Raw genomic sequence first — 121,896 nt, 5'->3', positions numbered from 1 at the left:
GCGCTTCACGGTGCTTCTGGCTGAATAATTGAGCTCTTGGAGGGATAGGCGCGGCGTCAACCCTAATAAATCGTGAATAACGAATAAACGAATCGACTGTCCTAATGAGCCTCACGGGCCGTCGCCGTAACGCAATATCGATTCGCTTCCCCAGCGCCGGCCTCAGCTGCTCCTCCCGGCTTTTCCAAGCTTCCCTCCTTGTTCTCCTCCCTCGGCCGGAGCCACTAGGGACCGGAGCCCGAGCGCTCGGTAAAGCCGGGGGCAACGGTCAGAGTCTGTTGGCACCCGGCGCCTTGGCGCTCGCCGGGCCGCTTCCGCCGCGGCCGCCAGGGAGGCGCACAAACCCGCGCAGAGCGCCCCGGGTGCGCAAGTGGCGCACGAGCGACAGACGCGCTAATCAGCGCCAGGCAGGAATAAAACGCGGGCGCCTCGTTTTCTAGCCCATCCTGGCCTCTCGCAGTTGGCCGGGTTATTGTGTCCCAGGCCCGGAGCCTGAATTTCCGTCCCTGGATGGCTTTCCATTCCTCTCCGTCCGAGTAAGCCGGGGGAGCCAATCTCCGCCACATCTAACGGAGCCCCCCGCCACGAGATCAACTCCCCCAGGCCGAGTGTGCGGGGGCGTCGTCCCCTGGTGCTCCGTGCAGGAAGAGGGGGGAACCCCGAGAGCGCCGGGCTCCTCCCCGGGGGCGCCCGGGTTGGGTCCCCGTGCGCTACGATCAAGAGCTAGCGATCCGGCGGCCGAGAGGGACACAGCGGGGTAGGAAGACAGATGCAGTTATTAATTTTAAGTGAGTGTCACTTGGAGTTAATGAAAATAACCCGGACGCGTGGCCGGGGGTGTCGCGTTCCCCTCCCGAGCGCAGTGCCCTGTGGTCGAGACCGAGGCGTGCAGGACTGCGGAACGAACCACATTTCAGCCCCGTCCTCAGTTCTCCATTTTTCAGGAGCCCCAGCTAGGGGCGGGTATCGCAGGGTCAGTTGAGGGGTGGGGTGGGGGGGTGGGCGATGCATATTTTGGGGGTTGTAATTGCAAAGGGCCACAGAGAAGAGTCATCCTCCAGTGGCAAAGGGTGGGTTGTTTGGGAAGGGAGGGGTGGTGTCCTGGTTTGGGGGGCCCCCCAGCACCGGCGGGGGGGGGCAGTCGCGCTAGTCTCTCCCTCTCCTCCTTCCCTCTCTGCAAACACCCTGAAGGAATGAGGTCACGTGGGTGAGTAGTGGGCGGGACCTACTCTTGTCTGGAGGAAAAAAAGCCATTTTGTCTCCCCCCTCAGCCCTAGTCCTTCCCCTCCCCCCTCCGTCCCCTCCCCTTTCCCTCCCACCCCAAGCCGCTTTCACAAACTCCTTTCTTACGCTAGGTTTCTCCCCTCCCGCCGCCGGAGCAAGCGACACGGCTGCGGCCCCCCTCCCCTCCCTTCCCTCCCTCCCTCCCATCCCCCCCTCCCCGAGACCCACCGGACCCCGAACCCAGGTAAGCGGACGCGGCCGCCCCCTTCCTCCCTTCTCCTACCCCCATAACCATCTGGGATGGGGGGGTGGTCTATCCTTTTTCACAAATCCCTGTGTGTGGGGGGGGAGATTGAGGCTGGCTGGCTTCTCGTCTCCTTTTGCCCCCCACCCCTATCCTAGTCCGCCTCGTCCGCCTTTCTTTCTCCCCTTTTTTCTCTCCCTTTTTCCCTTTCCTCCCTTCCAAGATGGCCGAAGTGGATTCCCCCCTTTTAACGATTTAGCGGCTCCCCTCGACCACCACCTCTTTGTGCAACAGCCCCCTGGGAGACTTTGCCCCTGAGGTAGCGAGGGATAGAGTCGGGACAGCCGGGAGGACTTTGGGGGTACGCCAGGCTTCCCCACGAGCCAAAGCAGCCCCTGATCTACCCAGTTACCCCTTTAGGTCTGGGGAGGGGTCGCTCTCTGCCTCTCCCGTGGGCACTGAGGCGTCGTGGACGCGCGAGGACTCGAGGCCAGGAGGAAGAGGACAGGCTGATGGCTGCGGGGCCGGGGGGTGGGCGCCCTCCCCTGCAGGGGTCTCGGCCCTCTCCTGCACCTCCCCCAGCCTGTCCCTTTCCCTCATCCCTATACTGGGCGCCCCGCCCCCTCCCCGGACCACCCCTGCGGAGTCTCTTTCTCCGGAACGCCCCTCCTTGGGCCCCGCCGAAAGTTTGGCTCTAGGGAAGGTGGAAGCAGCCACCGGGAAGCGGGGTCCCTGCCCCGGCCTCCTGGGGAAGTCAGGGCGGAGGGGGCAGAGTGGAGACGTGGGGAGTTTTATCGCGATATTTCCCCTCTCCAGCGGAGGTAGGAGGGGTCTGAGGGCCTGGCCCCTCTTCCACTGGGGAGCCCGGCCGCCCCCTCCCTCCCCAGGCTCTCCTGCTGCTAGCTCTGAGGGGGTGGGGCCCTGGGCAAGCAGACACCCACTATCCTAGCCACCCTATCTCCACGGGGGGCTCAGGCATACCTCTCCCCCTCCCCCACCGTCCCCATCTGCTCGGAACGACACTGGCTGGCTTGAGGGGGGGAAGGAGGACTGGGGGTGGTGAATTTGCCTATAAATATTGTGGTAGTGTTACCCCGTGCTTCCCCTTGTCTTTGTCTCTGAGAGTCGTGTGTGTCGTCCCCCCCCCCCCCACCTCAGCCTCTCGGGGCTTCCTGTCGCTGGGGGTGTCTCCTGGTTGTCTCTTGCTCTGTTTTGATGCTTCCTCTGGGCCTCTGGCAGTTTGTGTCTGTTCCTGAAGCGCATTCCTCTCCTTCCTCCCCTTCTCCACTCTGTTCCAAGGTGTCATTACTTGGAGAAGGAGCATAAAGCCAGCTTTGTTGCAGCTTTATGGTGGGGAGGTTTTCCCAGGGGTTCCTCTGGTTTGGAGTTGGGGGTTGAGGCTTTAGAGCTGCCTTTGGAATGAGGCGGGAAACAGACGCTAGGGGAGACCTGTGTGTAGCTAGGTGGGGTTCAAGGTGAAGTATTGAGGGTGGGCAGGAAGGGGGCTCTCTGCTTTCTGTGGTCTTGCCCCGGAGATCTTGGTTGATGGAGCCGTTGCCATGGGGATGTAGAGGGCCTCAACAGGAAGAGGTTCCGTCTTTGTACAGGTCAGATGGGGGGGTGGCTTTCCTGGTCAGAGGCCCATGCCAAGCCCCAGCCCCTGGGCTCCGGAGCAGAGGCTGGGGGCAGTGCTGGTCTTGTGCTGAAAGGCTTATGTTACAGTTCACCCTGGGTGGACCTGGGAGGCACAAAAGGTTAGTGTGTCCGCGCAGCTCTGGCTGCAGGCAGGATGTCAGGCTTCGTGCTTCTGCCTGGGGTGGGTGCGGACGGCTTGTGCATCTGGCAAGTATGGGCCTGGCTGAGGTGATAGGGTGTGTCTGCTGCCCCAGTGTGTCTGTGTGTCTGGTCCAGTGTCTCTCTGGCTGTGTGTGTATGTGTGCATGTATGTGTGTGTGTAGTGTCAATTTGGCCTGTGTCTTGTGCATTTGAGAGAGATGGATGGGGTGTGTCTGGCAGTGTATAGCTCTGTGTATATTTTGTTTTTCTTGTCTTTGTTTGATCTTAGGGAGCTAAGAAGTGGGAAGGGAGGGAGGGTGGAGTGAGCCCAGCTAGAGACAGAGAACTTTTTTGGTGCTGGGGTGGGGGTGGCAGTGTCCCAAGATCAAGGATCAGGGTTGAGAGAGTGACAGTATCCAAGAGGCAGACCCTCTTGTCCCACTCTACACAAGTTCACAGGACTCGTGCTGTTGGACCCACACAGCAGGTTAAGGAATGGAGTTCTGGAACCCGGAGTATGAATCTTGACGCTACCCTCTGGCTCAATGTGTTGCTGCCGAGAAGCTGCTGCCATTCTGGGAGCCTCGGTGTCCCCATCTAGTACCTTGGGATGGGGTGAGGTGATTAGCCTCCATCCCCTCTTCCAACTTTAAGGCAAGAAAATGTGCTTATGGTGACATTTTGGTCAGACTTTGATCCCCTTCTGGCAGGATCACGGAGCCATCTTCCTGCCCACCCCTCACTTCCAAGTAACTACCTTTCCACCTGCCTGGATGGAGTTTGATGAGGTTTATTGGTTCCTTAGATGACTGGGGAGCCTGGCCTGGGTGCTGGTATGGAAAGAGCATTGGAACTAGAGTCAGACAGTTTTTAGTTCCAAACCTACCACTGCTTTGCTATGTGAACTGAGGCAAGTCACTTGTCTCTGTATAATGACAAGATGGGACAAGATACTAGGTGTCGGAACATGGCCTTGAGTAACATTTTTCTAAGACCCAGAGAGTTTCTTATGAGGGAGTTGGAATAATTTCATTTGGAGGAGGGGCAGAGCAAAGAATTCTGTAACTGGGCATCATCCAAGTGAGTGAGCAAAGTGGCCTCTGGGTTATTAGAGACCAACTATTTCTGCAAGGGAAAATGGAGATGCTGAAGTGAGAGAGACCCAAATTGGGGGAGAGGGGGCTTCCAGAAAGGGACTGGTTAAAATAGAGAGTTGGGGAGTGGTCTCTGTTAGTGGTGGGCTTTGGGAATGAGAAAAACCAACTTCCAGGCTTGGGTTGGGTGCTGGCTGCTGGTCAAGCTCCTTTTCTGCCACTGGCTGGGACCCTGGGCCTCAGGCAGGAGCCACGTGGGCTGCCCAGAAACTGTCCTTGCAAAGACAGTGGATTGGAGGCAGAAGATGCTGAAGGGCTGGGCCCCAACTAGGGGAGGAATGGTTGTGTTGGGGGTGGGAGACAGTGCCCAAGTCTGATGTGGGGACACATTGGAGCTGATCTTCTGTAAAGCTCCCAAGTTCCACAGAGGCCACCTCCTGTTCACCTTCTTGGGCTCTGTATCTCCTCTTTTTCTCTCTTAAGCTTTTCTTATCTCCCAGCCTCTTCCTTAAAGTGATGACAGCTGGAGGTCCAGCCACCCATCACCGCTCTTCCCTCTCCAGCTCACAACACACCAGCCAGTTGCAGCTGGCTGGGGAACTGGGTGTCAGGAATATGGGGCCCTGAGGCCTCCTGGAGTGGGGGAGGGGGTGCTTGGGGGAGCAGTGCTCCTGTTTACAGTTGTTCTTGGCACCTGCTGGCAGGGCCCTGCAGGTAACCATGGCAATCAGGTGAGGAACCAATCAGTGCTTCTCCCCACCCCCAGCCCCAGAGGTAACAGTCTAGGCCCCTGGGGATGGGGGAGTGGGGGTGGGCGGCAGGGGGCTCATTTCTTAAAGAGGAGGAAGAGGAGCATTTCATCCAACAAGCACCGCAGTCTTCTTTCTCCTCACCCTGGCATCAGAAAGGGGCTTGAGGGATGGTCTTGGTCTGAAGTCTCATAGATATTCAGGGAAGCAAGGGGCACAGCTGTTTGCAATGGGGGGCTCCTCGGTGTCAAGGCTACAGTCTGGCTGGCTGGAACTGGCCCTGGGTGGGGGTGGGGAGGGTCTTACGAGCAAGTGTCTGTTTTGAAAACATAGCGAGTGTGTGAATGGGGCGGCTAAGGCAGTGTGAGGAGCCTACGTGTGTGTATGCGTGTGAGAGAGGGGAAGGTGTGCATTACTGAAACAACCTGGGCCAGCATTGTCAGAGCCTCACATGCTTTGTTGGAGGGTGTACATTTGGACAGAGACACACAACACACACACAGGACAAATGGCCTCACGAAGTGCCTTTGGAGGCCCCGGTGGCCCCTGCACACACGATAGATGTTACCTACTCTCAGAGAGACAGCTGCTTGGAGTTTGTTCTCCCCTTTCTCCTTTGGACAGTTGTAATAATATTTGGGCATCTTGCCAGGGACAAGGTTCCTATGGAAACGACCAAACAGTGGAGTAGCCGGCAAGCGTTCTGCGCAGTTGTGAAGGGGACCCATGCGGGGAGGCCCCCTGAGGCTGCCCTGGGTGGGGCGGAACACCTCTCCCTCCTCAGGCCACTGCGGATGCTCAGGGGCTCCGGGCACAGGGGCTCCGGACACGCTCCCGGGCTCGCTTGTCCCTCTTTGCCTTGCAACTTGGTGTCTCCCTCGCGTGCCCTTTGTGCGTCTCCGTCTCTTTCAGTCTCTGGCCAGGCTCCCTGTGCCTCTGTTTGCTGTTTGAGTCCTGGCCAAACTCATCCCAGGTCTCTATAGAAACTGCTGATCCTGGCTGTGAATTTCTTGTCCTAGAAAACCCAATGTGGATGCTTTAGAAAACTTTCTGGAAAGGAGGGCAGGGTGTGAGTATGTTGTAAAGGCACTTTGGGGGCTCAGCCGCCCTCCCAAGCCCGGCTCTAGGGCTTTTACTCTGGGGAAGAGGGAGGGAGGGGAGGAGGGGCCATCCCTTCTACGTGTAGATTTTATTTCTATACCAAAAAGTAAGCACATCAGCCAGTCCAGAGCTGGACTTTGACTTATGTCCTTAAACCCTCCCAGGGGCCTGGCTAGGAGCATGGGTGGGCTGGGGACAGACCTTTCTCACCAGCTTTGGCAGGCCTCCATGAGAGGCTGGGGCCTGTCACAGGCAGATCTGGGGCACACAGGTTGCAGAGGTGTCACCCGGGTGGGAGATGGTGGGAGGTTTCGGTGCCCGCATAGGGAGATTCCTATGTGTGCGTGAGAAGGGTGTGTGTGCTGGGAGGTCCAGCAGGAGGAGTTCCCGTGGAAGGGGCGGTGGCAGGCTTTTTCCCTGGGCTCCTTGACTGACTTTATCTGCAGAGTCCAGGGCTGGGCCTGGGGTGGGGCTTGAACTTCCTGCTGCCAACTTCAGGCGTGGAAGGAGTGGCCTCCTTATTCCCTGTCCGAGCTCCAGGCCTGGAATGTGAGTGGTCAGTGTTTGCTGGATTTCCAGGAGATGCCTCTGTTGGTCAAGCCTGTGTCCACTGGACCTGAGTGGGAGATGCTCGGGGGCTGGGCCAATGCAGGGCCAGCAGGACAAGTGATGGTCACCCCTTCACACTTAGGAACCCACAGTGTTTCCAGGGAAGCCTTCCTGGAGGAGGAATGGGTGGGGTGGAAGGAGGGTGGGATGGGGTGAAAGGACCAAGTCAAGGGTCTTTCACCCATGTAGAGGGGCTGAGGGGGAAGTGAAACTTTTTCCTTCTTTTATCTAAGTTTCCTCATAGCCCCCAGCACTTCTTCAGTGTTTGACCACTCGAGCGAATATGGATGGGTATCCATGAGATTTTTAAAAAGCCTTCTATTTTCCTGATTCTACACATCCTCCGGAGAGTTAGGTAGTACTTCTGTGGTCTAACCTCAATCATTCCTGCTGCTCCTAAGATGGAACCTGACCTTGTTCCTCAAGGTTGCATGAATCTCCAGAGCCCCCAACACCCAGTGACTACTTGGAAGGGGCCAGAAAGAACTAGCATGTCCATGCACTCTGTCCTATCTTGAAGGCAGAGAGGAAGAGATGTTGCTTGGGTGGGTACTGTTGGATCTCTGGGTTTCTGATTCCTGTTTCTTTTCCCAGGGCGACACTCCCCAGTCCCCTTGCTCCTCACCCGGGCATCATGCATCGGACGACACGGATCAAAATCACAGAGCTGAACCCTCACCTCATGTGTGCCCTCTGCGGGGGGTACTTCATCGATGCCACCACCATTGTGGAATGCCTGCATTCCTGTGAGTTGAGTGCAGGGCGTGTTTCTTGGGGCAGGTAGCCTCTGCCCTGGTTTTGGGGCACCGCCTGGAGAAGGCAGAAACACAAGCCCCTGTCCTGAAGAGCAGACTTGGGTCAGGTGTCTGGGGATTCCAGAGGGGCTGCCTGGAAGGGGAGCCTGGGAGGCTTCAGCCCAGGAGTTCATTTCAGAGATTTTCATCTGAAATCTTAGTTCTGTCCTTGAATCACTGTGGCTGAAACTCCATCTCCTGAAAAGGTAGGTACCCCTTGTCATTTGCACTGTGAACTTGGTGGCAAGGGGTCAAGGACCCAGGGAGGTGTCCCAAGAGGTGGCTCTTGCTTTTACTCCAGGAGGGGGACTTGGGACTCACCTTCTCTGTAGTACACGACACCAGCCTGAACACACACCCAAGAACTGTCCTTCTCCGGGGATGAGTGAGGGCTAGCTGTGACTGGTGCAAAAACAGTTATCACTGTGTTGGGCTTTTGAACAGGCTTGAACTGTGGGGACCAGGTGGAGAAGAAGGGATAACTGAATCCCACCAGAGGGCTGGTCCTGGGTTGGGAAGGGGGAACTGACTCTTTTCTCTCTCTCCACAACCCCCAAGTCTGCAAAACCTGCATTGTACGTTACCTGGAGACCAACAAATACTGCCCCATGTGTGATGTACAGGTCCACAAAACCAGACCGTTGCTGAGCATCAGGTGAGCCTGGCACTGCCCCTCTTGCCTGTGCTGATTTTCTGGGTCTGCTGGGTGCTTCCCGCTGTACCCCTCCTCCCCTCCTTGCTTCCTGGAGCTGAGGTGGCAGGTGTGGGAGAAGCGTGGGCATGGACCCAGCCAGGCCCCTGCCCTCCTCCTGGGTTGCGTCCAACTTGAAGGGTGAGAAATACTGGACTTAGTCCAGGCCAGACCCACAGGAGTCCCATTGCTTGGGCCCCTTGTCTAAAGAAGGGAGGTGGGGGTGGGGGATCTGGCTGGGAGATCAGAGTGAGGTGGCTGCTAACAGGCTCCTGCACATTTTTTTTTCCAGATCTGACAAAACCCTCCAAGACATTGTCTACAAATTGGTTCCTGGACTTTTTAAAGGTATCTGCCCAGCCTTCCTCCTCCTGCCCACCCCGCCCCATTTCCCAGCCTGCTTCCCTCTTCACCTGCTTCCCTCTTCCAGATGAGATGAAACGGCGACGGGATTTCTATGCAGCGTATCCCCTGACAGAGGGTGAGCGTGCTCATGGGCCTGGGCCTGTGTGGGTGTGTGCTGCTGCCCCCAGACACAGGGCTGGATGTTCCGTGCTGGGCCCCTCCCCTGGCCCTCTGACTCTTTGCCGTGCCTCCTCCCCGCTCCACCCTGCCAGCCCACAGGACTGCTGGGTTCCCACTCTAGGCCAACCCCTTGAGCTCTCTCCTTCCACAGTCCCCAATGGCTCCAACGAGGATCGCGGCGAGGTCCTGGAGCAGGAGAAGGGGGCCTTGAGTGACGATGAGATTGTCAGCCTCTCTATCGAGTTCTACGAGGGTGTCAGGCAAGTCTGGCCCAGGCCGGGCCCTTTTGGGCTCCTAGGCTGGGTTGTCCCCCTCTCCCACCCTGGGGAGAAAGGATGTCTCTGGGGGGGCCCTCTGGATGTGTGGTTATGAGGGGAGTCCTCCCTCCCCCAGGGTCTCCCTAGCTTCATTCTTTACCCTCCTCCCCCTGCCAGGGACCGGGAGGAGAAGAAGGGCCCCTTGGAAAATGGGGATGGGGACAAAGAGAAGGTGAGTGCCAGGGCCTGCCTACTAGTGGGATGTGGGCTGGGAAGAAGTGGTTGGGTGGATCCACCCCACGGGTGCCTCTCCCCTAGCAGACAGGGGTGCGTTTCCTGCGATGCCCTGCCGCCATGACAGTCATGCATCTCGCCAAGTTTCTCCGCAACAAGATGGATGTGCCCAGCAAGTACAAGGTGAGCCCCTGGCCTCTGTGCTCTTTCAGAAATGAGTGTGGGGAGTAGATGTAGCTCACATGGTTGAGCGCCTGCTTCCCATGTATAAGGTCCAGGGCTCAATCCCTAGTACCTCATAAAAACAAAACAAACCAAAAAAAAACGTCTCTCATTGGGGAGCAGATGTAACTCAGTGATTGAGCGCCTGCTTCACATATACGAGGTCCTGGGTCCAGTCCCCAGTACCTCCTGAAAAAAAAAGAAAAGAAAAGATGCAGATTTTGATTCTGGAGGACTGGGGCAGGGCCCACATTTCTGCATTCCACCTGGCTCCCAGGTATGCTATTGCTGTACCTGGAGTCATGAAGATCTAGAACAGTGGGTCCCAAACCTTGCTGCATGTTAGAATCAACTGACAGCTTTAAAACTCCAGGTGCCCAGTCCTCACGCTATACCAATTAAATCAGAAACTCGGGTTGAGATCCAAGCATCAGTATTTTTCTTGTAAGCTCCAGAAGTGAGAACCAGTTCTCCAGAGCTCCTTCTCTCCTTGGGCCTTTTCTTGGCACATTTGCTCCTGACCAGATGTACAAGGGTCCAAAACCAGTGTGTGGCTGGCTTGGGGGGTGGAGATTGCTAACAATGTGGATCGCTTCCCTGGATTCCTTCCCACCTGGCATCCAGGAGTCAGGACTTATAGAGGAGCAGCTCTGATAGGGAAGTCAATCCCCAGTGAAACCCCTGAGGAATGAGGGACCGCCTGTCTGTCCACCCCCCCACCTCCACTGCCCCACTCCTTACCCTAAGACTCCCAACCTCCAACCTCTTTGCCAAGCGGCCGGGGTCACGGTGCCCTCCCTCCCTCCCCCAGGTGGAGGTTCTCTATGAGGACGAGCCACTGAAGGAATACTACACACTCATGGATATCGCCTACATCTACCCTTGGCGGCGGGTGAGCCCAATGGGGCAGGGCGGCGGGGGGGGACCCCTGCAAGGGAGGCACAGGTCTATGGCCACAGGATCCCCCTGGTGCTAATCGCAGACAGCCCCTCTTGTCCCGAGAGGGTGTGATGTGCCACACGTCAGTCTCTGGGCCATCTCTCCCTGATGACCTCCACACATGCAGAAGGCAGAAAGATCCTTTGGCCGATTACGTACCCCGATTGGGGGTCATCAGATAGGGTCACGAGGCTGAGAGGAGTAAACGCTGCTTTCTGCTTTGCTGCCTTCCTCACCGTAGCTCTTTTGTCTTTAACTTTGAAAAGTTTGGATCTTTTTCCTCCTGCCTCCTTTTTTTTTCCCTCACCTACTTGTCTTTCCCTTTCCTCCTGCCTCTCGAGCCTTGGTGGCCTCGCGCCCTGTTCTATTTATGTCCCTCTGTCTCTGGCTTTGCTGGCATCCACCTGCGACGCTCTGTGGTCCCGTCTTCCCTTTTTTCTTGGGGTGCTCTGGGGTGAAGTGGGCGGCTGCCGCGTTACCCCCTTCTCCTGACACCCTCCCCTTCCCTTGCCTCTGTGCAGAACGGCCCCCTCCCCCTCAAGTACCGCGTCCAGCCGGCCTGCAAGCGGCTCACCTTGCCCAGCGCACCCACACCCTCAGAGGGCACCAACACCAGCGGGGCGTCCGAGTGTGAGTCAGTCAGCGACAAGGCTCCCAGTCCTGCCACCCTGCCGGCCACCTCCTCCTCCCTGCCCAGCCCAGCCACCCCCTCCCATGGCTCTCCCAGCTCCCACGGGCCCCCGGCCACCCACCCGACCTCCCCAGCCCCCCCTTCGACAGCCGGTGGGGCCACCACAGCTGCCAACGGGGGTACCTCGAACTGCCTGCAGACACCATCCTCCACCAGCAGGGGGCGCAAGATGACTGTCAACGGAAACCCCGTGCCCCCTTTAACTTGAGGAAAGGGACCCTCCCTCTCTTCCAGCCCTGCCTCTCCATCCCTCTACTTTTTCTGGGCTCTTTTTCCACCTCTTCTACTTTCTCTAGCTCCTCCCACCTTAGGGGTGGGGGGTGGGTTTTATAAATAAATCTATATATATATGTACATAGGAAAAACCAAATATACATACTTATTTTCTATGGACCAACCAGATTAATTTAAATGCCACAGGAAACAAACCGTATGTGTGTGTATGTGTGTGGGGTGGGGTGTTCATTTTTAGGGGTCTTGTGTAGTTACTTAAGCTCTCTTTTTGGGCATACCTGGAGGGGGACTGGAGGGGCTGAGTAAAAGTCTGCTCTCTCTTTCGCTGTTTCCCGAGGCAGATCGGGTCTGGGAGCACACCAGCCCCAGAGCTCTAGGCACAACTCTAACCGGATGTGCATCAGGGTGCATCCCACTTCTCTACCCATCCTGGCTGCTGTCCTGCCCCTGACCAGTGTGCCCCCCTTCCCCCTACATTGTTGAATGTCCAGAGATTTGCTAAGACAGTGCCTTTTACAAATGCATTTATCCCTGGTTCTGAGGAGCGAAGGGGCTGTGGAGAGAGCATCTCCCTCACCTCCTCCTGGCGGTGGAAACTTTGTGCAAAGATTAGATAGTTCTGCCTTTTTTTCCCCCTTCCCTGTGTGTGTGGCCTTTGGATCATTTATCGAAGAAAAGATTCAGGCCGCAGGAGGTCTCAGCCCTTGAAATTCCACTGTGGCTTTAGCATTATGAATGGCTGCACCCCTTCCTGCCCCCTGCCCTCACCAGCGAGGCTGGTGGGGAGGACTCCCTGGGGAGGACTCCCGTGGGGGCCTGGAGTGGTGGGGGGCAGGGCTAACCTCAGAAGCACAGACCCCGTATTTTTCCAAAGGCAAACAGCCCTCCAGCCCCTCCACCTCCCCACCCCCAGCTGAGGCAGAGTCAGGAGGGACAGAGGCATCTAAAAGCACAAGAAGACAGAAACCTGTAAGCTCTAACCCCAGCTCCATCCCGAGGAATTAACAGACCCCAGCAGATTCCTGCCCAGTGTATACAGCTTGGGAGGAGGTGAGGAGGGAGACGCTAGACTCTTCTCAGCACCTGGGTGTGTGGGGTGGGAGTCCCCACGGGTGTGTCTGTGTTTGCACCTTGTCCTGTGTCTGAGGTCCTGTGCTGTGTCCTCCTGCCCTGGGACCTGTATATCTCTTGGCTTTGTAATAAATGCTGCATATTCTCCCGAGCCTGAAGTTCTTTGGGGTAGAGGGGAGGGAGAAGCAGTGGGGGGACCCTATATGGGATGAATCTGAACTGCCCTCTCCCAGTGGCTGGCCAGGTCCCCTCAGCCTGCACTCAGGTGAAAGTTGAGCAGGGGGAGGACAGGCACCTCCCCAGTGACCACAAGATCATCGTCTGGATGGACATGCTCGTTTAATGCCATCTGCTTCCAGTGTGGCTTCCGGGGTCCCTGGATGGTCCCTTCTTGAACCAGCAATAAAGTTTCCTTCTCCACAAAGGGGGCAACTGCCAGAGGCCTGGAGCCAAGGCCTCAGAGCGGGGAGCCCACTTCTGCCTTCTGTATCCGCTCACTTCTGTGGGTGCCATCACAGTACGGGGGCTTCTGCGTGGCCTTGCAGGTACAGAGGGCCACCGTGCGGGTCTCCTGGGCCTTGAACTTGAGTGGGGATAGGCCAGTGCGTTGGAAGAAGTGGGAGCCATCACAGAAGGGCTGGTGGAGGAAGACTCATCAGAGACCTGGCCCCGCTGGCTGGGGCAGGCCAGGTTCCATGAAGGGCACAGTGATCTGGGCTCAGGTCCAGGGTTAGACTATCTAGGTTCCTGCTAACCAGCCAACTTACCTCTCTCATTTGTAGTGCGGCGGGGTAAGAGTAGAGTTGTCATGAGGAAGTAAGGCTACTAAGGGACATTATACACTCCACCTATAAGTGTTAGTCTTTACGGCATTAATCTCTAGGGGACCAAGATGGGCAGGACACGGACAATTTTCAAGGTGAAATGGGACCTGCAGTGTCAGCAATATGTACGCTGATTAGTGTACATATTTTATTATTTTTAAATGGCTGAGTCTCCACTGGCTCATGAAATTCATTTCCTTGCCCATGTTCTCCGTGGAGTATACACGTCTCTGGGTTGGAGAGCTGCCTGGGTGCATCACAGCGCTGGAAGACTGGTATCGATTCTTTTTGGCTCCAGGAAACAACAGGGCCTGGGGTGGATGTGGGAGGGAAGGAGGGAGGCGCAGCTGGTGCGCTGTTAACTCCCTGTCCATTCTGGAGGCGGCTCAAGCAGACTGGGTGATGGAGGCAGGCCCAGAGAGGTGCTGCGGCTGGCTAGCTGTGGCAGAGCTAGAGCCAGGCCCCGAGACCGCCAGCGGGGCGGGGTAGTTGGACAGGAACAAGTGTGCTCAAGGCCACTGGGGGCGTGGGCCTGGGAGTATTCTTCCCATTGGCCCCTTGGTTATGTGTGGGAAGAGGAAAATGTAGAGTGGGAGATGGCAGGAGATGACCATGCTGTTCCCAACCAGGGACATCATGTCAAAGGGAAGGGATATTGGGCCTCACCTGCTTCTTGCTGCGGCCACACACACACCACCTATAGGTTTTCCCAGCCACCAGCTCCACTTTGATGGGCGTTTTCAAGGCCACAACAGACTTGGCTGGGACTCTGGGGAACCATTGGGCCTGTGGAAAGAGAAGGTGTGGCGCTCAGGGCCAGCCTCTCAAAGCCCCTGGAAGGCCTTTCCTACCTATGGCCAAGTTCATCTCCCCCTGGTCCTTGCCCGTGGCAGGCTTCCTCCTTGGGTCTTGGACCTGATGCCACCATGCAGGGACAGTCCCCTTAGGACACCAGAAGGACCCTGAGCTCCAGAGGGAAGAGATTTCAAGGTCATGTAGGCACTGAGTCAGGCCTGGCTCCACCCTGGGTGCTAGGAAGGGAAGAGGGCTGGGATCCATCAGCCCTAAGGCAAGGCCTGCCTTACCTGGCACTGCTGTTCCCAGCGCAGGGTCACTTGGCACTTGGCTTCTGCCCTGGGACCCCTGGATTAGCCCACCTCCCTTGGGGTCATTGGGGTGACAGGAAGTGACCATGGGCAGAGCCGGAGGATGTGTGGATGCTGGCATCTGCAGAGCAGGGTGCTACCCTTTCTCCACTCCATTCCATTCCCAGGTCTCTATCACTTGAGGTCTCTGGGCCAGGAGGGAAAGCTGGGGTACTTACCAGCCAAGAGGAAATGTCTCGCCTCTGGTTCAGCTTCTGCAAGGCACACAAGCATAGTGAGAGACGGCAGTTTGGAAACAGAAAAATAAAATCAATGGAAATGGGAGGACGAGGGAAGCGGTCTGGGAGGGAAGAAATAACGGGTCTAAAGGGAGATAGGCGAGATGAGAGAAAAAGGGGTATAATCAGAGCAAGGACTTTGGGCAGGCCCTGGCACCCAGTAGGGGCTCAGGCAGACGCTGCTGCGGGCGCGCCGAGCAGAGGGCTGCGGGCCGCTCGCGGAGGGGGGCGGCGGGACTGGGATGGAAGGCCTGAAGGAAGGGGACGCTGGGCCAGGGGACCAGGGACGAGACGACCGGCCGCGCCCGGGGTGAAGCTCACCCAGGCGCCGCGCGCCGCGGGCCGCACGATCACCGCCGGGCCGCCCATGGCCGCCCGCCCCGCCGCAGCGCCGAGCCGGCTCCGCCCCCCGCCCCGCACCGCCCCGCTCGCGGGTCACCTTCCGGCGTCCCTCCGCCTCCCCGCCGGCCCGGCCTCGCCTCCGGAAGCCGCCGCCCGGACTTCTGCGGGGTCCGGCCCAGCCCCAGCCGCCGGAAGCCGAGCGGAGGTTCCCGCCCGGCAGGCTCCCCGGGATCCCGTGGGGGTGTAGAGGGGGCTCTCCTGGCGCCCCCTTCGGTGTCGGCCTGTCTGCGGATGACCGCGCTGACTGGCGGGTTCCCCGGCCTGCGCCTCCTGCGGGCCCTCCCCGCCCCAGTTAAGTTTGGGAGGGCTTGTGGGGGCGGGGCGGGGGCGAGGGCGCACCTTCCCGGGAGCCGCTGTCGCCTGCGGTGTGAGGCAGTGTTCGTGTCAGCGCAGTCGGGTACACCCCGTCACCTAGGGCCCGCCCCGACCTGAGATTGCGCCCGTGGGGGTGGGGTCAATGTGCGCCCCGGGCGTTTCTGCACGCTGGTTTGTGAACTCCGTTCTAATGGCTGAAAGAGACCTCACAGACCCACGACCTTCAACCCTCTCCTCCCCTCCGTAGGCGCCTAGAATTGCCCCCACCCCCACCCCCTTCCCGTCAATAAAACCGAACAAAGCACGGTCTCTTTTTTTTTTTTTGTAAAACATTCTTTTATTAAAAGAACAAGTGCTGTTTACGAACTGCCCTTCGTACAAATAACATCCGTTATACAAAGATACAAGATTGGGATATGCACAATTCCAGGCTGGGGGCCATTGCCTTTTGGGCTGAGGATATAAAGGTGGTTTTTAGAAAGAATGAAAAAGGAGCCCCTGGGTTTGCAAACTCTGGCTTCCCGTCCCTCTCTGCTCCCCTAGGAAGGGGATGCTACATGGGAGACAGGCTAGGATGAAAGAGAGGGGTGTGGAGGTGGGAGCCAGGGTTTGGACCTCCATTCCCACCACTCAAGTTCCAAGCTGAACTGGAGGAAAAGGAGAAAGTGAACAACGGAGAATGAGGGCACCAATTCAGTCCCCCACTTTTCAGTAGATCAAGTGGTTCAGTAGACAAAGTGGTTGGCGCTGGACACACCCCAACCTGGATGGACATGGCTCGGGCTTCAAAGCGACTGCACCCACCTGCCTCCAAATTCCCAACCGAAGTTACCTTGATCCTTCCAGGCACCTCTCCCCAGGAAAAGAGGCTGAGATGTAAGGAGAACTGGGAGCAAGTGCTCTCCCCCTTCCCACCACCATGGAAGATCAAAGCTGGTGGGTGCCTGGAGTTTTGAAAATGTGTCTGCATTTCCAGTTTGGGAAAGGCAAGGTTGGGGAAGATGGCACCCATTCTCAGGGCTGGCCTTGGCTCTGGCCCCTCACTGTTCTAGGCCCTTCCTGCCTCAGGCCGGCATCCCTGGTGCTGCCCTGGAACCAGTACAGGGATGGGTGGAGAAGGAAGCCTTTGGGATCCCCTCGTGGGCCTCCCTGTAAGGGCACCTGGAGGCAGCATAAGACCCAGGAGGAAAAGCCCCACAAAAACTAATGAGACAGTTAAAAAAAAAAAAAAAGGCAACCTTTAAAGTGTCATTGTCTAGGAAGAGGATCCGTCAGCTCTGAGCTAAGACAGTCAGTGCTACATAGATGCCCTCCAATCTGGGACACAGTCCTGCACTCACACATCACACACGTCACACACACAGGGACAGAGCTGGCCACATGGAGGTGCTGCAGTGGGGCAGAGAACCGAGGACCGGGAGGCCAGGGTCCTGAGGGCTGGCCAAGCCCCTGCCCCTCAAGGCTTGGAGCGGTCACCTGTGAAGCCAGGTGCTGGCTCACACAAGCCCTAAAAACAGGTTCCTTCCAGCTTTGACACAGCCCAGTTGAGACCCCAAGGCTGGACACACTGGCTCTGGGCACACATCCCCCTCACACCTCCTCCACCCTTAACACACCGCAGCAGCTCCACTCTCATGCATTTGCTTCCCGCCCCTCAAACCACATCCTTTCCCTCCCCTAGAGACATCTACAAATCGGAGTCCCCTACCATCCCCCCTCCAAATGCATCCTCCAGAAGGGACTGCAGCTGGGAGAGGGTGAAGCCATTACAGCTATCCTCCAGCCCTGGAATCCTGCTCCCTCCTGCGAACCTTTCCTATTACGCTCTCTCAAAAGAAAGAAATGCCACTGCCTCCCTCGTGCTTTGCCCCAATCAGGGGGGTGGGCACCAATCCATACCCATCTGGGCCCCTTCTTCAAATCTAACCTGACGAGTTGGCACAGCACCCCAGGCTGGGGAATGCCAAGAGCTTGCGAAGCTGGCGACTCCCTGGGTGGGGGAAGGCAGAAACATGGTGGGGGGGGGTTGGGGCAGGAAGGAGGGGAGGTCTTGGGTCCAGTGCACTAAATCTTTTGGACTTCTCAGCTGCAGCAGCCTAGGAGTGGATTTGCTCCCCGCCCCATCCAGGGCAGAAGTTAACTCTAGCCCTAAGTAGGCCGGTCTCAGGCAAGGGCGTGGGTGTCAGTGAGTAACACTTCTAAGAATCTCTGCAAGTTTTTTTTTTTTTCTTCAGTGGTTTGGGGCAGGGAGTTAAAATAGATAAAAATGAATAAAATGCTGAATGCTATCATTTCTTTCTAACTGATATTTAGCATTAATAAAAAGTGAGTATTTCTGAGGTCATCAAACTCCTCCCCCCACCCCCAAGCCCTTGCAAGTGCCTAAGAAATCGCCTCTGAAGGGTTCCCACCCCCCCCTTCCATTATCTGCTCCCTAACGTCTTACAAAGTCTTATCAACAGGAATATTAATATTATTTTCAGTATCAGAAAAAAACCAGTTGAGCAGCACAGGCAAAAATATATCTGCACTACGTTTCTGTCATTGCCAAAAATATACACATCTTCTTTTCTTTATTAAAAAAAAAAAAAAAAGCCAACAACAACAAAAAACCCAAACAGAAACACACACAAAAAATTCCACACATGCAAAGAGACTGACAAGACACGAGCTCCAGGGAAGGCTGGAAGTGCCCGGCCCTGGCTCCAACCCCAGTGCAACTGAAACACATACGCAGGCTTCACCCTCGCCGCTCTCCTGAAGCTCCCACGGGCCCCTCGGGGCTGGTGGCCCTGGGTAGGTGGGGACTCTTTTTAAGGTGAGAAGACCACTACACCCTGGGGAAATAGCTGGTGGGTGAGGGGACAGTTGCTAGGTCAGCTTAAACATCTCCCCTGGTTGGTGGGGGTGAGGATGGGGTTCGGGGAGGCGGGCTGGCTATATTCTAAGAGGGTGGCTTCCACGAAGGGAAGGGGCACTTGACCCTCCCCGGCCCCCTCCCCCAATCCCTGGGCCACCCTTGTGCCAGGGAAGCAAGACCGACTCTCAGTGGGGGAGGGGGCCCTGAGGGAGCACTGAGGGAGACCTTTGGGGCCTGGGGTATGGGGAAGGCAGGGGGGCCATTACCCTGATTCAAAGCCCCCAGCTACTCTCCAACCTTGCAGGGTGGTCTGGTTTTTGTTAACCTTTCATGCCCCCAAAGGGGACCAAAGTTGGTGAGGTGGGGAGGGTGCAAATAAGAGCTGGGAACTGCTGCCTCACTCAGCAGCCAGTGCTCCTTCCTCAGCTGCCCCAGGTCCAGGGGAGACACACACACACCCACGCACGCACATACACACACATGCACCCGCACTTTGTGAGTCACACGGCTCCATTTCCCCACCCTCAGCACTCCTAATTCCAATAGTGCAAACAAGGGGCAGGGGCACCAAGGGGGGGTGGGGCGCGCAAGAGGTGAGGAGCTCGGGCTGAGTTTGCTGCTATTCGCCCTTCCTCAGCCCCCCAATCTCTGGGATTTTACACGTTCAGCTTGGGCCCCTTGCTGGGGGCGGGGAGGGCAGTGAGGAACCATCCTTGGATCCCTCCTTCTGCCATCTGCCCAGGTTGGGAAGAAACTGCAGGAAAATCCCAGCCACCCCTTCTTCCTTTCTAGAGTCCCACATTGGGTAGGGCCTGCCCAGGGCCTCCCCCTCCACTTCCCCCACCCAAGTGCTGATCCGTCTAATGTGGCGGGTCCAACCTCAACCTCCCACTTAGGCCAAGCCCACCTTGCTCTCTAGGGGATCCCGAGATATCTGCTGAGGGTGGGGACTCCTAGGTGGGCTTAGAGTCTGTCTGCCCTTGGTGCCTCTCACAAGGGGGTCAGGGCCAGGTGTGGAAGGGGCCCCCCTCTCGGTCTCAGTCCTTGGCACCAGGAGTCCCCGCCACTCCCTGGGCCTCAGCATGCATGTGGGCCCCGGCTCTCCAGTGTCTGGGCGTGGGTGCTTGCTCCAGGCTAGGACCCCTCAGGCCAGGATCTGTCCCTTCTACTTGGGGGGTCAGGAGGGACCTGGGTAGATTTAACCTTTTTCCTGGTTGGCCGAGGCTCCTTTGTCAGTGGTCTGGAAAGAGAGGAAGGGAGGCTGGGGTTTGGGAAGTTGCCTGGTGCAGACAGCCCAGTTGAGGTCAGGGTTCTGGGCCAAGAAAGCGGCTGCAGGGTGCAAAAGAGGAGGCCAGCTGAATCCTCTGGCCTGGGCTCTGGCAGGGCACACCAGGGCCAGCATCTGGGTGTGGGAAGGGTGCCCTGCATGAGGGCACTGAGCAGACAGGAGCCAGGCCTGGGCTGTGCACCCTGACAGGAAGGCACCCAGAGGGCCATCTTTTTAACTGGCTCATTCAGGGATGAATGCCCTTTTCTAATTGGTCCTTTCACTTTTGGCCCATAGGAGTATCTTTCTCAGGTCTGCACAAGGGCACTCTCATGCTAGCAGAGGCCCTGGGGTCCACGGCAGGGTACCTGCCAGAGCTTTGCTGACCAAGTGGTTGCTTGCTTCCTCCTCCTGCTGATACACCTGAAACCTCCTCTGCCCTCCCTGCGAAGGGAGAGGAGCGGGCCGCAGACCCCATACTCACCCCTCCTTTGGGGCCACTGCCACTTCCGTCTGCCCCCGAAAGGCTGAGAAAGGGGTTGGTCTGGGCAGTGAGGACTGGAGGTCCACCTGCTGCTGCTACTGCTGCTGCCGCAGCTGCTGCGGCCATGAGGCTTGTGTTGTTGCCCAGTGAGGGGGCCACCAGGGCTCCCGCGGGCAGCAGGGGTGGGGCAGACGCCGTGGGCAGCAGGCCAGGGGTGCCCGCGGACAGCAGAGGGGTCGAGCTTCCTGCCAGCAGGCTGGCCATGGGCAGCTGGGAGCCCCCGGCCATCTGCAGCCGCTGCAGCTCCCGCTTCTGTTGGATCTGCTGGATCATCTGGTAGACAACAGTCTGGTGTTCCTGTAAGGGGACAGACTGCACAGTGGCTGGTGGGCTCCGGGTCTCTTCCCCACTGCTAGCCTGCTCTGCTTGGCCTGGGCCCCCTCCCATCACAGCAGAACCATGAGGCAGGAGACTTGGGAGACAGTCAAGGTTCTGTTTCCACCTCCTTGCTTTGGGTCTCAGTCTCCCCATCAGGACAAGAAAGGGCTTGTACCCATCAGCGTTTGTCAACTGAGGCTCTGTCGGCCAAGGGCAAGAGCCCTGGCCCTGCCTACTAAATAGCAGTCAGAATAAGAGCCTGACACTTATTCTCTGTGTGGCCTTAGGCACAATTAAAAATGGTCCCACGGGTGGTATCACCCCAAGATGAGAACCACTAAACTAGGTCAATGGTTTTCAACTCCCCCTCTTTTTATGGTTTTGTCTTCATTAAAGATTATTTTTGTTCTGAATAGGTAAAGCAGTCTCAGCATTCCAAAAATCAAAACAACTCATCAAGGTTGACATTAAGAAGCCTTGCTCCTACCCTGTCCCCATCTGCCCCTGAAGCTAACCAACTGAAATGGTTCCTTATGTATCTTTCTAATGTTTCTTTATATGAAAATGCTTAGTTTTCCAGTTTTCCCCACCTCTTTCATTTTCAAAAGGCAGAACTCCCTTAGCAGGACCCAACATACAAGACAGAGCCAAAGGCACCTGCTCTGGTTGGGGGTATGGATACCACCTGCTCAGCCTCTTCCCCACAAAGCCCTGGAAAATCCTTGTGGCTGGGAATGGGATGCTCAGGAACTGGGCCCTTGACACCCTCTAGACCTCCTTACTACAAACAGGACAGGGAAGTGGACTTGGCCCAGTGGTTAGGGCATCCATCTACCACATGGGAGGTCCACGGTTCAAACCCCAGGCCTCCTTGACCCGTGTGGAGCTGGCCCATGCGCAGTGCTGATGCCCGCAAGGAGTGCCCTGCCACACAGGGGTGTCCCCTGCGTAGGAGAGCCCCATGTGCAAGGAGTCCTCCCCATAAGGAGAGCCGCCCAGTGCGAAAGAAAGTGCAGCCAGCCTAGGAATGGCGCACAAAAAGAAACAGAGATTCCTATGCCACTGACAACAGAAGCGGGCAAAAGAAGAAGATGCAGCAAAACAGGACAGAACTTTTTAGGATTAATGCTTCCATAATTTGTTGAGCTGCCCTTTTCTATTATTTTATTTTTCTAAATTTGAAATAAAGTTATTTTTTAGAAAAGTGCTCTCAGCCGAGGGTTTCCCCTCCCCAAAGCCCAGGGGGGCCCTGATAACAATCCTTACCCTGCCCCCTCCACCCCTGCCCCATACAGGCCCAGCCCCAGTGGCCCAGGCTCCTTCTCGGCCAGGCCTGGTGCCTCCCTCCCTCCCTCCCACTCTTCCCAAGCTGGTCCAGATGCTCTTGAGAAGGGCCCTGCCAGGCAGAGCTGGAGGAAGGAGAGCAGGGAGGGTTTCTGAGCTGGCTGGGGACGGAGGGGAACTTACTGGGGTCAGCTGTGGGGAGGCCAGGAGCTGCTGGAGTTGCTGAAGCTGCTGCTCTTGCTGCTGAAGGAGGTGTCTCTGCTGCTCGGTCAGGCTGAGGCAGGGGACAAAACACAGATGGTGGGGAAGGGACAGGGCAGCACTCCTACCCACCCCCCACCAGGCTCCCAGATCCCCTCAATCCCCAGTGGAGAGATGCAGGGATATGTATTTGTACAGGTCTAAAGAGAAAAGAGACTAAGTTCAGAGAGGGAAGGATGCAAGTTAGAGGAAGAACTTTCCAGGATGAAAACCTAGATTAGGGAACAAGGTGTGCATAGGACATTTTATCCCTGGAGAGCTACCATACAGAAGGGACTTACAGCAATGATCTAGGGAACGGACGTATCTGTGCCTACTAGGGTTCGATACCCGGTAAGACTGGAGGACATTTTTCTTTTCTTAGAAATGTGACTGTTAGGGGAAAATCCCTCCCTGAGTCAGCCTCCCCCATTCCCGTCCCCAGGGCTGACTCCCCCCTCACCTGTTGAGACAACCTGGCAGCTGCAGCGTGGGGGCCCCGCCAGTCTGGCTCAAGCCTGGAGGGGTGGGGGCAGCAGCCCCATTCAACCCTCCCAGGAGCCCATTGAGGGGCAGGGCCCCACTGCCCGCCAGCCCCCCCAGCAGCCCCTCAGCCATGGGCATGGCCCCCAGCCCCGCTGCCCCAGGTGCCCGGCCCAACCCATTCTGTGGCTGGGGCGGGAGCGGGGCAGGGGCCCCAGGCAGGGCCAAGGGCAGAGTAGCGGGGCTCTGCTGGAGCAGGGGCAGCGGTGGGGGCGTGCTGTGGAAGGACAGCGACGAGCTGCTGCGGCTTGGGCAGCCTGAGTGCGGGTCCTGGGGAGGGAGGGGGAAGGGAGGGGTCAGAGGGGCAAGGGGCCAGCAGGACCCTTCTGGCCCCTGGCCCAGCACCCACCAGCACTCTCACAGATTACAGCCACCCCACCCCACCTCCAGCCCCAGGCAGAGCCACCTAGGAGGAAGAAGCAAGGCCCAGAGATGAAGGTTAAAAATCCAAATAGTTTTCATGAGTCACGTTTCCCAAGCACTTCCAGGGAAGCCAGCAACCCCTCATCATCCTTGTTTAATACACATGACAATGACAACGCGACTGTCTGGTAAACCACACCCAGAGTTTAGCGTGTGTCCTCTATTATCTTGTTATTCAGTCTATGCGTGAAGCCACTGATTTCTTAGACAGGTTAAATAAGTCTGCAGGCAAAGAGCACAGCAGCTGGAGTGAAAGGTTCAAGTTCAAATTCTACCTCCACAGTTGAATGGTTTCTGTGACGTTGGGCTCAACCACATTCTCTCATATTCCTCACTCATAAATGAGGCTAATAGGAGTACCTAGTCCATGGGGTTACTGTGAAGACTACATGATCAATGCATTAAAAAACTCAGCACAGGGCCTGACAAAGCAGAGGTGTGCAAGAGCGTAAGTTATTGTGATGGTTTTTACTGCCAGTCACACCCTTAATGAGCGGCAGACAACAAGAACCGAATCTGATTCGTAAGAACCACAGTGCGAGGAGGGGCAACTGCTACCCCAGCCACCACCACAGGGATTATTTTGTGTGAGGCGCTATAATAACCTTTCACAAATAATTCTCAAAGAGGCCTTCTCTAACCACCTTCTCTGCAGAAGTCCCTCCCTGCCAATTCTCCTTTACAGCCCTCGAGTTCTTCTCTGCTTAGAACTTCTTCCAGTTTGTAACTGATTATTGTTTCCTTGGTCTGTCTTCAGACACAGGACTGTGTCCACTTTGTTCACTCAATGCTTAACCTGTGCCTGGCACAAAGTAGGCACTTAATAAGTGCTACTTGTTTAATAAATGAATTGATCAACCAATCGGTCGCTCCACCATCATGTCACTGCCCAGCCTCTACTAGCTGCAGTGCAGAGATGGGACCAGGGGGCCCTGGAGCTTGCTTCCTCCTCTGCAGCACCCACCTCTGAGGACGTGGACAGGGAGTTGTCCAGGCCGAGGCTGTTCTTCCCTGGGGGGCTCTTGCTGGTGCTCAAGGAGTCGCTGCTGCCGGCTGAGGGAAGGGGATCAGGGAGGGAGGTCAGGGCAGTTCGGTCCACCCGGCAGAGGTGCCAAGTCCCGGGCTTGGAGGGATTCACTCACCCTGGGGAGGCAGGCCGTAGGGGCCAGGGCAAGGGCCGTTGGCAGCAGGCAGGGCAGGAAAGGGCACGGAGAGCTGCACGTTGAGAATCTGCAGCCGTTCCTTCTTGGCCGTCAGGCTCAGGATCTGCTCCTGCAGCCGTTGGTTTTCCTTCTGCAGCGCATGCAGCGCTTTCAGCATCTCCACAACTGCGGAGAACAGGCGACAGAGCCTGAGCCCCGCCGGGCCCGGAGAGGCGGGGCAAAGGCGGAGGCGGGGCCCGGAGGGCGGGGCTGGTGCGGAAAAGAGGAGTGGGGCTACAGGGGTCGCCAGCAGGGACTTAGAAGGCGCAGGCCCAGGGAGGGACACAGGAGAGCTCGGGAGCCCAGGCCTGGGAAGCCGAGGGTGTGAGGACCAAGGGCGGGGCCTGAGGCTCGGAAAAAGGGGCGGGCGTAAGTTGGGGCTTACGCAGGACCTGGGGGCGAGGAAGGCCACGGGTGGGAGGCCGAGCGGGCGTGGCCAGGGGTTAAAGGAGAGGCCCGGGCTGGGCGAGAGCTCAGGCTGGGGCCTAGGAGGGAATCTTGCTCAAGTCTGGGGACCTCAGAGAAAAGTGACAAGGCTGGTGTCCTAGGGGGGCCTCCCAGCCCGGAGCCACCCTCCTCACTGTTGATGCCGGCCTCGCCGTCGCCCTGTTTCTCCAGCAGCTGCTCCATGTTAGTGGTCCCGGGGGCCGCGGGGTCTAACTGGCCACCTCCGCAGGGTGCCGACGCCGACTGGTCGAAGAGTGCAGGGAGGCTGCTGATGGGGGACCTGGTTCAGAAGGCAGAACCGGGCTCAGGCTTACCTCGGGCTCAGGCTTACCTCGGGCCCCCACTCCGGTCTCCCTCCCGTCCTCTCCCCACCAGGGGTTCCAGTAGGTCTCCCGCGGTCCTCGCCTTCCCCCATGCCCGCCTCCCCGCCCCACGCCTCCCTCGAGTGTCCCTCCACCCCCTCCCTCGAGCCCCCCCTCACATGGAAGACAAACTCTCCTGGGGGGAGGTCCCCCGACACCGGAAGCTGCAGTCCTCCAGGTCTGGCTCTTGGAAGGAGAAGGAGGGCAGGGATCAGCGGGGGAGTGGTGCTCTGCCTTACCGGTCCCTGCCCGGGAGGTGAGGGGATCTGGGACCGCAGATCCCCTTCCCCACGATCTCCCAACCCCAGACTCGCAATTCTAGGACGGAAAGCGTGGAGAGCCCTGGCTTGGAAACTGGCCCCTTGGGAGGTGAGGCAGTGGGATCTGGTCTCGTCCTCTTTCTCTAGGCAAAGAGCCTGGCGCTGCCTTCAGGTCCCCATAATTTCTTTCCTAGGAGTTTAAGAGCTCTAGGAATTTGGGGTTGAGACAGACCTGGGTTGAACCTGAGCCGGACACTTATTCTCTGTGTGGCCTTGGGCATGTGACTAACTTCCCTGGAGTGACTGTTGTGAGGAGTCAAAGTTATAAATGTGAAGGCTTGGCTGGAGGGTTGAGCTCACGTGCAGCAAGCTCTCAGTCGTACCTATTACGATGACCTTTGTATGACTTTTATAATTTTTCATATTCATAAACTCACAAGTCAGAAGGCAACACCCCTCGCTGGGCCACAGAATCCCGATTTGGGTTTTGGAAAATGTGGTCTCACCCTACTCTGTCAGGTCTTCAACCTGGAATCGACTCCGCTGCTTTAAGGCCAACTGCACAGGGGGGGGCGGCGCAGCAAGCCCCGCCCCCCGCCTGACAGGCGTTGTCTCTGCGCTAATCAGCTCCCTGGGGCGGGGCTGACTCTCCAGGGAGAGGGAAGGAGCTTGTGGCCCGCCCCTTTAACCCCGAAATATCCGGAAGCAGGTCGCCCAGCTGGTGGGACCTCTGTCAACTCGAAAAGCTGAGCCCAACGAGAAGGCAAGGGCACACTCGGAGGCCACGGAGGGGGTTTGGGTGCAGCGGGAAGGGTACTGGGCTTCGGAATTTGAGCCCAGGCTCTGCCGTTCCCTTTTTCAATTGCCTTGAGCAAGTGATCTGTTTCTTTTGAGATGGAGCATAATTCTGCTTTGCCCTCCCCCCTCAGCTAATGATGTACCCTGGTTTGTAGGGTATGAAACTACTTTTTTTTTTTTGCAGGGTGGCAATGGCCAGAGGGAGGGGCCTCATGCATGTGATGGTCCCCTCCCCCCCCCCCCCCCCCCCCCCCCCCGGCGGCCTTTGAGAAGAAAGGGGGGAATGGGGCTGGAGACTCGCATACCTGTGTGGCTGCTCTCAGCTTGGGTGAGGAGGGGGTTAACGGTGCCCACGGGGGTTCCAAAGATGTGGGTAGAAGGGAGGCTAAAGGTAGAGCCAGCCAGAGAAAACACCTGAGGGAAAGGAGGTGGAGTCCAGCCAGGTGGTTATTCTTGGATCTTAGGGCACAACTGTGTGTACTGGGGTAGGGGGTAGGGAGGAGTGTGCTGAGGAGGAGAGAGGACCAGAGAGAGTTCTGGGGGTGCTCAAGCCCAATCCGACAAACCACGATTCCCATGGAGGGCCGGAGTCCCCGGCAGCCCACCCACACCTGCCCAGTGAAGGAGCCCAGAAGTGAGGCCTCACCTGAGTGGTGGAGATAGAAGCAGAGGAGGAGGGGAGGGTGCTGGTGAACGGGGAGCGGCTGAGGCGGGGCAGGGCAGCGGTCCCTGGGGGCCCCAGCAGGCTGGAAGAGAGGGGAGTGCTGCAGACCGCCCGCAGCATCCCCCCACCATGGGAGATAGGGTCCTTGTTACTGGTGTAGATGCCTGCAGTACAAGGACACAGAGGAGACCCCTCAGGCAGGAGTAGATCTGGCCTCACACACCAGTCTAGCCCTCTTGCTGCAAAGATGTCACTTGTCACCTGGGGGACATTGCCTTGACATGCCTTGCTCAGTCCTGAGGAATTCCTAGCTTTTCTAAGTGCCTTCCCAAAACTTGGTAAGCCTACTAGGTGATCTCCCATGACAACCATGCAGAAGACTGGTGTGGGGGAGTATCTTGGTGGTGACAGTCACCTCCGTCCTTTACCCCTGTCCTCTGGACCAGTTTCTATGATGTTTTCCTTTAACTGCCTGTGTATGCCTCTGTCAACCTCACTAAGCTGGCTGGGCCCTGAGGTGTCCTCTGTCCCCAGGAGTCACTAACCTGCTCCCAGCAGCGGGGACTCCAGGCTCAGGCTAGGTAGGTTCCCAGGAGGCCCGAAGGTGCGGGAAGCCAAACCACCAAGGCCAGAGCTGACCAGGGACCCTCCGGAGAAGGGCGAGGCAGCTGTGGCGGTGAAGCCAGCCAGCTGGGCACTGGGCAGGGAGGCAGCAGCCAGACCCCCAGCGCCCTCCTTGTTCCGGCTGCCCTTGGGGCGGCCTGGCCCATGGCGGCTCCTCTTGCTGGCTTTATGTTTCTTCTCCTTCAGGCTTGTCTCAGGGGTCTCCTCAGCAGGCGCAGGGGCAGCACTCAGCGTGGGCATCCGCTTGTGGGTGCCTGCTGAGGCCCCAGACCCCGAGACATGGGGGGATTTATAGTCTCCAGGGGAGGGGGCCCGGACTCGGCTTGAACCAGAGGTGGTGGTGGAGAAGCGCACGATGGGCCCAAAGCCAGAGAAGACCACTTTCTGCTCAAAGAGGTCGGCCTTGGGGGGCTCGGGGGCTGAGGGAGAGGGGGGTGCTGACGGGGTGGGGGCCACGGGCTTGGAATACTTGTCCTCCTCTGGCTGCTCCAGCTTGGGGAATGCAGAGAAGTCAGGAGAGCTCTGCAGGGACGAGACTGCAGAGGGAGGACGGCGTCACGGGTGGACTGGAGAACCTCCCGCTCCCTCCCACTCCCAAAACGCAATGGCTGGAGGGAGTTCTGGTCAGGCCTGGAGAAGCCAGGTCTCCAGCTCCAGCTCAGCCACCTCCTGGGGCAAGTCCTTCCCCTCTCCCAACTTCCCCACCTGTAATAAGAGAGGAGTTACCCCCACCCTACTGACCAAACCGAACCGGACCACTGTAAAGATGAGCTGAGGTAACATTAGCATTGAGGCTTTAAAAAGGAACCTCCCAGCACAAGTGTAGGGGCTAAAGGATATTGTTAGGGATTGGAGGGGTGCATCCAGAGAAGGAGGGGGGAGCATTCCAGCTCCAGAGGCCAGGACTGAGGGGAGGATCTGGAGAGGAGTCACTTGGTGGGGGAACCCCCATCCTTTTCCTGAGTCAATTTAAGAAGCAAATGAAATGCAAACCAACACGCAAAACTAGCATGCAAAGTAAGGTGCAGGACAAAAGGCTGACCCCTCCCAGCCTCCTCCAGGATCCCCACACTCACCTGCAGGCTGGAAGGGCCCCCCAGAGGAGGAGGAAGAGGAGGAGGAAGAGGAGGCGGAGGAGGCGGAGGTAAAGCTGCTCACACCTTTCCCGCTGCTCAGTTTCTTCCCCTTGTGACTCAGGCTATGGCTGGAAGACTTTTTCCCCTTTGAGTCCCTGCTGCTCTCAGAGGTCTCCTGACTGCCGGCCTCGTGGTGGGAAGAGGAAGCACAGGAGGAGACCTGAGAGAGGGAATGAGAGAGGGAGGCTCAACACTGGCTGCCTGGGGCAGGGGCTCATTCCACCTGGAGTGGAGCAGGTCATGGGACCTGTGGCTCAACTGGGAGAGCCGGGAGTTGGCTCCATGGAGGACTTCCGGGCAGGGAGGTGGAGGCCGCTGTGGAACTTCCTGGGTGTGAGGCAGAGGGGAGAGCTCTGCCCTTCACTGAAGTAGGGAAGACAGATGGCAGGGCAGAGATAAAAACAGTTCTGAGGTCTGTACTGCCTTCTTCAGATGTTGTTCGTTCAGGCCAGGTGGGGGTGGAGGGGAGGGTAAGGAGGGCTGGACCTGTGCTGGGAAGAGGAACCACTGGGAGAATGGGGCCCTCCAGCTCCCACCCCCTCTCCTTGCTCACTCCCCATTTCCTGACCTTTCCTCCTGTTCCTAGACAACCTGAGCTTACAAGGGCTGAGCGTCTGCCAGGAGCGCCTAGCCTCACTCTTCCAGGGAAACACTCAACATCGTCCAAAATCCAGCTCAGAAGGCCCCTCTTCTGTGAAGCCTTGCTGGATAGCTGGGGTGGAAAAAGCCACCCTGTCCTTATTTCCAGGGTGCTGGGTGCCCACATCTGCCATGTCTACAGTTGCCACACTATACTGAAAGAACTGTCCCCATGTCTAAAGCCCCCAGTGATCCGAGGACAGCAGAGCAGTGGTTGAAGAAGCATGGACTGTGGGGTCCATAGAGTGGGGTGTGAGCCTGGCTGACTGCCCTGGATGGGCTGTGTTAGAATGGGCAGGTCTCTCCACCTCACTGGCCTTCAGTGTCCTTATGGGGCTAATTATTTGGAGAGTTCTGAGTAGCACGATACAGTATAGCATAGCAAAGCACAGGATAGCATAGTATAGTATAAGTATAGTATTACTATAGTATAGTAATTAGTACAGATGAGACCAGACCAGACTAGAATAATAGAGCATCAATAAATGATGATGATTCCAATGGTGGCTGCTGCTATTAATGTGCCACAAGAGACAGTGTCCTGTGGAGGTGAAGAGCCAGGCCCTGGAGCTAGACTGCCTGGGTTCAAAAATACATTATCTTTTTTTCTCTTAGTAGCGATTTTTTTCTTTTTTCTTTCTTTCTTCTTATTTTTGGGTTCAAATCTTAACTCCACCACTCACTAGCTGTGTGATTTTAGGCAAATCACTTAACCTCCCAGTGCCTCCATTTTTTATCTCCTTTAATTATCTATTAAAGGGGGTTAATAAATACCTACTTCTTCATTGGATTATTCTGAGGATTAAATGAGCTAATCCCCACACTCCTTCTATCCCTCTTTTAGCCTAGAAGAGAGCCTAACATGTGGGGAGTCATTTAGTGCTCCTTATTTCTACCAGGGATGGCACTTACCATCCTTTTGTCCCTGGGACCTGGGGCAGTAAACATGTGCTGAAAGAACAAATGCTAAAGGGGGAGATGGACTGACCCGGAGAATGGCAGCCACCCTGCGAGGCCCCTCCCTGGGCGGAGCCCGGGGCTCCGTCTTCCTCTTTGTTGTTTTCAACAGCTGGAGTTCTGAAGGCAGCCAGATGTGGCTCTGAGAAGAAGGGCTGAGAGGGGCTGGGGGAGGGTAGTTGAAATGCTGGGGTAGGTCGAGGGGGATGGGGATGGGTAGAGTGCCCCCCACCCACCCACCCCGGCGGCGTGTCCAAGGGGACACCCAGTCCCTAGGGCCCTCTGGCCCTGGCGCTTTGGCTCCACCTGCCTGCAGAGCTAAGGAGGGGTGCGGCCTCCCGGAAAGGTCAGAGGGCACAGATGACAAGCTTCTCCAGGTGAGCTGTAGGAAGCAGCTAGGGGAGAGGGTTACTGGGGCAATTGCTACAGGAACGTCACCCTGGAAATCAGATCCCTCAGCCCCCAGCTAGGATGCCCAGGGCTCTGCGAACCATCAAGGGGGGTGAAGGGAAATGGGTGGTAATGGGCGACAGGAGGAAGCAGTTTCCCCAGCCCCCAGGTCCTCTTTCCAAGGAGAGGCTGGGTTAGAGGGAGGCGGAGAGAAGGTGGCTCTGGCTTGGATTAGAGTCCCTGGTGTGGGCAAGGGCCTGCCACTGCTCATCCATTTCTGCAGACAGACCTGACACACCATGCCCCTGCTGGGAAGGGTGGGATGGGTGGGGTCTGGGAGTGTTGAGGGGCCTGCTCTCCATGCCACCATGGCCAGGACTCTCAGGCCCCAAACTTCACAGAGTAGGATTGCCATCAAATGATGCGCTTTAGGCCAACCCCTGACAGTGGGGAAGGGGAAGAGAGAAGGGGTGCTCTCAGCCTAGTGGGAGGGGGGTTATGCCCAGGTACTTGGAAAACCTGCCTAAATACTGTACCCAACAGCCCAGTGCCCAAACCCCCTGCCTGGATGGGGGCAGACGAGAACATCTGGCAGCCTGTGTCTGTCACCCCCCATCTCGTGATGACAGGCAGGGCTGAGGAGGGCAGGCCCCTTCTCGCCAGAACAGGGAGATGAAAGGGGTGCACAGGTGGGGAGAGAGTCACATTAATCTGAAGCCCAGGTCCCTGGACCACCCCTGGCCCCCTTCCCCACCTTACTATCCCCAGACCAGGGCCCCACCCTTCCCGAGTGTGGGCAGTGGCACCTTGTCAGCAGTGGGGACCACTGGTGGGGCGAGGATGCTGGGGGGTGACTCAGGCCGCTTCTTGTGCTTCTGTTTAAGGCGTTCTTTGTCCTTCCGGCTCTGGGAAGAGAAAAGCGAGCAGAAATTGGTGCAGGGGTGCCATGTGTGGGAGGACAGCACGACGTGTGTGGGGGGAGCTGACCCTCTCAGGGATGAGGTTTTGAGGATGTTGTCTCCCCCTCTGGAGGAACCGGGGGACCCCGGCTGGACAGGAGTGGCTCAGGCAGGTTCCTCTGAGGGTGAGCAGCCCCTCCCCTCCCCTACTGCCTGCTAAAAATAGCCTGTCCCATTATCACGCCAGCAACACAGAGCACCACACGTGCACACACACGTGCCTGCGAGGGTGCCCACCCAGGGACACGGAGGGGTGCACAGGCCAGGAGCTGGGCACAGAGGAGGTGTGTGCACACGTGCAGGGCCATGTGACTGGGGCGTTGGGGACACTGTCCTGGCATGGAGCAGGCACAGGGGAACTAGAGAGGGAGACAAAGAGCCACAGGGAAGCCAGGCCTCACCTTGCCCTCAAAGACCGTCACAGTTCACTTCCTTAGCCTTAGCCCGTTCCAGCCCTGCAGAGGCCTCAGCGGGAGGGAGAGCATGCCCCAGCCTCTGGGGGCACCTTGTGGTCACTTTTTCCAAGAGCTTTGTGAGTATGTGTGTGGGAGGGTGGGCAGGAAAGGGAGGAGCCTTTTACCTTCTTCTGGCCCCTCTCATGGTGGGCAGGGTGCTTCTCCTGCTGGGTGGATGGAGAGGTTGACCGGCTTCTCCGGCCAGTGATAAAGCCACTGCTGCCGCCAGAGCCGCCGCCGCCGCCTCCCCCGCTGCCATGCCGGGACGTCTTCTGGGGGAGAGAATTGAGAGGTCAGATGGTCCTTGAGGCCTCAATGATGCTCTGCTCAGAAGGGCGTGCTCCCAGTTGGAAAATCCTACAGCCTCCTGCGCTGACTTATCCAATGGCAACTGAAGCCTGGAAGACGCAGGGACTTGCCTTAGACTCCCCAGCAAGGCACAGGGGGAGCTAGGACAGGGCCCAGGGCCCTTGCTCCCCACCCAAGACTCTGCCATAGGGGCCCTCGTGGGGAGTGCCCGCTCCCTGCACTCTACAGCCCATCCTCCCCTCCACTCGCTCCAGCCATCGCCCCCTACTCCCCTGCTTCTGGCTTTTCCCTCCATCCAAGCACAGGGGTCCCTCCTGTCCTGAAGGACATGCTGCCTCTCCTCCTGCCCGTCATTGTAAGGTCCTCAGTCCTGCCCAGTCTGATGGCTTCCATGCGTACCGGGCCCGCAGCTGCTACCTCCAAGGTGACCAACCACCTTCCAATTGCCAAATACGAAAGCTAATTTCAGGCCTCCCCCAACCCTATCCCATTCCAGCACTGGGTACCCACCCACCCTGCTGAGCTCCGAATCCCCTCTCCTGGTTCTCCTCACACCTGGGCCCACCCTGCCCCTGTGGATGCCCTGGGGACTCTAACCCTAGCCTTGGACGTCTGGGGCTGCCACTCCCACCTTGCCCAGAGGACTGACATCTGCTGAACCTGATCTCTACTTGGTGCCTCCTCCAAACCAAACCAAGCTCCTACCACATCCTAAGTCATCATCAAACCTGAAACCAAGGCGACCATATAATTTATGACCCAAACCAGGAGACCTTTGGAAATGAAAGGGGAGCTACTCATAATTACACCAGGGCAACAGGCATAAAGCAGAACTGTCCAGGGCAACCAGGACATAGGGTCACCCCACCGAAGCCAGCTGCACCCTCTGTTCATGGCACCCCAGGGGTTCAAGCCCCATCCACCCAGTGTCTAGAGCCTGGATCCTATGTGTCACCCTAACTCATTCTCAGCCACCCCCGCAGTTAGGCGAGTTTACTTGGAACCGGTTCTGGAGTCCAGCCTCAGCCCTCCATCCCCCGCTCTCGCAGCTGTCTCCCAGCCGCCAGCATGGCCCTTCCAATCCAGCCTCACAGCGGCTGCCAGGGTAATCTTCCTAAAAAACAAATCTGATCATGTTACTCTCCAGCTTACAAACCTCCACTAGCTGCCTGTAGCCTGCGATGAGGTCCAAGCAGCTTTGCCAGCCAGGCTGCAGCCCACCTCTCCAGAACCCCCCGTGGCTTCTGGACAATGTAGCTCTTCACAAGCAGGGCACAGCACCCCTTCTCTAGCTTTTCCTTGGGCCCCTGAAGCCTGGGAGAAGCCAGCCCAGGTCTGGCCCTGCCTGAGCTTTTGCACCTCCTGCCTTGTCCCCATCGAACACCCTGTTCTCACACCGTTCACACATGCTCTTTCTCATCTCCAGGCTTTCGAGCTGGTTCCTTGCCTGCGATGTGATTCTCTGTTTTTGCTTGGCAGACTCCTTAGGAGCTATCAAACCAGACTGACTGTTCTGAATCTCTTCTCCAGTTGTGAGCTAAATTATAAGACCTTGGTGAGCCTTAGTTTGCCCACCTGGTAAAATGTTTACACCCATCTGTAAAATTAAGGTTGTTGAGAGAATCATACGTAACATGGAAAGCACTCAATACTGAGACTGGGACACAGTAACCCCCAACAAATAAATGTTGGCTCTTATTTCCACCCTGGAGACTCAGCTCAAATGCCACCTCTTCCGTGAAGCCTTCCAGACTCTGGCAGGCAGAGTCTGAACTGTCTTCTCGGGTAGATTGCTTGGTTCAGCTTCGATTCACACCCCTGTGGCTGAACTTTAATTTATTCCTCATCACATGGAGAGGTGTCCAAGGGCAGGGCCTGGGTTCTTCCCATCGCTGTCCTCCCGGCACCAGACACTGGGCGCAGCCCAGAGTGCACGCCCTCTGAAGGGTGGCCCACCAGCTCACTCGCTGGCTGATGAGACTCACCATCTTGCTGAAGTGGTATTTGCAGTAGCCGCAGTACTTGACGTTGTCGACCTCCAGCACTTCTTCCTCACACAGCAGGCCTGCCATTTGGGCACTAACCCAGAGAGGTCAGCCTGAGGGGGGGGGTGGCCACAAACCAGACCAGCTGCCTCCCTCCCACCCTTCTAGACCCTTGCTGGGGGGTGTGGGGGGGACAAGACCAGCCAAGGAAAGCACTACCACCATCACCAGAAAGACTGCAGTTGGGATGAGCCTACTCGGGCAGCCACGGGCAACCTCAAGGGAGCTGGTACAACTGGCCTGGGCTTCCAGAGCACCCCAGGGTGCCCGCCCCAGGCAGGGTCTCACCAGGTGACATGGAAAGCTTGTCGACATCCGTGGCGGTTACAGGTCATGCAGGCTCCCGAGGCCGCCTTGCTCTCCCGGCCCTGCTCCTCGCAGATGTAACATGTCTGCAGGACATAGTGCAATCACCTCCTCTTCCCTGGGTGTCCCTGTCCTCCTCCTGAGGGATCCTTTGGCTTCCCCCTCCATTCTTTCCTCTCCCCACGACCCTAGCTCAGTGCTGACAGAACCTTCTGCAACAATGGGAACGTTCTAGAACCTGCACTGCTTAATACAGAAGCTACTAGCCATGCAGCCAATTGAGTGCTTGAAATGTGGCTAGTGTGACTGAGGAACTGAAGTTTTAAAATTTTATTTCATTTTAATAGCCCCTCTAGGAAGAATATTCCCACACTGAGCCTTTTGTACATGCTGTTCCTTCTGTCTGCAGCCCATAACCCCACCCTCCTCAAGCCTGGCTCCTTCTCATCCCCCAAGTCTCAGCCTAAATGTCTCTCCCTTCTTGACCACTTTACCTAAAGTAAGGCCCCCACCAGATATTCTTAATCTCAGTTCCTTGTTTGTTTTCTTCACAGCACTCACTGTAATTTGCATTTACTTTATTTGCCTGTTTGTTGATATTTACAGTCTTCCCCCCACAAGAATGAATGTTCCATGGGGGCAGGAAGCACATCTGTCTTTTTTTTTTTTTTTTTAATTTTTATTGTGGTAACATATATACAACATAACATTTCCCATTTTGATCGCTTTCAAGTATACAATTCAGCGTAACGACACTCACGATGTTGCGCTACCGCCACCACCACCACCCATTTAGCACATCTGTCTTGATCAACACTGAACACTGACTGCCTGGTGGCGGTCACGGACCTGGCAGAGAGCAGGCACTCAGTAATAAAGCGTGTTCAGTGGCGGAATGAAGTACGTGCTGAGGTCTGCCCTTAGGCAGCATGGCTGCCAGGGAGCCCTCTCCTTCCCTTGAGTTCTAGAGCATGCGTGTTTGGCTGTCTGTCAATGGAAGGGTGGTTCAGTGGTAGGCGCCCACCAACCTCCTGAATTCCCTGAAGGTGTGGGTTGGACCCAGTCAAATCACACTGGCGAAAAGAGAGCTGGAGGGACCCAAGGATGGTTGGCGAGGGAGGGGCAGGCACGGGGGCCGCTGACCTTGTTGAAGCGATCATGAGGCACGTACTGCAGCACGATGGGCTCCATGGTGAGCACGTTGGCAAACTGCACCTCGGGGATGTAGAGGGCACACACCACGTGGGCCCAGCCTGGGATGGGGTGGGGTGGCCTCAGCAGATAGCTAGCCCGAGACCCCGACCCCTCACACCTCCACACCGAGGACAGTTCCCTCCTTCACAGCCTTCCCATCAGGTGCCAGTGCCATCCAGAGAGGGGCTACCCAGCCTCCACCCCCACCCCAGTCCAGTCTCGCCTTCCCAGACCCCTGCTCATGTGGGCTTTGCTGATCTGGATGGATGAGCCCTGGGGCTAAGGGTCCCCTCACCTCCATTGTCCGTCCTCTTCAATGCCCCGTCTTTGTGTGGGCACAGCTCACACCTCTGCCAATGGAAGGAGGTACGGGAGTTTGGGGGGTAAGAGGGCTTTCCAGAAGGGGGTAGGGGGTCTGCTGAGCTAGGCTCTCCCTGAACACGTTCAGAGAGCCCCAGGATGAAATGATAAGATGTGTGAGGGGGATGGGTGGGGGAAGAGGGGAGATAGGACTGGCCATGAGTTAGTAATTATTGAAGATGGATAAGAGAAACATGAGGTTTGTTAAACTCTCTCTACTTTTAGAGAAAAACAAAAAAACCTTTCCCTTATAAAAACACTCAAACACAAAAGGCCCCGTCCCTGAGGTGGGGCAGAGTGCAGGATGAGCCGAGATGAAGTTAGTGATAGGTGAGCCAGAAACAAATGGGAAGTCCTGTGTGACAGAACTAAGTTTCACCCTAGCCTCAGCCGACAGGAGATGCTCAGGTGCCTGTGTGTTGGGGGGGGGGGAGCGCGGTTGAGGGAGTCTCCAACTCACCACCCTGGCCGCTCGCTCCTGAGATTCGCACTTCCGGCAGAACCAGGGTCCTGTTGGCACCTGGACGATGCCATAGCAAGCTGGGGGTGAGGGAGGAGAGTCACTGAGCAAATCAGTCAGCCAGTGGTTTTCCCCACGGGTGGGAGGGGGGTGGCGCTAAAGGACTAGGGCGACTTTCCAAGAGTGGGCAGCTCCCGGGTCTGGGAGCCACTCGCTAGCCAGCAGGATCACAGAATGCCAGCCGCACCCAGCCGGCCTTCAACCACACAACCAAAGCAGTCAGCACTCCAAGCAGGGGCAGAAGCCGAGTCCTTGACCTTAAACTTCAAGATGATCCTCACCCCGCGCCCTTTGTGGAGTTGCTCCCCAGTTCCTGCCCCAGACAGACCAGTCCTCATCATCAGACACAGAAGAAACCGGAGCGAACAACACTCAACGATAGTGAAACATGCTCCGTTGTTATTTTTGGTTGGGGGGGGGGAGCGGGCATTTCTTAAAGGGCCAGTAAGGGAAGAGGTGGGAGAGTCGGGGGCCTAGAGATTTCATCTTCTGCCTCTAACTACTGTCTGAATAAGTCAAAAGTCAAAGCCTAAGGCAGGTGCAGTGCCTCCAGAGGGGAGAGAAGGGCAGACAGTGACAGGGCTAAGGGCTGTCCCAGGAAGGAGGGGAGGGGGATGGCTGGCTGTGCCAGGCAGGCTGGAGATGCCAGCCTGCGCCCTCGGCAAGATTCCTCAAGGAGTTAACTCCCGAACCATGTGCTGCTGGGGGAAACTCCAAACCTCCCTCCTCTTCATTCCGGCCCCCTGTACAACCTCTTTTCTGTCCTCAGCTTTTCCCCGGAGAATTTTAGGAGCCCTCTCTCCCCTGGGGACCCTTCTCCGCCCTTCCTAATTCCGCTCCTCCCAGTATCCGGAAGCGGTGTGTGTGGGGGAGAGGTGAACCCCCCTTGACCTCTCCCTTCGGGAGCCTGGACCAAAATAGCCGGGCTGGAGGGAAACACCTCGCAGGTAAACATTCCCCCAGGAGCCCGGACACCGGCGGTGTGGGGCGCAGGGAGAGCACTCCTTGCCCCCTAGACTCTGCCCAAACTCCCTCAACTTGGGGTGGGGGGCGCGGGACTGGAACAATAGGCAAGAAAACAATGCCTGACCCGGCCCTCCAGGACCGGGCGGGAGGAGCCCCCCGTGCCACCCATAGCCTTCAGGTTGGGTGGGGGGAGGGGCGCCCGAGCCCCGGGAGGTCTCGGGAGGGCGCGGCTGGGGGCGTCCCGCGCGCGCCGCCCCCGGGGTCCCTCCGCCCCCCCGCGGGCCACCCCCGTACCTTGGTGGACGGCCACGCTGCACGCGTGCCCATCGCAGTAGACCAGCGGGTTCTCGGCCCAGCCCCTCTCGTCCGAACATACGCAGCAGCCTCCTACCATCTCCTTCATACTCCCATGAGCTCCCTCCGGGGCTGGGGCGGGGGGCCGGCCGGCGGGGGTCGGGGGTCAGGGGGGGAGGGAGGGAGCGGGGAGCTGCGCGCCTCCTCGCCCCCTCCTCCGCCGCCGCCGCTTCTTTTCTTTGCCTCCTCCTTCCTCCTCCTCGGCGTCCTCCTCCTCCTCCTCCTCGCTCGCTCTGTCTGGCCGCCCCCCCCGCCGTGCTCTCGCCCTCATGCCCCGACGGGCTCCCCCCGCCCCCCCCAACAATGAGAGCCGCGCGCGCCGCTCGCCCGCTGGTTACCAGGGCCGCCCGGCCGCTGCGCTGCCCGGGCCCGGCGGGGGAGGCGCCGAGTGGCACATCGCGGGCGCCCGCCGCCCGCCCCGCGCCAGCCCCGCGCCCGCCCCGCGCCGCCCGCTCACGCGCCGCCCCCTCGGCCCCCCTGCCCGGCCGCGGCAGCCATGGTCGCGCGCCTCCGCTCGCTCGCTCCCGGCCCGCCTGCCGCCGGGTAAAGTCTTAGGTTCAGGGAACAAAGCCTGGCTGGGTAGGGAGCTTTTTCGCTCCTTCGCTGCGTGCTGCTTTCCCTCTTTCTTTTTCTTTTTCTGGCTCTCGTTTGTCGCTCCCGAACCCTCCCCTGCCTGCCCTTGGGCCTGGGACCCGGGGTCTTCCACTCTCCAGGCCCCTCTACCCAGGTCTTCGTCTCTGCGTCTGTTTCTTCAACCCGGAGGGAACTTGGAGGTGTAGACCCGGGGAAGGGGCGCTAGAAGGGACAGGAGCGACGTGGGCCGCCCCGCGTGTCTGGGGGCCTCTTTGGATGGCCGCTCGCGGGCGCTTTCCCCGGCGTCTCCTCCGGAGGGTAGAAACACTCACAATACAGACATTTATTCATTCAAAAAGTACTGAATGCTTACTCTGTGCCAACCGCTGGGGTGGAGACTGCATAAAAGATTCCTGCCCTCGGGGAGCTTCGCGTCTAGTTCACAGCCACGCCCGCCCGCACTCGGAAGTCCTAGGGGCCAGATAAATCACTCCAGATAAACTCACTCCCAGCGGCGCCGCCTGACGTTCCCAGACCGCAGGCGCGCTTAGAGACACACGCAGATTAGAGACCTACAACTTCAGAGGTGCTCACGGACAACACAATCACACGTACGCACACAAATGCACAACAGAAACTCACACACGATACCCTCAAAGGATTAAACACGGCGAACAGAGAGCAAACAGCAAGCACAAACAACGAGGGCGGGTGGAGAGAAAGAAAGAAAGAAATCTTTAAAAAAAGTCCCTGGAATTGGGCTTGGGGAAGAAGTACGGCGGCGTCTACCCGAAGGCTTCATCCCAAAACCCTGTGGGCAAACGGGACGCGATGTGACCCTCCCTTTCTAAAGCGGGATTGACGCCCGAAGGGACCAAAGGTCATCTCCCCCCCACAGCGGGAGGTGGGGTGGGGGAGGGGAGGAGGCAGCGCTGGGGGCTTCGGCGACACTTCAAAGACCGCGAGGCCGGGAACGCTTCCTGCGGGGGAGGAGCAGCCGGAGAGGAGAGGGGAAGAAGGGCCGGGGGACTGGGGGTGGCGGAGACTCCCCCACCTCCCAGCACGCTGCCCCCTTGGCAGACGCTTCCGCCGGGTCCGCCTCCTTTTCACTAGCACCTGTTCAACCGGAACATCAAGGGGCCGGGGCCCGCCGCTCCCATTCCCCTCCCCAGCTCGCTCGCTCTCTCTCTCTCTTTTTTTAAGTACCTTTCATCCGGGAAGGGGGGTGAATCCCCGCCCAGGAGGGGCGGAGGGCGGGGGAGACCTTGTCCTTGACCTGGTCTGTGGTGTCGAGGGATTTACTCCCTTAATCCCCGGGAGAAGCGAGGGTTAGGGGAGGTCGGGGAAGCCGAGCGCTGAGCTGCAGTCCCCATCTCCCCTAGCCCTGGCGAGGACGCAGGGGGTCCCGGAGGGCTGCCGGGACGAAGACGCTCGGTCTACACGGGCGGGACCGGCGAAGCGTCGTTCGCCACCGCTCCTGTTCCTGCGGGAGGAGGACCGAGAGCTGGGGTTTGTCGGAGGCCGGTCGGAGGGCCGGGACCCCGCGAGGACCGCCTCGCTGCCGGATCTGTGAACTTTGCTCACACGAAAAGTTTAGGAAGGCACAGAGGAGTCTCGCTTAGGAGTTTCTAACGAATTAGCTTTACCGCAAGAAAACTAAAAGCCAAAAATCAGCCCTAGCCTCGCGCCAGCGCGCAAGGTTTGAAAATTAGCCTTCGGGAAAGACCGGGGCCGTGGTGGCCGCAGTTTCGGGTTTCGGCGAACGAGGCGGCTGTCCCTCTACCCAGGGGTGGGCGATCCGGGGGCGGGGGCGCCTTTGTCTCGGCTCCTCACCGGGTGCCGTGTGACGCCCCCTCCCCCCGAAGTTTGTGGAATGAACGGTGACGAAACTTGTGCGTTTAGGAAATGTTTTACGAATTTTGTTTCGTTTAATCTTGCCCGCAACCCTATTTTACAGAAGGCGCAACTGAGATTCCAACGGAAAAAGTGATTTGCCCAATGCCAGAGACTGCCTGAAAGCTGTAGAGCCGGGATTTGAACCCGGTGTGTCCTGGGCTGCGGCTGGGGCTCGGCCACCACGCGACGGTCGAATGCCGGTGCTGAGCGGGGCTGTCGGCTTCTCTACGCTGTCGTCCGCAAATATTCCCTTCCAAGGTCCAGAGAAACGGCGCGGCGGGCGGGCTGGGCTGGATTTGCGGGCGTAGGGCATGCCTGCGGCTGAGCTGGCAAGCTCCTTCTTCAGCGGCCATCATTTTACTGAGCACCTACTAGGTGCCGATCCACAAAAAAACGAGCGAGCGGGACTCGGTCAAGTTGGTTCAAGTTCAGAGTGCTCTGCTTGGCGTAACTGACCACCATTATGTGAGTCACGCAGATCCTGGCAGGGCGACTCATACAGAGAGTGACTTCACCTCCCCGGACCTCAGCTTGCCCCTCTGTAAACGCGCGCGTTGGTACCCTTGTGCAAGGCGGGAGTCAAGACTGACCGAAAAGCCTTTTGGAAGGCGCTAAGGCACACAGTAGGCGCTCAGTGCCTGCTCGGCCCCCCGCCGCCCTCACACGCGTGCCAAGGCAGCGTGTTCCCGCTCCCGCTTCCCGCCTCCCGCATCTTTGCCCATCTCGCGCGTCCCGCCGCGAAGGGACTGGGGCAGAGTCGACCAAACAGAAAATTATTTCCGCCCGCTCGGCCCGCCCCTCCCCGCCCCGCCCCGCCCGTCCCCGGAGCCAGAAGGGGATTGTGGGGCCTCGGCGGCCGCCGCCGGAGCCGAACGAGGCGGAAGCGCGGGTCGTGCTGCTGCTCGGGCCCGACCGCGCCGGCCCCCGCACCTCTGCGGGCTGGAGTTGGGGCGGTCCCGGGGCCCCGATGCGGTTGCAGCCGGGCGCGCTTCCGCGAAGTCTAGCTCGCCAGTTCCTGGAACCGAGCGGGGGAGACTAGAGAGAGTGTTGAGGTTTCGCTTCTCCTAGCCGGCCGGGCGCCTGGTTTTGCCGGTTCTGGGGGCCGGGGGCGCGCCCTTCGTACCCGGTGGGTAGAAAGCCCCGGAGCTCCGGGAAAGGACTGCGCCGGCGCCTGCGGGTTGGCGTTTCGTTTGCTTCTGGTTTGCTTAGCACTTTCTCGCCCGAAAGCTAACTAAGCCTCTGACCTTGGGGGCGTTGGGAGAGGTTAGGTTACTTTCCTGAGGTCTCCTAGCTAGTAATTGACTTCATGTGGTGCGACTGCCCGATGGGGGGCCCTGGTGTGGCCGCGTAGAAAGAGTGGGCGCTGGAGTCAGACAAGCTTGGGTTCGAGTCCTAGTCCTCCCACTTAATGGCTTTGAACATGGATGCCTTATCCGGAATCCTCAGTTTCCCCATCCTAGAATGGGGACGGTAGTACCAACCAGTTGCTGTGAGCATGACACTGTCAAATGCCTGGCAAAGAGGGAAGGGTGATTTCCCCGTCAAAGGTTAGGACACCGCGATGGTCTCTCCAGTGGGCGTGGTTCGGGTGCGAGGGATGGAGGCTCAATCTAGGAGGAACTGGTAGGAGGGAGGGGATTCCCCAGGCAGCTGGAAGGCCGGGGTCATGATTATTGTGAAGAGTGACAGTGCATGTGCGCGGTTCTCCTCTTCCGAGCATTCTACTGGAGCAGCACATCGCTTAGTGCCTGCCCAGCTAGCAGTGAGACGCCGGGGAGGTCTGCCTTTCAGTCTGGCTTTGCCAATCTGTAAAATGGGAATAAAGGGATCCTCTTCTCCAGCAGTCCATCCAAGGTCCAAGCAGGTGCTTTAAGAGCTGCGAGTGAGTCCCCTTGACTGTGCCAGCACATCATCACCCAGGGACTTTAGGCAGTTAGGGTAGGTGGAAAAGGAAGTTCATGGAGTGAGGCAGCCATCTGCCCAGACTTTCCAGAGCTACGTGGAGTCCACTCCCTGCTCTGCCCCTAACCAGCTGTGTCACCTTGGACACAGCAGTTGCCCTCTCTGGCCTCTGACCCTCTGGGTGGGTCAGAGATTTTTTTTTAAATTATGTATTTATTTTTAGAGCAGTTGTAGGTTTACAGGGCAAAAAAAAAACACAACAAACTTGCAGAAAGTGCCAAGTTCCCATATACCCCTCCACATAGTTTTCCCTGTTGTTAACATTTTGCCTTAATGTGGTACATTTGTTAGAATTGATAAGCCAGTGTTTTAATGATACTATTAGCTGAGGTCCATAGTCTATATTTGGGTGCCCTTTTTGGGTTGTACAGTTATTTATATGGGTTTTTTTTAAGTTATTGTGATAACACATGTACAACATAAAATTTCCCTTTATAACCACTTTCCAGTATTCAGTTCAGTGTGTTAATTACATTCATAGAGTTGTGCTTCCCTCACACCATCCATTACCAAAAGGGTGACTGATCTTGAAAAATCCCCTTGGAGTTAACCTTCTGTGGGTGGGTGACTCTGTTCTTGGGGAAGTTTCCAGGCTCAGAAATTATAGATGAATAGCATATTTACCCTGCTTGGTCCCTCTTTTCAACCACTTCCTCCTGAAGTCTAATCATCCCTCCTGACATAGTTACAATCAGGACAAAAGTTGAAAAAGCTATATTCTCCAGTCTTTCAGCTGATAACTTCCTTGAATCATCATGGGCCAACCATGGGAGATACACAGATAGTACCCATGTCAGTGGGGGTGACAGACATAGACAGAAATAAACTTCAAGATGATAATGGCTACTACAGTACTAGGAACATTGCTGACACTGGCAGGGAGAAAGGTACTGTTTATGGGGTCATGGGAGGCCTGAGCTGGGACCAAGTGGTGACGAAGGGTTGCAGGAAGAGAAGGGGCAGAAGAGCATTCCGTTCAAGGCACAGCATGTGTGAAGGCACGAAGCAGGACTGGTAAAGCGTGTGTGCTGAGATCGTTCACCGTGGCAAGCATGCAGCGATATGTCTGGTAGGAGAGTAGGCGAGGGAGTTGAGTGATGGCGGAGAAGCAAACACCAAATCACAGAGACGTGGAATGACTTCTAAAGAGTTTGGACCTCAACCTTGGAGCAATGGGGAGCCACTGAATGCTTTGAAGTAATGGGTGCATAACCAAATTTGCACATTGGTTGTCAAGTCAGATATTGTTTAAGAGTGGGTAGGAGGCTAGAAGTTGACAGATTACTTAGGACAGTACTTCTTAACCTTTAATGCACGTAAATCCCCCATGGGTCTTGTTAAAATGCAGATTCTGACTGAGCAGCACCTGAGAATCAGCATTTTTAACAAGCTCCCAGGTGCTGCCGTGTTGTGGGTCCCAGAAGCACACTGGAATAGCAAGGAGTTAGGAAACTTGTAAGTGTCCGGGTGAGAGATGAAGGCATGACTGGCCGAAGCAGAGGGGCTAAGAGGGGAACTAGGTCTCGAGGAAGTTGGATTGTTGACTGAGATCCACTCAGCAGGACTGAGGCAGCCATGGGGATCCCTCCAGGGGTGCACCCGGGGGCCTCTGTCCACTCACCAGTAGAGCCCAGGGAATGAGGGGAGGTGGGGTGATGATGCTCAGTAGGCAGCCAGTTGTTGGGGTCCGGATGGAGAGACCCTGGAGGGAGAGGGCAGAAGGCCAGCTTGAGAAGCCAGGGAGTTTGCGCCATGGAATCAAGAGTACATGTAAGGAGGAAGCGATGCCAGGGTCACATGCCATTGAGAGGTCCCGGGAGGGAAGGGTTCTGCAAGGAGGGGATCCCTGGTGACCTCAGCCTGCAAGTGCCAGGCACTGGTGGGGGTGGGGGCCCACTGCAGCAGGCCAAGTAGGGATTGGGAGGCAGGAAGGGGGAACAGCTCAAGGGGAAGGGAGGGTCAGGTGGCAGGGCACGGGGAAGCTGGGGCGGGCAATGCTGCTGCTAAAGATAACCAGAGCAGTGAGAGCAGCAGCTGGTCACTTTTGAGGAGAGTTTAGCATGGTGCCAAGCACTTAACATATGCTCCTTCCAACAGCACCAAGACAGGTCCACTCTGGTTCCCCTTCTACTGGGGGGTGAAACAAGCTCAGAGAGTCCCAAAGAACACATAAACAGTAGGTGCAGAAGCAGGATTTGAGCCCTGCTTTTAACCTTGTGTCCATGGGGTTTTCCAAATTATCAATAAGGCTTCTGGAGCTAATTCAGAACTCACTACCTCTCCTCTGTGATACTCCTGTTCATTCACGGTTACTTCTTCAATCAACCACCATTTATTAACCCCTAATATGTGTCAGAAAACACTCCAGGTGATGGAAATGCAGAAAGGATAAAGGCAGGCCTCAACCTTGCAGGTACCAGAGTGAAGGAGGAGGGCTGGGAGCAGGCAAACGGCTCAGACAATATGCTGTGCTGTGTATTATGATGGGGGTGGGTGGGCCACGTACAGAGAGCCCCAGAGAAGGAGCTCCCGAGGCTGCTTGGGAGAGCCAGGCAGCACTCTTTAGAGGAGGCAGGGTCTGAGCTGTGACTCGGAGGTGACCAGGAGTTTGCTGGGTAGACAGGTGGGGCAGAGCACAGAAAACTGAGGACCAGCACGTGTAGACATTAGCATGAGAGCCCTGCTGTGTTCAGGGACTACAAGCATTTGAAGGGAGAATGGGAAGTGGGGGTAGGAAGGAATGGGAGATGAGAGCAGGCAAGAGGGAGGGAATCGGGGCATTCTTACCTGGGGCCCAGACCTGTCCCCGTGAAGATGAGGCCCCATGGAAGACACTGAGCAGATGCACATGTTACAGAATATTCTGTGGCCACAGCAGAGTTGGTGGTCAGAGGGTCAAGGAGAAAGGCTGAGATTTGAGAAATCTGAGATTGTTCCAAGTGCTAGGAAGTAAGTTCCATAGAACAGTGATCTTTATGTGTTTTGTTCACTGATGTATTTCTAGCACCTGGACCAGTATCTGGTATATAGTAGGTGCTCAGTCAATACTTTTAAATGAATGAATGAAGAATGAATGTTTGGACATCTCTGGTAGTGAGAAAGAGGACCTGGGCTCTGGAAATGTCAGTGGAGATGGAGAGAGAGAGAATACATAGAGGGTACAATCAAAAGAAGGTGGACAATTGGTAGTCATGAAGAGGGAAGATGACCCCCAGGTTTCTGTCTTAAACAACTGGGATCCTGAAGAAGGGAGGAGGAGTGGGGTCGTGAGAGAGCTGAAAAGTTCAGGTTGGGGCTTGCTGAAGTCGACGTCCAAGTGGACTGTCCCAGAACCTCCTCTGAATATGTATAGCATGGTCAAAATTGCCAAGGATTTGTGAACTATATGTAATATTCTGTCCACCTCTTCTGCCAGATGCTTGATACTCCGGAAAATATCCAGAGATATCTTTGACGTTGTCAGCAGTAGATGGTAACCAAAACCTGGGAGTGGCTGAGATCACGCTGGCAGCATGTGCCAGTGCCGAGAACAGAAGGCCAAGACAGGCATTCAAGGGGCGGGGGGAGGGGGGGGGTCAAGGGAGAGGAGCCAAGCCAGGAGCATGAGAAGCTGTAGGCAGAGATGGAGGTGGAAGCCCTGAGAAAGGAGTGTCATGAAGCCACAGAGGAGTGAGGGAGAAGGAAGGATCTGGCCTGCAGGGCAGATGTCTCCGAGAGGGGTGACTGGTCCAGGAGGGGGTGACAGGTGAATTGCAGTGAGGAGGGGGAGACATTCCTTCCTGGGCTGGACAGCAGCTAGAGAGGTGCCAGGTCACAGGTGGCATGGCGTGGGATTGGTGTTTTATTTTTTAATTAAAAATTTTTTTTACTTTATTTTTTATTTTTTAAAAGATTTATTTTATTTATTTATTTCCCCTCCCCCCCCCCCGTTGTCTGTTTTCTGTGTCTATTTGCTGCGTCTTCTTTGTCCACTTTTGTTGTCGTCAGTGGCACGGAATCTGTGTTTCATTTCGTTGTGTCATCTTGTGTCAACTCTCCGTGTGGGCAGCACCATTCTTAGGCAGGCTGCACTTTTCTTCCACGCTGGGCGGCTCTCCTTATGGGGTGCACTCCTTGCGTGTGGGGCTCCCCTACGCAGGGGACACCCTGCATGGCAGGGCACTCCTTGCGTGCATCAGCACTGCACATGGGCCAGCTCCACACGGGTCAAGGAGGCCCGGGGTTTGAACCGCAGACCTCCCATGTGGTAGATGGACGCCCTATCCACTGGGCCAAGTCTGCCACCTACTTTATTTTTTAAAGGGTTATTTATTTTTTATTTATTTCTCTCCCCTTCCCTCCTCCCCAGTTGTCTGCTCTCTGTGTCCATTCGCTGTGTGTCCTTTTGTGTCTGCTTGCATTCTTGTTAGTGGCACCAGGAATCTGTGTCTCATTTTGTTGCATTGTCTTGCTGCGTCAGTTCTCCGTGTGTGCGGCGCCACTCCTGGGCAGGCTGCACTTTTTTGTGTGTGGGGCAGCTCTCTATATGGGGCACACTCCTTGTGCGTGGGGCTCCCCTACATGGGGGACACCCCTGCATGGCACAGCACTTCTTGTGCACAACAGTACTGAGCATGGGCCAGCTCATCACACGGGTCAGGAGGCCCTGGGTTTGAACCCTGAATCTCTCATGTGGTAGACAGATGCTCTATCAGTTGAGCCAAATCCACTTCCCTGCAGTGGGGGTTTTAGTAGGAACAGCCTTGGGCATGGGGACTTGGGTGGACCAGAGAAGGTGCCCTCCTTCCCCAGAGAGAAGGGAAGAGGTGAAGAATGGGGACAGAGGAATTAATGTGTGTGTGTGTCTGTGTAGGATTCTTTTTCTTGATAGCATGTATTTCTCTTTAAAAACATTTTTTCAGTTCTCTTTTTTTAAAATAAATTTCATTAAGGTATAACTAACATGCAACAAAATGCACACATTTTAATTTTTTTAAATTTCTCTCCCCTTCCCCCTCCTGTGTTTCTTTTTGTTGTGTCATCTTGTTGTGTCAGCTCTCCGTGTGTGCGGCGCCATTCCTGGGGCAGGCTGCACTTTCTTTTGTGCTGGGTGGCTCTCCTTACGGGGCGCACTCCTTGCGCGTGGGGCTCCCCTACGTGGGGGACACCCCTGCGTGGCAGGGCACTCCTTGTATGCATCAGCACCGCACATGGGCCAGCTGCACATGGGTCAAGGAGGCCCGGGGTTTGAACCATGGACCTCCCATGTGGTAGGTGGATGCCCTATCCATTGGGCCAAGTCCACTTCCCTGTCCCATGGCTTTACATACCATTTCAGGTCCTTTTTTTTTTTTTTTTTTTTTTTTTTTTTGAGGTCCTGGGGCAAGTGGGAAGCCAGTGCTTCACCCCTGAGCCGCATTGGCTCCCCTGAGTTGGTTTTTTCATTCGTTTGCTTTTTGTTGTTTTTTGCTGTTGTTGTTGTTGTTTTAGGAGGCACCGCAAACTGAACCTGGAACTTCCCATGTGGGAAGCAGGCGGTAAACAGCTCGAGCCACATATGCTCCCCTTAGGTCCAAATTTTAATCTCTAGTCCTGGCCTTTTTCTTGAACTGCCTACTCAACATTTCCACCTGGATGGTGTAATTAATGTTTCAAACTAAACACGTCCAAAATGGGACTCCATCCACAGCCTTCTCCATCTCCATCTCAATGGATGGCAATGCAGTCTTCCCAGTTGTTCAGGCCCCAAATCCTGGAGTCTTTCCTGTCTCCACTCTGTTGGCAAATCATGTCAACTCCAACTTCAAAGCAGACGCAGACCCTGATGACATCCCACCATCTCCTCATCATGGCCTCCCCTGGATTCTTGTGAGCTCCAAAGGGGTCTCGCTTCCTCCATCCTTGCCCTTGCAATCCAGTCTCTACATGGTAGGCAAAAGGATCCTATTAAAGTCTAAGACGATCTGATCACCCTGGACTCAAAGTCCTCCAGGGGCTCCCCTGGCACACAGAGGGAAGCCCAGGTTTGCTATAATGTCCTATACAACTTGCTGCCCCCATCCCTCTGGCCTCCCCTGTGCTCTGCCTACCTCGCTAGCTGTGCTGTAGCCACACTGGCTTCCTGGCTGTGCCCCCCACCCCTGCACATGGCACATGCCCCTGCCTCGGGGCCTGCCCAGCAGCCCTCCTCTTTGCCTGGAATGCCCCTCCTCCCTCCACACCTGCCACCCCACTCACCTCCTCTACTCCAGTTGTCTGCTAAAAGTGATTTTCCCGATGAGGCTTTCCTGGACCACCCTACTTAAAACTGCCACCTGTTCCCTGCCCCAGTACTCCTGATCTGCCTTCTTTTGCTTTGTTCTTCACCTTATACATTATTCACATATTTACGGCTGTTGTTTATTGTCTCTCTTTTCCTTCTCATGGAACCACCATAAAGACAGGGAGCTTTGTGGGGTTTGTTGCTGTCTCCAAGAGCACATACTAGGTGCTCAATAAATACTGAAAGAACTGAAGGAAGGAGTTCTCAGCCTCTGTCTTCAGGCTCCAGGCAGCTGAGATGTGGGCATGTGACCCTGGCACTGCCAGTAGATGCTGTCACACATTGCTGTGAGGAGCAAGTGACCAGGACTAAAGGCTGGTGGAGGTCACTTGTGACGGCTTTGCTGGTGGTGCCCGGTGGGTGCTGGGTCCCATGCCAGACTCTTCCTGCTGAGGGAAAGTTATGTTTTCTGCCTCTTGGCTCCCAAGGCTTCTGCCTCCAGTGAGCCCCTGACTTGTCTCCCAAGACGTTTCTCTCTTTTGGCTTAAGATGCCGGAGTCAGTTTCCCAGACCCCTGACCTCAGAATCACCAAGACATTCGACCACAAGGGCCATCTCCTTCCTCTGGAAACACCCTTCCCCTTGCCCTCCCTGCCTCACTCTCATGCCTTTCTCAGCCACCTTTCAGGGCTTCCTTTCCCCCTGCCCATTCCGTGAGGATGCTCTCTGGGTCCACGTGGCTTTCTCTGGAAAAGTTTATCCATGCCTGTAATTTCAGCTTTGACTTGGGTGGCATCTCCCCAGCCGAGGAGGGCCCCCCAAGCCCCACCCACTTGGCTGGCTCCCATGAAACTTGTCTAAAACGGAACTCATTATCTAGCCCCCTCCCCAGAGCCATTGTAGATCCCACCTCACTTAAGCTCCTGAGTCAAGACCCTGGTGAGGTCTTAACTCTCTCTCACTCCTGAACCAGCCACCAGCTCCCATGAATCTACCTTGTCAGTGCCTCCTAAATCCAGAAATTTCCCCATTTTCCCTAAACAGCCCTCTTCTGCGCTAGGCGTCTTTGTCCCAGACGCATCTTTGCCTGGCAGCTGCCTCCCACTGACCTCTCGGTGTCCATCTTACTTGTTACTACCTCCTCCATCCAGATGCTGGAAACCAGTCCCTGGACCACCCTCCTGCAGGGCGTCAGCGCAAGTCTCAGGCTTCCCCAGCCCTGGGCAGCTTCCTCTCTGAGGGGGATGCATACCCCCAAACCCAGGAGACAGACTCCAGCTGGGAGGGCAGACTATCCACTTGCTCTCAGGGCAGTCTCTGGCCCACTTCGGCAAAGAGACAGACCACACAGCTCCAGGTTCACACTCAGCCTGTCATATGCACAGAAAACAGGCCTCAGCAGCATGAATGGAAGATTGTCCTTGCTTTGAATGAAATGCCAGTGAGGAATAACTTAAGCTAATTATCCAGTCATGCCGGAAGCCAAATTATAGGCATTGTCATGTTGTAAGCACCATTCCTCAAGAAAGTGGCAGGGCGACATCTGGGTGGCTGGGAGCCTGAGCTCATGATCTTTCCCTCCAACCTGCTCCCTCTCCTCCCAAGTCCCACCTCCTGAGCCCCCCTGGATATGTGGGAAACCAACTTTAGCCAGGGTTCCCAGCTTCCCCTCCTCCCCACAGCCAACTGGTTACAATGCTCTTGGTTCTCCTTCAAATATCCATCCACCCCTGTGGCTACTGCCTTCCTTCACCATCTCTTGCTCATGACCTTGGGTGAGTAGCTGAACAATTCAGAGCCCCTGTTTTCCTCACCTGTAAAAGAGGAATTAAAAAAAAAATGGTGAAAACGTAACTTAGATCAGGTATGCCGAATGCCCAGCAGAGTCTGGTTCAAACTGAGCGTTCAGGAAATGATAGTTCACTGTGCCCTCCTTGCTTCCTTCCCCCTTCCCAGTTCTGATCACATGACTTCCAATGCTTAAAAGTGTCCCTAATACCCATCCTGCAGGATAAAGTCCTAATTTCGTATCAACGCAATCAGCCCTTCGAGTTCTGGTTTCCTGCCCATCGTCCTCCCTACTATTTAGCCACACTACCTATCTCATTCATTTATGAAAAACACCAGTCGTTCTAAAGTATCCCCCTACTGATTACTTGCCGATGCCAAAGGAAGAAACTGCAACTTCACAACAGAAGGCACGGGCTGGCCCCAGCTGGCCCCACCAGTCAACATTAGCATCTCTAAAGGTGGGGCACTGAGGACACCCTGTCATAGTCCAGTAGGCAGTAGGAAGCATCACCTGCGATACGTTCTTGCCAGAATAGTCAACATGAATCCAATCAAACCTGTAAATCTAATTTCCAGTTTACAGGAAAATACAAGGTAAACAACTCTATGAGGAAGCAATCAAAGAAATCTAAAAGGTGGGACATGGATGTCTATAATTTACTTAAAATACTTTAGCAATTCAAGTCATGACATAGAGGGAAAATTATTCTAGATTTAAAAGAGAGTTAAGAGACATAGGCAAGGGCAATATGTAACCCTTATTTAGATCCTGGCTGGAACAAGCCAAATGTAAAAATGCATTTAGGGAGCCAACTAGGGAAAATTAAAGATGGACTGGGTATTAGATGATATTAGGGAATTACTGTTAGTTTTGTGAGGTGGAATAATGATATTGTAGTAAGAGAACGTCCTGAAGTATTTAGGGGGGAATTATCTCGCAACTCTGTTATTTTAAGATGTTTCAGCAAAAATATTCTAAAATATTATTAAATCTAGGCAATGGGTAAATGGGGGTTTGCTTTACTATTCTAAACTTTTCTCTAGGTTTTCAAAGGTACATAATAAAAAGGTTTTTAAAAAGCCATATTTGGGTGCCAGCCATATGCCAGTCCCTGAGCTAGACAAAACCTGAGGTGGTCCCTGTCCCACAAATAAGTTAGTGTGAATAATCAGATAATCACACTCTTGAATGAATAATGACAGGCTGATGACAGAGCCTCAAAGGAAAGGTACACGTGGTGACAGACTGACCAGCCAGAGTCTGGTTGGCAGGAGAGGGTCCCTCCGAGGACGGAGGGACGTCTGCACAGAGCTGAAGAGGAGCAGCATTAGCCAGGCCAGGTCGGCAGGGGTGAGGGAAAAGGAGTAGCCTGTGCTGCGGGAGGGCAAGAGATCTTGTTGCGTTAGGCACTAAAGAAAGCCTGAGGGACTGAAGAGAAGCGGGCCGCACAGGGGTGGAAGGCCAGGGGCGCACCCCTCCTTAGGAGGACCTGTGAGCAGGGTTGCCAATTTAGGTAACCTTACCTGAGAGCTAAGGATTTCCGCCTTTATCCTGAAAGCAAAGGGAAGCCATCGAAAGGTTCTGAGCAGGCGGGTAACAGGACCCAATGCTGCGGGCAGAGGGCATGGTGGCAGGTGGGGGCTCATTTGGGGGCAGTCGCAGTGGCCTGGCTGGGGAGGTGTGGGGAAAAGACGCAGAATGGCATAATGATGTGCCTTGCTGGAGGCACTGGCCGGCAGATGCCAAGAAGACTCCTGGGCTTCTGGACGTGGATGGAAGGGAGGGGTTTCGCTGGAAGGTTAGTGGCAGAGGAGGGCCCAGGTGGGCTTGGACGGCTGAGTTTGTGGGGCTTTTGAAATACGGGAGGTGGACGCCAGGCGGCAGAGGTATATCTGGTCAGAGCTGAGAGGGGAGGTGCGGCCTGAGCCCCTGGTGGACGGATGATAATCGCAGAGTGAGCGTAGAAGAGTCCAGGGAAAGAAAGAAGTTCTGGATCGAGCCTTGAGGAGCCCTGGACATTTGGGGTTGAAGAGGGGAGGATGGGCCTTAGATGAAGACCAAGAGGGAGCAGCCAGTGAAGCGGGAGGACAACTGGAGCGTGAGGTGCCCAGGAACTGAGCAACTAGAGAGTTTCTAGAAAGCAGTGGCAACCGTGCGGGCTGCTGCTGAGAGGTCAAGGTGGAACGCTGACAAGGGTCTGCTAGTTTTGATGATATCGAGGCCCTTGGGACCCCAGTGAGGGCGATTTCAGTGGCAGGGGATGGAAGCAGCTGGAAGTGGGTTGAGGAGTAAGTGGGAAGCAGGAAAGGCAAGATAACGTATATAGACAGCCCTTTGGGGGAAGTTTGGCTGTGAAGCGGAGGTGAGAGGGATGAAGACTAGAGCATTTGGGGTCAAGGGAAGGTTTTGCTTTTTAATGGGAGAGATGCGCTGATGGCTATGCAAGGGAGCTAAGGGATAATTCTTAAGAAGGCAGATGGGACAGGGCCAAAGCCAGGCCATCTCCTCTGCTTAACAGAAGGAAAAGAACGTTGACAGTTGGTAGCTGATAGTGCATAAGACAAGTACTTGCTCACCTGTGTTCCTTGCTCATACGGTTTCCTCAGTTGGAATTCCCTGTGCCACCTCTTGTGAACTCCTGTTCAACCTTCGGAACCCAGGTGGGAGATCACTTTCTCTGAAAAGACTCTCCTCTAAGGTCACACCTCCTCTAAGGCTCAAAGAACCACAGTCATGCCTCTATTGCTGCTTCTCAAACAAGCCTGTCATGTCCCTCTTCCCCAGCAGACTACGTCTCCTACTGAGTCCTCAGGGCCTCACGCACAGCTTGCTTCAAGGTGGGTGTGCTGTAGCAATGAATAAATGACGAATAAATGAATGAACTAACTATTGACAATGGAGGAAGTATCACAGGAGGAGGGCAAGCCTGGAATGATTCCTGGGGAACATGGAGCAAGAATGGGAAAAGGGAGAGAAACAGGAAAGGGGAGAAGGCAGCCTAAGCTACCACCAAGAGCATTTGCGTCTACCCAGGCCTTCTGCGGACCAGGAGCTGAACATAGGGTTTTTCTCATTTAATCCTCACAGTATCCCCAGGAGGAATATTGTCTGCTTGTACGCTATCTGCTTGATTCCCACCCTAAAATTTAAGTTCCCTGAGAGCAGGGGCTTGTCTGTCTTGCTTACCACTGTACCTCCAATGTTCCAGCGGCTCCTGGCACATAGTTAGTTAGGGTCACCAGATAAAAATAGATGCCCAGCTATATTTGAACTTCAAATAACAAATAATTTTAGTACGAATATGTCCTGTACTTTTTTTGCTGTTAAAGTTGGCAGTCCTATTCATAGTAGGTGCTTAGTAAATATTACTGAATAAACATTGCGTGAGCAAATGACAGAGGATGCAATTAGCAAAGTCCAATCTTTAGGAATTTTCAAACAATCTGGTTTCTTCAATAAGTTGCAAAGAGAAAAAAAAGATATAAAGGGGGGAAATACAGAATAAAAGAGATTTAGGAAACATAGCAACCACTAGCAATTCTTATTTGAATCCTAATTCAAATAAGCTAAATAAATTATAAAGAAAAGATATTATGAGATAATTAGAAATTTCAACACTGTCCACTATTTGATGGTGCTAAAGGATGATTGTCAATTCTTTTTAGATTTGATAATAGGGTTGGGGTTATGTTTACTTTTTTTTAAAAAAAAGATTTATTTATTTATTTATTTATTTCCCTCCCCTTCCCCCTCCCACCCGGTTGTCTGTTCTCTGTGTCTATTTGCTGCATCTTCTTTGTCCTCTTCTGTTGTTGTCAGCGACACGGGAATCAGTGTTTCTTTTTGCTGCCTCATCTTGTTGTGTCATTTCTCTGTGTGGGCGGTGTTATTCTTAGGCAGGCTGCACTTTCCTAGGCGGTGGGCGGCTCTCCTTACGGGGCGCACTCCTTGCGCATGGGGCTTTCCTGCGTGGCGCGGCACTCCTTGCGCGCATCAGCACTGCGCATGGGCCAGCTCCACACGGGTCAAGGAGGCCCGGGGTTTGAACCGCCGGCCTCCCATGTAGTAGACGGACGCCCTAACTGCTGGGCCAAGTCCCTTCCCTATTTTTACTTTTAAAGACTCTATCTGGGCGGCGGACTTGGCCCAGCGGTTAGGGCGTCCGTCTACCACATGGGAGGTCTGCGGGTGTTGGCTTGGTAGTGATGCAAGTCTGCTGGATGTGTATGGGGTCTGATTTAGGGAGTTCTGGAGGCACAAGAAGAAAATATATGGTGGTGGTTGGGATCAGGTGGGGGTGAGAAATGGCTTCTCTCTCAGATGCTGCATAGTAGGCTACAAGCTTGAACTTGAGCTTGGACTTGGGACCTGGCTGCCTGAGTATGAGTCCTTGCTCTGCCACTTGCTAGCTGTGTGACCTTGGGCAAGTCACTTAACTTCTCTGACTCTTGTTGTCTTCATTTTTAAAAGGAATATTAGTGGTATCTACCATGTGAAGTAATTGGAATCCTCATACATTGTTGGTGGGAATGTCAAATGGTACAGCTAGTTGAGAAAACAATTTCTTAGTTTCTCAAAAAGTTAAACATAAACTTAACATACGACCTGACAATTCCATGCTTAGGTATCTACTCAAGAGAAATGAAGACATTTCTGCACAAAGACTTGTATGCCCATGTTCATAGCAGCATATTTCACACTGGCCAAAGAGTGGAAACAACCCACATGTGGTTGGATAAACAAAATGGGGTGTAACCATAAAATGGAATACTATTCAGCAATAAAAAGGGACAGACTACTAATACTGATACAACCTGGATACACCTCAAAAAAATTATGCTTAGTGAAAAAAGATAGATGCAAAAGACCACATATTGTATGACTCCATTTATTTTATTTTATTTTATTTTATTTTTTAAAGATTTATTTATTTATTTAATTTCCCCCCCTCCCCTGGTTGTGTGTTCTTGGTGTCTATTTGCTGCGTCTTGTTTCTTTGTCCCCTTCTGTTGTCGTCAGCGGCACGGGAAGTGTGGGCGGCGCCATTCCTGGGCAGGCTGCTCTTTCTTTTCACGCTGGGCGGCTTTCCTCACGGGCGCACTCCTTGCGCGTGGGGCTCCCCCACGCGGGGGACACCCTTGCGTGGCACGCAACTCCTTGCACGCATCAGCGCTGCGCATGGCCAGCTCCACACGGTGTATGACTCCATTTATATGAAATATCCGAACAAGGTAAATCTATAGAGACAACTTGGGGTTCAGAGTAGGAATGGGAAGTTGCACTGAGTGAGGATGAGGGATCTTCTAGGAGACGTTCTAAAATTGGATTGTGGTGCTGGCTGTACTAAAAATCGTGGAATTGGACACTGAAAATGGGTTATGTATGGAATATTAAAAAAATTTAAAAATCCTATCTCATAGAATTGTTACGGGCATTAACAATTCATAAATGAATATAATACAAAGTGCTTAGAACAGAGCCTGGAGCACAGGAAGTGGTATCGGAGTTATTATGGGACTGGAGTTATTATGGATGTCTGTTGGCACAGGTCCCTACTGTGCCTGCCGTGGGGGAAGGACAACTGTCAGGTCCTCTGGCCCAGAGTCCTCAAACGTGGACCTTACTGCCTTTGGTCAGACCGAGATGGACTGAGGAAGGGGAAGGGCTGGCTTCCAGGTCCAGGAGGGCAGCTGTACTCAGCCTGTGTTCCAGTTTTGGGGGGCTCTCGCCTTGCATGGGGTAGGAGCCCACCTTCCATTGTCATTCATTCATTTATTTAAAAATATTTATTGAATGCTTACTTTGTGCCAGACCCTGCTGGGCACCAGGCATCAGTGGTCCTTGCTCTCGTGGAGATAGCACCTTAGTTATGAGTTATGAAGAGGCCTGTGACAGAATAGCAGGGGGTTCCTAGTTTACATTAGTGTCGGGAAGGGCTCTCTGAGGAGGAGACATTTGTGCTGGTCATGTGAAGAGTGGGTGGCTGAGCGTGTGCAAAGGCCTGAGGGCAAGCAAGAGCTTGGTGCATTATCTAGATGGAAAGAAGTCCAGTTTGACTGGAGCAATGAAAGGAGGGGAGAATGCAGCACACGTTGAGGTAGGAGAGGAGGCAGGGGCGAGATCTTGTAAGCTGAGGCAGGTTTTTTTTTGTTGTTGTTGTTGTTTTTGAGAGGAAATCAAGTGTTTATCTGGGGGGAACCAGATTTGGCTCAACTGATAGAGCATCCACCTACCACATGGGAGGTCCAGGGTTCAAACCCGGGGCCTCCTGACCTGTGTGGTGAGCTGGCCCATGCGCAGTGCTGATGCGCTCAAGGAGTGCCCTGCCATGCAGGGGTGTCCCCCATGTAGAGGAGCCCCATGTGCAAGAAGTGTGCCCCGTATGGAGAGCCGCCCCGCACAAAAAAAGTGCAGCCTGCCCAGGAGTGGCGCCACAAACACGGAGAGCTGACGTAGTAAGAAGACGCAACAAAACAAGACACAGATTCCCCGGGGGGCCCCTGACAAGAATACAAGTGGACACAGAAGAACACACAGCAAATGGACACAGAGAACAGACAACTGGGGAGGAGGAAAGGAAGGGGAGAGAAATAAAAAATAAATCTTAAAAAAAAAAAAAAGGAGTTTATCTGGGGATGAATGGGGTCATCTCCCCTGGGATCTCATGGGAGTTTCAGGCTCTCTCCACCTCTTCAGCCCTGCCCCCGGGGAGGGGGGGCAGGTTCTGCCTCAAGGCTTCAGGCTGTCTTTGGAAATCATGCTGCCTGTCACTGAAGGGGGTTAGAGGCCCAGACAGAAGGTGAGGGTTTCCTAAGGTCACTCAGAGAGGTGATGACCGATTCAGGAAAAGATCCCAGGAGTCCGCCGCCCCCAGACCAGTGTTTGTGCAGTCGTCACCTGCTGCCCAGTTGGCTCATCGCACAGTCCCCTCCCCTTCCCTTCCCAGTCCGTCTCCCAACCGAGAGGGGCCTTTCTATCCCTTGTTCCAGGAGATGTCGGGTGCGACCCAGCTCCCAAGCCCTGTCGGTGTAGTTCCCCTGCGGAGGAGGGCGGTTCCTGACCAGGGAGTTGCCAGGTCATCCTTTCTGCCGAGGACGGGGTTGGCTGTCCTCTACTGGGGGCAACAGGAATTGCAACAGTTCGGCCAACCGAACCGAGTGATGGTGACCCTCACATTATACGTTAACCCTTGTGACAACGTTATGAGGAAACCACTGTTTCCCATTTTCACTGATAGGGAAATGGCAGCTCAGACTGTCTAGGTAACCTGCCCAGGATTGCCCCCCTGCGGCCCCCAGTCCAAGCTGTCTGAAACAGGAAGCTTGTGGTCCTTTCAGCGCGGGGAATTATTCCTACCACCCCCTCTGTAAAGAGCTTCCATGCTACAAAGTGCTTGCCCACCCTCTATTCTGGGGTGCCTAATTAGAGGCAGGAGAAGAAAGGGGAGGCAGAGGGAATTCTTCCCCCAGGAAAGGACTCTCAATAGTAAGGGCTCCGCAATAAAGCCGGTAACCCCAGGCTTGGAGGGGGGTTGCTTTTGGATCTGCATTGTTATGTAATATTCACTCATTTATTCATACCAAACATTTCTTAGGCGACAATATGAATGAGGCTCTGTGGAAAAAGAGGAGTTTTGCAGTCTGGGTCTCTGCAGATGGGGCCTATTCCCTCCTCCCTAGGCTGGTAGAGGTGGATTGAAGCGGATGCCCATCTGCTCAACAAGCAGAAGAATGCTGGTGCTGCTGTCTCGAGGAAGAGTCCTCAGCACTGCCTCCCAGAAGAGACAGTATGAAGATGATCATCCTTCCAGAATTGTCTTCCAGTAGAGGGCGAGCGTGTGTGGAGGATGGAGCCGGGGCTCTTGGGACAGTTGGAAACCCTGGACTCTAAACCCAGCTTAGCTGGGGGAACTGGTGGGACCCCAGGACCCCTCCCCCCATGACAACTGCCCTGGAGACCTCTTTTGCAGAAGATACCAGGGGGCTAGTATTTTGAGCAATAGACCACCACACCCCGCCCTCCTCAAACCCCAGTCCCACCTCTGGGGTTTTACCTTTTGGCCTCTGCAAAAGGGAGGTGGGGGCGGCAGACCCTCCTCATCTCTTTCCTCCCAGATGGTACTTGGTGACATGTGGGGAAACAATGCCTCCGTTGTCACTGCTGGAGAGCCAGGATGCAAGCTACATCATCATTCTCCTTAGGGAAACTCTCTCTTGCCCCAGTCCCAAATGAGATATTCCTCTCTGTGGCCCCCAGCATCCCTCCAGCCAGTATACTAACTTCTCTTTATATTTCTGGGCATGGGGGGCAGCCATATTCCAATAACCTGATTTCAATCAAGAGAGAAGTATTCCTGGGGATTTAATAATATTCATTTAAAGTATTTATTGAACACCTATTTTGCCTGAGTACTGTTCTAGAACGTGGGGATGCTGCAGGGATTAAGAAGACGACCCCATCAGCTCATTTCCAGGCTAGTGAGAGAGACACATAATAAAGAAATAAACTCATAGCCTTTCATGTAACAGGAAAGCGTGCAGAAACTAAAATAGGGTAAGGGGGAGATAGATCGTGCTAGGGGGTGGGTGGTCCTGCATTTTGAGGATTTTTATTGGGAATTCACCTTTTCTTTGTGTCACTCTCCTTGGGGGAGATAAGAGTGAGGGTCTGTGTCCTGTGTCCTCCCGTCTCTAGCCCCCTCAACCCATTTTGGCAGCTCAGGCTTCAGCGGGCAGAATTTTGGGATTGGAAGGGAGCTGCAGAGCGAGTCCCTTGGAATTTTAAGAGGTTGGGCATTTCAAAACTGCATGAAAGAAATGGAAACAGTACTGAGAAAACCTACTTCTCTTCCGTCTGTGGGTGTAACAATACTACCCCTTCCTCTGAATTGATTTTTCCCTTTGTTCCTCTTGCACAGACGTACTGAGTTTCTAACTACTCATTCAATGACATTTTGGAGCCCACAGTGTGCCAGGCACTGCTCTCCGGGCCCCGGAACAGGAAAGTAAGCAACAGTCTCTGCCCGCAGGAGTCTCTGCTGTGCACATTTCGTAAACAGCTCGTCTTGTTTAATCTTATCCCTCAGCACTGTTTTTGAAATTCATCTATGTTCATGCACATAGCTCTATTAGCCCCAAGAACATTCCCGTTTTACAGATGCGGAAATTGTGACCGCGAAGAGTCAAACGAGTTGCTTTCGAGCAAACGACGCCATCACGTAATCCCGGGACCTCACCGGACCACGTGCAGCGGCGCCTTTCGCCGCCAGCGATCGCACCCACGCACCCTCTCCTGCTCGGGCTCCCAGCCGCCGCAGCGCCGGGTCCACGTGTGTGTGTCTGTGTGCCGAATGGGGACGGGGGCGGTGCCGCCGGCGGGGTGGGGTCCTGGCTGACGTCACGGGCAGAGCCGCCCAATCGGCGGCGGGCTCGCGGCCCCGGCGCTGGTATTGGGGCAGCGAGGGGGCAGTTCTCTATAACGCGGTCTCCGGGAGCCAGCCGGGAAGAAAGAAGCCGAGCGGGCGGAAGGCGCCCTCCCCGCCGCCTGGGCCCGGGCACCGGGTGCCGGGCCCGGGGTCCTTCCCGCCTCCCGCGGCCGCCCGCCGCTTTGTTTCCCCAGCCTCCGTGCTCCGGGCCACTCGAGAGGGGCGCCCGCCGGGGCTGCGCAGGGAACGCGGCGGCAGGAAGGGCGGCCGACCGCGCCGGGACTCGCAGGGACCCAGGAGTCCGGCCGCCAGGAGGGCCGCGTGACGAGATCGAGGAGGGAGCAGGAGTCCCGCGGCCCCGGGGTGCGGGCCGGGGGCGCCCGTGAGCAGAGACCTCCCCGTCGAGGGGGGGGCGATGTTCCCCTCGCCCGCGGGGACTTCGGGCAGCCAGGGCATCCCGCCGCTGGGACCAGGGCCCCCGCAGTGGGCACCCCCCCGGGCGGCTCCATGGAGACACTGTGCCCCGCACCCCGCCTCTCAGTGCCGGCGTCCCCGCGAGGGTCGCCCTGCTCCCCCACGCCCCGGAAGCCGCGTCGGGGGACCCAGGAATTCTCTCCTCTGTGCCTGCGTGCCCTTGCCTTCTGCGCCCTTGCCAAACCCCGGGCGCCTCCTCTGGGCCTGGGGCCTGGGGAGCTGGCGCCGCGGCCCCCCGTGTTGTTGGGCCCTCACGACCCCCGGTGCACCGGCGGCTGGACCCCGGATGGCCTGAAGCACCTCGGGGGACAGGCCGGGCCGTCCAGCGATCCGAGCTCCCCGGCCGGCAACGATGCCGACGTCGCGGTGTCCCAGGGCCGCGGCGCGGAGGAAGAGGGCGGAGGCGGTTTCCCGCACTTGGGCTCTCGCTGCTGCGCACCGCCGGCCCGCTGCCCGGCGCCCCGGCGCCCCGGGGAATCTCCGACCAGCTCCGCCCGGGCTTCGGCTAGAGCAGCCCCCGCTCTCGAGTCGCAGCCTGGCCCCGCCGCCAGCCCGCCTCGGGAGCCCAGCCCCGTGCCTCCGCCGCCACCTGCGGGTCTCTCCACCGAGCCCGCCGGTCCAGGGGGGGCGCCGGAGCCGTCCCCGCCGAGCCAGCCGGCGGCAGTCGATGGAAACGCCCCGGCGGCCGCCCCCGAGACACCAGCCGCAGGCCCCTCGACGGCCCGCGGGGCGCCGGCGACGCAGGGCGACCTCCGCCAGGAACATTTCGATCGTTTGATCCGCCGGTCGAAGCTTTGGTGTTACGCGAAGGGCTTCGCGCTGGACACTCCGAGTTTGCGTCGCGGGCCGGAGCGGCCGCCAGCGAAAGGCCCCGCCCGGGGAGCCGCCAAGAAACGTCGGCGGCCCGCGCCGCCGCATCGCCGCGCGCAGCCCCGCCGCCCCGCACCGACGCTCCCCACCGCAAGCACCTTCAGCCTCCTGGACTGCTTCCCCTGCCCCCCGGCCCTGGTGGTGGGGGAGGACGGGGACTTAGGGCCGGCATCCTCGCTTCGCCTCCAGGAAGGCGATAAGCCCCCGCCCGCCCATCCGCTGTGGAGGTGGCAGGTGGGGGGTCCCGCTGTCCCTGAGCCCCCCGGCCTCAAATTCTGGGGAATCAACATGGAGGAGCTGTGACCGTGGGACTTTTGCCAAGGGGGAAAGTTTGGGCCGCTCCCAAACTGGGGGCCCGAGGACAGAGCTCGTGTCTCACCTTTTGCTTGTCCCCTTCCCTGACGATTTATGGGCTTTGGGCAAAGGGAACTCAAGTGACAGTGATCTTTAAGCACCTAAGTGGTCGGGGTGACACCCGTTTCCCTCACCCTTTGGAGAGGAGCCAAGGGCCGGGGCCTGGCGCAGGCTTAACCGAGAAAGGCTTAAGGCCGTGGATTCCAGTCCCTGCTCCCTTCCAGCTTGGCCCTCTGGGGGCCGGGCCTTCACTCCAGGGCGAGCAAAGGAGGGGTACAGCTCTAAGACCAAAAAAAAAAAAAAAAAATCCAGAGGGAGAGAGACCTTGGGGATGGACAAACCGGTTGTTTCTGTGGGCGAGCCAGGAGATGAGGGGGTGGGGTGGGGGCGGGGAGGTGATTGGCAGCTCCCCGGGGGTATCCCCCACCCCCACCATCCAGGCCTTTAACCCCTCACTCCCCTCAGGCCTTCCCAGCTCCTAGTGGTGTTGGAGCCTAATGGGGGAGGGGACAGTTCCGGCTAGAGGAGGACCGTTCCCTTCCTGTTCCCTTCCTAGGGTCCCCTAAGCTAGGTGACCCCTGGTTGGTGAGATTCTGCTTCAGCCACCACCCTATCCCTTCTGTCCAGTTTTGAAGTTCTCCCCTCAGCTCTTTCATTTGCTTTCAGTTTTTAAGGTCTGAAGGGTGAGATTCCCCTTTGAGGATTCAGACTCCCTCCCCAGTTTCCTCCTCCAAGGAAAATGATTAAATGGGGCAGGGCTCAGGGGCAGCGAAGGTGTAGCCTTCGCCTGGGAAGGGGCAGGAGGCTATCCCAGGGTAAGTAATGGAAGGTGGAAGAAGTCAATAAAATCAGACCAACTTCTTCCACTGATTTATGACTGAGGATGAAGAGAGAGGGGGGAAGGTAGAGGCAGGCCTGGGTCTGCTCGGGACACCCAAACTCAGCCCCCTTCAAGGGAAGAGGGTGAAGGGAAGGGCTTTCTGTTCTAGGCCTAACCTCAAGGGTCCCAGCGAGATTCGATGAATTTCAAAGGGGTAAAGTCTGGGCTTGAGTGGGAATTGGGTTGAGGTACCCTCGGCTTCACCCCCCTGGGCCTCAGGCATTTTGGTTGTCAGGGATCTGATGGATCCGAAGTGGGCAGGGCTAGGGGATTAGGTTTGGGGTCAGAGGTTCTGTTTTCGAGGGGGAGGGGTGGAGCCCCTTTCTCTCCACCTAGGTGAGGGCAGGGAGATTCCAAGTTGAGGTGTGAGGGGAAGCTGGGGTTCGCTGCTCTGCCCGGCAGTGAGGGGACCCAGGGACCCTTTTCCCCCAAAACCGGGCCTGGGGGGAACGATTCCCGCATGACACTGGGGAAGGGCTTGTCTCCTTTTCTGTGAAAATGCTGTGTAAAAAAGTTGCTACTGTTTGCATAGAGCAGATTTTTGAGAAAAACTGTTTTGGAGCACAAAAAGTTTCATTTGTTTTATAAGCTGTCTCCTTTCATTTTTCTTCTGCTGGGGGTGAGGGTGGGGGCGGGTGGGTGGGCGGGGGTTGAGTCCGCTCTCTTTCTCCTCAACATCTGGCCTTTATGAACCCTGCTGCCCTCCCCCTCCCCCTTCCAGCTGTGTTGTGGGAGGAGGGAGGGCGGGGCGGGGAGCGAGCCTTCCACCGCTGCTCTTCAGGGGTATCTCTATCTTTACCTTGCTCCAGAAAGGAGAAGGGGAGGAAGAAGAGGGGAGGAAGGCAGATGTGAGAAGATAGCTGTTAGGGGGTGCGTGCTGCTTGTGAGGAGAAATTTGGCAAGGCAGTCTCCCTGTTTTTAAAAAGCTCCTTGCCTTTTGTCATGTCTGCATCAGCTTTGGCCCTGTAGACCTGCCCGGAGCTGGGAGAGGCTGGCGTGAGCTCCGGGGAAGGAGGAAAGGGTGGTGGGTCATGATATACTCTTTTCAGGCTCACCTTCTTCTCTGAGGATAGGAGGTGGTGCCCGTTAATTTGCCCGACCCCTCCCCTATCCCCCAGTGAAAGTATTCAACCTCAGTCTGGAAGGCTCTGGAAGCGTGCAGGGGCCATGAGCTAAATACACTGTTTGGCGGGACCTGGAACTTCCCTTGCTGAATGGTTTAATTTGGATGATCTCAGAGCTGGAAGTATCCCTAGAAACTTTATAGGTATAAGAGATGCTATTATTTTCTTAGAGCTGCCATAACAAACCATCACAAATGTGGTGACTCCAAATAACAGAAGCTTATTCTTGGTTCTGAATGCTAGAAGTGGGAAAGCAAGGTGTCAGAGGGCTGCCCTCCCCCCCCCAAGGCTCCAGGGAGCATCGTTCTTGCCTCTTCCAGCTTCTGGTGGCCGCAGGCATTCCTTGGCTTGTGGTCTGACTCTAATTTTTGCCTCATCTTCACACGGCCTTCCCTTCTGTCTCTTGTAAGGACAATTGCCCGTCCAGATGATCTAGGACGCTCTCGTCTTAGATCCTTAACTGAATTACACCAGCAAAGGTCCTTTCCCAAATAAAGGCACACTCACAGGTTCTGGGGGTTAGGACTTGGACATACCTTTTGGGGACCACCTTTCAACCCCCTACAGAAACTGTCTCAGAAAGAAGAAACCTGCCCTGACTTCCTGGGGAAAGGAAACTTGCAGTGAAGTGTGCTGGGCAGGTGTGGGGGCAGTGCCTGCAGACGCTCCTGAATTGCAGCGGCCTGGAGAAAGGGTAGAGTTTGACTCTGAGGATGCTTAGATCCCCCTGCCCCCAACCCTACCCTGAGCCGGGGAGGAGCGTCAGCCAAACCCAGTCTCCACTGGCTTCCTTGGCACCCCCCAGGTCTCTCACTCCTGGTTGTCTGTCTGCGTCCATCCCGCCCCTCCCCAGCTTTGGGGACCCTGCCTCTGGCCATCACACACGTTTGTCTGTCAGGGATGTGGAGGTGGCAGGGTCTTAGTTTCTGCAGGGTCTCAGTTCTCTTACTGGGCTGTCTCTTTCCCCCAAATCCCAGAGGGTTTCCTCCATGTGGACCCCTATCTCCCACAGCTCTGGCGCTGGGTCCTGCCCCACCCCTCCCGAGAGCGAAGGCCGCCTTAAGTTTTGCTTTTAGGCACTTTGCCTGCCTCACCCTAGTCCCAGCCCTGCTCACCATCGCCTCCCTCGGCCTCGCACCTCAGTCGCCCCCACACCTTCTGCCTCTGGCCCCTTAAATCTTCGTGGCCTTACTTCACCCCCCTAACTCCCCTGAAACGGCTTTTTCCAAGGTTATCCAACAATCTTGACTACAAAGCCAGTGGCCGACCCTCCACCCTGACCCACTCCCCCACGTCCCTGGACCGTGATACTGCTGGACCAGTGCCAGCATCTCTCAATTCCCTCTCTCCAAGAGTCCCTCCTCTGTCTCCCATGTTGCCTCTTCTTCCTTCTTTTTTTAAAAATTTAATTTAATTAATTTTTTTAAAGATTTATTTTTTATTTATTTCTCTCCCCCCCCCGAGTTGTCTGCTCTCTGTGTCCATTCGCTGTGTGTTCTTCTGTGACCGCTGCTATCCTTATCAGCGGCACTGGGAATCTGTGTCTCTTTTTGTTGCATCATCTTGCTGTGTCAGCTCTTCGTGTGGGCGGCGCCATTCCTGGGCAGGCTGCACTTTCTTTCGCGCTGGGCGGCTCTCCTTACGGGGTGCACTCCATGCGCGTGGGGCTCCCCTACGCGGGGGACACCCCTGCGTGGCAGGGCACTCCTTGCGCACATCAGCACTGTGCATGCGTCAGCTTCACATGGGTCAAGGAGGCCCGGGGTTTGAACCACGGACCCTCCCATATGGTAGGCAGACGCCCTATTCATTGGGCCAAGTCCGCTTCCCTCTTCTACCTTCTGTCTTCAGGAAGCTCTACAAGGGAGCCCCGTGATGACAAGTCTCCCCACACCTCCCTATGTGATCCCTTGCCTTCCTCTCCCAAGTTTTCAGCTTGTACCTGCAAAGGTGACTCACAGATGACTGCCCCTGCCTCCTCCCCCTCCAGCCCCTCTCCCTCTCCCCCTCCAACCCCTCTCTCCCTCTCCCTTTCCCCCCTCTAGCCCCTCTCCCCCTCCCTCCCTCTCCCTCTCCCTCTCCCTCCCTTTCCCTCTACCCCTCCAGCCCCTCTCCCTCTCCCTCTCCCTCTCCCTTTTCCCCCTCCCCCTCCAGCCCCTCTCCCCCCTCCCCCTCCAGCCCCTCTCCCTCTCCCTCTCCCTCCTGTCTTCACGCTGATGATCTGCTGGCAACTCGTAGGCTCCCTATTGAAGAGCAGGTTCATTGTCTCCACCCCCTGCTCACACCAGCCTCCCCCACCCCCTACATCTATTCACCATTCTGGTTAGAGCACTATCTTTCTCCCCATTACCTCCCCAAGACTCAGCACCTTGAATCCTCTTTTGACCCAGAGCTAACTATTTTCGAACTTCGCTCTTTTCTCTTGCCTCCCCAGTATCTCTTGCATCCATAATCCCTTCTCTGTTCTGGTTTAGGTGTCCACTACCCCTTGTCTGAACTTGCAGTAGCCACCTAACTAGCTTCCGGGTCTCTGGTCCTTCTCTGATTCCCTATGATTGGGTTACATTCTTACTCAGTGGATTTCTTGATTTTATTAAATGCAACCTCCTTGGTCTGTTGTTTGGGGGTCTTGGTGATTTAGCCCTTCCACACTGGAAAGCCCTTCCTTCCCCAGCCGCTTACCCTTTTCTCTACCTTCATTCTTTAAAGAGCATTTGAAATTCCCTCTCTTCCATGAAGTCTTCTTTGATTCCCCCAGTTGGATGTGATCCTCTAGAACTTTCTTTACCCTTTTATGACTGGGGGAAAGTCAGTGGAGTGTGGTGGAAGGATTATGGGTTTTGGGGCCAAACACTTGCAGCTGCCCTCTCTGTAGATAGCCTGGAAAGCTGAAAGGATGCCCCTGGAAGAATCCCCTTTCTGACCCAAGCTTTCATTTCATTGCTTTGGCCTTAACTGAGGGTCATTGACATGAAACAGTCACTTCAAAATCACTCCTGCAATTGTAAAATCTTCCTGAGAAGACACTGTCCAGTACATTCAAGTGCCCCTACATGCTGTCGTACAGGATATTTTCCTTTTGGGAAGTAGTGCAGGGGGTGGGGTGGCATTTGTTTCTCTGGAAGAATTGAGTTGTCCCCTCTTCTCTGGCAGTGAGTTATGTAACCCATTCTAATTCCTCTTTTGCCCCAGCTGCCAGGAAGCTCAGATTCTCAGCCAGTAGCAATATGCTAATGACATTCAGCAACAAGGATGTTTATTGGGAGGTACTTAGCTAAGCACCTAATGGAATGATCTCATATTCTCCTGTCTGCGACCCTATGAGGTAGGTATTATTATTATTTCCTATTTTCAGATGAAGAAATTGAGACTGGGAAGGTTACACAGTTGCACAGGGTCACATTCACATCTTAAAAGTCATGAACACTGTTTTGTGCCCAAGTCAGTTTCGTGCTGGTCGTGTTTAACACGTGGCTCTCTAAAAGTAAGTAAATCAGCGTTTGCTGATTTCTGTGCTGCAACACTCCACCACAGACTGTTTCAAGCAACCAACATAACATCAATCAATCCACAGACTTCCTGACAATTTAAGAATCCAAAATTGGTAGTAGCTGCTTGCAGCACAGCTCTGGTCCAAACAGCCTGAACGTACTGGCTTAACCACTTGGTATCTCTCTCCAAATGAAGAGCGTGTGTCCTTCCTTCTTCCCATACTCTTGGTTTTCATGTTAATTTAAATTATTTTAGTGTCTATATTTTAATTTAAGATAAAAAGCTCGGGTATTGATGACAAAGTTATAATTACTTGTGTGTTTTTTTCTTGCACTCTACAGCCATATTAGGTTTCTTGTCTCATTTTTTCAGGTCCTGGCTCAGTGTCCTGAACCCAGCAGGTGCCTAATGAATATTTGTCGCTTGCAGAGTGCATATTCTTTAAAGGATTGCACAGCGGCTTGGCTTGTGGGACTTGGCAGGATGCAGTTCCAGGGATGTCCACTAGGTGCTGCTGTCTGCCAGCGCCAGAAGGAGGAGGAGGAACTGGAGAGGGTTGGGTGGGAAAGCGGTGAGTTCTCCCGAGACTGAGCGCCTCCCAGCGCCCGCCCTGTGCCAGGGCCTGGGGGACAGCGTTGCTGGACATAGGGAACTCAAGGCAAGTGCCAAGTGCTTTGAATGCATTGTTTTGCTTTTATAAGAATAGGTAATTATTATTATATTTGTTTAATAGATGAAGAAACAGAGCCTCTGAGAAGCTAATCAACTTGCCCCCCCGGGGCCAAGTTTAACCTTAATCTGTCTGACTTTTTGCTGACGGTAGGCAACATAGCAAACACATGGCATCACTCAGAGCCAGGCAAGGGTCTAAGTACTTTACACGCCCTCACTCACTTATTCCTCAAATACTATAGAATTATTGTGACTCTAGCAATGGAAGAAATTGTATCATGGATATGGAGACAGTGGCCAAGGTAGCTGCTGAGGGCAGGGAGAGGGAAGAAGAGGTGTGATATGGGTGCATTTTTAGGACTTGGAGTTGTCCTGAATGATATTGCAGGGACAGATGTAGGACATTATATATCCTGCCATAACCCACTGAATGGACTGGGGGAGAGTGTGAACTACAATGTACACTATAATGCATGCCGTGCAGCAGTGCTCCAAAATGTATTCATCAAATGCAATGAATGTGCCACAATGATGAAAAGAGTTTGTTGATGTGGGAGGAGTGGGGGTGGGTGGGGAGTGGGGTATATGGGAACCTTTTATAATTTTTAATGTAGCATTTTGTGTCATCTCTGTATCTTAAAAAAGCAAAGGACAATTAAAAAAACCCACAATATTATGAAGGAAGCGGATGTGGCTCAAGCGATTGGGCTCTTGTCTACCATATGGGAGGTACAGGGTTGGATTTCTGGGGCCTCCTGGTGAAGGTGAGCTGGCTCACGAAGACTGCTGGCCCCATGGAGTGCTGGCCTGAGCGGAGAGCTGGCGCAGCAAGATGATACAACAAAGAGACACAGAGGAGAGACAATAAGACGTGCAGCAGACCAGGGAGCTGAGGTGGTACAAGAGATCGAGCACCTCTCTCCCGCACTGGAAGGTCCCAGGATTGGTTCCTGGTGCCACCTAAAGAGAAGACGAGCAGACACAGAAGAACACACAGCGAATGGACACAGAGAGCCGACAAAGGGGAGGGGGGGAGGATAAATAAATAAATCTTCAACAACAGCAAAAAAACAATACTATGAGGTAAGTACTATTATCATCCCAATTTTGCAGATGAGGGAACCGAAGCACAGAGGGGTTGACGGTACACAGCTCCAGAACTGTGTCCCTGGGAATGTGTGCTTTTAATGACCACATGGCAGCCATGCTTCACCAGTGACGGGGGCGCCCACACCCACACGTGGCGGTCACAGAGCTCAATGCCATGGAGCCTGCCCCCGCGAGCCTGCCCCCCACAGAGCCTCCAGCTGCCATGGGAACAGCAGGACAGGCAGTCCCCCCTTAGGGTGTGGTCTCTCCACAGATGTGCTGGGTGACTCTGGCTGAGTGGTTGACCTCTCTGGGGCCTCAGAATCTTCACCTAAAACGAGGGACTTTGTAGGGTAACTGGCACTTAGATACAGGAGGATAGTCATCCATGATGATTTTTTGCAAAATTGTAGGACTTTTAGAGAAAAATTGAGGTAAAGTTACAGGAAAGTGTGCACCCCGAAGTACAACCTGGTGAACTTTTCCATGTGTACAAATCCGTGTAAGTACCTAGATTGAGATAAACAACAATTCCAGCCCCCAGGAAGGCCTCCCTTCCCAACACCCGCCCATCCCAAGAAACCCAGCGCGCCGCCCTGCATCAGCACAGACGCCTTAGCCTGCCTTAGAGCTTCCTAGAGATGAAGGCGCTCTGTGGGCCTGACTTCTTGTAGTCAACCCTAAGCATTGGATCTCCGTGCTCTTGTGTGTATCAGTAGTTCATTCTTTTCATTATGAGAGTATTTCATTGTAGGAACATTTCCAATTTATATATTGTCCTGTTGATGGACCTTTGGGTTGTTTCTCTTTATTTTTTATTGTCTTTTTAAAAAAAGATAAATAGATCACACAAAACGTTACATTAAAAAACATAAGAGGTTCCCATATTACCCCCCCCGCCACATCAACATCCCTTTCGTCAGTGAGGCACATTCATTGCATTTGGTGACGACACCCGGGAGCACTGCCACGCCGCATGGACCATAGTTTACATTGTAGTTCACATTCTCCCCCAGTCCATCCAATGTGTTATGGCAGGTATAAACAATGTCCTGCATCTGTCCCTGCAGTATCATTCAGGACAACTCCAAGTCCTGAAAATGCCCCCATATCATACCTCTTCTTCCCCCTCTCCCTGCTCTCAGCAACTACCGTGGCCGCTGTCTCCACATCAATAACACAATTTCTTCCATTGCTAGAGTCACAATAGTTCTATACTAGAATACCAGCAAGTCCACTCCAATCCATATTACATTCCTCCATCCTGTGGACCCTGGGATGGCGATGTCCACTCCACCTCTAAATCAAGAGGGGGCTTAGATTCCACATGGCTTATGGATGTGATTCTCCTGCTTTCAGCTGTAGACACTCTCAGTTCCCTGTGTTTCTCTTTTTTAACATCATGTATAAAAGCAGTTGTAAAGGAATTCGGAAGGGGGGGATGTGAAGGGAGGCCAACATTTACTTAAGCATTAACTGTCCCAGACAAGGCTAAGTGCTGGACATAGGAATGACTAAAACCCCATATTTCAGGGAGTGGATGTAGCTCAGTGGTTTAGCACCTGCTACCCATGTATGAGGTCCTGGGTTCAATTCCTGGTACTTCCTGTAAGTCAGCCAAAGGGGGAGCTGATGCAGACACCAAGTATTTGGTCGGTTTTTTATGAAGGGTATTTATTTTGGGGTAGGGAACTTACAGTTACCAGGCCATTAAAACTTAATTTACTTCCCTCACCAAAGTCTATTTCCACGTGTTGGAGCAAGATGGCTACTGATGTCTGTGAGGGTTCAGGCTTCCTGGGTTCCTCTGGGCTCAGCACCTCTGTTTTTTCCACAAGGTCAGCTGTAGACTATGAGGGCTCTCTCTAACTTAGCCTCTCTCCACAAGGTCAGCTGTAGACTATTCGGTGAATGGCTCTGTCTCTCCTCCCTGGGGTTTCTGCTATGTCTAAGGAGCTGTCTCTATTCCTCTGTGTTCTTCTCCTGGCTCAGTTCCTCCCTTCCTGGGGCTGGCTTCTCTTTCCTCTGTGAGCTTACTTCCTCGGGGCTCCAGCTTAAGACTTCAGCATCAAACTCCAACATCAAAACTCTAGCATCAGAAAACTCCCAACTCTGTCCTTTGCCATGCCTTTTATCTTGAGTCCTCAAGGGGTGGGGACTCAACGCTGTAATGACATGACCCAATCAAAACCTAACTTAATCACACCCCAGGTACAGACCAGATTACAAACATAATCCAAAATCTATTTTGGAATTCATAACTATATCAAACTGCTACACCTCTTAAAAAAACAAACAAAAAAACAAAAAAAAACCAACCCATATTTTCCTCCCATGAGCTCACAGCCTAGCAGGGAGAGAGAGGCAAGTGAGCAAACAATCCTGGTGTGACATGACAGACATGGAGACTGATGAGGCTGAGAAACAATGAGAAGTGTGGGGGGAGGACTGGAGGTCAGGGAGGGCTTCCCAGAGGAGGAGATGCCTGAGGTGAGTCTTGAAGGATAAATAGGAATTTGGGCAGTGAAGAAGACCCGGTGCGATCCTGAGGGCAGAATACAAAGTGGGCAGAGCATGTGCAAAGGCTCTGAGGCTTGAGTGACTGGGGTGTTTTTCAGAGACTCCTCAGCAGATTGTATTGGCTGGAGCACAGGGTGCACATGCGAAGAGGTGAGGCAGACAGAGGTTCAAATCACAAAAGGTCTTGTAGGAAGCAGATGTGGCTCATGCAACTGGATTCCCGCCCTACCACATGGGAGGTCGCTGGTTCAGTTCCTGGTGCCTCCTAAAGAAGACAGTGAGCTGGTGCGACGGGCAGTCATGGCAGGCTGACCCAACAAAATGACACAACAAGAGACACAAGAAGGAAAAACATAATGAGAAACACAACAAAGCAGGGAGCAGAGGTGGCTCAAGCGATTAGATCCCTCCCTCCCACATCAGAGGTCCCAGTTCCTGTTGCCTCCTAAAGAAACAGAAGATGATCAGACACAGCAAGCGTAGAACACTGAGGGGGTGGGGGAGGAAATGAATAAATAAATAAATCTTAAAAAAAAACCTGATTCCTTTTTTAAAAACAAAAAGCCCTCCCAAAACCACAAAAGGTCTTGTAAATGAGGCTAAGGAGTTTATTCTGAAGGCAGTGGGGTTGACCCAGTCAGACTTTCAGAGATTACTGTGGTGGCTCTAAAGTTTTCTTCACTTATTCTTTTTTCTCAACAAATGTTGATTGAGCCCCTACTATGTGCAGGCATTTCGCCAGGCACTAGGTGGACACAGTGTGGAGCGAAACAGGCAGGGGCCTGGCCCTTTCGAGCTTGCAGTCGGGGAGACAGGCAGTCACCAGTAATGTAGCCAGGGCTGCACCAGGAGGTTTTGCCGAGTCACGGGAACAGAAGCGCCTTCCCAGGCTGTATTGCTGGCAGTGAGCTTGGAATGATGACTAGGAGTTAAGGACAAGAAGGGAGGAGGGAACAGTGTTCAGGCAGAGGGAATGGCATGGATAATTGCCCTGAGGCTTTAGGGAGCAAGGGATAGGGATGCAGATGTGGAATGAAATCAACACAGGTCCCTCAGACCAAAAGTGGTGATGGTTAGATCCGGGGCATGAGGGGAGGTGACAAGAGCAAGTCTCCAGGCTCTGGCTTTAGAAAAACTGGGTTGAGGATGACAGACACCAGAAATGCCGTGCCAGGGTGGGAGCTTGGTGGGAGCACCCTGAGCTCAGAATTGGACAAGTTGAGTCAGAGCCTTTGAGTGGGGTCCGAGTGATGGGGCCAAGTGGGCAGTTGGGTCTGGTGCTCAGAGAGGCCCTGAAGTCCAGAGAGAGACTCATGTGGCTCATCTGGGTGTCCATTGGAAAAGCAGGGAGGCTGCACCCCGGTGACCCAGGGAAAGCCTAGACGGCGGGGAAGAGAGCCCTTGGCAAATCTCCTATTTAACGGGAGAGGACGGTGGGAAGTATGTGTGCGGAGCAGGGGGGAGCAGGAGGGGCGGTTGGTTTGGAGGTTGCGAAGAAACCAGGAGGGGTTTGCAGGGGAGGGGAAAGGAGAGACCTCAGCGATGGGGTGAGGTGTGGGGTGGGGAGAGGAGGGGTCTGACTGGAGCCCCAGGCGAGGTCCTGGTGCCGGGGTGGGTCTGCTGCTCAAGATAAAGGTCCGACAGGAGGGGGGAGGCATTAGGAACCCCCAGCCGGCCCAGGGCATGTGTGTGGAGAGAGAAGGCCAAGGATGGAAGCGCCAGGGGAGGGGGTGTCAGTGTTCGAAATGGGCAGCCGGAGGAAGAGGAGGGTGAGAAGGAGGTGCCCCGGGAGGAAGGGGGGATGTCATAGGAGCTTTGGCAACCACTGCTGGCTGTCCATCAAAACGGTGCGCCCCTGGCCGCCCAGGTAGGCTCATTTCCCAGCGTCCCTTGCAGCTGTGGGAGCAGAGCTCCCACTGACCTGGAATGGTCACCTGGAATATGAGAAAGAAATCAACTTTATATTCTTTAAGCTCTGTCTTTTTTGGGCCTCTGTGAGAGGAATTTTGCTGAATACAGCTTAGTCTAACTAAACTAATATATCTTAGTTTAACTAAACAATAGAACTTAACATAACTAATACAAGAGCTAAAAGAGGAGAGTGTAACAAGAAGGAAAAAGTTTTGAATGTTGGGAAAATATCAGATAAAATAAGGGTGAAGAAAGTGCACTGGCCTTGGCAACTAGGATGTCCCTGGTGACACTGGTGAGCTATTTCAGCGGGAGTGGTGGGTGAAACGAGAGGTAAAGAAGTAGGAACAGCAAGTGTAGGCCCTTATCTTTTATCCTTTCTTTTAAAATTTTCTTTCAAATAAAAAAAATTTACAAACAGGGGCGCAGATATTGCTCAAGCAGTTGGGTACCGACCTCCCACATGGGAGGTCCTGGGTTCAGTTCCCAGTGCCTCCTGAAGAAGACAAGCAAGATGCAATGAGCTGATGCAACAAGCTGACACAATGAGCAGGGAGTGGATGTAACTCAAGAGGTTGGATACCTGCCTCCCACATGGGAGGTCCTGGGTTTGTTTTCTGGTGCCTTCTAAAGAAGATGAGCAGACAACGAGCAGACACAATAGCAGAGACAAGAGCAGAGACAACAAGCAGACAGTGAGCAGACAGATGAGGGAGCCATCTTAGGGGGGATTAAATACCCTAAAAAAATTTACAAACACTCTGTACCTCAGAGCATTTACTCTCCCTCCCCCCTCTCCCTGGCTGCTGGTGTTATCTAATCTACTCTCTGTCTCTACAGATTTTTTTTTGTTTTTCTTCCTTTTTAAAGTTTTATTTATTTAATTATTCCCCCCCCCCCCCCCCGCCCCTTGCCTCCTGGGCTCACTGTCTGCTCTCTGTGTCCATTCACTGCATGCTCTTTTGTGTCTGCTTGTCTTCTCTTTAGAATGCACTGGGAACTGATCCTGGGGCCTCCGAAGTGAGACGTGGGAGGGAGGCGCTCAATCGCTTAAGCCAGCTCAGCTCCCTGATCTGCTGCGTCTCCCTTTGTTGTGTCTTCTTGCTTTGCCAGCTCTCTGTGGGGCTGTCAGCTCTCTGTGGTGTGGGCCAGCTTGTCTTCACCAGGAGGTTCCCGGGTTCGTTTCCCAGGGCCTGTATGGTAGACAGGAGTCCAATTGCTTGAGTCACATCCACTTCCCAGATTTTCTATTTCCAGATATTTCATAAATGTAGGCCCCTCTTTTGAGGAACTTCGATGTGAAGGAAAGAAGTGGAAAGAAGGGGCTTGGGGTCACACATGATTACTGTGGCGTTAGGGACGAGGGAGGTGTTGAAGACACCAGGAAAAGAGGATGTGGACGGGGCCTCTGCGGAGGGGCGGGGGGGCTGGGGCCTAGAGCTGGGGGGAGGGGGAGGAAAACTTATTACCCGGAGACAGAAGAACCGGTGAGTGTAGACAGGCATGTTGGCGGCTGGGGAAACAGGGAGGTTCTCTGAGAAGTGGGAGACTGGGTTGAGGGCTGCCCTGGGGAGGGGAGTGGGGCGGGGTGGAGGATTGAGTTGTTTGGAGAAAGTGTGGAATAGTTGAGTAAGTGGAGAGGGGGACTCTGTTAACAATACAGAGACATTGGAAATGGCTGGTGGGGCCCCTGACTGCCTGGGTAGGGGCTTTTCCCGGCCGAGCTCAGGCACTGGCAGCAGGCGGGGGCTTGACCAGGGTTGCGGGGATCCCCCTGTAGGCAGAGGAGGTCAAGGGCTGTGAAGCCGTGGATGGGGGGTCTAGGCTAAACAGGGAAGGAAGCTGAGTCAGGGGAGGAGTTTGGTGGGCAGGGCCAAGAACTCAGGAGAAAGGGAGCAGGGGAGGCTGGAGCTGGGAGGGCAGGGGGCAGCCGCGGCAGGAGGGGCTGCAGAGGCCGGCCGGAGGGGAGGGTGGTCAGCGAGGGGTTGTCTACCTGTCTGATTTTGCAGGAACCCAGAGGCTGCCCAGGATGACAGCCAGACCCGGGCTGGAGAGGAATTCTGGGAGTCAAAGTCAGAGTCTTTGAGAAACGCTGCGAAGTGAGCGGGGAGATGGCCTGGGAGCAGCAGGGTCCACACTGCCTTGCCTCCTGGGGTGCGATCCACCCTTCCCTCTGCCCCTAGCCTGCCTTCCCTGGGCCTCTGCTCTCCGTTTGCCCCTGGACCAAGCAACTTCCCTTAGAACAGGATGGGCTGCTGGGGGGAAGAGGTGGGAGAGCTCTGCCCACCACGCAGGCATCAGCGGCAGACTAAACAACGACCGCACGCTTGCCTAGCACAGCGCACGGTACCAAGGGCTTCTATGATCCCTGCTGGTGAGATTAAGTAGCTTTTTTTTTAAACAGAGGAATGGCTTCGAGAGATGAAATAAGATACTCAAGGTCCCCCAGAGTTGCCCTGCTCCACCTCTCCAAGGGGTCACATGACCTTAAGTTGCCCGGAAAACAGAAGGCACTCCCTCCACCCCCCCCACCCCCCCCACCCCCACCCCCCCGCCTGGGGAAATAGGGCAGCTGCAGTTCCGTAAGGCAGGTAGGGTGGAGAATGAGTGGCGACCGAGGCCCCATTCCTGGGCAGGGACCTGGAAGCAGGAGCTGGGGAGGGAGTTGGGAGTCCCCGCCGGGTGATCTGTCCATAGCTTATGAGGGCTGTCTGTCTGTCCACATGTGTGTGCGTGGCTCTGTGACCCAGGGCGCCCTCTTATGTGTCCATGAGGGTCCCTGGGCATGATTACAAAGCAGGAAGGTTTCTCTAGGCGTGCACGTGTGCACACACACGTCTGCGTGTTTGGGAACGCACGTCCTGAGTCTCTGTCCTGTGTGCGTATGCGTGGCGTCTGTGGGGCTCTTGGCACGTGCACAGCTCTTTGTCTAGGTACCGCAAGGACGCGTCTCCTCTGCATCGAGGCCGAAACTAGGTCAGCCTGGAGATGTGCGGGTGGGAGTGAGCTAGGGATCGATTCTCCAGCAGTAACAGGCTGAGTGGGGAAAGGGGCAGGGGTGGGGGAGGGCAGGGGGCAAGGATAAGGTACCCTTGGACTTGGGAACCCCCTAGCCTCTTCCTGACACCTGCCTTGGGGAGAGCAGGAGAAGGAGCCAAGGACAACCTTATCACACAAGGACCAGGAATGCAGGGGGAGGGTGGCAGGCAAAGGCGGGGAGATGTTCAGGGCTCCTGGCCTGGGGCTGCTGGGATGGGGCCGGCTGCTGCGTGGAACCACTGTCCTGTGGTTCGGTCACGAGAGATGGTTCTTCTTGCTGTGGGGAGGATGCTGGTGCCTCTCCTGGCTGCTACCTCCAGCCCTGCTGTAGGCTCCAGGCCTTCTCCTCTGCCTTCAGCTGGGCCACAGGAGAAGAGGAACAGCCAGTCAGACGGCAGGCGGGAGGCTAAGAAAGAGGTGGCTACACTCTCACGGTCTCCATGTGGGGGTCCCTGCCTTGGCTGCATGGGAGTGAGAACGCACACCCCTCGGAGGCCCTGAGTCCTCCAACCGGGAGATGCTCCTCTGTCCACACCCCTGATGCAGGACCCCTCTCAACCTGGGGTCCGTAGCCCTGACCGTGTCCCCCCCCATTCCCCCAGGTACAATAGGAGCGAGGAGTCTGAATGCCAGGGCCCCAGGCAGGGGGCAGTTGTCCCCTCAGTGCCATGGCCTCACCGAGGGGGACGCGCTTCCCCACGCCTGGGCCCCGTGCCCACCTCCTCCAGCTTCCCACTTCCTCCTCCTCGGAGCCGCAGCAGCAGCAGCACCTTCTTTCTCAGCCAAGCCTGGCACGCTCCATGGCTCCTGTCCCTCCCCTCCGCCAGCTGCCTCCAACCCCCCTCCCTGCCTGGTCTCCTGGAGGTGCCACTGAGAGCCCCACGCTGCAGGCCCGTCCTAGGTCAGGGACTCTACTTTCCGTGCCACATCAGTTCAGGCCCTTGTGAGCTCCGTGTCCCCCTGGGCCAATGCGGGTGTCACCTTAGTTTGGTCTTTGTAGGCTCCAAGTCAGTCCCCGTCCCTGCGGCCACTGTGGGCTCCGTCTCACTTTGGTCTCATTCCTTGTGGGCGCCACGACCCTCTGACCGACGTGGGCACCACATTACGCAGTCCAGGCCCTTCTGGCTCCTACTGCTCCGTGAGTCGAGCCCTGAGGGCTCCTGGTTGGCTTGGGCTGCCGTGGGCTCCCTGACCCTCTGGGCTTCTGGGCATTCCATGCCAATTTGGGCCAAGCCAGCACCAGATGGCTCTAATTCCCTGACGACTGGCCCTGTGGCTAGATGCCATTGTCCTCAGTGCCCTGTGCTCTCACACTGGTCCAGGCAGGCCCCTTTGGGTTTTTGGTGGTTTTTTTTAGATTTATTTTTTTATTTATTTCTCTCCCTTCCCCTTCTTGTGACCGCTTCTATCCTTATCAGCGGCACGGGAATCTGTGTTCTTTTTGTTGCCTCATCTTGCTGGGTCAGCTCTCCGTGTGCGGCGCCATTCCTGGGCAGGCTGCACTTTCTTTCGCGCTGGGCGGCTCTCCTTACGGGGGCGTACCCCCGGTGCGTGGGGCTCCCGTATGCAGGGGACACCCCTATGTGGCACAGCACCCCCTGCACGCATCAGCACTGCCCATGGACCAGCTCTGCACAGGTCAAGGAGGCCCGGGGGTTTGAACCGCGGAGCCTCCCATGTGGTACGCAGACACCCCATCCCATTGGGCCAAGTCCACTTCCCCTTTTTGGGTTTTGAGACAACTCTGGACTCCTGTGGGTTCCAGGTCTGTCTGAGTCAAATAGAGTTCCACGAAGTTCTAGTTCCTTGTAGACACTTGCCACTCAGCGGCGATTGGTGGGCCCGCAGCATGGGCATCGCCCGAGACTTGCTGGAAATGCAGACTCTCAGGCCCCACCCCAGACCTGGAGAATCAGTAACTGCATCATTGACAATGTCCCGGTGCTTTGCAGGCACATTCAGTTCGAGAAGCATTATTGTCGGCCCCATGGCCACGGGGTCATGGCAGAAGCCACGTTGGCCTGAGGCCAGGTGAGCTGCAGGACACCCTGGGCTGATGCGGGGTGCATGGCAGAGCCCCCCGTGTTGCCGTGTGCCGTGTGAGTTGAAGTGCTCTCCCCGTGATTCTCAGGTGCCAGCCTCCTCTGCCTTCCCTCTTCTGTCCTTCCCTGAGTCCTTGCCCTCTGATCCACTTCCTTCTCCAAAACCGAATGCCCATCCCTGGCCTGAGTCTCTGGCCCCTGTGTTCTAGGGCATTTGGCACCCCCTCAGAGCTCGGCTTTGGGGTCCTCCTGACCCCCTCCTCCCCACCAGACTCCTGCAGACCTCGGGCTACCCTGGCTGCAGGCTGCTGCGGTAGTTTTCCATCCCTGCTGTTCTCTGCCTCACACACACGTTGCACAGATAGATCCAAAGTCTATATCTATATATACCTCTCGCCCCCCACCCCCGGATAGCGTGCGTCTCGTTTGCCAGGCTGTGGTCGTGCAGTCTGTCGCTCGTTAAGGCACTGTCTCGGATTTGCATGTTTATATTTTATCCAGGAAGCGCTCCTGGCTGGGCTCTGGGCAGATGAGGTGGTGTGACGCTGACAGAACGGCAGGCCCCGGAAGGCTTGCTCAAGGGGGGCAGTAGTGGGACCAGCATCTGGGGGCCTGGAGACGGGGGATGCCACTTCCTGGTGGCTGGCCTGGGGGGGCGGGGAGGTGGGGCGAACACACTGGAGATCAGCACCCCAGCCTGCACAGAGAGAGGCCTTTCTCAGGTCCCACAGCAATTGGAAGGAGAAGCCCCCATCTGAACTGGCGTTTTGGAGGTTCCGCGGCTCCATCAGGTCTTGGGCACTTGAGTTAGGGGCTTTTCCAGTGGGAAGAAGCCTTTTGACTCCCTGGGGAAGCGGCGAGTGACCCGTCCCCTCACCTTGCCCAAGGCCGTGCTCAGGGCCATCCTGGAGGGGAGCAGCATGGGCAGGGGAGCAGCAGGCCTGCGGGGGCTGGGGGGAGGGCTGTGCGACCTGGGGGCTCCCTGAGTGCCTGGGGGCCGCAGGGTCCTGTGGGAGACGGGAGTGGACCTTCAGTAGCTCCCGCCTGGCCTGGCAGCTCGGAGCTCGAGTTGGGGGCAAGCAGCGCAGAGCGCCCAGGCATTCCCTTCTGTTGCCAGTTATCGTCCAGAACTTAGTGGGCAGGGGGGCCAAGGCGGGGGAAAGACGAGGCTCTGGCCCAGGGGCAGATGGAAAAACCCGAGGATGGAAGGGGGGATGGGATGGGGGCAGACAGACACAGGCCTTTCATTCTGACCCCTGAAGGCATGAAGTGCCTGATTGTGCCTGTGTCCGGAGAGCTCAGCGGGGCCTGGCAGGGGCACCGGGCGGGAGAGCCCGCACCATCCCCCGGCCCCGCGGGAACAAGACCCCCACACATTCGGCCGCAGTCTGGCACGGCTCCGTCAGAAAAGGCTTCTCAGAGACAGTGAGATGAGGGCAAGGTCCCCAAGTCCTGTGCCCCCTGCCCTCGCCAAGCTTCAGGGCCTGGAGGTTTGGTTTTTTTTAAGGAGGTCCTGGGGATTGAACCCAGAACCTCGTATGTGGGAAGCAGGCACTCAACCACTGAGCTACATCTGCTTCCCGATGTGAAGGATTTTTGAACTCAGCCCCGGGCAGGCACAGGGGCCAAGGAAGGAGTGCATGTCTTGTGTGTGTGGGCGGAGTATGTGATTATCCCTCACTCTGGCCATGGGACACCTTCCTACCCCAGACAGTTCCACATTTGCTCCCAATTGCTCTTCCCCCGCTTGCCAAGTTGGGAAGTTCTTCCTGGTGTCTAGCCTCAGTTCTTTCTCCTGCCCCTTCAGTGCGATTGCGCTCTATTCTGCTCCGGGGGAGTTAAGGGGTTTGCTGCCCCCTTTGCCTCGGGAAGAGGCACCACAGTACATGGAAGCCTGGTCGGCCTCTGCCCTCCATTCTCTTGGCAGAGAGGGCTTGGCCCTTATGTAAAGCACACCCCACCATCCACCCAGAAACAAAGAACAGGGAAGGATGCTTAAGGGGCCCCCAGGCAGCTCCAGTGGACGCCCCCCAACCTACAGCAAGGTGCGGGTGCTGCATATGTGGGGAGCCACTGCTCCTCTGGGTCCCTCTGTTTAGGTCCGTGGTTTTTGCAAACGCCTTTCACACTTGGGCCTTTTTGTCCAAAGGATATCATGCAGAAGCAGAGAGAAACAAAACTGAGAAAAGCCGAGCTTCTCTGGTAGACAAGCTGGCGGGGTGGGCGCGGGGCCCGAGAGACCTCCTGCTTCTCCACCATCCAAAAGACCCTCAGGACTGCCAGTGCTTGGCCGAGCACAGTTAGAGAAACATTGATCTGCAAAATCTGGTTTCTTAACTCCTGGAAGCTGCCAATCAAAGGGAGTAGGGGTTGGTAGAGATGAGACAATCCCCAAAGTGACAACTCAGTGACAAGGGAGGAAAAGACAGAATGACAGTAGAGCAGACAAGAACAGACACATGAACCAGAAGGGCAGCTGGGGCCATTCAGTTTGGGGGCGACCTTGATCCCTCCTAAGAATTTCTGGGGCTGAATATGAAATTTCTGGGGCTGGACATGGAGCACCTGCTCTGCCGAGCCAGGGCCTGGGGTGTCCAGGGCAGGTCATGCTGGGTGGAGAGGAACTGGCTGAGAAGTATGGGAACGACTTCCCTCCTTGGGTTGAATTACCAAAAGATGGGACAACACGGGCTTCCGGAGGTGAGCCCTTAGCTCGCTGCTTGTGTTGTCTCACCTGAAGGCCTCATGGCGTTGGGCTCTCGAGCAGTAGTTCTCACCTGGGGTGATTTTTCCTCCCTAGGGGACAATTGGCAATGTCTGGGGACATTTTTGGTTTCCACAATTGGGACGGGGGCTGCTCCTGGCATCTAATGGGTGGAGGGCAGGGATGCTGCTAAATGTCCTGCATGCACCACTCCCCACAATTCAGAATCACCCTGCACAAAATGTCAACGTGCTGAGCTCCGGAGACCCTGGTCCAGACCCTCGATAATATGGGAATCTAGACTGCATCCGTTTATTTCTCCCACTAGAGCAGGGCTTCTTAACCAGGGGTTCAGATTTCAGGGGGTCTGTGAGCTTGAATTGAAAAAAAAAATCAACTTATTATCTTTATTTTCTCTGACCTCTAACTGTAACCTAGCATTTCCTTCACATATGAAGGTATGCAATGAATTACAGTAGTATTCATTTCATATCACATTATAGTTGTTGCATATTTCAAAAAATCACTTACGCTCATCCAGACTTCGAAATTATGGTAGTTGTTAGAATCGATGCTAGTTTAGTGTCATAAAACTGTCTATTGCTACATTCTGAGAAGGGGTCCATGGTTTTCACAAGACTAGCAAAGGTGTCTATGGAACAAAAAAGGTTAAGAATCCCCATACTAGAGGGTACATTCCCGAAAGAAGCTGGTTTACTGCATCTGCTTCACATCTTACACAGAGTAGGAGATTTGTAAGTATTTGCCAGATGAATGCAGGAATAAACGAGTCATTTGGTCCCCATTCTGGCCAGAGCCCAGTCTGCTTTGTGGAAGCTTGTGCTACTTCTGCTGTTTGATTAATAGCCCTACCAGGGATCCTGACCCTGGGCAATTTTGGGAGAGAGCTGGGGAGGGTTCACCCAAAAGTGCCCGAGCTGTTGACTCAAAAATAACAGATGATCATTCGCAATGCAATCTGCATCTCATTTGCATACACTTTGAATATAATTTGCATGCTGCTCCTTTAAAGTCAAAAGGCACAAGTCTCCAGTCCCTGTTCTGCCTTTCCTACTTCTGCAAGTGCCTCTCTGTCCCTTCCCTTCTTCCTTTGCTCACCCTCTGGAGAACACCCACTTGCTGGACCCGCGTTTGCTTACGTTCCCCAGGGCCTGGCTCAAAAAACCAGGAGACCCATTCGCGGGGAGCTGTAAAGGGCAGCGGGCCCCTGGTATTCCGCCCGCCCCTTGTGGCGGAGAGCCTGGCTTCCGGTGGTCCATGCTTCAGCCTGGCCTCTGTGACTCCACAAACTGTGATCTCGAGTAAATCCTTTGCTCTCTGCCCCTCAGTTCCCTTATCTATGAAATGGAGGTAGTGATTACTTACGTCATGCCATTTCTGTGATGATTCTACAAGAAAACCTATTAAAGTGCCAGGCATTTGGTAGGCACCCAAGAAATGGGAACGGTTTGGCTTCTTATCGAGCCTGCTTTCTTTGACGTCCCTGCCTCCAGGGAGAAACTGCTCCTCTGAACTTGCTTTGCTGCTGATCCCTTAGCTGATGGCTCTTTCCTTCTTGAAACACCTCCTTCTCTTGATTTTAAGTTGTCACTGTGGTCTGGATTTCTCCCCGCCTTCTTGGCCACTCCTTCTTGGTCTCCTTTGCTGCTTCTTTCTCCTCTGCCCTACTTCTAAATTTTGGAGGGTGTCAGGGTTTGATCCCAGGACCCTTCATCTTTTCTCCCTAAGTTTCCATGGCTTTAAACACTAGTCATATTTCAGGGACTCCCAATTATTCCTCCAGTTTAGAGACTCCTAATGAATAGCTACTTAACACCTTCACTTGGGCACCCACAAGCACCTCAAAAGCAGCATGACCAAAATAGTATTGCGATTTTTTTTCTAACCCTTTCCCTCTCCCAAGCTTCCCTATTTCAGGAAATGGCACTGTCATCTACCCAGTTGCTCAAGCCCAAAAATCCAGGATAAGGCTAAAATTCTCCTCCCCTATACTAGTTTCCTATCACTACGTAACATTATACCCTCAAAACTTAGTGGCTTAAAAAATAATAAGCATTTAATATATCACATTATCCCATGAGGTTGTAGTCAAGTCTTCAGCTGCTGTAAGGCCCGACTGCAGCTGGAGGATCTGCTTCCAAAAGGCCTCACGCACTTGCCTGTTAAGTTAGTGCTGACTGCTGGCAGGAGGCCTTGGTTCCTTGCCATGTGGACTTCTCGATAGGGCCGCTTGATTATTCTCATACATGGTAGCTGGCTTTCCCCAGAGTAAGCGAACAGAGAGAAGTAGAGAGAGAGAGAGAGAGAGAACAAGGAGGAAGCCACAGTGCCTTTAAGGACCTAGTTTTGGAAGTCACACAATGTCATTTCCACCATAGTCTATTCATTAGAATTGAGTTACTAAGTTCAGCTCATATTCAACGGAAGGGGAACTGAGCTCCATTTCTTAAAGGAAGGCATATCCAAGAGTTTATAGACATGTTTTAAATACTATCCCCCACCCTTACCATTCAATCTACCAGCAAGTTCTGCAGGTTCCACTGTTTTACTGGATTATCCACGTAAGATTATTATTATAATCTTACCGGATTATCTACTTTACTCCATCTCCACTGCTACTGTCCCAGTCTTAATCATCTTCACCCCTCACCTCTGGCCTTCTAGCTGGCCCTCTTGCTTCTATGCTAGCTCTTCTACAATTCACTCTTTACAGAGTAGCCAGAATGGCTTTTGAATAATGTCATTCAGATGTGGGGTCTTCTAGTTAATGATGATGAATTGAACAGGTTTTTATCCTTTTCCTTTTTTTTTTGGTCAAGAACATTTGAAAAGAGGGTAGGTGTCTTTTAAATTTCCTTTTCTCTTTTAAGAGCCCACTAAAATGATAAAGAAGAAAGAAGACATAAATTCCAAGGACAAAAAGCAAAACACTATAGTATTTCAATAGGTAAAGGATTTCAACCATATTTTGGAAGATCAAAGTGGAGTGAGGAAGAATCATAGACTTAGTTACACCAGGACCGAGGAAAGCAGCCAATGAAGAGGGGAAAGGGGATTTGGAGGCACTAGATGGGGCCGAGGGCAGAGGGGTGGCACTGGGTGAAAGAGTAGTTAACCCTCTTCCACTACCATCCTGCACAAAAAGGCAGAAATGTGGTTCCTACCTCCAGGCAGAAGACGAGAGGTTTCTTACCTGGAAAAATGAAAGGCTATGAAAGGAAAAAAAAAAAAAAGTCATACCCTAACAATTGGAGGGTTCCCAGTAAAACAGCTGGCTCTTTGTCCTGTTGCTAAAAAACAAAATCCACCAGTAAAAAAGCCTCCTTCAGACCTACAGTTTCCAGTCTCCTTTTTAATGTTTTAATGGTGGACAAAGACCACCTGACAAATGAGGAAACTTCTGTGTCAGTTCAGGTCCTCTGGAAAACAGGTAACGAATGGAATTAGAAGGGCTAATGCTTCTGAAGAATGAAGAGAAGAGGGAGCAGGAGTGGGCAGGAAAAGTCTTCCGACTACAAAGTAGGTCTGACGCTGGTGACAGAAGAGGGGAAGGGAGGACTGCGTAGGAAGAGACTCACACTGGCGTGAGCTCTGAGACAGTCTCAGCCAGAGCTTCAGGGCAAAGATTGCCAGTGCAGGCGACCCCACAGAGCAAGAACGTCCGGGCTCCGGTTCCCCCCACCGTGTTCTGGAACTGGAGAGAGCAGCTTGGGAAAGTGTGTTCTCAGTTCAAACACTACTTGATCCAGAAAGTATTGCAGACGGCATTCCTCATCGGAAGGTGTCTCTTGAAATGAGATCTGGGTGGCACATTTCCATGGCTACCTCAACTCCCAGTAGAAAAGGGAAAGACAAAATAAAAAACAAGAAAGAAAAGCTATGGAAAGAAAAAAAAAAACCACCCCAAAATGTAAGCACATCCCTTCCAATAATAATAGCTTCCTTTAATAGTTATGAAAAACAAAAATAGAGTGCAGTGAAAAAGGAGCCATCAAAAATGAGAAAGAGTTGTTGCAAATTAAATATACAGTAGGAGAGTTGGCAGTAAGGGGGGAAAGATAAAAGAGACAAAGTTCCTTTAGTCATCTAAATATTTGTGCCAGGCAGTATTCTAGTGCCAGGAATCATCCTAGGCTCTGGGGATAAGCAACAGATGAAACTGACAAAGCTTTTGATCTTAAGAGTCTCCCAAGAAGGGAAATATGTGGGGGGAAAAGGGTAGAGGACTTAGACTGATTAGTTCGGTAGGTCCATTATCTGATGAACAGGAGTTAAGAAAGAGAAGACAGAGATGAAGAGGACAGGAAACTGACAATTAATACAAGAAAATTTCACTGATGTGAAGGACATGAATCTCCAAAACGAATGGCTGAACTTCTGCTTCTGTCCAAGTTGGAATAACACCTGAAACAACTGAAAAAGCAGACAAAAGATATGAAGCAACGGAGCTCAGACACTGGCTATCAGACAACACGTGCTAGTGATCCCTGAGAGGAGAAACAAGTGAGGTGAGTCCCAGAGTTGTCCTAGATTACCACCTGGGATGAGTAACTCAGGCAGAACCTGGTGGTCCTCCTGGCTTGAGGAGGTAGAGCTGGCGGACCAGGAGGTCCAAAAATTCAGAAAGTAGAATATTGAAGAGGAGAGAGCTGTACACACACACACACACACACACACACACACACACACACAGAGCCCTATAGATCTGCAGTGGAGTCCCCTGGAATCTTCCGCTAAGTACTGATCAGTGCATGCAGGAGAAGAAAAACTACTACCTGAGGCTGGGTAAGGAACCACCTTAAAGAGACCAGAGGGAACAATTCCCGGAGCTCACACAAGGCCAGGAATAGGGTATGTTCCCATCAGGAGGAGAGGAAAAAACCTCATAATTCACCTGGCATCAGGTAACACTCAGTAGGGTATTACCCTATAGTGGGGCAAAATGAGCCCTATTCTAAAAGGTGCTCTGGTCCTGCCTAACAGAGCTTAAAAACAAATCTTGAGGGAAGCGGTTGTGGCTCAACTGATAGAGCATCTGCCTACCATATGGAGGGTCCAGGGTTTGATACCCAGGGCCTCCTGACCCGTGTGATGAGCTGGCCCACAAGCAGTGCTGCCACGCACAAGGAGTGCCATGCCATGCAGGGATGTCTCCCACGTAGGGGTGCCCCATGTGCAAGGAGTGCATCCTGCAAGGAGAGCCGCCTCATGCAAAAAGAGCACAGCCCACCCAGGAGTGGTGCTGCACACACGGAGAACTGACGCAGCAAGATTACACAACGAAAAAGTGACACAGTTTCCTGGTGCTGCATGACAAGAATGCAAGCAGACACAGAAGAACACACAGTGAATGGACACAGAAAGCAGACAATGGGGGGAAGGGAGAGAAATAAATAAAATAAATCTTTAAAAACAAAACAAAACAAAAACAAACCTTGAAGGTGTTAAACTATTGCCGAGTAATTTGACTTGTCCCAGAATGAATCTCAAGAACTATCCAGCACCTAACAAGGTAAAATTCACAACTTAGCATCCAATAAACAAATAACCAGGTAGGCAAATAAGCAAATATGTGATCCTAATGAGAAGAAATGATACAGATGACATTTAATGTTAACATGCTATAACTAGATTGAATATATTAAATAATGAATGAGGATCTTAAGTAAAGACATGGAAGATATATAAAAGACCTAAGTTGAAAAAGACAATGTTTTAGATGAAAAAATACACTGGATTGGGAAGCGGACTTGGCTCAGTGGTTAGGGTGTCCGTCTACCACATGGGAGGTCCGCAATTCAAACCCCAGGCCTCCTTGACCCGTGTGGAGGTGGCCCACATGCAGTGCTGATGTGCGCAAGGAGTGCTGTGCCACGCAGGGGTGTCCCCCGCGTAGGGGAGCCCCACGTGCAAGGAGTGTACCCCATAAGGAGAGCCGCCCAGCGCAAAAGAAAGTTCAGCCTGCCCAGAATGGCACTGCACACACGGAGAGCTGACATCACAAGATGACGCAACAAAAAGAAACACAGATTCCCATGCCGCTGACAACAACAGAAGCGGACAAAGAAGATGCAGCAAATAGACACAGAGAACAGACAACCGGGGGGGGGGGGGGGCGGGGGCGGAGAGAAATAAATAAATAAATCTTTACAAAAAAATACACTGGATTGATTTCTGTATTACTTTTTACCAGTGCATGTGAGTCTACAATTATCTCAAAATAAAATGTTCAACTGAAAACTCTACTGGATGGAATTGACAGTATGTTAGACCTGCAGGAGAAAAGATTAACGATCTTCAAGAAATGGCAATAGAAACTATCCAAAATGTCAGCATGAAAAAAGATGGAAAAATAATGAAAAGAGCATCTGTGAGCTGTGGGATACCTTCAAATACCTGATATATAAAATTGGACTCACCAAAAGAGAGGGGAGAGAGTGGGAGGAAAGAACAAATATTTGAAAAAATGATGACGGAAAAATTTCCAAATTTGATGAAAACTATAAAACTATAGAACTAAGAATTTCAAGGAAGCCCAAACACAAGAAACAGTAAGAACTCTACACCAAGATATAAGAAAATTTCTCAAAATCACTGAAAAAGAGGAAAATCTTCAAAGTAATCATAGAAAAAAGACATATTACATACCAAGAAACAAAGGTAAGAATGACACCAGACTTCTGGCTGGAAACAATGCAAAAATAAAGGCAAAATAGAGACATTTTCAGATAAAAAAAAGCTGAAAGAATTCATCATCAGCTGACCTGCACTACAGGAAAAGCTAAAGGAAATCTTAAGGCATAAGGAAAATGACACCAGATGGGAAACTGGATCTATACAAAAGAATGATAAGCATCAGAAATGGCAAATATATGGGTAACTATAAAAGCCTTTTTTAAAATATATTTTTTATTGAAGTATATCATTCATACATGAACATACATAAACAGTAAATGTATAGTAAAGTTTGTGAACTTACAAAATAAACATGCATAACATCATATAGGGGTCCCATACATCACCCCTTGCAGCAGTCTGATATGGTTATGAATTCCAAAAATAGATATCGGATTATGCTTGTAATCTGATCTGTACCTGGGCATGATTGAGTTATGATTAGGGCATTGAGTCCCCACCCACCAAGTGCTCCTGTGCTTCTCTACAGATAAAAGGCATGGCAAAGAACAGATGTTGCAGTTTCTGATGTTGGAGTTTTGATGTAGGAATTTGATGCTGAAGACTTAAACTGGAGCCCCAGGAAGTCAACACACAGAGGAAAGAGAAGCCAGCCCCAGGAATGAAGGAACCTTGAATCCAGAGAAAAGCAAGCCCCAGGAACATAGGAACTCAGGAAGCCTGAACCCTCCCAGACGTCGGCAGCCATCTTGCTCCAAATAGACTTTGGTGAGGGAAGTAACTTATGCTTTATGGCCTGGTATCTGTAAGCTCCTACCCCAAATAAATATCCTTTATAAAAACCAACTAATTTCTGGTATTTTGCATCAGCACCGCTTTGGCTGACTAATACACCCCTCCACCAACACCTTCAATTATTGTAATACATTTGTTACAAACTATGCAAGAACATCATCAAAATATTACTACTAACTTTAGTCCATATTTTACATATAGTGTGTTTTTTCCCCAACCCACCCTATTTTTTAAAATATATTTTTATTACATATGTTGTGAACTTACAAAACAATCATGCACATGTGTAGAACTCCCATATAACACCCCTTCACCAACACACAACACTGTGGTGGAATATTTGTTACAGATTATGAGATAATATCATCAGACTATTACCACCAACCATGGTCCATAGTGTACATTTGGCACACTTTTTCCATACTCAATCCCCCCCGCCCCCCCATTATCAACACAGCAAGTCTTTGGCATTGATGCGAGAATATTATGGTATTGCTGTTAACCACATTTTATAAGTCACGCCAGTTGTATTTTTCCTGTGCTTTTCCACATTCCCACCACACTGACGTAGTGATATACATCTGCTCTAGCTCACAGGAGGACACTCTTGCATTTGTACCATCAACTACAATTCTCATCCACCTCTGGGTTCCCTGTGTTATGCAATCTCTTAGATTATTCTCTAGCTTTCTTTCAATTGACATTTACTTCTTCAGACTACCCTTTTTAGTCACAATCCCATTTATAAACCAGCTGCTACTCATTATAATATGTTATCATTAACTCTGTCCATTTCCACACTTTTACAGGCAAGTTAATTAAAACTTCTACATACATTAAGCATCAGTAGTTCTCAACCCTCCTCTTATCTCCTAACAACCTATACTCTAGGGTTTTAACTCCATGTCTTTATGCTTAATATTTAGTTCATATTACTGAGACCATGCAGTAAAAATCCTTTTGTATCTGGTTTACTTCACTTAGCATAACGTCTTCAAGATTCATCCATGTTATTATATGTGTCCCAATTTCATTTCTTCTTACTGCAGGATAATATTCCATTGTATGTATATACCACATTTTGTTTATCCATTCATTGGTTGATGGCAACTTAGGTTGTTTTCATCTTTTGGCAATTGTGAACAATGCTGCTGTGAACATCAGTGTGCAGATGTGTTTGTGTCATAGTTTTTAGTTCTTCTGGATATATCGCTAGTAGAGGAATTGCTGGATTATAAGGCAGTTCTATATCTAGCTTTCTGAGGGGCCGCCAAACTGTCTTCCAGAGAGACTGCACTATTTTACAATCCCACCTACAGTTAAGGAGTGTTCCTATTTCTCCACATCCTCTCTAGCACTTGTCCAGCATTGTTTTCCTTTTTTAAAAAAATATTTATTTATATTTTTCTCCCCTCTCCCCCTCATTGTTTGGTGCTCACTGTCTGCTCTCTGTGTCCATTCACTGCATTCTTCTGTGTTTGCTTGTCTTCTCTTTAGGTGTCACTGAGAACTGATCCTGGGACCTTCTGGAGTGGGAGAGAGGCACTCAATCTCTTGTGCCACCTCAGCTCCCTGTTCTGCTTCATCTCTTATTGTCTCTCCTCTGTGTCTCTTTTCATTGCGTCCTCTTGCTGTGCCAGCTCTCCATGCAGGCCAGCACTCTCTGTGGGCCAGCACGCCACGTGAGCCAGCTTGCCTTCACCAGGAGGCCCTAGGAATCGACCCTGAATTTTCCATATGGTAGTTGGGAGCCCAATTGCTTGAGCCACATCCGCTTCCCCTGTCGTTTTTTTTTCATAATGGCCATTCTATGTGGTGTTAGATGATATCTCATTGTCATTTTGATTTGCATTTCTGTAACGGCTAGTGATATGGAGTATTTTTTCATGTGCTTTTTGGCCATTTGTATTTCCTCTTTGAAGAAATGTCTATTTAAATCTTTTGCCCATTTTAAAATTGGATTGCTTGCGCTTTATTGTTGAGTTATATGGTCTCTTTATATAGGATGGAAATCAAACCCTTGTCAGACGTATGGTTTCCAAATATTTTCTCGCATTGAATGGTCTGCCTTCTCAACTTCTTGATGAAGTCCTTTGAATCATGGAAGTGTTTAAGTTTGAGGAGGTCCCGTTTGTCCATGTTTTCTTTTGTTGCTCATGCTTTCGTAAGGTTTAAGAATCCATTACCTACAACCAGGTCTTGAAGATGTTTCACTATATTTTCTACTACAAGCTTTACGGTTCTTGCTTTTATATTTAAGTCTTTGATACGTATTGAGTTATTATTTATATAAGGTGTGAGATAGGGGTCCTCTTTCTTTCTTTTGGCTATGGATAGCCAGTTGTCCCAGCACCATTGTTGAATAGACTGTTCTGCCCCAGCTGGGTGGGTTTGACAGGCTTGTCAAAAATCACTTGACCATAGACGTGAGGGTCTTCTTATAATTTTTAAAATATTTTAAAAACATAAGTGACTGTTTAACACAAAAGTAATAACATACATAATTTATGTGGAATTTAAAAATATGTAGAGGTAAAATGCATGACAACAATAGAATAAAAGCCAGGAGAGGTGAAATGGATGTATGTGGCTGTTAGATTCTTCAGAGCTTCCAATGGAACAACTTGAGCAACAAAATAAATAATAATAGTATTGGATTATAGGCCACAGAATAAAAATAAGTATCCACGCATTCATGCAGATATAAATAAATAATTGCATACATAAATAAATGGGGGAGAAGAGACAGCTTTTCCTTACAGATAATTTGAATTTATAAATATAAGAGGTGTTAGAGAAATTAAAGAAAATTACCATCAGGCAAACACCACATAATAATTATTATAGGCAAAATCTAGCAGTGGATGCTAGAATCAGTGAAAGTTTGAGTAGAAACTGAACATTAGCTTAGTCTTAAAGTATCTCCCCCAAGATACTGATCTATGACAAAGGGAAAATAGTAACTTTATAGTGGAGAAACTAGTCAGACACCACATTAACCAATGGATCAAAGTTAACATGACCTGTAATAAGACATATCAACATTATTTGATGATATGATGCTTTGAGAAGGACACATATCAGTTCTATTCAAATGAATAACCTCAATTTTATCATGAGAAAACATCAGAGAAACTAAAATTGACAGACATTTTATAAAATACCTAGCAAGTACTGAGCAAAAGTGTCAAGGTCACGAAAGAGAAGAAAGATTGAGAAATTGACGTAGATTGAAGGAGACAAAGGAGTCACAATAACCAAGGGCAATGTGAAGTCCTGGATTGCATCAGGGAAGAGAAAAAAGGACATTAGGGGAAAAACTAGTGAAAATTCATATAAGGTCTCTAATTCTGTTAATAGTCCTGTGCCTGATTTGATAATGTACCATTATAATATAAGTTGTTAACAACAGGGGAGGCTGAATGTAGGATACATATGAACTCTCTGTACTATTTCTGCAACAGTTTTGTAAACCTAAAATTACTTCAGAATAAAAATTTGGGAGTACTCCATCTAAAAGAAGACAGAAAAGGAGAAGAAAGAGAAACAAAGAACAGAAGGGACAAATGAAAAACAAATAGCAAGGTGATAGATTTTTTAAAACAATTCAGTGATATGCAATAAATCTATATAGCTATATGGCTATGCAACCAAGATGGCAGATTTAAATTCAATGATATCAATAATCACAATAAATATATGTGTCTAGACTACTCAATTAAAAGGCAGATAAAAGAGCAAGACTCAACTATATACTATTACAAGAAGCCCACTTTGAAATGTACAAGTAGTTAAAAAGTAAATGGATGTATCATGCTAACACTAATATTAATATCAGACAAAGCAGATTTCAGAGCAGAGATTATTATAAAGGATAAAGAGTGTCATTTTATAATGATTAAAAGGCCACTTCAACAGGAGGACAAAATTCTAAATGCTTATTCATTTAATAACAGATTCAGGTCATACAAAGTATGTTTTCTGACTACAGTGGAATTAAATCAGAAATCAGTAACAGCTATATGGAAAGCCTCTAAATAACCAAATAACACACTTTAAATAATCCAAGTGCCAAAGAAGAAATCTAAATAGAAATTAGGAAGAACATTGAATAAAAATATTCAATAAAAATAAAAATACAGCATATCAAAATTTGTGGGATGCAGCTAAAGCAATACTTAGAGGGAAATTTCAAGAACTAAAATGCCAATATTGGGAAGAAAGGTCTTAAATCTGTTACCTCAGCTTTCATCTTAAGAAACTAGAACATGAAGAGCAAATTAAATCCAAAGCAAGCAGAGGGAAGGAAATAAGGAAAATCAGAGCAAATATCAATAGAAAACAAATTTAAAAAAACAAAAATAAAAAAACAATAAAGACAGTAACACCAAAAGCTGGCTTTTTGAGAAGATCAATAAAATTAACAAAACTCTAGCCAGACTGATTAGGAAAAAGAGAGAAAGCACAAATTACCAGTCATGGGAATAAGAATAGACATCACCGTAGGTCCTATATATATTAAAAATATAATAAAGGGCTATAAGGAGCCATTTTTAGACAATAAATTTGACAATTTATATGAAATTGACAAATCTCTTTGAAGTCACAAACCACCAAAGCTCACTCAAGAAGTAGATAAACAGAATAGGCTTATAGCTATTAAATATGAAAATGTAATAAAAGTTTCCCACATAGAAAACTCCAAGTCCAGGGAAACGGACTTGGCGCAGTGGTTAGGGCGTCCGTCTACCACATGGGAGGTCCACAGTTCAAGCCCCGGGCCTCCTTGACCGTGTGCAGCTGGCCCATGCGCAGTGCTGATGCGCGCAAGGAGTGCCGTGCCACACAGGGGTGTCCCCCGCGTGGGGGAGCCCCATGCGCAAGTAGTGCGCCCCGTAAGGAGAGCCGCCCAGCGCAATGGAGGGAGCAGCCTGCCGAGGAATGGCGCCGCCCACACTTCCTGTGCCGCTGATGACAACAGAAGCGAACAAAGAAACAAGACGCAGCAAAAAAAAAGACACAGAAAACAGACAACCGGGGGAGGGGAGGGGAATTAAATAAATAAAAATAAATCTTTAAAAAAAAAAGAAAAAGAAAACTCCAAGTCCAGATGGCTTTAATGGGGAACACTACCAAATAATTAAGGAAGAAATAATACCAATTCTATACAATCTCTTCCAGACAATTGAAGAGGAGGGAACTTATTTGGAGAGACCAGCATTACCCTGGTACCAAAATAATAATAATAATAATAATAATAATAATAATAATAATAATAATAAAAGACATTGCAGGAAAACAAAACTACAGATCAATATCCCTCTATAATATGGATGCAAAATACTTAACATTTTAACAAAGCAAATCTGACTATATAAAAAAGGATGAATGTCATGACCCAGAAATACAAAGTTGGTTTAATTTAAAAAATCAATCAGAGCAATTCACCATATAAACAGACTAAAAAAGGAAAAATATATATGATTTTGTCATAAGTGGCTTTTGACAAACTTTAATATCCACTCCTGATAAAAACTCATGGCAAATTAGGAATGGAAGGGAAGTTCCTCAACCTGATAGAGGGCATCCTTGAAAGCTCTATGTCTAGCATCATTATTAATGATTAGGAACAAGACAAGAATGTGTCGTTTCACTACTTCTGCTCAACATTGCACTGCAAGTCCTAACTAGGGCAGTAAGGAAGTAACTGGAAGATCTGTTCCATCAAAATGTGAACGACACAGATTTCAGAAAAGGGTGAATCATGAGGAGGTCCATCTCAAGAGGACACCCATGATGACAGATGTATGCTTACCTTAAATTCCAATCTTTATACATAGACTACCCAGTTTTTCAGCTCTTCTTTAATTTATCTCAGAAATGTTTTGTAAGGTTCCCTTTTCTTTATTGACATCTTACACATATTTCCTTGAATTATTCCTGGGTATCTGATGTTCTTTGATGCTACTACTGTAAATGTTATTGTTAAAACCTTTTATTTTCTAATTGTAGCTAGTATATAGAAATACAATTGATTTTTTGGAAAGATATATTTATGTATTCATCCCCCTCCGTCTGCTCTCTGTGTCCATTTGCTGGGTACTTTCTGTGTCTGCTCTTCTTCTCTTTAGGAGGAAGCAGGAACTGAACCTGGGCCCTCCCATGTGGAAGAGGAATCACAGGAGCCACCTCAGCTCCCTGGCTTGTTGTGTCTCTCATTGTCTTTCCTCTTTGTGTCCGTTTTGTTGCATCAGTTTGTTATGTCTGCCTGCTGCACCAGCGTGCCTTCTTCAGGAGGCACCAGGAACCAAACTGGGACCTCCCATGTGGTAGGTGGAAGCCCAACAGCTTGAGCCACATCTGTTTCCCACAACTGATTTTTTAATCTACTGATTTTTTTATTAATTCAAATGAATAAATTCCTATGTACACAATTGTATCGAACTTATGTACACTAATAAATAATATAAAATAAATACATATTATATAAATATAGTATAAACATATGTAATATGTTTTTCTATTTGCACAATCACATTGTTTTTGAATAATGTGGTTATCTCTTCCTTTCCAGTCTGTAATAGCTAGGTTAACGTGTCAACTTGGCCAGGTAATTGTGCCCAGTTGTTTGGTCAAGCAAGCCCTGGGCTAATTGTAATACAAGGACCTTTACGGACTTTAGTCACCAGTGATTTTACTGCATAGGTAGCTGATTACATTTACACCAATCAGGGAGATTGGCATCAGCAATGAGTGACGCTTTATCCAATCAACTGAATGCCTTAAAGGAGAAGTGATTCCAGCATTCAAAAAGAATTTCCCAGTTGGAATATTTGGACAGAAACTTATCAAGCACTGAACTTTCATCGGAGCCCCTGGTTTGCAGCCAGCCTGCGCGACCTGGACTTGTGCATCCCCACGGTCATGTGAGAGACTCTTATAAAATCTCATACTGTTGACAGATGTCTCCTCTTGATTTTTTCCCCCTAGAGAAGCCTAACATACAGTCCTTACACCTGTTATATAATTTTCTTGCTTCATTACACCAACCAGAACTTTTAGTACAATGTTGAATAGTGGTGATAGAGACATCTTTGTCTTTTCTCATTCAGAGAAAAGCGTTTGCTATTTTGGCATTTATAAGATTAGGAAAATTTTCTTCTCTTCCTATTTTGCTAAGAACTTTTCTTTTTTACAAAGTCACAAATGGGTGTTGAATTTTATAAAATTCTTCATCCGCATCTATTGAGATAATCACATGGGTTTTGTACTTTATTCTTTTAAAGACATGAATCACACTGGTTGACTTTCTTTTTTTTTTAAAGATTTATTTTTTATTTATTTCTCTCCCCTTCTCCGCCCCCGCCGTTGTCTGCTCTCTGTGTCCATTCACTGTGTGTTCTTCTTTGTCCGCTTGGATTCTTGTCAGGGGCACCAGGAATCTGTGTCTCTTTTTGTTGCATCATCTTTTTTTTTTTTTTTTTTTAAAGATTTATTTATTTATTTAATTCCCCCCCCTGCTCTTGGTGTCTATTTGTTGCGTCTTGTTTCTTTGTCTGCTTTTGTTTCTTTTGTCCGCTTCTGTTGTCCTCAGCGGCACAGGAAGTGTGGGCGGCGCCATTCCTGGGCAGGCTGCTCTTTCTTTTCACGCTGGGCGGCTCTCCTCACGGGCGCACCCCTTGCGCGTGGGGGCTCCCCCACGCGGGGGACACCCTTGCGTGGCACAGCACTCCTTGCGCGCATCAGCACCGCGCCCGGCCAGCTCCACACGGGTCGAGGAGGCCCGGGTCCGAACCGCGGACCTCCCATATGGCAGACGGACGCCCCAACGACCGGGCCAAAGTCCGTCTCCCTGTTGCATCATCTTGTTGTGTCAACTCTCCTTGTGTGCAGCGCCATTCCTGGGCAAGTTGAACTTTCTTTCGAGTGCTGATGCACTCAAGGAGTGCCCTGCCACGCAGAGGTGTCCCCCGCGTAGGCCCCCCCCCCCCCCCCCCCCCCGCGCAAGGTGTGCACCCCGTAAGGAGAGCCGCCCAGCGCGAAACAAAGTGCAGCCTGCCTAGGAATGGCACCGCACACACGGAGAGCTGACACAACAAGATGATGCAACAAAAAGAGACACAGATTCTGGTGCCGCTGACAACAACAGAAGCGGACAAAAAAGATGCAGCAAATAGACACAGAGAACAGACAACTGGGGCGGGGGGAAGGGGAGAGAAATTGAAAAAAAAATCTTTAAAAAAAAAGAATAACTTATTAAAAAAAAGAAAAGAATTAACTTCCCCTTCCTTACCCCTACCCTGCTCCTGGTAACCTGTATTCTAGTTTCTGACTCTATGAATTTGCTTATTCTTATTATTTCGTATCAGTGAAATCATACACTATTTGTCCTTTTGTGTCTGGTTTATTTCACTCAACATGATGTCTTCAAGGTTCATCCATGGTGGTGTCTGTATCAGGACTCCATTCATTTGCACAGCTGAATAGTATTGTATTTGTATGTATATAACACATTTTGTTTATTTATCTGTTGATGGACAGTTGAGTTGCTCCCATCTTTTGGCAACTATGAATAATGCTGCTATGGCCATCGGTATGCAAATATCTGAATCCCTGCTTTAAATTCTTTTGGGTATATATCTAGATGTTGGATTTCTGGGTCATACGGTAATTCTACACTTTTTGAGGAACTGCCAAACTGTCATTCACAGCAGCTGCATCATTTTGTGTTCCTACCTGAAGTGAATGAGTGTTCCTATTTCTCCACATCCTCTCCAACACTTGGTTTTTTTTGTTGTTGTTGTTTTTTAAGATTTATTTTTTATTGATTTCTCTCCCCTCCCCTGCCTCCTCCCAGTTGTCTGCTCTCTGTGTCCACTTGCTGTGTGTTCTTCTGTGTCTGCTTTGTATTCTTGTCAGTGGCACCCAGAATCCATGTCTCTTTTTGTTGCATCATCTTGTTGTGTCACCTCTCCATGTGTGTGGCACCATTCCTGGGCAGGCTGCGCTTTTTTCACGCTGGGCGGCTCTCCTTATGGGGCGCACTCCTTGTGCATGGGGCTATCCTACGCGGGGGACACCCCTGCGTGGCAGGGCACTCCTTGTGCGCATCAGCACTGCGCGTGGGCCAGCTCATCACATGGTTCAGGATGTGGTAGGCTGGTGCCCTAATCATTGCGCCAAATCTGTTTCCCTCCAAAACTTGTTATTTCTTGTCTTTTTAAAAATTACGTATTTGTTTGTTTGTTTGTTTGTCTGTTTTTGGCATGCCTTTCCGCACTCCTTGAGGGCCTGCGCCTCACTGCACAGGTCTGGGATGCCTCTTCTTTTTCTTCTTTTTTTATCTGGAGGTCCCAGAGAGCGGACCGGGTCTTCCGTTTGGTTCCCGGGAGCTCAATTGCTTGAGGCACAGCCGCTTCCCTCTTGTCTTTTTAATGATAATCATTTTAGTGTGTGTGAAATGGTATCTCATTGTGGTTTTGATTTGCATTTCCCTAAAGGCTAATGATGTTGAATATTTTTTTTCACATGCTTTTTGGCCATTTGTATATCTTTTTTGGAGAAATGTCTACTCAAATATTTTGATAAATTTCTGAATATTAAACCCTTATCAGATATGTTGTTTCTAAATATTTTCTCCCATTCTGTAGATTGTCCTTTTACTTTTATGATGAAGTCCTTCAACACACAGAAGTTTTAAATTCTGATGAAATTCCACTGGTCTATGTTTTCTTTTGTTTTCATGCTTTTGGTGTGAAGTCTAAGCAATCATTGCTTAACACAAGGTTCTGAAGATTGCTTCCCTACATTTTCTTCTAGTAGTTTTATAGTCCTGGTTTTTATATTTAGGTCTTTCATTCACTTCATGTTAATTTTTGTGTATGGTGTGAAGTAGGGGTCCATCTTCATTCTTTCCCATATAGATATCCAGTTTTTCCAGCACTATTTGTTGAAGAAAATATTCTTTCCCAATTGGGTGGGCTTGGTACTCTTGTCAAAAATCAATTGGCCATAGATGTGAGGATCTATTTCTGAACTTTCAATTTGATTGCATTGGACTATAAGTCTTTGTGCTAGTATCATGCTGATTTTTTTGTTTCTTTTTTCAATTGATTTTTTTCCCTCTATTTATTATTATTTTTTAATACCATGCTATTTTGACCACTGTAGCTTTGTAGTAAGTTTTAAATTGGTAAATGTGAGTCCTCCAACTTCATTCTTAATTTTTAAAATGTTTTTGTTTATTGAGGGCCCCTTACCCTTCCATATAAATTTGATAATTGGCTTTTCCATTTCTGCAAAGAAGGCTGTTGGAATTTCTATTGGGTTGTGTTGAGTCTGCCTTCCCAGTAATTATGTCTTTAAGTTCTTTTTCTCTCCTTATTGAGCTTGCTAGGACAATGTTGGGTAAAAGAAATAAAAGTGGACATTCTTGTTTGTTCTCAGTGTTAGGAGGAGATTCCTTAATATTTCAATATTAAATATGTCATCTGTAGGTTTTTTAAAAGATACTTCTTTTTCTTTTTATCAAATTTAGGGAATTCAATTCCAATTTTCTGACAGTTTTTAAAAAGTCATGTATGGTTATTAAGTTTTATCAAATGCTTTTCCTGCACCTACTGAAATAGTTGTATGGTTCTCCTTTATTTCATCAATGTGATTAATTGCAGTGATTAATTTTGGAATATTAAACCAACCTTGCACTGCTGGACTAACCCTCATTTGGTCATTAAGAATTAACTGTTTTTTTTTAAAGATTTTTAAAAAAATTTATTTCTCTCCCCTTCCCTCCCCCCCAGTTGTCTGCTCTCTGTGTCCATTCGCTGTGTGTTCCTCTGTGCCTGCTTCTATCCTTATCAGCGGCACCAGGAATCTGTGTTTCTTTTTGTTGCGTCATCTTGTTGTGTCAGCTCTCCGTGTGTGCGGTGCCATTCTTGGGCAGGCTGCACTCTTTCTCACTGGGTGGCTCTCCTTACAGGGCGCACTCCTTGTGCATGGGGCTCCCCTGCATGGGGGACACCCCTGCGTGTCCCGGCACTCCTTGCGTGCACCAGCACTGCACATGGGCCAGCTCCACATGGGTCAAGGAGGCCTGGGGTTTGAACCGTGGACCTCCCATGTGGTAGACGGATGCCCTATCCATTGGGCCAAGTCTGCTTCCTACACCTTTTTAATGTATTACTGAATTTGATTTAGTGATTTTTATGTAGGAGTTTATGTAGAGATATTCCTCTGTAGGTTTTCTTTCTTGTAATATCCTTGTCAGGTTTTGATATCAGGGTTATGTAAATTTCATAAAATGAATTGAAAAGTGTTCTTTTTCTCTATTCTCTGAGTTTGTGTAAGGAGGTGTTATTTCTTCCTTGAATGTTTAGAAGAATTCCCTAGTGAAGCCATCTGGGCCTGGAGTTTTCTCCTAATTTAAATTAAGAATTAAGAATTCAATTTCTTAACAGATATAGGCCTATTGTGACTGCTAAGTTGCATGGGCGTTTTTTATTTATTTTTTATTTTTTTAGGAGGTACCAGGCATTGAACCCAGGATCTCTATATGGGAAGCATACACTCAGCTACTAAGCTACATCCACTTCCCTCATGTGTTTTTTAAAGGCATTTGCCTATGTTATCTAAACATTTCAATTTTATTGACATAAAGTTTTTCATAATGTCCTTTTTTTAAATTTAAAGATTTATTTATTTGTTCCACCCCCCCTCATTGGTTATGCTCACTGTCCACTCCATTTCCATTTGTTGTGCGTGCTCTGTGTCTGCTTGTCTTCTCTTTATGAGGCACCAGAACCCAGACCGGGATCTCCCATGTGGTAGAGAGGTATTCAATCACTTGAGCCACCTCCACTCCCTGCTTTGTTGTGTCTCTCATTGTGCTTCCTCTTTGTGTCTTTTTTGCATCATCTCATTGCATCACCTTGCCAGGTCAGCCTGTCATGCTAGCGTGTTGGGTCAGCTTGCTGCCTTGCTCATCTTCTCTAGGAGGCACCAGGAACCAAACCGGAACCTCCCATGTGGTAAGGAGGTGCCTAAATGCTTGAGGCACATCTGCTTCCCCATAATGTCCTCTTAATATAGTTTGACATGTATAGGATCTGTAGTAATGCTTCCTTTTAAAATTCCTAATATTGGCTATTTGCAATTCCACTATCTCTCTGTTTTCCTTGATCTTTCTTATTAGGTTTTTGTTTGGTTTTTTAAAAAATCAACTTTAGTGGTCTTTTCAGAGTTAATTTTTTGCTTCATTGGATTTCTCTATTACATATTTGTTTTCTATCTTACTGATTTTGCTCTTATCTTTATCATTTCCTGAATTCTACTTTTTTGGGTTTAACTTGCTGTTCTTCTCTAGCTTCTACTGGAGATACTTAGATCATTAATTTTCATCCTTTCTTCTTTTCTAATATATGAATTTAAGGCTGTAAATTTCTCTTTAATCATGGCATTAGCTGCATCCCATTATCATTCAGTTCAAAATATTTTCTAATATCCATTATGATGTTTCTTTGACCTCATGGGTTATTTAGAGATTTATTACTTAATTTACAAATATTTGAAAACATTTGGGGGAGTTTCTCGTTATCTTTTAGTTACTAATTTCTAGCTTAATTTCCCTTAACTGTGCATCTTTTCATGTGCTTTATGGCCATTTGTATATCTTTTTCTGGAGAAATGTCTATTCAAGTCTTTGACCCATTTTTAAATTGGGTTGTCTTTTTGTTGATGAGTTCTAGAATTTCTTTATATAGTCTGGATATTAAACCCTTATTGGAATGTGATTTCCAAATATTTTCTTCCACTGTATAGGTTGTCATTTTACTTTGGTGCTCACAATGTATATTTTGGTATGAGCCCAGGGAACATACTGTTCATGATCAATAACTAGAAATTTGTTAGAACTTCCTTTTTGGTACAGCATATGGTCAATTTAAGTAAGTGTCAAAATTGTTACTTGAGAAGAATATGCCATCTGTGTAGTTTTGGTGACAACGTTCTGTAAATGTCAGTTAGGGCAATTTGTTAATTTTGTTGTTCAAATCCTTTGTTTCTCTACTATTTTCAAAATCTACTTGTTTTATCAGTTACATAGAAAGATGTGTTAAAGTTTTCTAGTGGCGATTGGGCATTTGTCTGTTTCTACTTTCATACTGTCAGGCTTTGCTTTATCTATTTTGAAGTTTTATTATCAGATGCATATAAATTCAGAGCTGTTATTTATTTTCCTTTAGGTCGACTCTTTTGTCATTGTGAGATGTTCCTTTTTGTTTTTACTAATACTTCTTGCCTTAACTATATCGATTTATTTTAGTTAGCACTTGCATTATATCTTTTTTCCAACCTTTAATTTTTTATTTTAAGATTTATTTTGTAATTTATTTCTCTCCCCTTCCCCCCGCCCCAGTTGTCTGCTCTTTGTGTCTATTCGCTGCACGTTCTTCCATGTCTGCTTCCATTGTTGTATTGTTGTCAGCAGCACCAGGCATCTATGTCTATTCTTGTTGCGTCATCTTGCTGACGTCAGCTCTCCATATGCTGCCGCCACTCCTGAGCAGGCTGAATTTCCTTTTCGCTGGGCAGCTCTCCTTATGGGGTGCATTCCTTGAGTGTGGGGCTCCCCTATGCGGGGGACACCCCTGTGTGGCAGGGCACTCCTTGCGCGCATCAGCACTGCGCATGGGCGAGCTGCACTCGGGTCAAGGAGGCCTGGTGTTTCAACTGCGGACTGCCCATGTGGTAGGCGGGCGCCCTAACCACTGGGCCAAGTCCGCTTCCCAATCTTTTTCTTTTAATTGGAGTATTTAACTCATTTATTTATTTCTAACTTTTTAAAAAATATTTTTATTTTATTTTTATTTATTTCTCTCCCCTTCCCCACCAGTTGTCTGTTCTCTGTGTCTATTTGCTGCGTCTTCTTCTTTTTCCGTTTCTGTTATTGTCAGCTGCATGGAAATCAGTGTTTCATTTTGTTGTGTCATCTTGTTGTGTCAGCTCTCCGTGTGGGTGGTGCCATTCTTGGGCAGGCTGCACTTTCTTTCGCGCTGGGAGGCTCTCCTTATGGGGTGCACTCCTTGCGCAGGGGGCTCCCCTACATGGGGGACACCCCTGCGTGGCAGGGCACTCCCTGTGCGCATCAGCACTGCGCGTGGCCAGCTCCACACGGGTCAAGGAGGCCCAGGGTTTGAACTGCAGACCTCCCATGTGGTAGGCAGATGCCCTAACCACTGGGCCAAGTCTGCTTCCCTATTTCTAACTTTTAATTTAGAAATATTTTCAAACTTATAAGATAGTTGCAAAAATAACACAAACCTCATACAGAGAAATCCAATATACTCCCTACCTGCTGTCTATTCCCAGATCCACCAACTAACATTTTGCCCCTTTACTCCCCATCCCTCTCTCCTTCCCTCCCTTCCTTCCATCTATCATCTCTATATATTTTCTGAACATTTGAGAACAAGTTACACACATCATACTCCTTGAACACATAATACTTTCATGTAGATTTTTTACAAACAAGGATAGTCACTTATATAATCACCTGAAGTGTAGTTATCAAGCTCAAGAAATTTTTAAAAAAGATTTATTTATTTATTTCTCTCCCCCTCCCCCCTCACCCCGGTTGTCTGTTCTCTGTGTCTATTTGCTGCGTGGTCTTTGTCCGACTTCTGTTGTTGTCAGCGGCATGGGAATCTGTGTCTCTTTTTGCTGCATCATCTTGTGTCAGCTCTCCATGTGTGAGATACCATTCCTGGGCATGCTGCACTTTCTTTCGCACTGGGTGGCTCTCCTTATGGGGTGCACTCCTTGTTTGTGGGGCTCCCCTATGCGGGGGGCACCCTTGCTTGGCAGGGCACTCCTTGCGCACATCAGCACTGTGCATGGGCCAGCTCCACACGGGTCAAGGGGGCCCGGGGGTGAACCGCGGACCTCCCATGTGGTAGACGGATGCCCTAACCATTGGACCAAGTCCGCTGCCCTCAAGAAATTTAACATTGACATAAAGCTTATAATTCATATTCCAATTTCTTCTTATGTCCTAATAATGTCCTTTTGAGCCCTTTCTCCTCTACTATTAGATCCCATCCAATATCATGAACTGCATTTAATTGTCATTATCTCTTTAGTTTTTTCTTTCTTTCTTTTTCTAATTGTGGAAACATACATACAACGTAAATTTTCCCATCCCAACCTTTCCCAGGCATACCATTCAGTGGGATCAATCACATTCACAATGATGCAGTATCTTCACCATCATCTATTGCTATGACTTTCCCTCTGCCTCAAAGAGAAACCCTATACTACATTTTGCTTTAACTCCCCATTTGCCCCTGCCCTCCACCTCTGGTACCTGTACTTTACTTTCTGTCTCTGTGGTATGCACATTCTCTGACGTTTTCTTTGTTGTTACCATGGTTCTTAAATTTAACATCCTAAATCTATAACAGTCTCATTTGGTTTGATACCAACTTAACAACTCCAATAGAATACATAAATTATTAACATATTCCTCATATTCCTCCATCCCCCAACTTTATGTAGTTCTTGGCACAATTACATATTTATACTCTATTCAAAACCAAGGATTTATCATTATATTTTATGCTTTTGCTTTTTAGATCCTATAGGAAGTAAAAAGTAGAGATACGAATAAAAAATACAATAGTTCTGGCATTTGTATTTACTCATTTCATTATCCTTTCCGGAGATCTGGAGAAGATCCATGTGGCTTCAGTCAATTGTCTAGGGTCCTTTCCTCCCAACCTGTTAATGGAATCCTCTAGGTTCTGGGTTTCTAGGTTCTTGGCTTCATAGCAAGAAAGAATTCCGAAATGTGCCAGTTTATTGAGGCCAATAAAAAAGAGTTTATTGAGAAAATTAAAAAAAAAAGGAGAAGTGCACACCTGCTGCAGGGTGAGATGGGCAATGTGGAACCCCAGGGAGGTGTGGTTTTTAAGAGCCCCCCCCTTCTTAAGTAGGGATCTCGGCTACCTGCTGTCCTGAGGGATTGCCTTTCTCCCTTCACCTGCTGACCTGTTAGCTTTCAGGGAAACAATAGAGAGGTCTTTCTGTTCGGAGTTTTCCAGGGCTTCTTTGGAGCCCGGGAGTTTCAAATGGGAATTTGTTACCAGGACCTCGCCGGCTTTCCAGCTCCAGTGGTTACAGTTTGTCCTCAGTCACTTCCCTCCCCTCAGGGCGTCCCCAGGCAGGTCTCTCCCTGTGTTCTGACCTGCGGCTTTACCTCTTTCCTACACGAACCTGCCACAAACCTGCAGAACTCCTTTCAGCATTTCTTGTAGGGCCCAGTCTAGTGATGATGAAGTCCCTCAGCTTTTTAAAAAATCTGGGAATGTCTTAACTGAGCCCTCATTTTTGAAAGAGTTTTGTCTGATACAGAATGTTGGCAAATTTTTGCTTTCAGCACTTGAAGTATGTCTTCCCAGTGCCTTTTTACTTCCATGGTTTCTGATGAGAAATTGATGTTTAATCATATTCAGCCTCTGTTGTATATGACATGTTGCTTCTCTCTTGCAGCTTTCAGAATTCTCTCTATTTTTGGCATTCGGTAGTTTGATTATAATGACGCGGTGTGGGTCTATTTGGGTTTATCACGTTTGGAGTTCGTTAAGCATCTTGGATGTGTGTATTCATGTCTTTTGTGAACTTTGGAAAGTTATCAGCCATAATTTCTTTGAATATTCTCTTTACCCCTTTCTCTCTTTCTTCTTCTTCTGGGACCCCCATAATATCTATTTTGGTGTGTTTGAGGGTGTCTCACAAGTTACTAGGCTCTGTTCACTTTTCTTCATTCTTTCCTCTTTCTGCTCCTAGGCTGAATGATTTCAGTTGTCTTACCTTCAAGATCTGATTTTTTATTTTGTTTGCTCTAGAACCCCTCTATGGAATTTAAAATTTCTGTTACTGTGGTCTTTAGGTCTGGTTGGGTCCTTTTCACAATTTCCATCTCTCTATTGATGTTCTCTTCATATTCCTGTATCATTTTCCAGATTTCCTTTAGTTTTTTTTTAAAAGATCTATTTTATTTATTTACCATCCCTGTTTGCCTCTTGCACTCACTATCTACTCTCTGTGTCCGTTTGCTGGACACAGATCTTCTGTCTTCCTGTCTTCTCTTCTCACCTTGTCTTTAGGAGGCACCAAGAAGCAATCCCAGGAACTTCCGACATGGGAGTCAGTTGCTTGAGCCACCTCAGCTCCCTGGTTTGTTGTGTCTCTCATTGTCTTTCCTCTGTGCCTTTTTTTTTGTTACGTCATCTCGTTGAATCAGCTCTCTGTGTGGGCCAGCCCACCTTCATGGGGAGTCCCCAGGAATGGAACCTGGGACCTCCTGTATGGTAGACCGGAGCCCAATCGCTTGAGCCAAATCCACTTCCCTTCTTTAGTGCTTTGTCCTTGTTTTCCTTTAGCTCTTTGAGCATATTTGCAGCCTTTAAAAAAATCTTTGTCTAATATATCCCAGATCTGTTCCTCTTCAGTAATGGTTTCTAATGCTTTAATCTTTCCTTTGCCTCGGCCATAGCCTCCTGTTTCTTTAAATGTTTTATAATGTTTTGCTGAAACATGGGACATTTTTATATTTTAGTGTTTCATCACTGGAGTTTGGATGCTGAAGTGCCAGTTCCTTAAGCCTGTATTCATCTAGCACAGGGGTTCTTAACCAGGGGAAGATTTCAGGGATTCCATGAGCTTGAATTGAAAATTAAAAAAAAAAATTTTTCCTGTGGGGACGTGTTGGTGTGGGTGTGATATATTTATTAAATAATACACAGTATAATGTGGACTTAGTATGATTTTAATTTTGATACTCAGGGTGTTCTGAGGGAAGTGGATAACTGCCTGCAAAAAGATTGGTAAAAATGGTGGAGACAGTTTTATGACACCGTGGGAAAGCTCAGATCTCTAAAAGTTTGCCAAAAATGACTGTTTGAAATGATGTTTAACTGTGTTAGGTTATCAGATATTGAAATTATGGGAAAATTGTAAAATGTAATTTTGAATAATCCTAAAATTTAATTTAAAGACATGTGTATGTTTAGTGTCATAAAATATCTGCCACTACATTCTGAGAAAGGGTCCCTGGTTTTCACCTGACTGGCAAAGGGATCTGTGGAACAAAAATGTTAAGAACCCTTGATGAGTGTTAGACAGAGCTTTCCTTGAAAGCCAGAGGCTAACAACAAAAACAACATCACCCACCCAAACAAACAAAACACCTTTCCCAGTCTTTGCAGATTGACCTGTGCAACTGCTTTCCTTCAGAGCTTATCCATAAAATGAGTTTAGAGAATAGCTTCAGGCCAAAGCATAGGGGCCTCCAGGATCCTTTCTACACATCCCTCTTGTCTTGGGCATGCATGTATGGCCCGACAAATCCCCTCCACCCCCTTTACACAGATAGGAATATTCCCACTTTCCTAGGAAATAGTTTCCCCATGGCCCCAGGCACTGCACTGTGTGTCCTACAGCCAGCCATCCCTTGCCCCAGGGAGAACGACTTGACTGCTTTCCTGCAGCATTCTGTAGGAGAGTTCTTTGAGCTGCGTTCTACACATAGGGCGAATTCTGGGACTGTGAGTCCCCAAGCCACCATCAGACAGATCAGGTCAGGCATACATACTCCCAGTATGTGCACAAGGGTTACTTTGCTTCCTCCAGAACTGGGACTAAGGACATACACTGGACGTTCTGGGGCCTGCTCCAAGCTGAGCTGGTGAAGGGTGCAGGAGGGGCCAGCCAGGGCGCCCCAGGATCCTACCACTTTTAAGTAGCTTTTTTATCTTGATTCGGCACTCACCCTGTTACTGCAATCCTTTAACTGTTTTCTGGAACTTTCAGAAAGCTTCTGCAGGGGGATGGATTCTTGAAGTATCTCATTCCGCCATCTCCATTTACATTTCATATGTAAATACAGATATAGTTGGATTCAAATCTGCCATATTCTATCTGTCACCTATTTGTTTGTAACATCCCATTTGCAATGGTCTTTGACTACAGTATAAAGATTTGACTGTAAGAATATAAGCACAGAAACAGGGAGACTAGTTAAGAGATTACAGCAGTTGTCCAAGGGAGTAAAAGTGGTAACTTGGATTAGATTCATGGCAATTAGGATAGAGAGATGTAGTCAAACCAGATATTTAGGAGGTAGAAAAAAAATGGAATTTAGTGATTAGATTTAGAGTGTAGGGTGAAGAGAGGAAAGAATCAAGCATTCTTAAGAAGCTTGGTGGATGGTTCTACTATTTATTTACAACACTCAGGAGGAGAAAGAGAATTAAGGGAAAAGATAATGAGATCAGTTTTGGACCAACTGACAGCCTAAAGGAGAGAGATCTGATACATAATGAAATATAAACTGGAGCGTCTATCAGAGCTGGAGATATTAAAGGGAACTGCAGAATGTGATGGTAATTAAAGCCATAGGAATGGGAGGGGGTGAAGATAGAAACAGGCCTAGAACAAAACCTTGAGGGGCATTTAAAGGCGGGGCTGAGCCAAGGAGACTGAAGTCAGAGAGGAAGAGGGAAACTGAGAAAGTATGGTGTCCTAGAAGCTGGGAGGAGAGTGTATTTCAAGAAGGGGAAAATGGGTAACCGTTGCATGCTGCTGAGAGAAATCAAATTAGATAAGGACTGAAACAGGTAGGCTCTGGTCTTAGGAGTCAGTTCACTGGAGTGGGGTGAGGAGAGCCCTGAGTTGGACTATGTTGTGGGGCGGAGGTAAGGAAATGAAATCGAGGGATTTAGATAACTGTACCAGTCAGGATAAGCTAGGCTTTGCTATGGCAGTAAAGAAGCCCTACATCTCAGTGTGTCACAGCAGGTATTACCCTACTGTCTGACCCTTTTTGTGCAAAGGGTAAGTATTTCAGGCTCTGCAGGGCACAAATACTGTCACAGACTACAGAGGCTATCATCTTTATTGCCACTACTCAACGCTACCGTTGTTGTGCAAAAGTAGCCATAGACAATATGTGAAAGAATGGGCGTAATTGTGTTCCAATAAAACTTTATTTATGAAAACAGTCTGCGGGTTGCACGTGACCAGAGAGTTGTTGACGCCTGGGTTAAAGCAACTGCGGTGGCCGTGGATATGGGCTGTTCGGATTTCCCTCACCTACCTGTGGCTTGGAGCACAGTAGACTGACAGCCCCACGTTTGCATGGAGACCACATTTCTCCTGGGCTGCTCCCAGCCAATGGCTGAGTGTGGCTGGGGTTCTGGTGCTGGCCCTTTCCTGTGACAGTGGATTCCTCCAAGGGGGCAGTTTGGCTTGAAGACTCCCCATCAACCTCTTGGAACCTGTGCTGCAGTCTGAGGTTCTTCTTGCCCAAACCTCTTTTGGAATTCTCCTCTCATAGGTATCATCTGGAAGCGTGCTCTGCAGCCTCTTCAGGCTCACTCTTGCTCCCAACCCTTTTCCTTCACAATTGTTTGCCCCGATAAATCTCTTGCACATCTAATCACATCTTGAAGTCTGCCTTGCAGAGGAGCCAGACTACCACATTGCCACTTCCTTAAGGATAACTTCTGCTAACAGAGTTGTGTGTGCCCTGCCAGACCTTTTCATATGCATGGACATATGTTTTTAAATTTAGAATGAGATAACATTTATATATGATTTCTGTAACTTTTCCCCCTTCAACAACAGTTGAGAAAATATTTTTGAGGATATATTCAATATTAGGATTGTTTTGGCTTTCATGTGATAGAAACTCAGTTCAAATTGGCTTCAGTGGGAATAAAAGGGGGAATTTTATTAATTCACATAACCAAAATCCTTAGAGGTAGTCTAACTTTGGGTCCAGGTACCCAAACTTGGTCCTCAGAAATCTCTCACTAGCACTCGGCTTTGATTTCCTTGGTTTTGGATTCATTCTCAGATAAACTCTTCCCTGTGGAGTTAAGGCTACAGTGCCAGATATACTCCACCTGCTCTCCTCTTCTAGGAGACTGGAAAAAGCCCCAGGGTGGACTCTAATTCAGCCCTAGTTTATATTACGTGGCTTGCCCCAACCATTGATTGGATGTGTGGGGTGGGTGGGGAGGTCAAGTTCAACTCACTGCCTCCCTGCTGAAACTGGGAGACAAGTTCAGCCCCACCAAAACCACACAAAGTGGGAGGGGAGTGGTGCTCTAGGGTCAGGGTTCTTAACCCTTTGTGTTCCAGACCCCTTTGCCAGTCAGGTGAAAACCAAAAACTCCTTACTAAGTCTACACTATCCTGCGTATTATTTAATAAATATATCACACCGCACCAAAACGTCCCCACAAAGAATGTTTTTTTGAATTTCAATTCAATTTGAAAAACCCCTGCCCTAGAGGACATTGGGGTGAGGACTCTCTTGCCAGAAGAAGAAGTAATGGAGCTGGACTTGCCAAAACAACAGATTTCCACTAAAAGTGGAGTTGCTTCTTCAAAGGGTATGTGTTTAACATTTTGAAGCATTCTGATGTCAAACTGGCTGTTGTCCATCTTGTATTTTCACCAACATATGTTAGAGTTCCCTTTGTCCCACACTTACATGAACACTGAACATCATCAGTTGTATTAAATTTTAGCCAATTTAAAGGACAAAAATGGTACCTTATTTTGTTTTCATTTGCATTTCCCTGACCACTAATGAGGATGAACAACTTTCATAGGGTTACTAGCTTTCCGTATTTATTTCATAAATTGCTCTCTCATTATCTTCGTCGTATAAAAAGATTCTCACCCCCAAATTATAAAAGGTATCCTTTTTATAGTATACATTTTTTGTTATACTTTTGTAGTTTAAGTCTTTCTACTTAGATATTTAAACCATTTGGATCTTTTTTTACTGTGTAGACTGATGTTAATTTAAAAATAGATGGATAGCCACTTGTTGCAGCACGATTTCCCCTCCTTGCAAGTTTGAAATACTGTTTTTATCATGTGTGAAATTTCCATGTGGTAGGAGGTAGAAATTGAGAAATATTTTAGAAGGTAAAGCTGAATGAGAGAGTGAGGGGGAGAAAGAGACCCAGGATGACTAATTTCCCTGCTTGGATAATTGTGTGGAACCGTGAGAAGGAAGCGAAGCAGGAATGCGGGAAGGGTGTTGGGAGGCGGGAGGAAGATGGTTAGTTCAGTTTGGGACATATCGGTTTCGAGATGCCTGTGAACATCAAAGGTCATACTTAACAGAAATACATGAGTAACCTTTATACTAAAATAGTCACTCTATGAAAAAGATTTTTGAAACTGTTTCTGGACTATTCCATTGATCTGTTTACCTATTTCTTCACTCTGACATTCTACAAATGTTTATGGAGACCTATTAAGTGTGACGCCAAATCCTCTTCTTACTACAATACCAACTTTCCTACGGTACATTTGGATTTGTTGTAATATGAGAAATTCCCCCTTGGGCCATTGTCCTTATTTTTAAAAACTTTTTTTTCCTCTTTGTACCCTTTACACTTCCAGATGAATTTTAGGATTATGTTTTCTAATTTCAGTTAAAAAACTCTTGGAATTTTAAATTAGTTGCATTAAATTTATTGAGTGATTTGAAGAGCATTGATGGCTTTACCAAAGTATTCTTCTCGTTGAGAGAAGATGGTGTACATCTCTCCATTTAGTCAGACATTTGGGTTGTTTTCAATTTTTGGCTATTACAGCTAAAGCTGCTGTGATAATTTGTGTACAAGTCTTTGTATGGTTATATGTTTTTATTTCTCTTGGGTGAATAACGTAGGAGTGGAGTTGCTGGTCACAGGGTAGGTGCATATTTAACATTTTAGGATAAGAAATTGCTAGATTGATTTCCAAAGTGATTGTATCATTTTACATTCACACAAGTAGTGTATGAGAGTTCCAGTTTTTCTACATCCTTACCAACACTTGGTATTGTCAGTTTTTTAAGTTTTAGCCATTCTAACAGTGGTATCTCATTGTGGTTTTAATTTGCATTTCTTAATGAGTAATGATGTTGAGCACTGTGGGGATAGAAGGCATATCTTTCCTATGTTTATTTGCCATCTGTTTAATCTTCTTTGATGAAATATCTGCTCAATTATTTTGCCCTTTTTTTTTTTTTTTTTTAAAGATTTATTTATTTTATTTAATTTCCCCCCCTCCCCTGGTTGTCTGTTCTTGGTGTCTATTTGCTGCGTCTTGTTTCTTTGTCCGCTTCTGCTGGCGTCAGCGGCACGGGAAGTGTGGGCGGCGCCATTCCTGGGCAGGCTGCACTTTCTTTTCACGCTGGGCGGCTTTCCTCACGGGCGCACTCCTTGCGCGTGGGGCTGCCCCACGCGGGGGACACCCTTGCGTGGCACGGCACTCCTTGCGCACATCAGCACTGCACATGGCCAGCTCCACACGGGTCAAGGAGGCCCGGGGTTTGAACCGTGGACCTCCCATATGGTAGATGGACGCCCTAACCACTGGGCCAAAGTCCGTTTCCCTATTTTGCCCATTTTTAAATTGGGTTGTTTGTTTTCTTATTATTGAGGTTTTTTGTTTTGTTTTGTTTTTAATGGGATTGAACCTGGGACTTCGTACATGTGAAATGCAATGTGTGCTCAATCACTGAGCTATACTGTCTCCTATTATTGAGTTTTAAGAGTTCTTTATATATTTTGGATAAGAGTCCTTTGTCACATATATGCTTTGCAAATTCCTTGTCCCAGTCTGTGGTTTGTCTTTTCATTCTGTTAAATAGCAGAAATTCCTATTTTGTTGAGGTCCTATTTATTCAGTTTTTGTTTTATGGTGTTGTATCTAAAAAATCTTTGTCTAATCCATAGTCACAAACTTTTCTTCTATGTTTTCTCATATAAGTTTTATACTTTCAGGCTTTGTTTAGGTCTATGATCCATTTTGAATTAATTTTTTATTTGGTTTGAGGTATTTTATTTTATTTTATATATGGATATCCAATTGTTCCAGGACTATTGTTGAAAAGACTAGTCTTTCTCCACTAGATTTTTTTGCATCTTTGTAAAAAATCAATTGACCATATATGTGTGGGTCTCTCTATGGACTTTCCATTCCACTCCCTGGATCTATTTGTAAATCATGATGCCGATCTTTTGACTGCTGTAGCTTTATAATAATCTTGAAGTTAGGTAGCGTAAGGCTTCCAATTTTGTCTTTCTTTTTCAAAGTTGTTTTAGCTATTCTAGGTCTATTATATTTCCCCAAGAATTTCAGAATCAGCCTGTAAATTTCTAAAATGGTATGGGTAGAGAAAGTAGACTAGGGATGTGGAGGTTGTAGAATTGAGATATGTTGGGACTTTAAAATAACCTAGGATGCACTAGGAATTGGGATACAAAAGGCTTCAACAAATGAGTGACAGTGCAGGGGGGGTCAGTGGGCAATACTAAGAGGAAGTTAGAGCGTGGCACAGGTAGATGGAGCAGGGTCTTTGCAAGAAAGTGGCAGGGTGATATTCTGGAAATAGCAACATATATGGAAAGCCAGTGCTAAACCACAGAGCCACATCAGCTTCCCTGAGTTGGTTTTTCATTTGTTTTGCTTGTTGTTTTTGTTTTTTCTGGAGGCACCAGGAACCAAACCCAGGGATCTCCCTTGTGGGAGACAGGTGCTCAACTACTCAAGCCACATCCGCTTCCTCAATTCTTTTCTGAGCCTCACTTTCATTAACTCTAAAATGGAATTTTACACACACCAAGGATACAATAAAATGAAATGAAATGAAATAAATGTCTTTGGTGCTTAAGAATGGCCCCCTACTATGATTATTCTATGTTCCTAGTGCTAGACTCTGATTTCCTTGTCCCTCTTTGAGAAGCTCCCCGATTTTGACCAGAAGCCCATCCCACACTGACTCACATTGAGTCTGCCCACCCTTTGAAAGCAGGGAGCGGGAGGCCCGCTGCCCAGGTCTGCTTCACCCCTGAGCCAGCCCCCGTTCAGGCCTGCTCAGAGGTGCTCCTTGAACACCAGGCTCTCAGCACCTCCAGCAAGATGTCTGCATCAGATTCAGGGCTGGGCCCAGGTGAGAGGCAGGCTGGGTAGCTGTTGGTCAGCAGCAGGACAAAGAGCAAAGGCTGTTGGTCGTGGGAAGAGAGGGAACAGGAAACAAAGCACGCACCCATCATCAGCCACATGGGACCACCGCGGCTGCCTGACTCAGACATGGCTGAGAATGGGACGGGGGAGGGAGGGTTTGTTTGTTTTTTGTTTTTTTTTTTTAAGATTTATTTATTTATTTATTTTTCTCCCCCACCCCGGTGGTCTGTTCTCTGTGTCTATTTGCTGCGTCTTCTTTATCCGCTTCTGTTGTCATCGGCGGCACGGGAATCTGTGTTTCTTTTTCATTGTGTCATCTTGTGTCAGCTCTCTGTGTGGGCGGCGCCTTTCGAGGCAGGGTCTTTAGAACCAGAGCTGCCCGCCAGAAAGGCCACAGTGACAGTAGTACATGGTGAGCCCACGGTGCCGAGCAGCTCCCATATGCGTTCTTCCCGGTTTTTGGCTCTGGAAGTAGAGAACGGCAGAGTGCCTTGCCCAAGCCCAAGCCAGTGAGTGGGGCTTAGTGGGAGCGCTTATTGGGCACTTTCTCTGTGCCTTTCACCCACTCCGCTCTCAACCTCCATCCTGGTGACTGCTCCGGGGCAGCAGGGCCTTGTTCTTGCTTCCTTCTGTGTCCCCAGCACCTAGAAGATGGTCCTGCTCACATAGGGGCCCAATAAATATTTGTTGAGTATTGAATGAACGTCAGGCGCTGTGCCAAGGGGCTTACGTCTGTGTTCTCTCTCACTCACGCTCCAGGCCCTTTGGACAGATGAAGACTCTGAGGAGCAAAGCGGGTAAGTGCTCAGGAAGGAAAAGGGCAGAGAGCTGAGGCGGGAGGAGGTCTGGGTCTACATCCTGCTTCTGCCACCAATGCGCTTCCTGTCTCTGGGCAAGTCGCTCACGTTCTTGGAGCCCTGGTTTCCTCATCTGAGCCTCGCTACCTCCCGAGGTTATTGTGGGCCCCGGGCCTGGCCCAGGGCAGAAACACCGAGGGCTGTTCTATTAGTCAGCCAAAGGGTGCTGATGCAACATACCAGAAGCCTGTGGGCCTTTATTAAGGGTATTTATTTGGGGGAGGAGCTTACAGATACCAGGCCATTAAGCATAAGTTACTTCCCTCACCAAAGTCTATTTCCGCATGTTGGAGCAAGACGGCTGCTCAGTCTGTGAGGGTTCAGGCTTCCTGGGTTCCTCTCTTCCAGGGTCTTGCTTCTCTCCAGGCTCAGGGTTCCTCTCTTCCTGGGGCTGGCTTCTCTTTCCTCTGTGAGCTTACTTCCCAGGGCTCCAGCTTAAGACTCCAGCATCAAAACCCTCAACATCAAAATCTCCAACTCCGTCCTGCCATGTCTTTCATCTGTGAGTCCCCGCCCACCAAGGGGTGGGGACTCAACACTCTACTGATGTGGTCCAATCAAAGCCCTAATCAAAATTTAATCATGCCCAGGAACAGACCAGTTTACAAACATAATCCAGTATCTGTTTCTGGAATTCATAACTATATCAAACTGCTATAGGATAGAAGGTGAGGATCTGAGCCATTTCTTTTTTTTTTTTTTTCCAATATATTTTAAAAATTTTTATTTATTTACTTAAATCTTTTTAAAGATACTTAGATTATACAAATGTCACATAAAAAATATAGGGGACTCCCATCTGCCCCGCTCCCCCCACCTCCCACATTTTCCCAAATTAACATCCTTCATCAGTGTGGAACATTCATTGCAATTGATGAACACATTTTGGAGCATTGCCACTAAGCATGGATTAAAGTTTTCATTGTAGTTTACACTCTCTCCTACCCAGTTCTGTAGTTATGAGCCATTTCTTTCACAGGGAGCCTTGGCTCTTCTCTGGGAGGTAGGGATTGCTGAAGGGGGCGGGCTGGGCTTTGGGGACACACAGACCTGAGTTCTTATCCCACTGACAAGCTGTGGTACTGTGGGGAAGGGACTTAAACTGCCTGAGTTTCCATTTCTACACCAATAAAAAGGGGGGTGGGATGGGGACATACCTACCTCCTGGGCTTGTTGTAAGGATTAAAGGAGGCCATGTTGTAAAGGGCCCAAAATAGCTGTGTAGTAAACCCGAGTGTCCACGGGTCCCCTCCTTTGCAGGGGAGAATCTCTTGAGATGGGATCTCCATGCGGACCTGCCCTTTAAGCCAGCAAGGCTCTAAGGCCTCCCCAGGGAGTTCCCTCCTCCCTGCCCTAACGGGGAGGCCCACCCTGCCAGCAGAGAGGAGAAGCACATGGTCAGGGTGGCTCAGAGAGCTCTCACTTGCCCTCTGCACCCCTGCCCTTCCCAAGGTGACGCCCCCTGTCCACAGCTACGTTTTCTTTCAAGTCATGTCACTTAAAAGCCTCTGTGGGCACCTGTACCGTGCACCCCCTGCTCATCAGCTGGACTTCCACCATTAACAGCTCCTCAGATGCCAGCCCGCTCCACCGGCCCCTCCTGCTGCCCTTTCCCAGGTCTCCCCCCCGGCCTGCCCCAGCCACAATGGCTTCAGCACACCCCAAGCAGGCCCTGATTTTTCCAAAGTTCTCCCTTCACCCGGCAAAGCCCTGCTCCCCTTTCAAGGTCCAACTCATATATCCCATAGAGTTTTTCCAGGCCCCATTCCCCTGCAGGATGAATTAATTGCGCCTTCCTCAGTGCTCCTCCCAGGCAGGCTGGGTCGAAGACAGACTCGGCTGATCTTCTGTCCTACTCGGATCTGCCTGCTGGACACTTGCCCAGAGCCCCCCGGGACCGCCTGTGCAGGTCTCCAGCCCCCATCTTGGCTCTGAGCCCCAGAGGTAGCAGGTGTATCTCTTACCCAGCAGGAAGGTTCTAGCTCTAACCCGCTGGGCTCTGTGCAGAGCTGTGCTGCAGATGGGGATGTCGAAAATATCCGTGACATATTCCAAACTGGCCTACTTTCCTATCACGAGAGTCTGAGACTGAGATGGGCGAGGACAGCGAGATGGGAGTTTGGGACCCGTTCCCACCTCCTTCCTCCTCCCTCGGCTCAGTTGTCAGACAGGAGAGGGATTTGCAGCCTCTCCCAGCAGTGCCCGCCCTGTTCTGGAGCTGCCAGGTTGGGGGTGCTGGTGGAGAGGGTGGCACGGGGCGTGGGCAGAGGGCCTGGGGAAGCTGGCAGAGTAACAAAGGAAAGAGGCCTGGGGCCTGTCTCGGAAAGCGTCTGGCCTGGGGAGGCAGGGCTCAGGAGCCCATGTCACTGGACTGGGGCCTAGAAGCCTGGTTCCAGCCGTGGTTCCCCTGCGAGCCCCCCAGCAAGTACCTTAGCTGGGCTAAGTCCTTGCTTGCTCTCCTCGAGGGCTGGGATTGCTCTGAAGGCGACAGCCCTGGGCTCTGCGTCAGTGGTCCAGTTGGCGCTGCCCGCGGCCTTTCACCTGGGCTAGGTGTGCCCTCACACGGCGGCTTACGCGGTCACCGCTCCCACCCTCTGCCTCCCAGCAGGCTTGGCTGGGCCGCCACGCCACCCTTAATTGGGGTTTAAGGATCCCTGAGGAGGGAGTCGCCCGCAGACCTTCCCTGTCGCACGCTTCATCCCCTCTCCCCACCGGCAGGAAGTTCACACTCAGAGGGGATGTCAGTCTCTCTCGCTCTCTTTTTTCAAAAGATTTATTTATTTATTTCTCTCCCCTTCCCCCCCTCCACTCCGGTTGTCTGTTCTCTGTGTCTATTTGCTACGTCTTCTTTGTCCGCTTCTGTTGTTGTCAGCGGCACGGGAATCTGTGTTTCTTTTTGTTGCATCATCTTGCTGTGTCAGCTCTCCGTGTGGGCGGCGCCATTCCTGGGCAGGCTGCACTTCTTTCGCGCTGGGCGGCTCTCATTACAGGGCGCGCTCCTTGCGTGTGGGGCTCCCCTACGCGGGGCACACCCCTGCATGGCAGGGCACTGCTCGTGCGCATGGCACTCCTTGCGCGCATCAGCACTGCGCATGGCCAGCTCCACACGGGTCAAGGAGGCCCGGGGTTTGAACCGCAGACCTCCCATGTGGTAGACGGACGCCCTAGCCACTGGGTCAAGTCCGCCGACAGTCTCTCTTGGTATGGAGCCCGTTGGGGGTTCTCTGGCCCGTCCCCTCTGCTGGGCACAAGGTGACCGCTATTCTAGTTTCTCCCTTTTCAGGGTAAACATCCCCTCCTTCCTCTGGTGAGCAGGATCCTTGGGGGCCTTTTTCTAACTCTGATGAAGCTGGCTTTCTTCTTGCTTTCAGGCTCCTTACTCAACTTTGGAGGCTAAGAGACCCTTCTCTGCCTCAGTTTCCCCAGACAGCACACAGCTAGAGGAATAAGTGACCAAATCGGGAATGATTGGCTGCTCTGGATCCACTAATTGGGGCAAAAACATAAATAATGATTCACATTTAAAACACTATGTTTTTGCAACTGTCCTATAAATTTGAAATTACTTCAAAGTGAAAATTAAAAGACTTACTTATTTTTAATTTTTTAAAAATTATCTTCTTTTAAAAAAGATTCATAAATAACACAAAATGTTACAATAAAAAATATAAGAGGGAAGCGGATTTGGCCCAATGAGCGTCCACCTACCATATGGGAGGTCCAAGGTTCAAACCCCGAGCCTCCTCCATATACCCCACTCCATATACCCCACTTCCCACACTCCCTACTCCTCCCACATTGACAACTTCTTTCATTAGTGTACCTTCATTGCATTTGATGAGTACATTTTGGAGCACCACTACAAGGCATGGGTTATAGTTTATGTTTTTGTTTACACTCTCCCCCAGTCCATTCAGTGGGATATGGCAGGATATATAATGTCCTGCCTCTGTCCCTGCAATATCATTCAGGACAACACCAGGTCCCGAAAATGCCCCAATATCACACCTCTTTTTCCCTCTCCCTCCCTTCAGCAACTCCCACGGCCACTGTTTCCACATCAATGATACAATTTCTTCCACTGTTAGAGTCGATAATTCTATAGTAGAATAGCAGTAAGTCCACTCTAATCCATACTTTATTCCTCCAGCCTGAGGACCCTGGGATGGTGATGGCCACTCCACCTCAAAACTGAAAGGGGGCTTAGATCCCACAGGGTTGATGGATGGAATTCTCCTGCTTGCTGCTGCAGGCATTCTCGGTTCCCTGTTGTGGTGGTTGACCATCATCACCTCCTTGTTAGCTGGCCTGAGTAAGTCCAGTGAACCAGAGAGTAGGTGTTGCAATTCTGCTGAGGCTCAGGGCCCAGCTGGCACATAGACAGTCCAGAGATTCAAGTCTCCTGAGCATACACCAAACCCCAGCGCCAACCACAGGTTCAGTAAAAGTGACAGAAAAGGCATGTGTAGAAAGGTCACATCTGAGTTCAACTCTACCACACTCAGGAGCACAAATTCCAAAGTAGGGCCCACTGGGAAGGCACCTAACTCCAGAGCCATCTGCCATGACCGTGGGACCTGCGTGTCTCTGTAGCCTTCAGGCGCACCAGCACCTGGGGTTGTATCTACTTGGCTGTCTCTGAGATCCTGCTGAGATGTGCATAAGTGCAACCCCTCTGATGACCTCCTGACTCATTTTGAAGTCTCTTAGCCATATAAACTCATTTGACTTGACCATTTCTGCCTTTTATTCAAGGTAAAAGACGCATTTATTATGCACATACCTTTTATCCAGCAATTATACTTCTAGGAACTGATTCTGCAGACAGGCTTATATTGTGAAAAAGAAATTAACTACAAGGACATCTCCTGCATTGGAAACAGTCTAAATATCCATCAACAGGGCACCTTTATACTACTCAAATGGAACAATGTCCAATTTATATTGTCAGGTGTATATTGTATGCTACTATAAGAGAGTACCATGGAAAGGCTTCCAAGCACACAGGCAAGCTGGGCAAAGACACAGAAGAGCCTGGAAATGGTGGTTACTTTTGGGGCAGGATATGCGTGGTGGGGGACTGAGGAGGTGCTGGGAAATCGACTTTCCACTGTCCTCCCTTTTGTGTCTTTTAAATTTTGCATCATATACAAATAGGATTTCCTATAAAAATATAAGTAAAATTAATTTTTAAAACGTCCTTAAAATCTAGTATGTCCCTAAAACTGTATACAAGTTCAATGCAATCTCTATCAAAATTCCAGCAGCCTTTTTTTACAGAGATGGAAAAGCTGATTCTCATATTCATATAGAATTATAAGGGGTCCTGAATAGCCAAAACTATCTTGAAAAAGAAAAAAGTTGAAGGACTCCCACTTCCTGATTTCAAAACTTACTACCAAGCTACAATAATTAAAACAGTATGGTACTAGCATAAGGCTAGGCATATAGAACAATGGAATAGAATTGAGAGTCCAGAGATAAATCCACACTTCTATGGCCAGTTGATTTTCAACAAGGTGCCAAGATGATCTGTTGGGGAAAGAATAGTATCTTCAAAAATGGTGCTGGGAAAACTGGAAATCCACCATGCAAAAGAATGAATGTGGAGAAGCAGATGTGGCTCAAGTGATTGGGCTCCCATCTACCCTATGGGAGGTCCAGGGTGATTCCCAGGGCCTCCTGGTGAAGGCAAGCTGGCCTGAGCAGAGAGCTGTCCCATCGGAGTACTAGCCTGCCCAGAGAGCTGGTGCAGCAAGATGACGCATCAAAAAGAGACACAGAGGAGAGACAATGAAAGACGCAGCAGACCAGGGAGCTGAGGTGGCACAAGAGATTGAGCACCTCTCTTCCCAGAAGGTCCCAGGATCAGTTCCGCTTGAAGATAAGACAAGCAGACACAGAAAACCACACAGTGAATGGATAGAGAGAGCAGACAACAGGGGAGTGTGTGTGAGGGGTGAGAAAGAAATAAATCTTTAGAAAAAAAAAGAATGAATGTGGACCCCTACCTCTCACCATATAGAAAAATTAATTTAAAATGGATCAAACCCTAAATATAAGAAATATAAGATCTAATACTATAAAACTGTCACAAGAAAATATATGACCATATTTCAGGACCTTGTAGTAGGTAATGGATTTTTTAAAAAAGATTTATTTATTTATTTATTTCTCTACCCTCCTGCCCCCACCCTGGTTGTCTGTTCTCTGTGTCTATTTTGCTGTGTCCCAAAAACACAAGCAACAACTACAAAAAGAGATAAAATGGACTTCATCAAAATTGAAACTTTTGTGCATTAAAGGAGATTATCAAGAAAGAAAAGAGGGAAACTGATGTGGCTCAACCAATTGGGCTCTGGTCTGCCATATAGGAGGTCCAGGGTTCGATGCCCAGGGCCTCCTGGTGAGAGCAAGCCGGCCCACATGGCGAGCTGGCCCACGCAGTGTGCTGGCCCATGTGGGAATGCGGCCCCACGCAGGAGAGCCACCCTGCATGGGAATGCCACCTCCTGCGGAGTGCCAGCCGGCTTGGAGAGCTGGCACAGCAAGATGACGCAACAAGAAACACAGAGGAGAGAAAATAAGAATAGCAGAACAGGGGAACTGAGGTGGTGTGAGAGAATGGTCACCTCTCTCCCACTGCAGAAGTTCCAAGGATCAGTTCCTGGAGCCATCTAATGAGAATACCAGCAGATGCAGAAGAATGCACAGCAAATGGACACAGAGACCAGACACCAGGAGTGGGGGTGGGGGAGGGGAATGGGGGGGGTGGAGAGAAATAAAGTAAATCTTAAAAAAAAAAGAAAGAAAAGATAACCTACAGAATGGGAGGAAATATTTAAAACAATAATCTGATAAGGGCTTAATATCCAGAACGCATAACGAATTTCTACGACTCAAACACAAAAAGACAACCCAATTAAAAAACAGACCAAGAATTTGAATAGACATTTCTCCAAAGAAGATATTCAAATGATATGAAAAGAAATGCTCAACATCATTTGCCATTAGAGAAATGCAAATTGAAACGATGAGATACCACCTCCCACCTACTAGGATAGCTATTATTTTTTTAAAAATAACACGACTGGTAATAACAAGTGTTGGCAAGGAGGCAGAGTAATAGAACCCTCAAACACCATTGGTGAGAATGTAACATGGTACAGTCTTTGTGCAAAAAAGTTTGCTGGTTCCTCAGAAAGTTAAACAGAGAATTTCCATGTGACCAGCTCTGTTTCACTCCAAGGTGTGCACCTGAAAGAACTGAAAGCAGGAACTCACACAGGTATTTGTACTCCAGTGTTTATCAAAAGATGAATTGCAGTAGCCAAAAGGTGGAAACAACCCAAACGTCCATCAACAGATGAATGGATAAAGAAAATGTGGTCTCTCCATACAATGGAATATTATTCAGTCACAAAAAGAAATGAAGTGCTGATACATGCTACAACATGGGTGAACATCATATTGAGTGAAGTAAGTCAGACACAAAAGGGCAAACATTATATGATTTCTTGAATATGAAATCCTCAGAATAAGTGAATTCAGAGAGGCAGAAAGCAGCATAGTGGCTACCAAAGGTGAGGGCAGAGGGGAATGGGGAGTTATTGCTAATTGAGAAAGAGTTTTGGTTTAGGATGATGGAAAAGTCTGGAAATTGTGGTCAAAGTTACCCAGTATTGCCGTT

General features: G+C 51.1%; 4 protein-coding genes and 1 long non-coding RNA gene across 11 annotated transcripts; 3 read left to right on the top strand and 2 right to left on the bottom strand.

Moving 5' to 3' along the window:
- Positions 1 to 1,262: 1,262 nt before the first annotated feature.
- On the top strand, positions 1,263 to 12,600 carry PCGF2 (polycomb group ring finger 2). 4 transcript variants are annotated; one of them, XM_058284145.2, is made up of 11 exons: positions 2,624 to 3,222; positions 7,392 to 7,543; positions 8,150 to 8,246; positions 8,575 to 8,630; positions 8,713 to 8,763; positions 8,959 to 9,067; positions 9,242 to 9,296; positions 9,383 to 9,481; positions 10,332 to 10,412; positions 10,981 to 11,089; positions 12,259 to 12,600. In XM_058284145.2, exons 1-11 carry the CDS (start codon positions 3,014 to 3,016, stop codon positions 12,387 to 12,389), a joined length of 1,149 nt encoding a protein of 382 aa, XP_058140128.1. In that variant the 5' UTR covers positions 2,624 to 3,013; the 3' UTR covers positions 12,390 to 12,600. The 4 variants fall into 4 exon arrangements, with proteins under 4 accessions (XP_058140129.1, XP_058140128.1, XP_058140126.1 ...); XM_058284146.2 differs by lacking the exon at positions 2,624 to 3,222 and adding an exon at positions 1,263 to 1,468 and having other exon boundaries at positions 10,981 to 12,600; XM_058284143.2 differs by having other exon boundaries at positions 2,627 to 3,222; positions 10,981 to 12,600.
- Positions 12,601 to 12,775: 175 nt separating this feature from the next.
- Positions 12,776 to 15,096, bottom strand: CISD3 (CDGSH iron sulfur domain 3). Its single transcript, XM_004454930.4, has 4 exons — positions 14,985 to 15,096; positions 14,604 to 14,639; positions 13,946 to 14,065; positions 12,776 to 13,092 (listed from the first exon to the last, which is right to left on the bottom strand). The coding sequence occupies exons 1-4, from the start codon at positions 15,030 to 15,032 to the stop codon at positions 12,913 to 12,915; spliced, it is 384 nt and encodes a 127-aa protein (XP_004454987.2). The 5' UTR covers positions 15,033 to 15,096; the 3' UTR covers positions 12,776 to 12,912.
- A 595-nt stretch (positions 15,097 to 15,691) lies between these two features.
- MLLT6 (MLLT6, PHD finger containing) lies at positions 15,692 to 38,174 on the bottom strand. Of its 3 annotated transcripts, XM_071210632.1 has the most exons (21): positions 37,747 to 38,174; positions 36,427 to 36,506; positions 35,902 to 35,956; positions 35,556 to 35,665; positions 34,395 to 34,498; positions 34,047 to 34,140; positions 33,059 to 33,175; positions 31,878 to 32,024; positions 31,145 to 31,243; positions 28,293 to 28,512; positions 27,138 to 27,752; positions 26,575 to 26,756; positions 26,234 to 26,342; positions 24,990 to 25,056; positions 24,643 to 24,788; positions 24,002 to 24,187; positions 23,824 to 23,912; positions 22,357 to 22,706; positions 21,837 to 21,927; positions 19,992 to 20,348; positions 15,692 to 19,480 (listed from the first exon to the last, which is right to left on the bottom strand). In XM_071210632.1, the coding sequence occupies exons 1-21, from the start codon at positions 37,853 to 37,855 to the stop codon at positions 19,439 to 19,441; spliced, it is 3,369 nt and encodes a 1,122-aa protein (XP_071066733.1). In that variant the 5' UTR covers positions 37,856 to 38,174; the 3' UTR covers positions 15,692 to 19,438. The 3 variants fall into 3 exon arrangements, with proteins under 3 accessions (XP_071066733.1, XP_071066734.1, XP_058140123.1); XM_071210633.1 differs by lacking the exon at positions 22,357 to 22,706; XM_058284140.2 differs by lacking the exon at positions 33,059 to 33,175 and having other exon boundaries at positions 37,747 to 38,173.
- Positions 36,661 to 47,194, top strand: LOC131275040 (uncharacterized). 2 transcript variants are annotated; one of them, XR_009182449.2, is made up of 2 exons: positions 36,661 to 37,433; positions 40,337 to 47,194. It is a non-coding gene; the product is annotated as an uncharacterized lncRNA (long non-coding RNA). The 2 variants fall into 2 exon arrangements; XR_011646865.1 differs by lacking the exon at positions 36,661 to 37,433 and adding an exon at positions 39,328 to 40,078.
- Positions 47,195 to 59,753: 12,559 nt separating this feature from the next.
- On the top strand, positions 59,754 to 62,249 carry EPOP (elongin BC and polycomb repressive complex 2 associated protein). The gene has a single exon (XM_004467380.5). It carries the CDS (start codon positions 60,202 to 60,204, stop codon positions 61,339 to 61,341), a length of 1,140 nt encoding a protein of 379 aa, XP_004467437.1. The 5' UTR covers positions 59,754 to 60,201; the 3' UTR covers positions 61,342 to 62,249.
- The last annotated feature ends 59,647 nt before the right edge of the window (positions 62,250 to 121,896 follow it).

The sequence above is a fragment of the Dasypus novemcinctus genome, chromosome 21, assembly GCF_030445035.2.
Source record: "Dasypus novemcinctus isolate mDasNov1 chromosome 21, mDasNov1.1.hap2, whole genome shotgun sequence".
In the NCBI taxonomy this organism is placed as follows: Eukaryota; Metazoa; Chordata; class Mammalia; order Cingulata; family Dasypodidae; genus Dasypus; species Dasypus novemcinctus.
Note: the sequence above shows the minus strand (reverse complement) of the source record. Positions and strands in the feature narration are given on the sequence as shown.

Coding starts and splice junctions, on each gene's coding strand:
- EPOP (XM_004467380.5), top strand. CDS start 60,202: ATGGAGACACTGTGCCCCGCACCCCGCCTCTCAGTGCCGGCGTCCCCG.
- PCGF2 (XM_058284143.2), top strand. CDS start 3,014: ATGGAGCCGTTGCCATGGGGATGTAGAGGGCCTCAACAGGAAGAGGTT. Junction 8,247..8,574: donor AGACCGTTGCTGAGCATCAG/GTGAGCCTGGCA, acceptor TTTTTTTTCCAG/ATCTGACAAAACCCTCCAAG. Junction 9,068..9,241: donor GAGTTCTACGAGGGTGTCAG/GCAAGTCTGGCC, acceptor TCCCCCTGCCAG/GGACCGGGAGGAGAAGAAGG.
- CISD3 (XM_004454930.4), bottom strand. CDS start 15,032: ATGGGCGGCCCGGCGGTGATCGTGCGGCCCGCGGCGCGCGGCGCCTGG. Junction 14,640..14,984: donor CCGCGGCGCGCGGCGCCTGG/GTGAGCTTCACC, acceptor TGTGCCTTGCAG/AAGCTGAACCAGAGGCGAGA. Junction 14,066..14,603: donor GAGACATTTCCTCTTGGCTG/GTAAGTACCCCA, acceptor CTCTTTCCACAG/GCCCAATGGTTCCCCAGAGT.
- MLLT6 (XM_071210632.1), bottom strand. CDS start 37,855: ATGAAGGAGATGGTAGGAGGCTGCTGCGTATGTTCGGACGAGAGGGGC. Junction 36,507..37,746: donor CAGCGTGGCCGTCCACCAAG/GTACGGGGGTGG, acceptor CCTCACCCCCAG/CTTGCTATGGCATCGTCCAG. Junction 23,913..24,001: donor CTACGGCCTGCCTCCCCAGG/GTGAGTGAATCC, acceptor CCCTTCCCTCAG/CCGGCAGCAGCGACTCCTTG.